The 144,179-nt window shown below is 44.2% G+C and overlaps 3 protein-coding genes across 4 annotated transcripts in view; all 3 read left to right on the forward strand.

The window, feature by feature from the left end:
- The first annotated feature begins 9,065 nt into the window (after positions 1-9,065).
- LOC110500854 (fibroblast growth factor 14) lies at positions 9,066-75,764 on the forward strand. The gene is made up of 5 exons (XM_036956514.1): positions 9,066-9,081; positions 9,775-9,918; positions 24,659-24,762; positions 74,348-74,546; positions 74,668-75,764. Exons 1-5 carry the CDS (start codon positions 9,066-9,068, stop codon positions 74,808-74,810), a joined length of 606 nt encoding a protein of 201 aa, XP_036812409.1. The 3' UTR covers positions 74,811-75,764.
- A 12,103-nt stretch (positions 75,765-87,867) lies between these two features.
- On the forward strand, positions 87,868-111,924 carry chrnb1 (cholinergic receptor, nicotinic, beta 1 (muscle)). Of its 2 annotated transcripts, none has more exons than XM_036957941.1 (11): positions 87,868-87,995; positions 91,257-91,390; positions 92,156-92,200; positions 92,733-92,842; positions 94,119-94,227; positions 96,037-96,181; positions 96,444-96,632; positions 102,795-103,018; positions 104,676-104,851; positions 110,733-110,880; positions 111,145-111,924. In XM_036957941.1, the coding sequence occupies exons 2-11, from the start codon at positions 91,283-91,285 to the stop codon at positions 111,289-111,291; spliced, it is 1,401 nt and encodes a 466-aa protein (XP_036813836.1). In that variant the 5' UTR covers positions 87,868-87,995; positions 91,257-91,282; the 3' UTR covers positions 111,292-111,924. The 2 variants fall into 2 exon arrangements, with proteins under 2 accessions (XP_036813836.1, XP_021433612.2); XM_021577937.2 differs by having other exon boundaries at positions 87,988-88,230; positions 111,145-111,923.
- Positions 111,925-135,402: 23,478 nt separating this feature from the next.
- The window catches only part of LOC110500532 (claudin-7-A), a 19,431-nt gene continuing 10,654 nt past the window's right edge, over positions 135,403-144,179 (forward strand). Inside the window, exons 1-2 of the mRNA XM_021577938.2 lie at positions 135,403-136,146; positions 138,514-138,678. Of these exons, the coding sequence (XP_021433613.1) occupies positions 135,924-136,146; positions 138,514-138,678 (388 nt within the window). The 5' untranslated portion in view covers positions 135,403-135,923. The remainder of the gene's footprint in view (positions 136,147-138,513; positions 138,679-144,179) is intronic.

Raw genomic sequence — 144,179 nt, forward strand, 5'->3', positions numbered from 1 at the left:
ATTCCACTAGATGTTGGAACATTGCTGCGGCGACTTGCTTCCATTCAGCCACAGGAATATTAGTGAGGTCGGGCACTGATGTTGGGCGATTAGGCCTGGCTCGCAGCCGGCCTTCCAATTCATCCCAAAGGTGTTCAAAGGGGTTGAGGTCAGGGCTCTGTGCAGGCCAGTCAAGTTCTTCCACATCGATCTCGACAAGCAATTTCTGTATGGATCTCGATTTGTACCTGGGGGCATTGTCATACTGAAACAGGAAAGGGCATTCCCTAAACTTTTGCCACAAAGTTGGAAGCGCAGCATCGTCTAGAAGGTCATTGTAGGCTGTAGCGTTAAGATTTCCTTTCACTGAAACTAAGGGGCCTAGCCCGAAACATGAAAAACAGCCCCAGACCATTATTCCTCTTCCACCAATCTTTACGGTTGGCACTATGCATTCGGGCAGGTAGCGTTCTCCTGGCATCCGCCAAACCCAGATCCATCTGTCAGACTGCCAGATGGTGAAGCGTATTCATCACTCCAGAGAACGCGTTTCAACTGCTCCACCACTTCAGCTTTACACTTTGGTGGTGGTAAAGTGGGAGATTTGTACAGGGTAAAAGGGATCTTGAAGAAGGAACTCCATACCCTGTGGACGGCGCTTAATTGGAGCCAATTTCCTCCTTCCTGCAGCAAGAAGCAGTCAGCTGGTATTCTGTCTATAATGGAGTGGCCAGCACAGTCACTGGATCTCAACCCTATTGAGCTGTTGTTCAGCCACTTCAGCCGACGCTTGGCATTGCGCATGGTGATCTTAGGCTTGTGTGCGGCTGCTCGGCCATGAAAACTCATTTCATGAAGGCCCCGACGAAAGGTTCTTGTGCTGACGTTGCTTCCAGTGGCAGTTTGGAACTCGGTAGTGAGTGTTGCAACTGAGGACACACGATTTTTGCGCACTTCAGCACTCGGTGGTCCCGTTCTGTGAGCTTGTGTGGCCTAGGAGCCGTTGTTGCTCCTAGGCTTTTCCACTTCACAATAACAGCACTGACAGTTGACTGGGGCAGCTCTAGCAGAGCAGAAATTTGACAAACTGACTTGTTGGAAAGGTGGCATCCTGTGATGATGCCATGTTGAAAGTCACTAAGCTTTTCAGTAAGGCCATTCTACTGCCAATGTTTGTCTATGGAGATTGCATGGCTGTGGGCTCGATTTTATACACCTGTCAGCAACGGGTGTGGCTGAAATAGCCGAATCCACTATTTTGAAGGGGTCTCCACATACTTTTGTATATATTGTGTATCTCTTTCTACCCTCTCTCTCTTTCCTCTTACTCCCACTTTCTTGCTTCCTTTTTAAAATGTACCCTCTCTCACTCTTTCCCTCTTTCTCCCCTCTCTCTTTCAGCAGAGAAAAGTAATGACTTGGTATCCCCTGCTGATTGGTTGACGTACACTACCATTCAAAGTTTGGGGTCACTTAGGATTTTTTTTGTTTTTGAAAGAAAATAATATTTTATGTCCATTAAAATAACATCAAATTGATCATAAATACAGTGTAGACATTGTTAATGTTGTAAATGACTATTGTAGCTGGAAACGGCAGATTTTTAATGGAATATCTACATACTGTAGGCGTACAGAGGCCCATTATCAGCAACCATCACTCCTGTGTTCCAATGGCACGTTGTGTTAGCTAATCCAAGTATATAATTTTAAAAGGCTAATTGATCATTAGAAAACCCTTTTTGCAATTATGTTAGCACAGTTGAAAACTGTAGTTCTGATTAAAGAAGCAATAAAACTGGCCTTCTTTAGACTAATTGAGTATCTGGAGCATCAGCATTTGTGGGTTCGATTACAGGCTCAAAATGGCCAGAAATAAAGAAACTCGTCAGTCTATTCTTGTTCTGAGAAATGAAGGCTATTCCATGCTAGAAACTGCCAAGAAACTGAAAAGTGTCTCTAACCAGAATAGAAAGAGGAGTGGGAGGCCCCGGTGCACAACTCAGGACAAGTACATTAGAGTGTCTAGTTTGAGAAACAGATGCCTCACAAGTCCTCAACTGGCAGCTTCATTAAATAGTACCCACAAAACACCAGTCTCAACGTCAACAGTGAAGATGTGACTCCAGGATGCTGGTCTTCTAAGCAGAGTTGCAAAGAAAAAGCCATATCTCAGACTGGCCAATAAAAAGAAAAGATTAAGATGAGCAAAAGAACACAGATACTGGACAGAGGAAGATTGGAAAAAAGGACAGACGAATCTAAGTTTGAGGTGTTTGGATCACAGAAGAAGAACATTCGTGAGACGCAGAAAAAATGAAAAAATGCTGGAGGAGTGCTTGACGCCATCTGTCAAGCATGGTGGAGGAAATGTGATGGTCTGGGGGTGCTTTGGTGGTGGTAAAGTGGGAGATTTGTACAGGGTAAAAGGGATCTTGAAGAAGGAAGGCTATCACTTGGTAACGCCATGCCATACCCTGTGGACGGCGCTTAATTGGAGACAATTTCCTCCTTCCTCCTACCTCTTCCCTTTTTAGGGAAGAAGCAGTCAGCTGGTATTCTGTCTATAATGGAGTGGCCAACACAGTCACCAGATCTCAACCCTATTGAGCTGTTGTGAAGGACACAATTATTATTTCAATTACAAATCATTATTTATAACCTTCCTATTAATTTTGTAACTCATTTCATGTATGTTTTCATGGAAAACAGGGACATTTCTAAGTGACTCCAAACCTTTGAACGGTTGTGTATATGGCGTTACTGAGAATGATCCAGAGAGAGAGAGAGAGAGAGAGAGAGAGAGAGAGAGAGAGAGAGAAAGACAGGAGGCTAGAAGGAAGAGATGGAGAGTAGAGAGAAAGAAAGAGGGAGAAACATTGCCAGTGAGGTCCCGTGTGGCTCTGTTGGTAGAGCATATGCTAGCTTGCAATGCTAGTGTTGTGGGTTTGATTCTCACAGGGGACCAGTATGAAAGTGTATGCACTCACTACTGTAAGTCGCTCTGGGTAACAGAGTCTGCTAAATGACTCAAATGTAAACGGAAAAAATAGAGTGAGGTCCCACTGTGGGCATCTCTCTGTGTGTGACGGCTCCAGTCTTTGGCATGTCTGCTTCACCCCTCTGCCCCCTGCCAACCCCATTCCTTAAGATGTGTCCCTCAATGCCATTCTCTGGGATGAGGCCTGCCAACACTCATATGTCCATCTCAGAACTTGCACACACACATCCATATCAGAACTCTCAGATCCTACACACAGCCCTCCGACATGACAAAGAAACCAATGGGAATGGGTCAAGTTAGATGGGAGTCACAGGGGAATATTGGGACTGACAAGTCTAGTGTCCACTTGGTTTGTCTTCTTACCTCTTGCTTCACAACCCGAATAGAAAAAATGTCCTGTACAGCACTGAGAGCCCTAACCCTGGATCGATGGCTCTCTCTATCAGGTGCCGGTGATGGCTGGGGCTTGGGATGAGCTGGGTGGGACTGTCTGTGTGTGCATGTGAGATGGTGTAGAGTGGTAGTGCCGCTGCAGTGTTTAGCATACAGAACAAGGGAGGGTTCGTCTAACAGCTTGTCCAGCCCTGGCAGGAGGCACTCAGGAGGGGGAAGCTCTCCTCGGCTCGCACCTGCCCTCTCCAGAACCCCCAGACGTCCTGCTGAACACAGCCCAGTCTAATTGACATGATCCCCCGCCTCCACACCACTCACAGCGGATACTGCTGCTTTTAACCTTGACTGGAGGGGGAGTGTGAGTGTGTTTGTGTGTGTTTTTGTGTGTTTTTGTGTCTGTGTATGCGTGTGTGATGTTACTACAACATTTCTTTTGAAGAGTGAAGAATACTCCAGTCCAGAATGGAGATTACAGATTACAACCAAGTTGTCGAACTCAGACCCTGTTTGTCTGATGTTTGACCACCCATGTGATCTTTTTGTTGTTACTTGGAAGCAAAAAGGTTAGTCCTTTGGGGACAGCCGAAGAACCCTTTTGGAACCCTTTTTCCTAATAGTGTATCCTCATGGATATTTGAATGTCGTTCCTTAAATCTTGATTGCGGCGCTTAACTATTTTGACATTCCCTGTCATACAGTATTTCCCTGCTCTTCGGAGGTCTACAGTAAAGGATTATCTCTGTTGTGTATAATATTGAGCTCCGCACCAGAATGTGACTGGCAGAATGGGTGTTGTATGTGGAGGATGAGGGCTGAAGTAGATATCTCAGATAGGGGGGAGTGAGGCCTAAGAGGGTTTTATAAATAAACATCAACCAGTGGGTCTTGCGACGGGTATACAGAGATGACCAGTTTACAGAAGAGTATAGAGTGCAGTGATGTGTCCTATAAGGAGCATTGGTGGCAAATCTGATGGCCGAATGGCAAAGAACATCGAGCCGCTTGAGAGCACCCTTACCTGCCAATCTCTAAATTACGTCTCCATAATCTAGCATGGGTAGGATGGTCATCCTAATCAGGGTTAGTTTGGCAGCTGGGGTGAAAGAGGAGTGATTACAATAGAGGAAACTAAGTCTAGATTTAACTTTAGCCTACAGCTTTGATATGTGCTGAGAGAAGGACAGTGTACCGTCTAGCCATACTCCCAAATACTTGTATGAGGTGACTACCTCAAGCTCTGAACCCTCAGAGGTAGTAATAACACTTGTGGGAAGAGGGGCATTCTTCTTACCAAACCACATGACCTTTGTTTTGGAGGTGTTCAGAACAAGGTTAAGGGCAGAGAAAGCTTGTTGGACACTATAAGAAAGCTTTGTTGTAGAGCGTTTAAACATAAAATCCGGGGAGGGGCCCGCTGAGTATAAGACTGTACCATCTGCATATAAATGGATGAGAGTTGATGCAAATTGAGAAGAGCATGGGGCCTATGATCAAGCCTTGGGGTACACCCTTGGTGACAGGCAGTGGATGAGACAGCAGATGTTCTGACTTTATACACTGCACTCTTTGAGAGAGGTAGTTAGCAAACCAGGCCAAAGACCCCTCAGAGACACCAATACTCTGGCCCACTGGAATGGAATGGTCTACCCCATCAAAAGTTTTGGCTAAGTCAATAAAAACAGCAGCACAACATTGCTTAGAATCAAGGGAAATGGTGACATCATTGAGGACCTTTAAGGTTGCAGTGACACATCTATAACCTGAGTGGAAATCAGATTGCATACCAGAGAGAATACTATAGACATCAAGAAAGCCAGTCAGTTGATTATTGAGAAGTTTTTCCAACACTTTTGATAAACAGGGCAAAATAGAAATAGGCCTATACCAGTTAGAACATTCACCCTCTGAATGGCATACACAAGCCATGTCTCAATTGTCTCAAGGCTTAAAAATCCTTCTTTAACCTGTCTCTTCCCCTTCATCTACACTGACTCAAGTGGATTTAAGTGACATCAATAAGGGATCATAGCTTTCACCTGGATTCACCTGGTCAGCTGTACTTAATGTGTTGTACACTCAGTGTATAGCACAGTGTTAGCTAGCTAGGATGCTACATAAGATGCAACACACTTCATGTCATACAGTAGTTCCCTGCTCTTTTGAGCTCTAAATTGTAGGATTTTGTTGTGTGGAGGGAGAAAACAACAACTGCTGCTGTCCTGTAGCATTAGCTAGCACGCTACAGTAGCTCTCAACAGGCGACATAATTCCAGGTGTATTTCCTTGCTCTTTGGAGGTTGAAAGGGGAGGATTCTCTCTAAATAGCACAGCTGTCCCATAGCATTAGCTAGCACGCTAGCTGTCAACAGGAAGCTACACACGATGTTACATATTATTTCCCTGCTCTTTTGAGGTCTTATGGGAAAGATTTTCTCTGTTGTAGGAAGGGCCGTAACCAGGGTTTGAGTTTTACTGAGGTCCGGAATAACTTTTTGAAAGTTTACTGCATTTCGATACAATTAAAACACTTAAATATGTTGTATGGAGAACAGAAATCAACAAGCAAAAATGACCCTAGCCATTATCACCTTGGCTGCTGTATGTTTATTCAGTCAATCTACAAGCACATAGCCTATTAGATATGCAATTGTGATGTTATACCCCTGAAAGGGGGAAATATGAGAAGTGATTCACACTGACATGTAGCATCAGCAACTCTTCAGTCAGTTGTAATGATGAATTGCATAAAATGCTCAACTCTACATAGATACAGTGCATTCAGAAAGTATTCAGACATTTTGTTACATTACAGCCTTATTCTTAAATGGTTTAATTTCCCTTCTCCTCTTCAATCTACACACAATACCCCATAATGACAAAGCAAAAACAGGTTTTTGGAATTTGTTGCAAATTTTTAAAAAAAATTAAAACTGAAATATCACATTCACATAAGTATTCAGACCCTTTACTCAGTGCTTTGTTGAAGGACTTTTGGCAGCAATTACAGCCTCAAAGGATTTCACGTGGCCAAACTCCTAAATCCCCCAAATGGGAAAATGAAACTATGTCCACTTGTGAGAATGTGGGAAGGGTCCGTGGACACTTAAGTTATGTTGAGTGTGTTTCATTTGGTGACCTCACGAAGTACAGGAAACACACAACTATATCTCTGAATGTATACATTTCTCAATTATGGTGTTTTCATCTAATTATTGTATAAAATGAATGAGTAAAGATGAAACTATTTGTGAAATGATGTAATGTGATGTTAACCTTTAATTTTGAGAGAATTGTATTCCCTGTAAAAATGTAACTAGTCAGCGGCCACACCCCCGTGAGCACAGACATGATCTGGCATCATGGAACCGCCCTCTTCTACTGTTACGAATAAAAGCCCCTCCTGAGAAAATCCTCTTAAGACTAAGCAAACCCACAGCGTGAGCTGTGTTTGCGAATAGTTAAGACCACAAAAACCTCAGTGTAAGCTAAGGTTGCAATGGTTGTTGAATTCCTAACCATACCACGTGGAGCATTGGCTACACAGCTGGAAATAAACTCAGACTATCAATCCCTAAAGAATGAGAGTAGAATAATCTTAGATACTAATTACTAGCTAGAAATTATGCAAACCTCGGAAGCGAATAACGACAACAGCTGAAACATTTATTCTAAGAACAATGGACGCCTGACGGTTCCATTACAACAGATACTATCAGGAGTCGCCACCATGAGTAGCCAGAGACTCTCTGATGAACTGACCAACGATTCCAACAGAGAAGACAACAACTACACAATGGCGTAAATATATTGATTGCAATTATTCCCGAATGAGCGAGCGTTCATGTGCAAAGGATTAGCATTTCAATGAATACAATTATCCACTGTGTGTAGTGATCCATTTTGTCTTTCCCGCTCTCTCTCTTCCACACCCCCTTCCCTTTGTGCACCAAGCCGTTATATCTCTTTAGCCCACTAGGGGATCTTCCCGATCATTGTTAGTAACCAATATTTGTTTGTTTATGCATTTCTGTGAGTTTATGCATTTCTGTTACTTAGTAAATAAATTATTAAGCCAATTGGTGTATGGATGATTCATAGTTTAGGCTGGGTTCATGCAGAACCCAACAATTTACAACGTTTAGAATGAGACTGGCATGAGGTAAATAATAATTCATTAATAGAAGACTAATCGATCAAATATTAAAATATCTGAAGAGTTATATTTGGAAAAGTATAACTTTATAGTCTGAAGATTTTCCGTGGTGCCCCAACTTTGACCATAGTTGATTTTCTTTATTGAGTACAAAATATACAGTACTGACATTCTCTCAACCAGCTTCATGAGGTAGTGACCTGGAATGCATTTCAATTAACAGGTGTGCCTTGTTAAAAGTTTATTTGTGGAATTTCTTTCCTTCTTAATGCGTTTGAGCCAATCAGTTGGGTTGTGACAAGGTAGGGGTGGTATACAGAAGATAGCCCTTTTTGGTAAAAGACCAAGTCCATATTATTGCAAGAACAGCTCAAATAAGCAAAGAAAAATGACAGTCCATCATTACTTTAAGACACGAAGGTCAGTTAATACGGATAATTTCATAAAAGTTTCAAGTGCAGTCGCAAAAACCATCTAGCGCTATGATGAAACAGGCTCTCATGAGGACCGCCACAGGAAAGGAAGACCCAGAGTTACCTCTGCTGCAGAGAATAAGTTAATTAGAGTTACCAGCCTCAGAAATTGCAGCCCAAATAAATGCTTCACGGAGTTCAAGTAACAGACACATCTCAACATCGACTGTTCAGAGGAGACTGCGTGAATCAGGCCTTTATGGTCGAATTGCTGCAAAGAAAACACTACTTAAGGACACCAATAATAAGAAGAGACTTGCTTGGGTCAAGAAACACAAGCAATGGACATTAGACCGGAAATCTGTCCTTTGATCTGATGAGTCCAAATTTGAGATGTTTGGTTCCAACTGCTGTGTCTTCGTGAGACACAGAGTAGGTGAACGGATGATCTCTGCATGCGTAGTTCCCACCGGGATGCTTGCTGGTGACCCTGTCAGTGATTTGTTTAGAAATCAAGACACACTTAGCCAGCATGGCTACCACAGCATTCTGCAGCGATATGCCATCCCATCTGGTTTGGGCTTATTGGGACTATCATTTATTTTTTAACAGGACAATGACCGAACACACCTCCAGGCTATGTAAGGGATATTTGACCTAGAAGGAGAGTGATGGATTTCTGCATCAGTTGACCTGGCCTCCACAATCACCCGACTTCAACCCAATTGAGACGGTTTGGAATGAGTTGGACAGCAGATTGAAGGAAAAGCAGCCAGCAAGTGCTCAGCATATGTGTGAACTCCTTCAAGATTGTTGGAAAAGCATTTCAGGTGAAGCTGGTTGAGAGAATGCCAAGAGTGTGCAAAGTTGTCATCAAGGCAATGGGTGGCTACTTTGAAGAATCTCAAATATAAAATAGATTTGGATTTGTTTAACACTTTTTTGGTTACTACATGATTGTGTTATTTTTATTGTTGATGTCTTCACTATTATTCTACAATGTAGAATATAAAAAATAAAGAAAACCCCAGGAAGGTGTGTCCAATCTTTTGACTGGTTAATTTTTTATTCTCAGAAAAAAATTGCGGAGGCCCAGACCAGTGTCCTCATATGTAGTTACAGCCATGGTTATGGGGAAGGGTAAACGACTGCTGTTGTCCCGTAGCATTAGCTTGCACGCTTGCTGTCAACCAGAAGCTACTACACAATAAGAGCCTGCAAATGTAGCAGGTAAACTCTGTTCATCTGGAGATACAAATCCCAGTTAGCTCTACAAACAATTGTTCTGCCTCAGAACATACTCTGTAAACAACAAAACGGAGCGTCACAGTAGATGGAAGACGTGGTCCCGTGTCATTAAACTTTTAGTAGCTCAGTCAAGTTTTTCTTGTTTGTGTTTTTGTCTTTAGCGCTCCTCCTAGCTCTCTCTCTCACTCCTCTGCCTAATCGCGAACAGAGCAGCACAGCCTCACATGCTATTCATCTTTAACGAAGCATTCTCCGTGCTAGGCAGTAGGCAGGCACACACACCCTACCTCCCCTCATCGTAGACGCGGACCCTTTTTAAGCAGGCACCAAGGTCTCATCAATAGTCCGTCATTGTAAATAAGAATTTGTTCTTAACTGACTTGCCTAGTTAAATAAAGGTTAGATAAACAATACAAAATCATTTAATAGAGAAGGCCACTGTGGACAGATGCTGCCTTTCAGTGTAAATCACGTTGTAATATATTTGGGAGAAAATACATTAGAGTGTAGAATCTTCCTTTACTGTTGTTTGTTCCCAGATGCTGAGTTTGAGTGCAAACATCACTGACTATCATGCAATATGAGGACACAAATTAACCCTGTCCTGTCCCCCTGCAGAGCCCCAACTGAAAGGCATTGTCACGAGACTCTACAACCGGCATGGCTTCTACCTCCAGATGCTTCCGGATGGCACCATGGACGGCACAAAGGACGAAAGCAGCTCCTTCTGTAAGTCTGTCTATCTGTCTCACACCTGTCTGTCTGTCTGTCTGTCTCTATAACTCTGCTGTCTGTCTATCTGTCTCACACCTGTCTGTCTGTCTGTCTGTCTCTATAACCCTGCTGTCTGTCTATCTGTCTCACACCTGTCTTTTTGTCTGTCTCTATAACCCTGCTGTCTGTCTATCTGTCTCACACCTGTCTGTCTGTCTGTCTGTCTGTCTGTCTGTATAACCCTGCTGTCTGTCGATCTGTCTCACACCTGTCTGTCTGTCTGTCTCTATAACCCTGCTGTCCTTCTGTAAGTCTCACCCCTGTCTTTCTGTGTCTGTCTCTATAACCCTGCTGTCTGTCTGTAAGTCTCACACCTTTCTTTCTGTGTCTGTCTGTCTCTCTAACCCTGCTGTCTGTATGTCTGTCTGTCTGTCTGTCTGTCTGTCTGTCTGTCTCTATAACCCTGCTGTCTGTCTATCTGTCTCACACCTGTCTTTTTGTCTGTCTCTATAACCCTGCTGTCTGTCTATCTGTCTCACACTTGTCTTTTTGTCTGTCTCTATAACCCTGCTGTCTGTCTATCTGTCTCACACCTGTCTGTCTGTCTGTCTGTCTGTATAACCCTGCTGTCTGTCGATCTGTCTCACACCTGTCTGTCTGTCTGTCTCTATAACCCTGCTGTCCTTCTGTAAGTCTCACCCCTGTCTTTCTGTGTCTGTCTCTATAACCCTGCTGTCTGTCTGTCTGTCTGTCTGTCTGTCTGTCTGTCTGTCTGTCTGTCTGTCTGTCTGTCTGTCTGTCTGTCTGTCTCTCTCCACAGTTTGTATTGAAATATAAAAGTATGTATAGACACAGTGAGAATCTTTAGACAGTACATATTTCTAGACAGTTATTGTACACAAGTTATTGCATAACAGTCTGTGAATCTTAAATATATTGTAGATGTGTACAGGGCTCTCACACTTTAGCCAGTGTGGACACTTTTTTAGGTAGGTACAGTATAGAAACTGTAAGCAGAGGAAATCACTGCATAACATAACAGGTCCCGGTTGGGGTATTAAAGTTTGTTCAGAGATTAGAGGACAACTGTGAAGTGTTTTTGAGTGTGAGTTACGGTATATTTCATAACAACTATAACTCTATCAAGCCTTACATCAGGCTTACTGTTACTGTGAGCTTTCTGTAAGGGGAACAGGCTTAGGGGAGAGGAAGAGGCAAAGTGCAGGAAGGGAGAGGGAGGCAGGGAAGGGTGAAGAGAGAGAGGAAAGAGGTATAGAGAGAGAGAGAGAGAGAGGTAAAGAGCGATAAAAAGAGAGGGAGATAGAAAGAGAGAGGGAGAGAGAGAAAGAGGCGGATGGAGGGAGATCTGGCATGTACAGCCCAGTAAAGGACTCATAAATCGTTCACTTTTCATTCAAAGCAGATTATTTATTCATTCCCACAGCACGGTAGAATTGTTGAGTGATTGACATCACAACGGCATAATCATCTACCCCACCGCACAGAATATTGAATGGGATAGATTAGTGTTTTGCGTGTGTGTGTGTGTGCGAAGTGTGTGCATGCGTCTCTGTTTGTGTATGTGTTTGAGCGTCTATGATCAAGGTCTGGAATATCTCATTTTGTATTTACTGTAGGCCAGAACAGAATGGCAGGCCTCCCTGTGGAGGGAACGGAGGTTCCTCTCATTCACCACAACTGTGGTTCTGAGTGGCTGATGGACCTGCCTAGCTGTTTGTCTCACTACAGCGTAGCCTCCTCAGCCTCTCTCCTTCTCCCCCTCTCTTTCTCTCTGCCATCAGCCCCAGGGTGGGACCCCAACCTGTTCCCTGACCTCTTCTATGAAAAAAGTGTGTGTGTGCGTGTGTGTTTACGTGCATGCCCAGATGCGTGTGTGTGTGTCTGCCTGTGTACATGTCCATGTGTGTGTGTGTTTGCATGTGTGTGTGTCCATGTGTGTGTGTGTGTGTGGATATGTGTGTAATTACACACCCCACTGCAGAGTGTGCTGAGGCCAGTCAGTAAAGGGCCAAATCAGCAGCAAATGGAGATAAATAATTAAGGAGGAAACAGTCAGATTCATATCTGAGTTCTACAGAGACAAGCTGCCTCCCAAATTACATTCCCCAAGTAGTACACTACTTTTGACCAGGTTCCATATTGCATAGTATACTATGTCGGGAATAGGTTTCCATTATGGACACACTCACAGTCTGGAGTGTTCTGATGGACCAGGCCTACCCAGGCTTCCCCTGCTCTCTCTTGCTAACAGGACAAACACACGCTACTTTCTCACACACACACACACACACACACACACACACACACACACACACACACACACACACACACACACACACACACACACACACACACACACACACACACACACACACACACACACACACACACACACACACACACACACACACACACACACACACACACGCCATTCAGCAATATGCTTTATCACAGGGGACAATTTTAGGGCTCATCATTGAGTCCTAAAATCCCAGAAAAATGTGGGCTGGACCTCTCTGTCTGGAAGAAGAGAGCTGCATTCTCTTTGATTTATTTACAAAGCAATCTGACAGAAACTCCCTCTATATGTACCATCATTCATTAAGTTAAAATCATGAGTTACCAAACCGGGAATGGATAACACTAGAGATCCCTCCAGTCTCCACAGATTTGGGAAAATCTGTGTTTTGCATTTTTTGCCCCTAATTTGTGGAACAATCTGCAGAGTTCACTGCAGTTAGATGTGCCGGTGTAACTCAGGCAGTTTCCATTATTGATTGAGGACCTCTATGTATGAATGTGATTTTTGTTGTTGTGCTGAATTGTATTGTTTTATACACATGTGTACAGTCGTGGCCAAACGTTTTGAGAATTACACAAATATTAAGTCTGCTGCCTCAGTTTGTATGATGGCAATTTGCATATACTCCAGAATGTTATGAAGAGTGATCAGATGAATTGCAATTCATTGCAAAGTCCCTCTTTGCCATGCAAATGAACTGAATCCCCCAAAACATTTCCACTGCATTTCAGCCCTGCCACAAAAGGACCACCTGACGTCATGTCAGTGATTCTCTCATTAACACAGGTGTGAGTGTTGACAAGGACAAGGCTGGAGATCACTCTGTCATGCTGATTGAGTTCGAATAACAGACTGGAAGGAGGGTGGTGCTTGGAATCATTGTTCTTCCTCTGTCAATCATGGTTACCTGCAAGGAAACATGTGCCGTCATCATTGCTTTGCACAAAAAGGGCTTCACAGGCAAGGATATTGCTGCCAGTAAGATTGCACCTAAATTAACCATTTATCGGATCATCAAGAACTTCAAGGAGAGCGGTTCAATTGTTGTGAAGAAGGCTTCAGGGCACACAAGTAAGTCCAGCAAGCGCCAGGACCGTCTCCTAAAGTTGATTAAGCTGCGGGATCGGGGCACCACCAGTACAGAGATTGCTCAGGAATGGCAGCAGGCAGGTGTGAGTGCATCTACACGCACAGTGAGGTGAAGACTTTTGGAGGAGGCCCTGGTGTCAAGAAGGGCAGCAAAGAAGCCACTTCTCTCCAGGAAAAACATCAGGGACAGACTGATATTCTGCAAAAGGGATTGGACTGCTGAGGACTGGGGTAAAGTCATTTTCGATGATGAATCCCCTTTACGATTGTTTGGGACAACCGGAAAAAAGCTTGTCCGGAAAAGACAAGGTGAGCGCTACCATCAGTCCTGTGTCATGCCAACAGTAAAGCATCCTGAGACTATTCATGTGTGGGGTTGCTTCTCAGCCAAGAGAGTGGGCTCACTCACAATTTTACCTAAGAACACAGCCATGAATAAAGGATGGTACCAACACATCCTCCGAGAGCAACTTCTCCCAACCATCCAGGAACAGTTTGGTGACGAACAATGCCTTTTCCAGCATGATGGAGCACCTTGCCATAAGGCAAAAGTGATAACTAAGTGGTTCGGGGAACAAAACATCGATATTTTGGGTCCATGGCCAGGAAACTCCCCAGACCTTAATCCTATTGAGAACTTGTGGTCAATCCTCAAGAGGCAGGTGGACAAACACAAATCCACAAATTCTGACAAACTCCAAGCATTGATTATGCAAGAATGGGCTGCCATCAGTCAGGATGTGGCGCAGAAGTTAATTGACAGCATGCCAGGGCGGATTGCAGAGGTCTTGAAAAAGAAGGGTCAACACTGCACATATTGACTCTTTGCATCAACTTAATGTAATTGTCAATAAAAGCCTTTGACTCTTATGAAATGCTTGTAATTATACTTCAGTATTCCATAGTAACATCTGACAAAATATCTAAAGACACTGAAGCAGCAAACTTTGTGAAAATTTATATTTGTGTCATTCTCAAAACTTTTGGCCACGACTGTATGTTGTTTATGTTTTTATTGTGATGTGCACAGGGCTCTCTGTGTAAAGAGATTCTTCATCTCAATGTGACCCCCTGTTTAAATAAAGGTTAAATAATTTTAAGTCTAGATCTGTCTTATGTTCAACGAACACACACACACACACACACACACACAAAAACATAGATAAACTCCCTCAAAGTACATTTGACCGTTGGAAGTTGTCAAAGGACACTGGGATGGGATGCATCCCTCCCTCCCTCGCTCTGACAATTAAGTAGAGAGGCTGTTGTTGGCGGAGGCCCCTGGGTGTTTGGTCCCTGGCCAGGGGTATTACACACTGCGGCTGCACCGCCCTGTCAGTTAATTGCTAATTTTACTAACGCCGGCCTGTCAGGATGACCCCTGCGGCCCCCTCACAGCCTTCAGCCTCCGCCCTGGGAACTTCCACCCCCGGCCCCCTGACAGACCCCAGACACAAGGCCCCAGTCCTGGGCACATAGACCCATCCCCCACCCTGGACACATAGATCCAGCCCCCGGCTTCAGCCATGGGAACTTTCCCCCAAGGCCCCCTTACAGCCACGACGGGTCGGGCCACAGGAACCAGCACCCACCCAGGAGGGAAAGGGGGGATGGGGGTATACATCCACTCCCATCACCTATGTCTTGATTCAACCCCTCTGCTCTCATCTCGGGGGAAAATACTTATTTTCTTCCTCTATGACTTTAGAGGTCTGGACCTTTGAAGGGATGGAGGAAGGGAGGGAAAGAGAAAGGGGGAAGCAAGGGAGGGAGGGAGGGAAGCGAGCAGAGGAACAGAGGGGAAGACAGATAATAGGGAGAGAGGGGAGGGATGAGAGATGAGGGAAAGAGGATAGAGAGAGAGGAGGGAATGCGCTGCCAAAGAAGCAGCTGGCGAGCCACTGATGGCCATTCAATCACTGTGTCTCCCCCCTCTGGTGGGAGGTACAAGAGACTGGCTTTTTCTCTACCCCCCCACCTCTCTCTCTCTCTCTTTCAGATGGTTATGTAATGGGGTAATGAGGGAAAGGGGGAGGAGGGAGGGATGGAGAGAGAGAAGGAGAGAAGGGGTATCCAGAGTTTGGACACCTCTTCTCTGTCCAGCTGGACTGACCAGTGGATTGTCACGGTGACATGAATGTGTGTGTAAGAGAGCCAGACCTCCCACCTGACGGACATGGAGGAGGGAGGGGAGACAGGGGAAGAGAGGTGGAGAGGAGTGGGGGAGGATGTACCAAGAGAGGAGGGATTCTCCCGTCCTACACAAAAAGGCAGGAAGAAGAAACAGACTGGAAAATGAAATGACGAGGGAGAAAAATACAGAGAGGGTGAGAGAGAGAGGGTGAAAGAAAGAGAGGGTGAAAGAGAGAGAGGGTGAGAAAGAGAGAGGAAGGGAGGGTGGGAGAGAGAGGGTGAAAGAGAGAAAGGGTGAGAAAGAGAGAGGAAGGGAGGATGGGGAGAGAGGGTGAAATAGAGAGAGGGTGAAAGAGAGAGAGGGTGAGAAAGAGAGAGGAAGGGAGGGTGAGAGAGAGGATTGAAAGAGAGATGGTGAAAGAGAGAGAGGGTGAGAAAGAGAGAGGAAGGGTGGGTGAGAGAGAGAGGGTGAGAAAGAGAGAGGAAGGGAGGGTGAGAGAGAGAGGGTGAAAGAGAGAGAGGGTGAAAGAGAGAGAGGGTGAGAAAGATAGAGGAAGGGAGGGTGAGAGAGAGAGAGGGTGAAAGAGAGAGAGGGTGAGAAAGAGAGAGGAAGGGAGGGTGAGAGAGAGGGTGAAAGAGAGAGAGGGTGAGAAAGAGAGAGGAAGGGAGGGTGAGAGGCTGCGAGATAAGTTTACAAGAGGGTGGCTGAGACAGAGAAAAGCAGAGAACCAGAGAGTTGCAGAGAAAGACAAGAAAGTGAGATATTGGGTTTGAAAGGGTGGTGTCAATGGATTTGGCCTGCTTTGGAGATCTCCATCCATCCGGAGGGACAGGGGGAGTGGGAGGAATGGAAATTCCATCAGAAATCCATAAAGACCAGTTAACTTGATTCCCTGAACATTTATCCCCTCCAATTCCTGCTGTGAAAAACATTTATTCATCGCTCTCAGCTTCGGGATTGGTCTAGGCTGACATCGTCTTTTCAGTTTCAGCAACTCAATAACACACACACACACACACACACACACACACACACACACACACACACACACACACACACACACACACACACACACACACACACACACACACACACACACACACACACACACACACACACACACACACACACACACACACACACACACACACACACACACACACACACAGAGAGAGAGAGTGAGCAAGAGGGAGAGAGAGATAATGACATTTGAAGTGTTTTTATTCTTTTGGAACTTTGTGAGTGTAATGTTAACTGTTAATGTTTATTGTTTATTTCACTTTTGTTTATTATCTACTTCACTTGCTTTGGCAATGTTAACATATGTTTCCCATGCCAATAAAGCCCTTAAATTGAAATTGAATTGAGAGAGGATGAGAGAGAGAGAGGATGAGAGGACCATGCCTCAGGACTAACTGGCATGATGACTCCTTGCTGTCCCCAGTCCACCTGGCCGTGCTACTGCTCCAGTTTCAACTATTCTGCCTGAGGCTATGAAACCCTGACCTGTTCACCGGACGTGCTACCTGTCCCAGACCTGCTGTTTTCAACTCTCTAGAGACAGCAGGAGCGGTAGAGATACTCTTAATGATCGGCTATGAAAAGCCAACTGACATTTACTCCTGAGGTGCTGACTTGTTGCACCCTCAACAACTACTGTGATTATTATTATTTGACCATGCTGGTCATTTCTGAACATCTTGGCCATGTTCTGTTATAATCTCCACCCGGCACAGCCTTAAGAGGACTGGCCACCTCTCATAGCCTGGTTCCTCTCTAGGTTTCTTCCTAGGTGTTGGCCTTTCTAGGGAGTTTTTCCTAACCACCGTGCTTCTACACCTGCATTGCTTGCTGGGGTTTTAGGCTGGGTTTCTGTATAGCACTTTGACATATCAGCTGATGTAAGAAGGGCTATATAAATACATTTGATTTGATTTGATGAGCGGGAGAGGAATATGGAGAAGGTGAAATCAAGGAACTATTGTGTGAGAGAGAGGGAAAGAGAGTGAGTCAGGGAGACAGAGAGAGCGAAAGAGAGAGGAGAGAGAGAGAAAGAGTGAGTTAAGGAGACAGAGAGAAAAGAGTGAAGAAAGAAGAGGTGCTGAGAAATTAGGATTTAGAACAATACAGATGCATGAGAGTAGAATAAGAGATCTTAGCTTCGCAGGAGGGAGAATGAAAGACAAGAAGAGGGGATTGAATGAGAGAACTAGATAGGGAAACAACAGCACTAAAGGAATAGAGTCAGGTTAAATGCATACAAAATGTTTGACAGACAGACAGAGGCAGGTAGATAGAGTTTAAAGGTTGTGTGAGTAGGTGGGGAGAGAGAGAAATTGAGAAAATAATATATATATATTTTGTATTATATATCCTAAAAATAGAGGTATGGGTAGATGGCTTGTGGTCTCTATAGTATTTGACCTCTCGTGACCCCTATCCTCTTCCTGTTGATCTGTCTCTGATCTGATTGGTGAGTGATGGTGAAGGGAGCAGAAGCTTGTCACCAGCCATCCAGGCAACTCTAATCCCTTACAGCAGCATTGCCATGGCGATGAGAGATGAGTGACAGCCGATAGGGGTGCACTCAGGCTTTGAACATAAAAAGAGTATGACACTATACTTCAATAACATGTCGAACACCCAAGCCCTTAACAATGAGTGACTGTCTGAATACCCATACTAGGTGTACTTCATACTTAAACTGCCTACCATTTAGCACATACCGTTTAGAAAAAATGATGTAGCATGCCATGGCCGCAACGCAGTAGCGGCTCCTGACTGGCTGAGTAGGTGGGGCGGGGCCTAGTTCAGGTGGATCTTTCCAAATTCAACAGACATGCACCTGATAATAGATCCTTTCCAATTTGATTAATTTCTCTAAACTCTGAATAGAATAGGAATGGAGTTATAATCCTACTCAGGCTGGTTATATGCAGACTATTAGACCTTTACCGTAGCTCATATCGCCCATCTATCCTATTTAAAAAGGACTGAAGACAGAAACATATAATTTGGTTCCATTTCAACATATTTATTAGTGAAACCAAAGTGCTGTAACATATATGAATTAAATCAAATAGCCTAGTATACAGCAAAACTAAGGCTATTGCACAAAAAAAAACATGGACAGTCGGGTGCATCGCAAATTCAGAACCACTGGACAGCAACATAATAAACTAAAGCCATGATCATTGGAAATGAGATCAGAATGACTGCTAAAGGCCTGATCCATACATGTAATAATTATATATGTAGCCTAGCCTACAAAACGAAAACAATCAATGTGTTCAAATCACAAGTCCCGATTAACACGTCATCAATAATGCAGCCACATCCCGAATCCCCGGTGCCGACACATTCAGAAATCAAAAGATGGTTTAGTATTTAGTTTAAAAGCTCTGACGAAGGAACACTTTTCAAAATAAGCACTTTTCAATGACAAAAAAAAGCACACAAAAAAAGACTTCTGTTTTCAAAGATGTAGCGATACTCATGTTCATTTAAAGGAGAACAAAAAACGACTTAGCTTACATTTGAACATCACTGCAGAAGCTTTGCTGTACAGCATCTTCCCAATTAAGTAACCTCGTTTTGTTGTTTGGCTACTTGAAGAGCACCCGGCACTATCATTCGCAGCTCACCTCTTCCAATGCACTGTGGGAAAGTGTGCATTCTACTAGATGAAGAGCCTAAATGACTATAACATCCTGGCATTTAAACCATACTTGATTTAAGAAAATTCACATACTATTAACTCGTTTTATTTTCACATATTGAGAATACTTTGTTTCCCGCTATTCATTGATTTCGCTAGTATGTCCCCATATCTAACTGATCAGCTGTTGTCAAAGCCAAAATGAGTATGACATCCAGGCTTTGAAAGTATACTCAATCTTCAAAATGTCACATACTATTAAACTACATTTTTCACATACTCAAACGGCCTACTATTTAGGACGCAAGTACGAGTATTAGGTCTCTCTCACCCGTCACCCCAAACAGGAAGTTGAGAATGAGCAATACTTCCTGTGTTTCTTCTACTTGTAGTCCCTCTACTTCCTGTCCCTCTACTTCCTGTCCATGTGTTGAACTCTCTCCATGACACAGACAGCTAATCCTCTCGTTCTCGGCTCAATACAGCACAACATCTTCAGAAAGACCACTGATGCCCTCTCCTCCATACCTTCCATCCATCTCCCCATCCTCCTTCTCCTCCATACCTTCCATCCATCTCCCATCCTCCCTCTCCTTCATGCCTTCCATCCATTTCCCCTTCGTCACTCTCCTCCATACCTTCCATCCATCTCCCCATCCTCCCTCTCCTCCATACCTTCCATCCATCTCCCCATCCTCCCTCCCCTCCATACCTTCCATCCATCTCCCCATCCTCCATACCTTCCATCCATCTCCCCATCCTCCCTCTCCTCCATACCTTCCATCCATCTCCCCATCCTCCCTCTCCTCCATACCTTCCATCCATCTCCCCATCCTCACTCTCCTCCATACCTTCCATCCATCTCCCCATCCTCCCTCTCCTCCATACCTTCCATCCATCTCCCCATCCTCACTCTCCTCCATACCTTCCATCCATCTCCCCATCTTCACTCTCCTCCATACCTTCCATCCATCTCCCCTTCCTCTCTCTCCTCCATACCTTCAATCCATCTCCCCATCCTCCCTCTCCTTCATGCCTTCCATCCATTTCCCCTTCCTCCCTCTCCTCCATGCCTTCCATCCATCTCCCCTTCCTCCCTCTCCTCCATGCCTTCCATCCATCTCCCCTTCCTCCCTCTCCTCCATACCTTCCATCCATCCATCACCCCTTCCTCCCTGCCTTCCTGGTTGTTGTTCTCCTCGTTTATTTATTGTGTATTGACTTGCTGGGATTGATTCAGCAAAGCCGCCTATCTCCCCATCTCCCCCCACCCATCTCTATCTCTCTCTTTCGCTCTCTCCCTCCCTCTGTCTCTTACTCTAACAACTTTAATTAACCTAGCAGTCTCCCCAGCGCCACGCTGAGCGTCTTGAGAAAGAAAGAGGGGAGGGGAAGAAAGAGAAGGGGAAGCGAAAGAGAGAAACGGCAGGCTGACCTATTATCTGCTGTAATCCATATGATTAGAAAGAGAGACACCTTTCATGGAGAGAGAAAGGAGGACTAACTCTCACTCTCGTAGAGAGAATGAGTGTTATGAGAGAGGTGGGAGGGAGGGAGAGATTAATAGGAATGTGGAAAACATAGTAGATACAGTATCTTCAGAAAGTATTCACACCCCTAGACTTTTTCCACAAGTTGTTGTGTTACAGCCTGAATTTAAAATTCTGAAATGTCTTGAGTCGATAAGTATTCAACCCCTTTGTTAATGCAAGTTGCATGGACTCACTCTGTATGCAATAATAGTGTTTAACATGATTTTTGAATGACTACCTCATTTCTGTACCCCACACATCCAATTATCTATAAGGCCTCTCAGTTGAGCAGTGCATTTCAAATACAGATTCAACCACAAAGACTAGGGACGTTTCCCAGTGCCTCACAAAGAAGTGTACCTATTGCAGTCATTGAATATACTTTTGAGCATGGTGAAGTTATTCATTACTCTTTGAATGGTGTGTCAATACACCCATTCACTACAGAAATACAGGCGTCCTTCCTAACTTAGTTTTACTTTAGTGCAATAAGGCACTAAAGTACAACTGCCAAAATTTGGCAAATAAATTAACTTTATGAGAGCGTTGTGTTTGAGGCAAATCCAAAAAAACACATCACTGAGTACCACTCTTCATATTTTCAAGCATTGTGGTGGCTGCATCATGGTACAGGTATGCTTGTCATCTGCAAGTTTCAGGGAGTTGTTTAGGATAAAAAGAAATGGTATGGCTAAACACAGGCAAAATCCTAGAGGAAAACCTGGTTCAGTCTGCTTATCAACAAACACTGGGATACAAATTCACATTTCAGCAGGACAATAACCTAAAAGAAAAGGCCAATAGTTGCTTATCAAGACGACATTGAATGTTCCTGAGTGGCCCGAGTTACAGTTTGACTTAAAATCAGCTTGAAAAACTATGGCAAAACTTGAAAATGTTTGTTTAACAATGATCAACAACCAACTTGACAATCCAGGTGTGCAAAGCTCTTAGAGACTTACCCAGATCACTGCCAAATATGATTCTAACATGTATTGATTAAGGGGGTTGAATACGTATCAATACATGTTAAAATATTAAATCAAGATACACAATATATACAAACGTATGTGAACACCCCTTCAAATGAGTGGATTGGCTATTTCATCCACAGCCGTTGCTGACAGCTGTATAAAATCAAGTACACAGCCATGCATCTCCATAGACAAACATAGTAGAATAGCTTTACTGAAGGGCTCAGTGACTTTCAACGTTGGACCGTCATAGGATGCCACCTTTCCAACAAGTCAGTTTGTCAAATTTCTGCCCTGCTAGAGCTGCCCCAGTCAACAGTAAGTGCTGTTATTGTGAAGTGGAAACATCTAGGAGCAACAACGACTCAAAGTGGTAGGCCGCAAAGTGGTAGGCCACACAAGCTCACAGAACAGGACCGCAAAGTGCTGAAGCGCATAAAAATTGTCCGGCCTCGATTGCAACATTCACTACCAGTTTCCAAACTGTTTGTTGGGAGCTTCATGAAATGGGTTTCCATGGCCGAGCAGCCGCACACAAGCCTAAGATCACCATGCGCAATGCCAAGCGTCGGCTGGAGTGGTGTAAAGCTTGCAGCTATTGGACTCTGGAGCAGTGGAAATGTGTTCTCTAGAGTGATGAATCATGCTTCACTATTTGACATCCCGACGGATGAATCTGGGTTTGGTGGATGCCAGGAGAACGCTACCTGCCCCAATGCACAGTGCCAACTGTAAATATTGGTGGAAGAGGAATAATGGTCTGGGGCTGTTTTTCATGTTTTGGTCTAGGCTCCTTAGTTCTAGTGAACGCTACTGCATACAATGAAATTCTAGACGACTCTGGGCTTCCAACTTTGTGGCAACAGTTTGGGGAATGGCCTTTCCTGTTTCAGCATGACAATGCCTCCAGGAACAAAGCGAGGTCCATGCAGAAATGGCTTGTCAAGATCGATGGGAAAAACTTGACTGGCTTGCACAGAGCCCTGACCTCAACCCCATCGAACACCTTTGTGATGAATTGGAAGACAGTCTGCGAGCCAGGCCTAATCGCCCAACATCAGTGCCGACCTCACTAATGCTTTTTAGGCTGTATGGAAGCAAGTCCCCGCAGCAATGTTCCAACATCTAGTGGAATGCCTTCCCAGAAGAGTGGAGGCTGTTATAGCAGCAAAGGGGGGACCAACCCCTTGTTAAAGAGTTCTGACGAGCAAGTGTCCACATACTTTTGGTCATGTAGTGTATTATTTTTGTTAACTTAATTTGTTTTATTTTTTTACAAATGTTAGAATTCTTTATCCAATTTGACATTAGATCATTTTTGTTGATAGTTGACAAAAATCAATTTTTATCGAACTTTGTAACAGCAAAATGTGGAGGGGTCTGAATCATTTCTAAAGGCAATGTAGATACACACAGAGAGAGAGAGAGAGAGAGAGAGAGAGAGAGAGAGAGAGAGAGAGCGAGTTAAAGAGAGGAGATTGGAGAAAGGAGAGGGAAGGGGAGAGTGAAACTGAGATACAGGAGAGCGAATGGTCAAAATGAGAGAGAAAGGAAGAGAGAGCGAGAGAGTGTCTGTCTGTAGCAGTGTCCAGGGTTACAGAGGGTCATAGACTCCATGTGTGAGTAGGGGGTACTATATATTCTATACGTGTAAGTATGGCTGTGTGAGTGTGTGAGAGAGAGAGAGACAAGAGAGAGGGACTGTGTGTGCTCTTCTATGTGTCACCTTCTCCGTGGTCTTTAGTGACACCATGTTCATTTGCGAAACGGCCTGGTTGAGATTCAGGGATCGATAGAACAAATAAAAGCAGGGCCTAGAGAGAGCGGGGGGAGGGGGGGGGGGGGGGGGGGGGGGGATACAGAGGACCAGGGCAGCCTGCACTCCTTCATCACCCATCCTATCATCACTCTCTTTCTTTCAGCAAGAAAACCCTATTAGACGAAAGCAGTTGTTGCTGTTGTTCTTCCATTTTTAAACTGACTATTAAATGGCCTATTCAAAGCTACTATTCCTGGCTGGGTTTTTTTGGGACCTTTTAGGACCTTCAAGGGCAGTCATTGAGGGCTTTGGTTGTCACGGCAGCAGTCGCCGCAATGCTTTCAGGCATCCGTTTAAAATCTGCATGGCTCCCGCAGTGTTGTGTAGCCGAGGGGCGTTTTGTCATTATCACTCAAGTTAACATGTTACTTAGCATATCCCCCCCCCCCAACACAGAGGGCTTATGGTCAAGACTCTCTGACAACGCACAAACACACACATAATGCTTTTTACATCGACCCAGATGTGGTGTCTTTATGGAAAACAATGCACATTAAAAAGGTTCAAAATAGAGGAGATGCACTCAACTGCATTAAAAAGACAGAAAACTAAATGAATGTGGTGTTTACAGTGTTGTTAAGAGGTGTTTTAAGAGGTGTCACTCAGTAATGTATTCCAGAGGCATAAAGCCTTCTGTTCTCTCTCTCCCTCTCATTTGCCAATCCCTCTTTCCCACTGTCCTCTGTCTCCTTTCTCCTCTCTCTTTCTATCTCCGTCTATCTCCCTCCCTCTCTCCCCTACCTCAAACAGAAAAAAATATGTTTTATTGTCAGATACACCGGGTAGGTGCAATGAAATGTGTTGTTTTACAGGGTCAACCATAGTAGTAGGGCAGGCCTGAAGCAAATTAGGGCACAATGGATTTTACACCTTGTCGGCTCAGGGATTCAAACCAGCTATCTTTCGGTTACTGATCCAATGCTCTACCACTAGGCTACCTGCCGCCCTTTAAATCAAGTAACTCGGGTGAGATTTAGTTATTTGTGGCAGAAGGGCGCGCTGAAGGAAGCGGCTGAAGCGTCTCTAAAAGCTTGATCGCCCCAGGTGGCCTCTTCCTCTCTTCCTTCTCTCTGGCGGATGGTGGGAGGAATGAAACGAGAGGAGGCTCCAATTGTCTTTTTTAAACACCGAGAAGGTTTTAGTAAGAAACAAGGGCAGATTACTCTAACACCTCTCTCTCCCTCTCCCCAATCCCTCTATTTATTGTCATTGTGTCTGTTTTGCAGTGCAGTTCAACTTGATTCCTGTGGGCCTGAGGATAGTAGCCATCCAGAGCACTAAGACAGGGCTCTACATTGGGATGAACAGCGATGGATACCTCTACACTTCGGTAAGGCAACAAATTATTATTAACGTTATAATGCTATAGATGCCACTTCTACTATAGTTTATAGCATCTCTACACCTCGGTACGGCAACCTCTTATGAAGTTATAGCAGCATAGGGACACCTACTCATTCAAGGGTTTTTCTTTATTTTTTACTATTTTCTACATTGTAGAATAATAGTGAAGAGACATCACAACTATGAAATAACACATGGAATCATGTAGTAACCAAAAAATTGTTAAACAAATCTAAATATTTGTTATATTTGAGATTCTTCAAAGTAGCCACCATTTGCATTGATGACAGCTTTGCGCACTCTTGGCATTCTCTCAACCAGCTTCATGAGGTTGTTACCAGGAATGCATTTAAATTAACAGGTGTGCCTTGTTAAAAGTTCATTTAGGAATTTCTTTCCTTCTTAATGCGTTTGAGCCAATCAGTTGTGTTGTGACAAGGTAGGGGTGGTATACAGAAGATAGCCCTATTTGGTAAAAGACTAAGTCCATATTATGGCAAGAACAGCTCAAAAAAAGCAAAGAGAAACAAACAGAAAATGTCAAGAACTTTGAAAGTTTCTTCAAGTGCAGTCGCAAAAACCATCAAGTGCTATGATGAAACTGGCTCTCATGAGGACCGCCACAGGAAAGGAAGACAGAGTCACATCTGCTGCAGAGAATAAGTTCATTAGAGTTACCAGCAAGTAACAGACACATCTCCTCATCAACTGTTCAGAAGAGGCTGTGTGAATCAGGCCTTCATGGTCAAATTGCTGCAAAGAAACCCCTATTAAAGGACACCAATAACAAGAAGAGACTTGCTTGGGTCAAGAAACGAGCAATGGACATTAGACTGTTGAAAATCTGTCTGTTGGTCTGATGAGTCTAAATTTGTGATTTTTGGTTGTAACCGCCGTGTCTTTGTGAGATACAGAGTATCTGATCTCTGTATGTGTGGTTCCCACCGTGAAGCATGGAGGAGGAGGTGTGATGGTGTGGGGGTGCTATGCTGCTGACACTGTCAGTAATTTATTTTGAATTCAAGGCACACTTAACCAGCATGGCTACCACAGCATTCTGCAGCGATACACCATCCCATCTGGTTTGCGCTTAGTGGGGCTATCCTTCATTTTTCAATAGGACAATGACCCAAAACACACCACCAGGCTGTGTAAGGGCTATTTGACCAAGAAGGAGAGTGATGGAGTGCTTCATCAGATAACCTCACCTCCACAATCACCCGACCTCAACCCAATTGAGATGGTTTGGGATCAGTTGGACTGCAGAGTGAAGGAAAAGCAGGCAACAAGTACTCAGCATGTGGGAACTCCTTCAAGACTGTTGGAAACACAGTCCTCATGAAGCTGGTTGAGAGAATGCCACGGGTGTGCAAAGCTGTCATCAAGGCAAATGGTGTACCTCAATAACAGTCTACACATTATCACCTGTGCTGTTGTTATAGCAGTATGTACAACAGTCTCCCCTGTAACTATTTCCCAGGTTCTTGATGTAAATCAGAATGTGTTCTCAATCAACTTACCTGGTAAAATAAGGGTTCAGTAAAAAATACTGTCAGACCCACATAGATGATGCAGTACCTGATGAGAGAGAAATTGTTGATTGAATGTTTATTGTATCTATGGAACTGTGTTTAACAGTCATTGATAGAGTTTTCAGTGTCACTATAAATCTGACAGTCTAATGCACGGTGCTCTCTACGTCCTAAATGGCACCCTATTCCCTATTGAATGCACGTTTTTTTTTTACCAGGTCCTATAAGGTACTCTATAGAAAATAGGGTGCCATTTGGGCCGATCAACAGTGTACTGGTCCACAGCTCTTTAAGAGGGGTATTTCACCTTGATCTGGGAGAGTGGAGAGGGAAGGTAAAAAGAGAGATGCTCCCATCTAGTCTGCTGTGAAGTAAATAAAGTGTGCAAGTTTCTTTTTGAAGTAGATCTGTGTGTTCACTTCAAAGTCGGCATACTGCATGCCTATTGCCTGCCTACTGCAGGAGCTGCGGTATACAGAGGATTGGTGTGAAGTTTTTAAACACCTTGCCTTTCCGGCGGATCAATCTACACACACACACTTTGACACACACCTTCACCACACTACCCAGGCATTCTCCAAACAGAAGAAAGGTGACCTATTTTCACAGGGGAAAGAATCACAAAAGAGAGAAAGAGAGAAAATCCCTTTGAAGAGAGGAGAAGAGAGGGAGCGGTCTTTTTCCACAGTGTGAAGGAAGGCTCACCTTAAATTACCTGAACACTAGCTGCTGCTGTGGCAGTTTTTCACACAAAACCCATACACATTCACATACACTACACACACACACCTCCAAGTAACTCAGAGGACTGAAAGCATCAGAACAAGGGAAGGTGGTAGGGACTATAGCGCTTTAACACACAAAAATAAATAATATCCCAATGCCCCAGGGCAGTGATAGGAGACATTGCCCTGTGTAGGGTACTGTCTTTCGGATGGGCTGTTAAATTGTGTGTCCTGACTCTCTATGGTTACTAAAAATCCCATGGCACTTATCGTAAGAGTAGGTAGTATTAACCCCGGGGTCCTGGCTAAATTCCCAAACTGTCACCAGGTTGTCATGGTAACGGTGTGATATCATGCAGTGATACTTTAGAATTTTAACTATTCTTCATAAGGCCAATATACACCGAATGTACAAAACATAAGGAACACCTGCTCTTTCCATGAATCCAGGTGAAAGCTATGATCACTTATTGATGTCTCTTGTTAAATCCACTTCAATCATAGATGATGGGGAGGAGACCAGATAAAGAAAGATTTTTAATCCTTTAGACAATGGAGACATGGTTTATGTACAGTATGTGTGTGCCATTCAGAGGCTGAATGGGAAAGACAAAAGATTTAAGTGCCTTTGAACGGGGTATGGTAGTAGGTGCCAGGCGCACCGGTTTGAGAGTGTCAAGAACTGCAATGCTGCTGGGTTTTTCATGGTCCACAGTTTCCCATGTGTATCAAGAATGGTCCACCACCCAAAGGACATCCATCCAACTTCACATAACTGTGGGAAGCATTGCTGTCAACATGGGCCAGCATCCGACAGCAACTTGTAGAGTCCATGCCCTGACAAATTCATGTGGTTCTCAGGGCAAAAGGGAGTGCAACTCAATATTAAGAAGGTGTTCCTAATGTTTGGTACACTCGGTGTAAATACCATTCCAAGCTTAAAGATGGAATCCTTAATGGTGAAACTGCCACGTCCATTTGTGATATTACCACAACAAAGAAGTTACTGCAAACAATGAACACAGTTTTTCCCCCTCGGACATCAGCATACAACAATATTAGTCTCAAAAAGACAGTCTGCCATCAAAATTGAGAGTAGTAATGGAAAGCTCCACTAGCCTGTTGGAGAGGATTAGTGTACAGTGCCGCATCTTAATTTGATGAACATGTTGTTGCAGGAATTTGCAAACTATTAGGTTTAAAAAGGCTTCTAAAGTTTGTAATTTCCACTTCAACATTTCAGACTTGATTTGCCCTAATGAAAAATGTATCAACCCCTACAAACAATATCCATTGCTGCAGGATTATTTTGCTGCTGTGTGAAACTGGGTCAAATTAAGATATGGCATCTGTCACATGTCTTAAATCAGAAAGGTGTACAAGTTCAAAGTGAGTTAGGAAGGCGTTGATAGCCATAACTTTGGCGCGGAATATAGAAGTAGTAGGTAGAGTACAGAGCATACCGCGCTGGGATTGCGAGTGTGGTTTTAAACAATTGATGTACAGTCGTGGGGTTAATTTAAGAACAGTCAATAACACACACGCACACAACTGGTCCAGTAGTCTCTCAGCATTAATCATTAATGTGTCCCTATGGCAAACAAAGCCCCAACACACTGTCATTATGTTCTCCTCCGAGGCCACACACACACACACACACACACACACACACACACACACACACACACACACACACACACACACATACACACACACACCTTTCCTCTCCTCTCCTCCACTCTTGTCTCCTTTAACTAGAGAACACACTCTCTCTGCAGGAAAGCAAGTCAGGATCTGAGGATGTAAACAAGGATATAATTGAAAGAAGAGAGCTTTCTGAGCAGAAAGTCTTTCTCAGCAGATCAAGGAGAAGTTAAATCATCCCACTTCAGACCTACTGCAGGTATTTTAGGATCACTCAACTAGTACTAGAGAGAGAGAGACAGAGAGAGAGAGGAGAGAGAGAGAGAGAGCGAGTGAGAGAGAGAGGGAGAGAAGACACACAGAGAGAAAGATGGAGAGCGAGAGCGCGCACGCACGCGCGAGAGAGAGAGAGAGTAAATAGGTTCAGCTCAGTCAATGTCAAGAAAGTAAAGTGGTGTCTTGAAAACTTTCTAACAATACACTGTGGATCACTGTCCTGTAAAGAACTAAAGCACCTCCACAAGGACAGAGGCAAAGCACGTCACAGAACGTGTGGTGTAAGAACAACGTCACAAAATCAACAGAGACTTGATATGGAAACAATTGAAAGATTTAATCCTTGTCTTTTTAGCCTTAAAGTTTGCTTCCGTCCTTCCGTCCTTCTCCTCCAACCTGGGCTTGAACCAGAACCCCTCCGCACACATCAACAACAGTCGCCAATCTCTCCACAAAAGCAGTGGCCTTTGCAGAGCAAAGGAAACAACTATTTAAAGGTATTTAAAGAGAGAGTGACGTCACCGATTGAAAGGCCACTAGCGAGCACAGCTGACTAGCTAGCCGTGTCACACCAGTTAGACGTGCGTGTGATTGCCTGCCTCCCTCCCTGTGTGTGTAAAGACTGGTGGCATGGTATTGTACAGGACTGGATTCCTGGTGGCATGGTATAGTACAGGACTGGATTCCTGGTGGCATGGTATAGTACAGGACTGGATTCCTGGTGGCATGGTATAGTACAGGACTGGATTCCTGGTGGCATGGTACAGCATAGGACTGGTTCTCTGGTGGCATGGTATAGTACAGGACTGGTTCTCTGGTGGCATGGTATAGTACAGGACTGGTTCTCTGGTGGCATGGTATAGTACAGGACTGGTTCTCTGGTGGCATGGTATAGTACAGGACTCATTCTCTGGTGGCATGGTATAGTACAAGACTGGTTCTCAAGTGATATGGTATAGTACAGGACTGGTTCTCTGGTGGCATGGTATAGTACAGGACTGGTACTCTGGTGGCATGGTACAGTACAGGAATGGTTCTCTGGTGGCATGGTAAAGTACAGGATTGGTTCTCTGGTGGCATGGTAGAGAACTCGTTCTCTGGTGGCATAGTATAGTATAGGACTGGTTCCCTGGTGCCATAAAATAGTACAGGACTGGTTTTCCGGTGGCATGGTATAGTACAGGACTGGATTAATGGGGACATGAAAGAGTACAGGACTGGTTCCCTGGTGGCATATTATAGTAATGGACTGGTTCTCTGTGGACATGGTACAGTACAGGACTGGTTCCCTGGTGGCATAGTATAGTAATGGACTGGTTCCCTGGATGCATAAAAAAGTACAGGACTGTTTCACTGGGGACATGGTATAGTACAGGACAAGTTTCCTGGATGCATGGTATAGCATAGGACTGGTTCCCCGGTGGCATAAAATAGTAAAGGACTGGTTCTCTGGGGACATGGTATAGTACAGGACTGGTTCTCTGGGGACATGGTATAGTACAGGACTGGTTCCATGGTTGCACGGTATAGTACAGGACTGGTTCTCTGGTGGCATGATCTGGTACAGGACTGGTTCCATGGTGACATGGTATGGTACTGGACTGGTTTTCCGGTGGCATGGTACAGTACAGAACTGGTTCCCTGGGGACATGAAAGAGTACATGACTGGTTATCTGGTAACATGGTATAGTACAGGACTGGTTCTCTGATGGCATGAAATAGTACAGGACTGGTTCTCTAGTGGCATGGTATAGTACAGGACAGGTTTCCTGGGGGCATATTATAGTACAGGACTGTTTCCATGGTACAGTACAGGACTGGTTCCCTGGTTGCATGGTATAATACAGGACTGGTTCTCTGGTGCCATGGTACAGTGCAGGACTGGTTCCCTGGTGGCATGGTATAGTACAGGACTAGTTTCCTGGTTGCATGATATAATACAGGACTGGTTCCCTGGTTGCATGGTACAGTATAGGACTGGTTCCCTTGTGGCATGAAATTGTACAGGACTGGTTCTCTAGAGGTATGTTATAGGACAGGACTGGAATGGTTCCCTGGTGGCATGAAATAGTGAAGGACTGGTTCTCTGGTGGCATGGTATAGTATAGGACTGGTTCTCAGGTGGCATGGTATAGTACAGGACTGGTTCTCTGGTGGCATGGTATAGTACAGGACTTGTTCTCAGGTGGCATGAAATAGTCCAGGACTGGTTCTCTGGTGGCATGGTATAGTACAGGACTGGTTCCATGGTTGCACGGTATAGTACAGGACTGGTTCTCTGGTGGCATGATCTGGTACAGGACTGGTTCCATGGTGACAAGGTATGGTACTGGACTGGTTTTCCGGTGGCATGGTACAGTACAGAACTGGTTCCCTGGTGGTATGGTATAGTACAGGACTGGTTCCCTGGTGGCAAGATATAGTACAGGACTGGTTCCCTGGGGACATGAAAGAGTACATGACTGGTTCTCTGGGGACATGAAAGAGTACATGACTGTTTCTCTGGGGACATGGTATAGTACAGGACTGGTTCTCTGGGGACATGGTATAGTACAGGACTGGTTCTCTGGGGACATGGTATAGTACAGGACTGGTTCTCTGGGGACATGGTATTGTACAGGACTGGTTCCCTGGTTGCATGGTATAGCACAGGAATGGTTCCCTGGTGGCATGGTATAGTACAGGACTGGATCTCTGATGGGATGATAGAGTACAGGACTGGTTCTCTGGTGGCATGGTATGGCACAGGAGTGGTTCCCTGGTGGCATGGTATAGTACAAGACTAGTTCTCTGGTGGCATGGTATATGACAGGACTGTTTCTCAGGTGGCTTGAAAAAGTACAGGACTGGATCTCCCGTGGCATGGTACAGTATAGGACTGGTTCTCTGGTGGCATGGTAGAGGACAGGACTGGATTCCTGGGGACATGAAATAGTACAGGACTGGTTCTCTGGTGGCATGGTAGAGGACAGGACTGGATTCCTGGGGACCTGAAATAGTACAGGACTGGTTATCTGGTGGTATGGTATAGTACAGGACTGGTTCCCTGGTGGTATGGTATAGTACAGGACTGGTTCCCTGGTGGTATGGTATAGTACAGGACTGGTTCTCTGGGGACATGGTATGGTGCAGGACTGGTTGCATGGTTGCAAGGTATAGTACATGACTGGTTCACGGGTGGCATGGTACAGTAGAGGACTCGTTCTCTTGTGGAAAGGAAGAGGACTGGTTCTCAGGTGGCATGAAATAGCACTGGACTGGTTCCCTGGTGGCATGAAATAGTACAGGACTGGTTCTCTGGTGGCATGGTATAGTATAGGACTGGTTCTCAGGTGGCATGAAATAGTACAGGACTGGTTCTCTGGTGGCATGGTAGAGGTCTGGACTGGTAACCAGGTGGCATGAAATTGTACAGGACTGGTTCTCTGATGGCATGGTATAGTATAGGATTGGTTCTCAGGTAGCATGAAATAGTACAGGACTGGTTCTCTGGTGGCATGGTATAGTATAGGACTGGTTCTCAGTTGGCATGAAATAGCACAGGACTGATTCTCAGGTGGCATGAAATAGTACAGGAAGGGTTCTCTGGTGGCATGGTATAGTACAGGACCGATTCTCAGGTGGCATGAAATAGTACAGGAAGGGTTCTCTGGTGGCATGGTACAGTACAGGACTGGTTCTCTGGTGGCATGTTATACTATAGGACTGGTTTTCCGGTGGCATGGTACAGTATAGGACTGGTTCTCTGGTGGCATGGTAGAGGACAGGACTGGATTCCTGGGGACATGAAATAGTACAGGACTGGATCTCCGGTGGCATGGTACAGTATAGGACTGGTTCTCTGGTGACATGGTAGAGGACAGGACTGGATTCCTGGGGACATGAAATAGTACAGGACTGGTTCTCTAGATGTATGTTATAGGACAGGACTGGACTGGTTCTCTGGTGGCAAGAAATAGTACAGGAATGGTTCTCTGGTGGCATGGTATAGTATTGGACTGGTTCCCTGGTGGCATGAAATAGTACAGGAATGGTTCTCTGGTGACATGGTATAGCACAGGACTGGTTCTCTGGTGGCATGAAATAGTACAGGACTGGTTCTCTGGTGGCATGGTACAGTATAGGACTGGTTCCCAGGTGGCATGAAATTGTACAGGACTGGTTCTCTAGAGGTATGTTATAGGACAGGACTGGTTCTCTAGAGGTATGTTATAGGACAGGACTGGAATGGTTCCCTGATGGCATGAAATAGTGAAGGACTGGTTCTCTGGTGGCATGGTATAGTATAGGACTGGTTCTCAGGTGGCATGAAATAGTACAGTACTGGTCCTCAGGTGGCATGAAATAGTACAGGACTGGTTCTCAGGTGGCAGGAAATAGTACAGGACTAGTTCTCTGGTGACATGGTATAGTACAGGAATGGTACTCTGGTGGCATGGTATAGGACTGGTTATCTGGTAACATGGTATAGTACAGGACTGGTTCTCTGATGGCATGAAATAGTACAGGACTTGTTCTCTGGTGGCATGAAATAGTACAGGACTGGTTATCTGGTGGCATGGTACAGTGCAGGACTGGTCCCCAGGTGGCATGGTACAGTACAGGTCTGGTTCCCTGGTGGCATGGTATAGTACAGGACTGGTTTTCTGGTATCGTAAAAGGACTGGCTCCATGGTATAGTACAGGACAGGTTTCCTGGGGGCATATTATAGTACAGGACTGTTTCCATGGTACAGTACAGGACTGGTTCCATGGTGGCATGGTATAAATACAGGACTGTTCCCTGGTCGCATGTTACAGTACAGGACTGGTTCTCTGGTGCCATGGTACAGTGCAGGACTGGTTCCCTGGTGGCATGGTATAGTACAGGACTGGTTTCCTGGTTGCATGATATAATACAGGACTGGTTCCATGGTGGCATGATATAATACAGGACTGGTTCCCTGGTTGCATGGTACAGTATAGGACTGGTTCCCTTGTGGCATGAAATTGTACAGGACTGGTTCTCTAGAGGTATGTTATAGGACAGGACTGGAATGGTTCCCTGGTGGCATGAAATAGTGAAGGACTGGTTCTCTGGTGGCATGGTATAGTATAGGACTGGTTCTCAGGTGGCATGGTACAGTACAGGACTTGTTCTCAGGTGGCATGAAATAGTCCAGGACTGGTTCTCTGGTGGCATGGTATAGTATAGTACCGGTTCTCAGGTGGCATGAAATAGTACAGGACTGGTTCTCTTGTGGCATGAAATAGTACAGGACTGGTTCTCTGGTGGCATGGTATAGTACAGGACTGGTTCTCTGGTGGCATGGTAGAGGACTGGTTCTCAGGTGGCATGAAATAGTATAGGACTGGTTCCCTGGTGACATTGTTTCGTACAGCACTGGTTTTCCGGTGGCATGGTACAGTACAGGACTGGTTTTCTGGTGGAATGGTAGAGGACAGGACTGGATTCCCGGGGAAATGAAATAGTAAAAGACTGGTTCTCTAGAGGTATGTTATAGGACAGGACTGGACGAGATCCCTGGTGGCATGAAATAGTACAGGACTGGATCTCCGGTGGCATGGTATAGTACTGGACTGGTTTTCCGGTGGAATGGTAGAGGACAGGACTGGATTCCCGGGGAAATGAAATAGTAAAAGACTGGTTCTCTAGAGGTATGTTATAGGACAGGACTGGACTGGTTCCCTGGTGGCATGAAATAGTACAGGAATGGTTCTCTGGGGCCATGTTATAGTACAGGACTGGTTCTCAGTTGGCATGAAATAGTACAGGACTGGTTCTCTGGTGGCATGGTATGGTATAGGACGACTGGTTCCCTGGTGACATGGTTTCGTACTGCACTGGTTTTACGGTGGCATGGTACAGAACAGGACTGGACTAGATCTCCGGTGGCATGATACAGTATAGGACTGGTTCTCTGGTGGCATGGTAGAGGACAGGACTGGATTCCTGGGGACATGGTATAGTCTAGGACTGGTTCCGTAGTGGTATGGTACATGACTGGTTCCGTAGTGGCATGGTACAGTACAGTACTGGTTCTCTGGGGACATGGTATAGTGCAGGACTGGTTGCATTGTTGCAAGGTAAAGTACATGACTGGTTCACGGGTGGCATGGTATAGTACAGGACTCGTTCTCTTGTGGCATGGAAGAGGACTGGACTGGCTCTCTGGTGGCATGGTACAGTACAGGACTGGTTCCATTGTATAGTACAGGACTGGTTCCATGGTACAGAACAGGATTTTATCCCTGGTGCCATGGTACAGGACAGGACTGGTTCCCTGGAGGCATGGTATAGTACAGGTCTGGTTCCCTGGAGGCATGGTATAATACAGGACTGGTTCCCTGGTGGCATGGTATAGTACAGGACTGGTTCCCTGGTTGCATGGTACAGTACAGGACTGGTTCCCTGGTGGCATGGTATAATACAGGACTGGTTCCCTGGTGGCATGGTATAATACAGGACTGGTTCCCTGGTGGCATGGTATAATACAGGACTGGTTCCCTGGTGGCATGGTATAGTACAGGACTGGTTCCCTGGTTGCATGGTACAGTACAGGACTGGTACCCTGGTGGCATGGTATAATACAGGACTGGTTCCCTGGTGGCATGGTATAGTACAGGACTGGTTCCCTGGTTGCATGGTGTAGTACAGGACTGGTTTTCTGGGGGCATGGTATAGAACAGGACAGGTTTCCTGGGGGAATATTATAGTACAGGACTGTTTCCATGGTACAGTACAGGACTGGTTCCCTGGTTGCATGGTACAGTACAGGACTGGTTTTCTGGGGGCATGGTATAGTATAGTACCGGTTCTCAGGTGGCATGAAATAGTACAGGACTGGTTCTCTTGTGGCATGAAATAGTACAGGACTGGTTCTCTGGTGGCATGGTATAGTACAGGACTGGTTCTCTGGTGGCATGGTAGAGGACTGGTTCTCAGGTGGCATGAAATAGTATAGGACTGGTTCCCTGGTGACATTGTTTCGTACAGCACTGGTTTTCCGGTGGCATGGTACAGTACAGGACTGGTTTTCTGGTGGAATGGTAGAGGACAGGACTGGATTCCCGGGGAAATGAAATAGTAAAAGACTGGTTCTCTAGAGGTATGTTATAGGACAGGACTGGACGAGATCCCTGGTGGCATGAAATAGTACAGGACTGGATCTCCGGTGGCATGGTATAGTACTGGACTGGTTTTCCGGTGGAATGGTAGAGGACAGGACTGGATTCCCGGGGAAATGAAATAGTAAAAGACTGGTTCTCTAGAGGTATGTTATAGGACAGGACTGGACTGGTTCCCTGGTGGCATGAAATAGTACAGGAATGGTTCTCTGGGGCCATGTTATAGTACAGGACTGGTTCCCTGGTGGCATGGTATAGTACAGGACTGGTTCTCAGTTGGCATGAAATAGTACAGGACTGGTTCTCTGGTGGCATGGTATGGTATAGGACGACTGGTTCCCTGGTGACATGGTTTCGTACTGCACTGGTTTTACGGTGGCATGGTACAGAACAGGACTGGACTAGATCTCCGGTGGCATGATACAGTATAGGACTGGTTCTCTGGTGGCAATGTAGAGGACAGGACTGGATTCCTGGGGACATGGTATAGTCTAGGACTGGTTCCGTAGTGGTATGGTACATGACTGGTTCCGTAGTGGCATGGTACAGTACAGTACTGGTTCTCTGGGGACATGGTATAGTGCAGGACTGGTTGCATGGTTGCAAGGTAAAGTACATGACTTGTTCACGGGTGGCATGGAATAGTACAGGACTCGTTCTCTTGTGGCATGGAAGAGGACTGGACTGGCTCTCTGGTGGCATGGTACAGTACAGGACTGGTTCCATTGTATAGTACAGGACTGGTTCCATGGTACAGAACAGGATTTTATCCCTGGTGCCATGGTACAGGACAGGACTGGTTCCCTGGAGGCATGGTATAGTACAGGTCTGGTTCCCTGGAGGCATGGTATAATACAGGACTGGTTCCCTGGTGGCATGGTATAGTACAGGACTGGTTCCCTGGTTGCATGGTACAGTACAGGACTGGTTCCCTGGTGGCATGGTATAATACAGGACTGGTTCCCTGGTGGCATGGTATAATACAGGACTGGTTCCCTGGTGGCATGGTATAATACAGGACTGGTTCCCTGGTGGCATGGTATAGTACAGGACTGGTTCCCTGGTTGCATGGTACAGTACAGGACTGGTTCCCTGGTGGCATGGTATAATACAGGACTGGTTCCCTGGTGGCATGGTATAATACAGGACTGGTTCCCTGGTGGCATGGTATAGTACAGGACTGGTTCCCTGGTTGCATGGTGTAGTACAGGACTGGTTTTCTGGGGGCATGGTATAGAACAGGACAGGTTTCCTGGGGGAATATTATAGTACAGGACTGTTTCCATGGTACAGTACAGGACTGGTTCCCTGGTTGCATGGTACAGTACAGGACTGGTTTTCTGGGGGCATGGTATAGAACAGGACAGGTTTCCTGGGGGCATATTATAGTACAGGACTGTTTCCATGGTACAGTTCAGGACTGGTTCCCTGGAGGCATGGTGTAGTACAGGACTGGTTCCATGGTGGCATGGTATAATACAGGACTGGTTCCCTGGTTGCATGGTATAATACAGGACTGGTTCCCTGGTTGCATGGTACAGTACAGGACTGATTCCATGGTGGCATGATATAATACAGGACTTGTTCCCTGGTTGCATGGTATAATACAGGACTGGTTCCCTGGTTGCATGGTATAATACAGGACTGGTTCTCTGATTGCATGGTATAATACAGGACTGGTTCCCTGGTTGCATGGTATAGTACAGGACTGGTTCCCTGGTTGCTTGGTATAATACAGGACTGGTTCCCTGGTTGCATGGTATAATACAGGACTGGTTCCCTGGTTGCATGATATAATACAGGACTTGCTCCATGGTTGCATGGTATAATACAGGACTGGTTCCCTGGGGCCATGTTATAGTACAGGACTGCTTCCCTGGTTGGATGGTATAATACAGGACTGGTTCCCTGGTTGCATGGTATAATACAGGACTGGTTCCCTGGCTGCATGATATAATACACGACTGGTTCCCTGGTGGCATGGTATAGTACAGGACTGGTTCCCTGGGTGCATGGTACAGTACAGGACTGGTTCCCTGATGGCATGGTATAATACAGGACTGGTTCCCTGGTGGCATGGTATAATACAGGACTGGTTCCCTGGTGGCATGGTATAATACAGGACTGGTTCCCTGGTGGCATGGTATAGTACAGGACTGGTTCCCTGGTTGCATGGTACAGTACAGGACTGGTTCCCTGGTGGCATGGTATAATACAGGACTGGTTCCCTGGTGGCATGGTATAATACAGGACTGGTTCCCTGGTGGCATGGTATAGTACAGGACTGGTTCCCTGGTTGCATGGTGTAGTACAAGACTGGTTTTCTGGGGGCATGGTATAGAACAGGACAGGTTTCCTGGGGGAATATTATAGTACAGGACTGTTTCCATGGTACAGTACAGGACTGGTTCCCTGGTTGCATGGTACAGTACAGGACTGGTTTTCTGGGGGCATGGTATAGAACAGGACAGGTTTCCTGGGGGCATATTATAGTACATATTATAGACTGTTTCCATGGTACAGTTCAGGACTGGTTCCCTGGAGGCATGGTGTAGTACAGGACTGGTTCCATGGTGGCATGGTATAATACAGGACTGGTTCCCTGGTTGCATGGTATAATACAGGACTGGTTCCCTGGTTGCATGGTACAGTACAGGACTGATTCCATGGTGGCATGATATAATACAGGACTTGTTCCCTGGTTGCATGGTATAATACAGGACTGGTTCCCTGGTTGCATGGTATAATACAGGACTGGTTCTCTGATTGCATGGTATAATACAGGACTGGTTCCCTGGTTGCATGGTATAATACAGGACTGGTTCCCTGGTTGCATGATATAATACAGGACTTGTTCCATGGTTGCATGGTATAATACAGGACTGGTTCCCTGGGGCCATGTTATAGTACAGGACTGGTTCCCTGGTTGGATGGTATAATACAGGACTGGTTCCCTGGTTGCATGGTATAATACAGGACTGGTTCCCTGGCTGCATGATATAATACACGACTGGTTCCCTGGTTGCATGATATAATACAGGACTGGTTCCCTGGGGCCATGTTATAGTATAGGACTGGTTCCCTGGTTGCATGGTATAATACAGGACTAGTTCCCTGGTTAAATTATATAATACAGGACTGGTTCCCTGGTTTCATTATATAATACAGGACTGTTTCCATGGTACAGTACAGGACTGGTTACCTGGTTGCATGGTATAATACAGGACTGGTTCCCTGGTTGCAAGGTATAATACAGGATTGGTTCCCTGGGGCCATGTTAAAGAACAGGACTAGTTCCCTGGTTGGATGGTATAATACAGGACTGGTTCCCTGGTTGCATGGTATAATACAGGACTGGTTCCCTGGCTGCATGATATAATACACGACTGGTTCCCTGGTTGCATGATATAATACAGGACTGGTTCCCTGGGGCCATGTTATAGTATAGGACTGGTTCCCTGGTTGCATGGTGTAATACAGGACTGGTTCCCTGGTTGCATGATATAATACAGGACTGGTTCCCTGGTTGCATGGTATAATACAGGACTGGTTCCCTGGTTGCATGGTATAATACAGGACTGGTCCCCTGGTTGCATGATATAATACAGGACTGGTCCCCTGGTTGCATGTTATAGTACAGGACTGGTCCCCTGGTGGCATGTGATAGTACAGGACTGGTTCCCTGGTGGTATGGTATCTTACAGGACTGGTTCCCTGGGGGCATGGTATAGTATAGGACTTGATTCCTGGGGGAATGGTATAGTACAGGACTAGTTACGTGATAAAGTATATAATTGATTCCATGGAATTATACAGGAATGGATCACTGGTGGCATGGTAAAGTAGAGGACTGGTTCCATGGTATAGTACAGGACTGGTTCCATGGTATAGTACAGGACAGGTTCCATGCTATAATACAGGACTGGAACCATGGTACGGTACAGGACTGGTTCCATGGTATAATACAGGACTGGTTACATGGTATAATACAGGAATGGAACCATGGTACAGTACAGGACTGGAACCATGGTATAGTACAGGACAGGTTCCATGGTATAATACAGGACTGGAACCATGGTACAGTACAGTACTGGTTCCATGGTATAATACAGGACTGGTTTCATGATATAATACAGGACTGGAACCATGGTACAGTACAGGACTGGTTCCATGGTATAATACAGAACTGGTTCCATGGTATAATACAGGACTGGTTCCATGGTATAATACAGGACTGGAACCATGGTACAGTACAGGACTGGTTCCATTGTATAGTAAATGACTGGTTACATTGTATAGTACAGGACTGGTTACATTGTATAGTACATGACTGGTTACATTGTATAGTACAGGACTGGTTACATTGTATAGTACAGGACTGGTTCCATTGTATAGTACAGGACTGGTTCCATTGTATAGTACAGGACTGGTTCCATTGTATAGTACAGGACTGGTTCCATTGTATAGCACAGGACTGGTTCCATTGTATAGTACAGGACTGGTTCCATTGTATAGTACAGGACTGTTTCCATTGTATAGTACAGGACTGGTTCCATTGTATAGTACAGGACTGGTTCCATTGTATAGTACAGGACTGGTTCCATTGTATAGTACAGGACTGGAACCATGGTACAGTACAGGACTGGTTCCATTGTATAGTACAGGACTGGTTACATTGTATAGTACAGGACTGGTTACATGGTATAGTAAAAGGACTGGTTCCATGGTACAGAAGAGGATTTTATCCCTGGTGCAATGGTACAGTACAGGACTGATTCCCTGGTGGCATGGTATAGTACAGGACTGGTTCCCTGGTGGCATGGTATAGTACAGGACTGGTTCCCTGGTGGCATGGTATAGTACAGGACTGGTTCCCTGGTGGTATGGTATCTTACAGGACTGGTTCTCAGGTGGCATGGTATAGTATAGGACTGGTTCCCTGGTGGCATGGTATAGAGTAGGACTGGTTCCATGGTATAATACAGGACTGGAACCATGGTACAGTACAGGACTGGTTCAATGGTATAATACAGGACTGGTTACATGGTATAATACAGGAATGGAACCATGGTACAGTACAGGACTGGAACCATGGTATAGTACAGGACAGGTTCCATGGTATAATACAGGACTGGAACCATGGTATAGTACAGGACAGGTTCCATGGTATAATACAGGACTGGAACCATGGTACAGTACAGTACTGGTTCCATGGTATAATACAGGACTGGAACCATGGTATAATACAGGACTGGTTCCATGGTATAATACAGGACTGGTTCCATGGTACAGTACAGGACTGGTTCCATGGTATAATACAGGACTGGAACCATGGTATAATACAGGACTGGTTCCATGGTATAATACAGGACTGGTTCCATGGTACAGTACAGGACTGGTTCCATGGTATAATACAGGACTGGAACCATGGTACAGTACAGGACTGGTTCCATTGTATAGGAAAGGACTGGTTACATTGTATAGTACAGGACTGGTTACATTGTATAGTACAGGACTGGTTACATTGTATAGTACAGGACTGGTTATATTGTATAGTACAGGACTGGTTCCATTGTATAGTACAGGACTGGTTACATGGTATAGTAAAAGGACTGGTTCCATGGTACAGAAGAGGATTTTATCCCTGGTGGCATGGTATAGTACAGGACTGGTTCTCAGGTGGCATGAAATAGTACAGGACTGGTTCTCTGGTGGCATGGTATAGTATAGGACTGGTTCCCTGGTGGCATGGTATAGTATAGGACTGGTTCCCTGGTGGCATGGTATAATACAGGACTGGTTCTCAGGTGGCATGAAATAGTACAGGACTGGTTCTCTGGTGGCATGGTATGGTATAGGACTGGTTCCCTGGTGACATGGTTTCGTACTGCACTGGTTTTCCGGTGGCATGGTACAGAACAGGACTGGACTAGATCTCCGGTGGCATGGTACAGTATAGGACTGGTTCTCTGGTGGCATGGTAGAGGACAGGACTGGATTCCTGGGCACATGGTATAGTACAGGACTGGTTCCCTGGTGGCATGGTATAGTCCAGGACTGGTTCCCTAGTGGCATGGTAGAGGACTCGTTCTCTGGTGGCATGGTATGGTACATGACTGGTTCACGGGTGGAATGGTATAGTACAGGACTCGTTCTCTTGTGGCATGGTATAGTACAGGATTGGATTCCTGGGGACATGAAATAGTACAGGACTGTTTCTCTTGAGGATTGGTATAGGACAGGACTGGACTGGTTCCCTGTTTACATGGTATAGTGCAGGACTGGTTCTCTGGTGGCATGGTATAGTACAGGACTGGTTTTCTGGGGGCATGGTATAGTACAGGACAGGTTTCCTGGGGGCATGGTATAGTACAGGACTGGTTTCCTGGGGGCAAATTATAGTACAGGACTGGTTCCCTGGTTATATGGTACAGTACAGCACTGGTTCCATTGTATAGTACAGGACTGGTTCCCTGGTTGCATGGTATAATACAGGACTGGTTCCCTGGTTGCATGGTATAATACAGGACTGGTTCCCTGGGGCCATGTTAAAGAACAGGACTAGTTCCCTGGTTGGATGGTATAATACAGGACTGGTTCCCTGGTTGCATGGTATAATACAGGACTGGTTCCCTGGCTGCATGATATAATACACGACTGGTTCCCTGGTTGCATGATATAATACAGGACTGGTTCCCTGGGGCCATGTTATAGTATAGGACTGGTTCCCTGGGGCCATGTTATAGTACAGGACTGGTTCCCTGGGGCCATGTTATAGTACAGGACTGGTTCCCTGGGGCCATGTTATAGTACAGGACTGGTTCCCTGGGGCCATGATATAATACAGGACTGGTTCACTGGGGCCATGTTATAGTATAGGACTGGTTCCCTGGGGCCATGTTATAATACAGGACTGGTTCCCTGGGGCCATGTTAAAGAACAGGACTAGTTCCCTGGTTGCATGGTATAATACAGGACTGGTTCCCTGGTTGCATGGTACAGTACAGGACTGGTTCCCTGGTGGCATGGTATAATACAGGACTTGTTCCCTGGTTGCATGGTATAATACAGGACTGGTTCCCTGGTTGCATGGTATAATACAGGACTGGTTCCCTGGTGGCATGGTACGGTACAGGACTGATTCCATGGTGGCATGATATAATACAGGACTTGTTCCCTGGTTGCATGGTATAATACAGGACTGGTTCCCTGGTTGCATGATATAATACAGGACTGGTTCCCTGGTTGCATGGTATAATACAGGACTGGTTCCCTGGGGCCATGTTATAGTACAGCACTGGTTCCCTGGTTGGATGGTATAATACAGGACTGGTTCCCTGGTTGCATGGTATAATACAGGACTGGTTCCCTGGCTGCATGATATAATACACGACTGGTTCCCTGGTTGCATGATATAATACAGGACTGGATCCCTGGGGCCATGTTATAGTATAGGACTGGTTCCCTGGTTGCATGGTATAATACAGGACTGGTTCCCTGGTTGTATGATATAATACAGGACTGTTTCCATGGTACAGTACAGGACTGTTTCCATTGTACAGTATAGGACTGGTTCCCTGGTTGCATGGTATAATACATGACTGGTTCCCTGGTTGCAAGGTATAATACAGGAATGGTTCCCTGGGGCCATGTTAAAGAACAGGACTAGTTCCATGGTACAGTACAGGACTGGTTCCCTGGTGTCATGGTGTAATACAGGACTGGTTCCCTGGTTGCATGATATAATACAGGACTGGTTCCCTGGTTGCATGGTATAATACAGGACTGGTTCCCTGGTTGCATGGTATAATACAGGACTGGTTCCCTGGCTGCATGATATAATACAGGACTGGTTCCCTGGGACCATGTTATAGTATAGGACTGGTTCCCTGGTGGCATGTGATAGTACAGGACTGGTTCCCTGGTGGTATGGTATCTTACAGGACTGGTTCCCTGGGGGCATGGTATAGTACAGGACTGGTTACGTGATAAAGTATATAACTGATTCCATGGAATTATACAGGAATGGATCACTGGTGGCATGGTAAAGTAGAGGACTGGTTCCATGGTATAGTACAGGACTGGTTCCATGGTATAATACAGGACTGGAACCATGGTACAGTACAGGACTTGAACCATGGTATAGTACAGGACAGGTTCCATGGTATAATACAGGACTGGAACAATGGTACAGTACAGGACTGGTTCCATGGTATAATACAGGACTGGTTCCATGGTATAATACAGGAATGGAACCATGGTACAGTACAGGACTGGAACCATGGTACAGTACAGGACTGGTTCCATGGTATAATACAGGACTGGAACCATTGTATAGTACAGGACTGGTTACATGGTATAGTAAAAGGACTGGTTCCATGGTACAGAACAGGATTTTATCCCTGGTGCAATGGTACAGTACAGGACTGATTCCCTGGTGGCATGGTATAGTACAGGACTGGTTCCCTGGTGTCATGGTGTAATACAAGACTGGTCCCCTGGTTGCATGTTATAGTACAGGACTGGTCCCCTGGTTGCATGTTATAGTATAGGACTGGTTCCCTGGTGGCATGTGATAGTACAGGACTGGTTCCCTGGTGGTATGGTATCTTACAGGACTGGTTCCCTGGGGGCATGGTATAGTACAGGACTGGTTACGTGATAAAGTATATAACTGATTCCATGGAATTATATAGGAATGGATCACTGGTGGCATGGTAAAGTAGAGGACTGGTTCCATGGTATAGTACAGGACTGGTTCCATGGTATAATACAGGACTGGAACCATGGTACAGTACAGGACTTGAACCATGGTATAGTACAGGACAGGTTCCATGGTAAAATACAGGACTGGAACCATGGTACAGTACAGGGCTGGTTCCATGGTATAATACAGGACTGGTTCCATGGTATAATACAGGAATGGAACCATGGTATAGTACAGGACAGGTTCCATGGTATAATACAGGACTGGAACCATGGTACAGTACAGGACTGGTTCCATTGTATAATACAGGACTGGTCCCCTGGTTGCATGACATAATACAGAACTGGTCCCCTGGTTGCATGTTATAGTACAGGACTGGTTCCCTGGGGCCATGTTATAATACAGGACTGGTTCCATGGTATAATACAGGACTGGAACCATGGTATAATACAGGACTGGTTCCATGGTATAATACAGGACTTGTTCCATGGTATAATACAGGACTGGAACCATGTTACAGTACAGGACTGGTTCCATGGTATAATACAGGACTGGTTCCATGGTACAGTACAGGACTGGTTCCATGGTATAATACAGGACTGGAACCATGGTACAGTACAGGACTGGTTCCATTGTATAGTACAGGACTGGTTCCATTGTATAGTACAGGACTGGTTCCATTGTATAGTACAGGACTGGTTACATGGTATAGTAAAAGGACTGGTTCCATGGTACAGAACAGGATTTTATCCCTGGTGCAATGGTACAGTACAGGACTGGTTCCCTGGTGGCATGGTATAGTACAGGACTGGTTCCCTGGTGGCATGGTATAGTACAGGACTGGTTCCCTGGTGGCATGGTATAGTACAGGACTGGTTCCCTGGTGGCATGGTACAGTACAGGACTGGTTCCCTGCTGGCATGGTATAATACAGGACTGGTTCTCAGGTGGCATGAAATAGTACAGGACTGGTTCTCTGGTGGCATGGTATGGTATAGGACTGGTTCCCTGGTGACATGGTTTCGTACTGCACTGGTTTTCCGGTGGCATGGTACAGAACAGGACTGGACTAGATCTCCGGTGGCATGGTACAGTATAGGACTGGTTCTCTGGTGGCATGGTAGAGGACAGGACTGGATTCCCTGGTGGCATAGTATAGTACAGGACTGGTTTTCTGGGGACATATTATAGTACAGGACTGTTTCCATGGTACAGTACAGGACTGGTTCCATGGTGGCATGGTATAATACAGGACTGGTTCCCTGGTTGCATGGTATAATACAGGACTGGTTCCCTGGTTGCATGGTATAATACAGGACTGGTCCCCTGGTTGCATGTTATAGTACAGGACTGGTTCCATGTTACAGTACAGGACTGGTTCCATGGTGGCATGATATAGTACAGGACTGGTTCACTGGTTGCATGATATAATACAGGACTGGTTCCCTGGTTGCATGGTATAATACAGGACTGGTTCCCTGGTTGCATGATATAATACAGGACTGGTTCCCTGGGGCCATGTTATAGTATAGGACTGGTTCCCTGGTTGCATGGTATAATACAGGACTGGTTCCCTGGTTGCATGGTATAATACAGGACTGGTTCCCTGGTTGCATGGTATAATACAGGACTGGTCCCCTGGTTGCATGTTATAGTACAGGACTGGTTCCCTGGTGGCATGGTAAAGTACAGGACTGGATTCCTGGGGGCATGGTATAGTACTGGACTGGTTACATGATAAAGTACATAACTATTTCCATGGAATTATACAGGAATGGATCACTGGTATGCATGGTAAAGTAGAGGACTGGTTCCATGATATAGTACAGGACAGGTTCCATGGTATAATACAGGACTGGAACCATGGTACAGTACAGGACCTGTTCCATGGTATAATACAGGACTGGTTCCATGGTATAATACAGGACTGGAACCATGGTACAGTACAGGACTGGTTCCATGGTATAATACAGGACTGGAACCATGGTATAATACAGGACTGGTTCCATGGTATAATACAGGACTGGAACCATGGTACAGTACAGGACCTGTTCAATGGTATAATACAGGACTGGTTCCATGGTATATTACAGGACTGGAACCATGGTATAATACAGGACTGGAACCATGGTACAGTACAAGACTGGAGCCGTGGTATGGTACAGGACTGGAACCATGGTACAGTACAGGACTGGTTCCATTGTATAGTACAGGACTGGTTCCATTGTATAGTACAGGACTGGTTCTATTGTATAGTACAGGACTGGTTACATGGTATAGTAAAAGGACTGGTTCCATGGTACAGAACAGGATTTTATCCCTGGTGCAATGGTACAGTACAGGACTGGTTCCCTGGTGGCATGGTATAGTACAGGACTGGTTCCCTGGTGGCATGGTATAGTATAGGACTGGTTCCCTGGTGGCATGGTATAGTACAGGACTGGTTCCCTGGTGGCATGGTACAGTACAGGACTGGTTCCCTGCTGTCATGGTATAATACAGGACTGGTTCTCAGGTGGCATGAAATAGTACAGGACTGGTTCTCTGGTGGCATGGTATGGTATAGGACTGGTTCCCTGGTGACATGGTTTCGTACTGCACTGGTTTTCCGGTGGCATGGTACAGAACAGGACTGGACTAGATCTCCGGTGGCATGGTACAGTATAGGACTGGTTCTCTGGTGGCATGGTAGAGGACAGGACTGGATTCCCTGGTGGCATGGTATAGTACAGGACTGGTTTTCTGGGGACATATTATAGTACAGGACTGTTTCCATGGTACAGTACAGGACTGGTTCCATGGTGGCATGGTATAATACAGGACTGGTTCCCTGGTTGCATGGTATAATACAGGACTGGTTCCCTGGTTGCATGTTATAGTACAGGACTGGTTCCATGTTACAGTACAGGACTGGTTCCATGGTGGCATGATATAGTACAGGACTGGTTCCCTGGTTGCATGATATAATACAGGACTGGTCCCCTGGTTGCATGTTATAGTACAGGACTGGTTCCCTGGGGCCATGTTATAGTACAGGACTGGTTCCATGGTATCGTAAAAGGACTGGCTCCATGGTATAGTACAATATTGGTTCCCTGGTGACATGGTTTCGTACTGCACTGGTTTTCCGGTGGCATGGTACAGAACAGGACTGGACTAGATCTCCGGTGGCATGGTACAGTATAGGACTGGTTCTCTGGTGGCATGGTAGAGGACAGGACTGGATTCCCTGGTGGCATAGTATAGTACAGGACTGGTTTTCTGGGGACATATTATAGTACAGGACTGTTTCCATGGTACAGTACAGGACTGGTTCCATGGTGGCATGGTATAATACAGGACTGGTTCCCTGGTTGCATGGTATAATACAGGACTGGTTCCCTGGTTGCATGGTATAATACAGGACTGGTCCCCTGGTTGCATGTTATAGTACAGGACTGGTTCCATGTTACAGTACAGGACTGGTTCCATGGTGGCATGATATAGTACAGGACTGGTTCACTGGTTGCATGATATAATACAGGACTGGTTCCCTGGTTGCATGGTATAATACAGGACTGGTTCCCTGGTTGCATGATATAATACAGGACTGGTTCCCTGGGGCCATGTTATAGTATAGGACTGGTTCCCTGGTTGCATGGTATAATACAGGACTGGTTCCCTGGTTGCATGGTATAATACAGGACTGGTTCCCTGGTTGCATGGTATAATACAGGACTGGTCCCCTGGTTGCATGTTATAGTACAGGACTGGTTCCCTGGTGGCATGGTAAAGTACAGGACTGGATTCCTGGGGGCATGGTATAGTACTGGACTGGTTACATGATAAAGTACATAACTATTTCCATGGAATTATACAGGAATGGATCACTGGTATGCATGGTAAAGTAGAGGACTGGTTCCATGATATAGTACAGGACAGGTTCCATGGTATAATACAGGACTGGAACCATGGTACAGTACAGGACCTGTTCCATGGTATAATACAGGACTGGTTCCATGGTATAATACAGGACTGGAACCATGGTACAGTACAGGACTGGTTCCATGGTATAATACAGGACTGGAACCATGGTATAATACAGGACTGGTTCCATGGTATAATACAGGACTGGAACCATGGTACAGTACAGGACCTGTTCAATGGTATAATACAGGACTGGTTCCATGGTATATTACAGGACTGGAACCATGGTATAATACAGGACTGGAACCATGGTACAGTACAAGACTGGAGCCGTGGTATGGTACAGGACTGGAACCATGGTACAGTACAGGACTGGTTCCATTGTATAGTACAGGACTGGTTCCATTGTATAGTACAGGACTGGTTCCATTGTATAGTACAGGACTGGTTACATGGTATAGTAAAAGGACTGGTTCCATGGTACAGAACAGGATTTTATCCCTGGTGCAATGGTACAGTACAGGACTGGTTCCCTGGTGGCATGGTATAGTACAGGACTGGTTCCCTGGTGGCATGGTATAGTACAGGACTGGTTCCCTGGTGGCATGGTATAGTACAGGACTGGTTCCCTGGTGGCATGGTACAGTACAGGACTGGTTCCCTGCTGGCATGGTATAATACAGGACTGGTTCTCAGGTGGCATGAAATAGTACAGGACTGGTTCTCTGGTGGCATGGTATGGTATAGGACTGGTTCCCTGGTGACATGGTTTCGTACTGCACTGGTTTTCCGGTGGCATGGTACAGAACAGGACTGGACTAGATCTCCGGTGGCATGGTACAGTATAGGACTGGTTCTCTGGTGGCATGGTAGAGGACAGGACTGGATTCCCTGGTGGCATGGTATAGTACATGACTGGTTTTCTGGGGACATATTATAGTACAGGACTGTTTCCATGGTACAGTACAGGACTGGTTCCATGGTGGCATGGTATAATACAGGACTGGTTCCCTGGTTGCATGGTATAATACAGGACTGGTTCCCTGGTTGCATGTTATAGTACAGGACTGGTTCCATGTTACAGTACAGGACTGGTTCCATGGTGGCATGATATAGTACAGGACTGGTTCCCTGGTTGCATGATATAATACAGGACTGGTCCCCTGGTTGCATGTTATAGTACAGGACTGGTTCCCTGGGGCCATGTTATAGTACAGGACTGGTTCCATGGTATCGTAAAAGGACTGGCTCCATGGTATAGTACAATATTGGTTCCCTGGTGGCATGGTATCGTACAGGACTGGTTCCCTGGTTGCATGGTATAGTACAGGACTGGTTCCTTGGTGGCATGGTATAGTACAGGACTGGTTCCCTGGTGGCATGGTATAGTACCGGACTGGTTCCCTGGTGGCATGGTATAGTACAGGACTGGATTCCTGGGGGCATGGTATAGTACTGGACTGGTTACATGATAAAGTACATAACTATTTCCATGGAATTATACAGGAATGGATCACTGGTATGCATGGTAAAGTAGAGGACTGGTTCCATGATATAGTACAGGACAGGTTCCATGGTATAATACAGGACTGGAACCATGGTACAGTACAGGACCTGTTCCATGGCATAATACAGGACTGGTTCCATGGTATAATACAGGACTGGAACCATGGTACAGTACAGGACTGGTTCCATGGTATAATACAGGACTGGAACCATGGTATAATACAGGACTGGTTCCATGGTATAATACAGGACTGGAACCATGGTACAGTACAGGACCTGTTCCATGGTATAATACAGGACTGGTTCCATGGTATATTACAGGACTGGTTCCATGGTATAAAACAGGACTGGAACCATGGTATAATACAGGACTGGTTCCATGGTATAATACAGGACTGGAACCATGGTACAGTACAGGACTGGTTCCATGGTATAATACAGGACTGGAACCATGGTATAATACAGGACTGGTTCCATGGTATAATACAGGACTGGAACCATGGTACAGTACAGGACTGGTTCCATGGTATAATACAGGACTGGAACCATGGTACAGTACAGGACTGGTTCCATTGTATAGTACAGGACTGGTTCCATTGTATAGTACAGGACTGGTTCCATTGTATAGTACAGGAATGTTTCCCTGGGGGAATGGTATAGTACAGGATTGATTCCCTGGTGCCATGGTATAGGACAGGAGTGGTTCCCTAGGGGAATGATATAGTACAGGATTGGTTCCCTGGTGGCATGGTATAGTACAGAACAGGTTTCCTGGGGGCATTATATAGTACAGGACTGGTTCCCTGGTTGCATGATATAATACAGGACTGGTTCCCTGGTTGCATGGTATAATACAGGACTGGTTCCCTGGTTGCATGATATAATACAGGACTGGTTCCCTGGGGCCATGTTATAGTATAGGACTGGTTCCCTGGTTGCATGGTATAATACAGGACTGGTTCCCTTGTTGCATGGTAAAGTATAGGACTGGTTCCCTGGTTGCATGGTATAATACAGGACTGGTTCCCTGGTTGCATGGTATAATACAGGACTGGTTCCCTAGTTGCATGATATAATATAGGACTGGTTCCCTGGTTGCATGGTATAATACAGGACTGGTTCCCTGGTTGCATGGTATAATACAGGACTGGTTTCCTGGCTGCATGGTATAATACAGGACTGGTTCCCTGGTTGCATGGTATAATACAGGACTGGTTCCCTGGTTGCATGGTATAATACAGGACTGGTTCCCTGGTTGCATGTTATAGTACTGGACTGGTTCCCTGGTTGCCTGTTATAGTACAGGACTGGTTCCCTGGTGGCATGGTATAGTACAGGAATGGATTCCTGGGGGCATTATATAGTACAGGACTGGTTACATGATAAAGTACATAACTATTTCCATGGAATTATACAGGAATGGATCACTGGTGGCATGGTAAAGTAGAGGACTGGTTACATGGTATAGTACAGGACTGGTTCCATGGTATAATACAGGACTGGTTCCATGGTATAATACAGGACTGGTTCCATGGTATAATACAGGACTGGAACCATGGTACAGTACAGGACTGGAACCATGGTACAGTACAGGACTGGAACCATGGTACAGTACAGGACTGGTTCCATTGTATAGTACAGGACTGGTTCCATTGTATAGTACAGGACTGGTTCCATGGTATAGTACAGGACTGGTTCCCTGGGAACATGGTATAGTACAGGAATGTTTCCCTGGGGGAATGGTATAGTACAGGATTGGTTCCCTGTGGGAATGGTATAGTACAGGACTGGTTCCCTGTGGGAATGGTATAGTACAGGACTGGTTCCCTGGTGGCATGGTATAGTACAGGATTGGTTCCCTGTGGGAATGGTATAGTACAGGAGTTGTTCCCTGGGGGAATGATATAGTACAGGATTGGTTCCCTGGGGGAATGGTATAGTACAGGAGTTGTTCCCTGGGGGAATGGTATAGTACAGGAGTTGTTCCCTGGGGGAATGGTATAGTACATGAGTGGTTCCCTGGGGGAATGGTATAGTACAGGAGTTGTTCCCTGGGGGAATGGTATAGTACAGGATTGGTTCCCTGGGGGAATGGTATAGCACATGACTGGTTCCATTGTATAGTACAGGAGTTGTTCCCTGGGGGAATGGTATAGTACAGGAGTTGTTCCCTGGGGGAATGGTATAGTACAGGATTGGTTCCCTGGGGGAATGGTATAGCACATGACTGGTTCCATTGTATAGTACAGGAGTTGTTCCCTGGGGGAATGGTATAGTACAGGATTGGTTCCCTGGGGGAATGGTATAGTACAGGAGTGGTTCCCTGGGGGAATGGTATAGCACATGACCGGTTCCCTGGTGACAGGTTGTGAGCAGCAGAGGCAGACAGATCTTACAGCAGTAGCAAACAGTAGTAACAAAGAGAAGTAACAAACAGCAGTAGCAAACAGCAGTATTTAACAGCAGTAACAAACAGTAGTAACAAAGAGAAGTAACAAACAGCAGTAACAAACAGCAGTATTTAACAGCAGTAACAAACAGTAGTAACAAAGAGAAGTAACAAACAGCAGTAGCAAACAGTAGTAACAAAGAGAAGTAACAAACAGCAGTAGCAAACAGCAGTATTTAACAGCAGTAGCAAACAGTAGTAACAAAGAGAAGTAACAAACAGCAGGAGCAAACAGCAGTATTTAACAGCAGTAACAAACAGTAGTAACAAAGAGAAGTAACAAACAGCAGTAGCAAACAGCAGTATTTAACAGCAGTAACAAACAGTAGTAACAAAGAGAAGTAACAAACAGCAGTAGCAAACAGCAGTATTTAACAGCAGTAACAAACAGTAGTAACAAAGAGAAGTAACAAACAGCAGTAGCAAACAGCAGTATTTAACAGCAGTAACAAACAGTAGTAACAAAGAGAAGTAACAAACAGCTGTAGCAAACAGCAGTATTTAACAGCAGTAACAAACAGTAGTAACAAAGAGAAGTAACAAACAGCAGTAGCAAACAGCAGTATTTAACAGCAGTAACAAACAGTAGTAACAAAGAGAAGTAACAAACAGCAGTAGCAAACAGCAGTATTTAACAGCAGTAACAAACAGTAGTAACAAAGAGAAGTAACAAACAGCAGTAGCAAACAGCAGTATTTAACAGCAGTAACAAACAGTAGTAACAAAGAGAAGTAACAAACAGCAGTAGCAAACAGCAGTATTTAACAGCAGTAACAAACAGTAGTAACAAAGAGAAGTAACAAACAGCAGTAGCAAACAGCAGTATTTAACAGCAGTAACAAACAGTAGTAACAAAGAGAAGTAACAAACAGCAGGAGCAAACAGCAGTATTTAACAGCAGTAACAAACAGTAGTAACAAAGAGAAGTAACAAACAGCAGGAGCAAACAGCAGTATTTAACAGCAGTAACAAACAGTAGTAACAAAGAGAAGTAACAAACAGCAGTAGCAAACAGCAGTATTTAACAGCAGTAACAAACAGTAGTAACAAAGAGAAGTAACAAACAGCAGTAGCAAACAGCAGTATTTAACAGCAGTAACAAACAGTAGTAACAAAGAGAAGTAACAAACAGCAGTAGCAAACAGCAGTATTTAACAGCAGTAACAAACAGTAGTAACAAAGAGAAGTAACAAACAGCAGTAGCAAACAGTAGTAACAAACAGCAGTAGCAAACAGCAGCATTTAACAGCAGTAACAAACAGTAGTAACAAAGAGAAGTAACAAACAGCAGGAGCAAACAGAGGTATTTAACAGCAGTAACAAGAGCAGAGTAGGAGGGATGGTCTGACAGGGGACCAGAACACACACACACGCACACGCACACGCACACACACACACACACCCTGTAGGGAGACACAAAGTAAAGTCTGTGTCTGTGCATGCGTGCAAGTGCAAATGCATGTGTAGAAGAATCGCCTGACAGTGCCAGATACACTCAGTACTGCCTGTAGGGAGAAGAAAGCACTCTCTCGTTCCCTCCTCTTTCTCTCACTCCGTCCATCTCGTCTCTCTCCTTTTTCTCGTCTCATTCCTTTTCACTCCCTGTCCAGCCATCTATACTGAACAAAAATATAAATGCAACATGCAACAATTTGATTGATTTTACTGAGTTACAGTTCATATGAGGAAATCAGTCAATTGAAATAAATTCATTAGGCCCTAATCTATGGACTTCACATGACTGGGAATGCAGATATGCATTTACCAGTTGGTCACAGATACCGCGGGGAAAAAATGGGCCTCATAATGGGCCTCAGCATCTCATTATGGTATTTTTGTGTGTCCCCTGCTAATGCATTACCATAACCCCACCACCACCATGGGGTACTCCGTCCACAATGTTGACATCAGCAAACCGCTCGCCCACACGACACCATATATACGTGGTCTGCGGTTGTGAGGCTGGTTGGAAGTACTGCCAAATTTTCTAAAATGGCATTGGAGGCGGCTTATAGTAGAGAAATTAACATTCAATTCCCTGGCAACAGCTCTGGTGGACATTCCTGCAGTCAACATTCCAATTGCACGCTCCCTCAAAGCTTGAGACATCTGTGGCCTTGTGTTGTTTGACAAAACTGCACATTTTCGAGTGACCTTTTTTTGTCCCCAGCACAAGATTAACCTGTGTAATGATCATGCTGTTTAACCAGCTTCTCGATATGCAACACCTGTCAGGAGGATGGATTATCTTGGCAAAGGAGAAATGCTCACTAACAGGGATGTAAACACATTTTGTGCACAACATTTGAGAGAAATATGCTTTTTGTGAGTATGGAACATTTCGGGGATCTTTTAATTCAGCTCATGAAACGTGGGACCAACACTTGATATTTTTGTTTGGTGTATATCCATCGTGCTATTCGCCTTTCTCTCGCTCTCTTTCTCTTTTTTATTTATTCCTCCCATCTCTAGTTTTGTCCTGATATGTACCTGGCTTTGTATATCCTCATTTATTGTCCTTGACCTCCCTTCTTCCCCTTCCTCTTTAACTAGCACTCCCTCTCTCTCTTCCTCTCTTTCACCCTGCACCCTCCACAACTCTCTCTCCTCCCCCACCCTCTCTCTATATCCCTCCCTCCTCTCTCCCCCTTTCCCCTCTCTCCCTACCCTCTCCCCCTACACCTCTCGCCCTCACTGCTCTCTCTCTCCCCTTCCCTCCATCCCTCCTCTCTCTTCCTTTCCACTAGAAGAGGAGCCTTGGGGTGCGGGCCATGCCTAGCCTCAGCTCCTGGGGGAGCTGTAGGGACTAGACAGAGGTTCATGTTTGAGGGAAACTCCTTGTCATTGGTCTATTGTCTGAGACGCGTCTTGCCTGGGCTCAACTACAGCTACCTGTGGGGCGACGGGTGGAAATTGCTTCTGATGAAAATAGGTCTGGCCCACTTTATTAGCTGTGTGTTCTGGAAAACCCTCCTGGGTAGAGCGAGAGAGGGATGGAGGGATGGATGGATGGGAGGAGGGAGGGTGGGAGATGAAGTTGCACACGCACGCACACACACACACACACACACTGGATGCAGGTCTAAACAAACTGACAGAGGGAGGTAGACATAATTAGGACAGTAGGCTCTGACCAGGCAGCTAGAACTGACCGGCTTTTTTCTCTCTAAGAGGCTGGGGGAAAGAAAGTTGGCTGGAAAATGTTTAAACGGAGGGATGACATTGTGGGTTAATACAATAGAGATAAACGAACACTTGAATAATGTTGTAAAACTGAGCGAGAGAAAGACGTAGAGAGACTAGACATTTTTAATACACACCGCAGGCATATTTGTGTGCTTAAAGGGGCAATCAGAAGGTGAAACAATAACAAAGTGTTTCAGGGGAAAAGAGGGATGGTCCTGGAGAAATGTAACCACTCTCAAATTCATTGACAGAGCAATGGATGCAAGGACTGACCATCCATGATATCAAAATGATAGTTTTAACCATGTTTTGAGGCTATGTAGTTTTTGCTTACATTTACTTTGTTTATAAACATTGGGGTAAAACAAGGTTATATTTTGGGTTCTGACGGGGTACGACAGCTATATTCTTCATGAATCAATGTGTACATATCATTATTTATATATCCAAAAAATGGATGTAGCAACTGCTCTCTCTCTCCCACTCGTCCTTCCTCTCTTCTCCTCTCCTACACTCTTTCCTCTCTCTATCTGTTCATTTCTCCCTCTCTGGCCCTCTCTCGGTTTCCTTCTTCCCTGCCATCCTCCTTGAGTAGCTCGTTTCATCTCTTTAAAAGGCCTTATTGAGATGCAGCAAGGCAATGCCCGCAAGATAGGGATCACCTCCCTGTCACGTGACTCACGCAACCACTGAGGGAGGGAGAGAATGAGAGAGGAGTAGGGGTGGAGAAGAAGGAGTGGAGGAGAGGGAACAAGGGAAGGAAGGAAGAAGGGAAGGAAACATAGGGACATAAGAGGAGGAGAGAGGAGGATTCCACATTCACCTAAATATATTGCAGCTATGGCTAACACAAGAAATTGCCTGCAATCTGATTTATGTGCCCAATGAGTGGGTGAAGCACTGAATGGCCCTTGTTCTGTAGTCTGATCACCACTAACAATCCATAAACACACACTACACAGAATAATGTACAGTAGCACACACACACAGAAATGTACAGTGCACACACACACACACACACACACACACACACACACACACACACACACACACACACACACACACACACACTATTTTCCAATATTTATTATCACAGACATGCTTTATGAACTACATCCTGTGTCATTTAATGGCTGTCATACAAAACACGCTAATTGAGAGAGATTATATTTTGGGGTTTCTCAGCTCCCAAATGTATACATTTTTAATAGTTAGATGTTCCCATCCCTTCCCTGTATGCATGGTGTGTGTGTGTGTGTGTGTGTGTGTGTGTGTGTGTGTGTGTGTGTGTATACATGGTTTCTCTTAAACACAGTACAGTAGTGTGCCCATCTGTGCTTTGCTGCAATGCCATTGTGAACAGTAGAGGAGAACACAATGCCATTGTGAACAGTAGAGGAGAACACAATGCCATTGTGAACAGTAGAGGAGAACACAATGCCATTGTGAACAGTAGAGGAGAACACAATGCCATTGTGAACAGTAGAGGAGAACACAATGCCATTGTGAACAGTAGAGGAGAACACAATGCCATTGTGAACAGTAGAGGAGAACACAATGTCATTGTTAACAGTAGAGGAGAACACAATGCCATTGTGAACAGTAGAGGAGAACACAATGCCATTGTGAACAGTAGAGGAGAACACAATGCCATTGTCAACAGTAGAGGAGAACACAATGCCATTGTGAACAGTAGAGGAGAACACAATGCCATTGTGAACAGTAGAGGAGAACACAATGCCATTGTTAACAGTAGAGGAGAACACAATGCCATTGTGAACAGTAGAGGAGAACACAATGCCATTGTGAACAGTAGAGGAGAACACAATGCCATTGTGAACAGTAGAAGAGAACACAATGCCATTGTGAACAGTAGAGGAGAACACAATGCCATTGTGAACAGTAGAGGAGAACACAATGCCATTGTGAACAGTAGAGGAGAACACAATGCCATTGTGAACAGTAGAGGAGAACACAATGCCATTGTGAACAGTAGAGGAGAACACAATGCCATTGTGAACAGTAGAGGAGAACACAAGGAAGTCCAGCTACTGTTGAGTGACATTTATCCCTGTAACCAACCCAGTGGAGTGTGTGTGTGTGTGTGTGTGTGTTGTTGAAATGATGCCAAAGTGAGAGTGCTCTCATATTTAGATATTTTATTAGGATGTTCTATTCATATGAATGGTCTGTTGTCGGGGGTGTGGACACAGTGACACACACAGTGTATACAGGACAGTATATAGGCCTATAGACAACCTGTTGTATGTGGACACACACATAGTATATATAAAGTACATTGTTGTGTGTGTTTGTCCACCTTCTCCGGGAGTCAGGGTGATTCTTCATACTGGTCATGTCTGGTTTGGGAGGTGGTTGAAGGGGGTGAGTTGTAGGGGTCATATTCCTCTGGCCCCCCTCACCCCTGGCCCTCCTTGGCCCTCACCCCTGGCCCTCCTTGGCCCTCAGCCCCTGACGGATGAGCTAATTAGTCCATATCACTAGAACCTGCAAGGATCCACACTGACCTCAGAGGACCAATCTGCACTGTGCAACACACACGCGCGCCGGGTTATGCACGCGCACACACACACACACACACACACACACACACACACACACACACACACTGATCACCCTCTCCATCCCTCTCTTCTGACCTTCCACACCTTTCATCGAATCAGAAAACGCTTGTCTTTTTTTTGATTGAGTCAGCACTCTCTCCTCTTACTCCCTCTCCCTCCGTCCCTTTAGTCAACCTCTTCTCAGTGTTTTTCTCATTCTGTTTATCCTCCCCTACTTCCCTCTTCTCCCCCTCCCTTCCCTGACACTGACCGAGCAGTAAAGGCATGCAGACACACGTGGCCCTCAGATATGGGCGGAGGTAAAGAGGAAGGAGAGAGAGAGAGAGATGAGAAAGAGAAAGGGTGAGAGAGCAAGGGTTACAAAGTGAGAGAAAGAGAGCAAGGGAGCGAGCGAGAAAAAGAGAGGTAGAGAGAGAAAAATAATGAGGTAGAGAGAGCGCGAGAACTAGGGAAAGAGAGTGTGAGAGAGAGAACGAGAGAGTGTAGGTTAGTTCTAGTTTCCTCTGGAAAATCCCCAAACGCGGGGTCTGGCAGACAAGGTGAGATGCAGAGGACACCCCCTCCTCCTCCTCCTCCTCTCCAGCTGTTCTGAACATGGTGTGTGTGCGCCTGTGCAAGTGCGTGTGTTTCTGTATGTGTGTGTGTATGCATATGTTTGTTTGGCAGTGGGGTCAGTGACTGTGAAGGCTCCTGCAGCTCAGAGGTCCTGGTAATGATCCAAGGCGTCCATCTAGCTGCCAGTTTATTGGCTTAGGACCTCTCCATGCACCTGGTCTACGGTACTACTACTGTACTATAACCTCCACCTGTGTGTGCGTGTGTAAGACACCCTACTACAACCCTGCCATTACGACAGTTATGTCCTAATCTTCGTCCATTATAAAGACATGGACTGATGATTGATATGACTGATAAAGGACTGATGAAGGATGTTATGACTACTAGGATATATTGTTATGACTTCTAGGATATCTTGTTATGACTACTAGGATATCTTGTTATAACTTCTAGGATATCTTGTTCTGACTTCTAGGATATCTTGTTATGACTACTAGGATATCTTGTTATGACTACTAGGATATCTTGTTATGACTACTAGGATATCTTGTTATGACTTCTAGGATATCTTGTTATGACTTCTAAGTTGTTTGATTTTTGCAGATCATGTTTGAGACTATGACATTGCAACACACTCACGCACGCACATACACATACGCACACGCTTGCATGCACGCACACACACACGTCCGGTCCTATCGACGGTGTGAAATACATTTGTCCCCTGGGAGACATTCGATAAGTGTCAGGATGGTTAAACCCAGGCTTAACTTCTAGTTGGCCGATACGGAGCTTGTAATGTAAGTGCTCCTATCTTCTCCATGCTTGGGTGTATGCATGCGTGGCGTGGCCAACCAAATGCCTATTGACTTTTCACATGTGTCCAACATGAAATCAATTCTCCAGTTGACTGCAATGAGAGCTCAATGGTTAATGTCAACCCAGCAAGTACTGGCAAGGGAGAAGGGGGGAAAGGGGGAGTAGAGGAGGGGTGTTTCTGGTAGTGTATGGAAATCAACCTGCTTCCTCGGACCTGTGCAAGTTCAGATTTTAGCAGTAGGATGTAAATTGGCTCCATCCCTTTAAGCGTACAGTAGTATTTATATTGGCCTTATGAAGAAGAATTCTAAAGTGCCACGGCATGATATCATATCGTTGCCATGACACCTTTTTTAAGGTGCTTTGGTAAACCTTTTCAACTCTGCTGTACCCCCCCCCCCTCTCTCCCTATAGTGTTGTAGAATATTATGTAAGATGTGTTAAACTACCTACCACCTCTTCTACCACCTCTCTCCCACTCACTCTCTATCCCTCTTTTTCTCTCTCCTGCCTCTTCCCAATTTCCCTCTCTATCCATATCTTTCTACATCTCTCTCTCCCCATCTCACTCTCCCTATCTCTCAGAGTGAGAGTGAGTGATGAGTGAGGGGACTGGTCCATCTGTTACTAATGTCAGCGAGAATTGGATGGTTCACCTCCCTCCTTCCCTAACTCCATCCTTCTATCCTGCTGCCTGGTGAAGGAGAGGAAGGATCTTTCATGTCTGGCTGTCACAACAAGACTGGGCCCACAAGCAGACAATAAGACACACACCTACAGTATACCTGCCCTAACCCATCTGGACAAGAGGAAGACCTATGTACTGTAAGAATGCTATAGCTCAGCATTCAACACCATACTCCCATCCAAGCTCATCATTAAGCTTGAGTCCTTGGGTCTGAACCCTGCCCTGTGCAACTGGGTCCTGGACTTCCTGACGGGCCACCCCCAGGTGGTGAAGGTAGGAAACAACACCCCCGCTTCGCTGATCCTCAACTCTGGGGACCCACAAGGGGTTGTGCTCAGCCCCCTCCTGTACTCCCTGTTCACCCATGACTGTGTGGCCAAGCATGCCTCCAACTCAATCATCAAGTTTGCAGACGACACAACAGTAGTAGGCTTGATTACCAACAATGACGAGACAACCTACAGGGAGGAGGTGAGGGCTCTGGGAGTGTGGTGCCAGGAAAATAACCTCTCACTCAACGTCAACAAAACAAAGGAAATTATTGTGGACTACAGGAAACAGCATAGGGAGCACCCCCTCTATCCACGGGACAACGGGACTACAGTGGAGAAGGTGGAAAACTTCAAGTTCCTTGACGTACATATCAATGACAAACTGAAATGGTCCACCCACATAGACAGTGTGGTGAAGAAGGCACAACAGCGCCTCTTCAACCTCAGGAGGCTAAATAATTTTGTATTGGCACCTAAAACCGTCACAAACCTTTACAGATGCACAATTGAGGGCAACCTGTCGGGATGTGTCACCGGTTGGTACGGCAAAGCACCACCCGCAACCGCAGGGCTCTCGAGAGGGTGGTCTGCCCAACGCATCCCCGGGGGCAAACTACCTGTCCTCCAGGACACCTACAGCATCCGATGTTACAGGAATGCCAAGGACAACACTCAAGCCACTGGCTGTGTGTGTTAAGATGGAGCCGGAGGGGTGGATGAGATTTTATGGGCTCTTAACCAACCTTGCTATTTTGTTTGTTTTTGCGCATTGTACATAATGTTGCTGCTACCGTCTCTTATGACCGAAAATAGCTTCTGGACATCAGAATTACTCACCTTGAACTGGATAAAGATTTTTTCTTTAATGAGTCGGACGAGAGGGATTTACTCCAGACACCCGAACAGGCCTTTATCCCCCTCATTCGCTAGAGAAAGCGAAGGAGGTATCACGGGAGGAGATCGAGGTGCCTTGTGAGGATCCGGCGAAGAGTGGCTAATTTGACTAATCTACTATTGGCCAACGTACAATCGCTGGAAAATAAAGTGGACGAACTACAAGCACGTGTATCCTACCAACGGGACATTAAAAACTGTAATATCTTATGTTTCTCCGAGTCGTGGCTGAACGACGACATGAATAACATGCTGCTGGCGGGTTATACACTGTATCGGCAGGATAGAACACCTCTGGTAAGACAAGGTGGTGGTGGTCTATGTACATTTGTAAACAACAGCTGGTGCACGATATCTAAGGAAGTCTCAAGGTTTTGCTCGCCTGAGGTAGAGTATCTCATGATAAGCTGTAGACCACACTATCTACCGAGAGAGTTTTCATCTATATTCTTCGTAGCTGTATATTTTCCACCACAAACCCATGCTGGCACTAAGACCACACTCAATGAGCTGTATACGGCCATAGGCAAACAGGAAAATGCTCATCCAGAGTAGGCACTCCTAGTGGCCGGGGACTTTAATGCAGGGTAACTTAAATCCATGTCACCTCCTTTCTACCAGCATGTTAAATGTGAAAACATAGGGGAAAAAACTCTAGACCACCTTTACTCCACACACAGAGACATGTACAATGTTCTCCCTCGCCCTCCATTTGGCAAATCTAACCACAATTCTATCCTCCTGATCACTGCTTACAAGCAAAAAATCAAGCAGGAAGAACCAGTGACTTGGTCAATAAAAAAGTGGTAAGATGAAGCAGATGCTAAGCTACAGAACTGTTTTGCGAGCACAGACTGGAATATGTTCATGGATTCTTCCGATGGCATTGAGGAGTACACCACAGTCACTGGCTTCATCAAAAAGTGCATTGATGACGTCGTCCCCACAGTGACTGTACATACATACAACCAGAAGCCATGGATAACAGGCAACATCCGCAATGAGCTAAAATGGGTAGAGCTGCCGCTTTCAAGGAGCGGGACTCTAACCTGGAAGCTTATAAGAAATCCCGGTATGCCCTCCAACAAACCATCAAACAGGAAAATAATCAATACAGGACTAAAATTGAATCGTACTACACCGGCTAACGCTCGTTGGATGTGGCAGGGCTTGCAAACTATTACAGACTACAAAGTGAGACACAGCCGAGAGCTTCCCAGTGACATGAGCCTACCAGACGATCTAAATTACTTCTATGCTCGCTTTAATACAAGTAACACTGAAACATGCATGAGAGCATCAGCTGTTGCGGATGACTGTGTGACCACGCTCTCCGCAGCTGATGTGAGTAAGACCTTTAAACAGGTCATCATTCACAAGGCCGCAGGGCCAGACGGATTACCAGGACACGTACTCCGAGCATGTGCTGACCAACTGGCAAGTGTCTTCACTGACATTTTCAACCTCTCCCTGTCTGAGTCTGTAATACCAACATGTTTCAAGCAGACTATCATAGTCCCTGTGCCCAAGAACACTAAGGTAACCTGCCTAAATGACTACCGACCCGTAGCACTCACGTCTGTAGCCGCGAAGTGCTTTGAAAGGCTGGTCATGGCTCACATCAACACCATTATCCAGAAGCCCTAGACCCACTCCAATTTGCATACCGCCCCAACAGATCCACAGATGATATAATCTCTATTGCACTCCAGACTGCACTTTCACACCTTGACAAAAGGAACACCTATGTTAGAATGCTGTTCATTGACTACAGCTCAGCGTTCAACACCATAGTGCCCTCATCAGCTAAGGACCCTGGGACTAAACACCTCCCTCTGCAACTGGATCCTGGACTTCCTGACGGGCCGCCCGCAGGTGGTAAGGGTAGGTAACAACACATCTGCCATGCTGATCCTCAACACGGGGGCCCCTCAGGGGAGCGTGCTCAGTCCCTTCCTGTGCTCCCTGTTCACTCATGACTGCATGGCCAGGTACGAATCCAACACCATCATTAGGTTTGCCGATGACACAACAGTGGTAGGCCTGATCACCGACAACGGCGAAACAGCCTATAGGGAGGAGGTCAGAGACCTGGCCGTGTGGTGCCATGACAACAACCTCTCCTTAAATGTGATCAAGACAAAGGAGATGATTGTGGACTACAGGAAAAGGAGGACCGAGCACGCCCCCATTCTCATTGACAGGGCTGTAGTGGAGCAGGTTGCTTCAAGTTCCTTGGTGTCCACATCACTATCAAACTAACATGGTCCAAACACACCAAGACAGTCATGAAGAAGGCACGACAAAACCTATTCCCTCTCAGGAGACTGAAAAGATTTGACATGAGTCCTCAGATCCTCAAAAGGTTCCACAGCTGCCCCATCGAGAGCATCCTGACTGGTTACATCACTGCCTGGTACAGCAACTGCTCGGCCTCCGACTGCAAGGCACTACAGAGGGTAGTGCGTACGACCCAGTACATCACTGGTGCCAATCTCCCTGCCATCCAGGACCTCTATACCAGGCGGTGTCAGAGGAAGGCCCTAAAAATTGTCAGACTCCAGCCACCCTAGTCATAGACTGTTCTCTCTGCTACCTACATTTACATATTACCTCATTTACCTCGGCTAACTGGTGCCCCCGCACATTGACTCTGTACCTGTACCCCCTGTAATAGCCTCGCTATTGCTATTTTACTGTTGCTCTTTAATTAATTTGTTACTTTTATTTCTTTATTTTAGGCATTTTTATTAAAACTGCATTGTTGGTTAAGGGCTTGTAAGTAAGCATTTCACTGTACCTGTTGTACACGTGTTGTATTCGGCGCATGTGACAAATACAATATGAATTGATTTGATTCACCCCTGTTTTCATCCAGAAGGTGAGGTCAGTACAGGTGCATCAAAGCTGGGACCGAGACTGAAAACATCTTCTATCTCAAGGCCATCAGACTGTTAAACAGCCATCACTAGCACACAGAGGCTGCTGCCTTTATACATAGACTTACAAATCACTGGCCACTTTAATAAATGGAATACTAGTCACTTTAATAATGTTAACATGTCTTGCATTATTCATATGTATATACTGTATTCTATACTATTCTACTGTATCTTAGTATATGCTGCTCTGACATTGCTCGTCCATATATTTACATATTCTTACTTCCATTATTTTACTTAGATTTGTGTGTATTGGGTATATGTCGTGAAATTGTTAGATATTACTTGTTAGATATCATTGCACTGCCAGAGCTAGAAACACCATCATTTTGCAACACCCGCAATAACATAAACACGTGTACGTGACCAATAAAAAAAATGATTTAATTGACCTCCGTCCCTCTGTTTGTCCCTCTGTCTGTCTCTGTGTCTATGCCCTGTCCATGAGTCTGTGTACATCTCCCTCTCCTCCTCTCTCTATGGCACCTTTCCATCTCACTCCTTCTTTCCCTTGGTTTCTTTCCCTCTTTCCCCCTATCACTCTATTCCCCCCATCCCCAATCTCCTCTGTTCTTGATTAACTTATGTAATGTGGAGTGAGAGTGAGAGGATGTGCTAATAACAAATCTGCCTCAAATCCCCCAACATGCAACAGGAGAGACTGAGTCAGCTAAAAAAAACACATGTGGATTTGTAACGCGGGTCTGTAAATTAAATGGGCTTTAGCGTGTTTTAAGAGGGCCCAGGCGGTGGTAGGTCTGAGGTTTGGGTAAGTGGTAAGAGAGGAGAGGTCTTTATGTTAATATTGTGTGTGTTTGAGCAGCCCCTGCTGGAGAGAAGTGGATTTGCATTAGTGCTTATAGTACAGTCGTGGCCAAAAGTTTTGAGAATGACACAAATAAGAATTTTCACAAAGTCTGCTGCATCAGTTTGTATGATGGCAATTTGCATATACTCCAGAATGTTATGAAGAGTGATCAGATGAATTGCAATTAATTGCAAAGTCCCTATTTGCCATGCCAAAACGACATTTCCACTGCATTTCAGCCCTGCCACAAAAGGACCAGCTGACATCATGTCAGTGATTCTCTCGTTAACACAGGTGTGAGTGTTGACGAGGACAAGGTTGGAGATCACTCTGTCATGCTGATTGAGTTCGAATAACAGACTGGAAGCTTCAAAAGGAGGGTGGTGCTTGGAATCATTGTTCTTCCTCTGTCAATCATGGTTACCTGCAAGGAAACATGTGCCGTCATCGTTGCTTTGCACAAAGAGGGCTTCACAGGCAAGGATATTGCTGCCAGTAAGATTTCACCTAAATGAACCATTTATCGGATCATCAAGAACGTCAAGGAGAGCGGTTAAATTGTTGTGAAGAAGGCTTCAGGGCACCCAAGAAAGTCCAGCAAGCGCCAGGACCGTCTCCTAAAGTTGATTAAGCTGCGGGATCGGGGCACCACCAGTACAGAGCTTTCTTAGGAATGGCAGCAGGTAGGTGTGAGTGAATCTGCACGCACAGTGAGGCGAAGAGTTTTGGAGGATGGCCTGGTGTCAAGAAGGGCAGCAAAGAAGCCACTTCTCTCCAGGAAAAACATCAGAGACAGACTGATATTCTGCAAAAAGTACAGGGATTGGACTGCTGAGGACTGGGGTAAAGTCATTTTCTCTGAGGAATCCCCTTTACGATTTTTTGGGGCATCCGGAAAAAAGCTGGTCCGGAAAAGACAAGGTGAGCGCTACCATCAGTCCTGTGTCATGCAAACAGTAAAGCATCCTGAGACCATTAATGTGTGGGGTTGCTTCTCAGCCAAGAGAGTGGGCTCACTCACAATTTTGCCTAAGAACACAGCCATGAATAAAGAATGGTACCAACACATCCTCTGAGAGCAACTTCTCCTAACCATCCAGGAACAGTTTGGTGACGAACAATGCCTTTTCCAGCATGATGGAGCACCTTGCCATAAGGCAAAAGTGATAACTAAGTGGTTCGGGGAACAAAACATCAATATTTTGGGTCCATAGCCAGGAAACTCCCCAGACCTTAATCCCATTGAGAACTTGTGATCAATCCTCAGGAGACAAACAAAAAACCTACAATTCTGACAAACTCCAAGCATTGATTATGCAAGAACGGGCTGCCATTAGTCAGGATGTGACCCAGAAGATAATTGACAGCATGCCAGGGCGGATTGCAGAGGTCTTGAAAAAGAAGGGTCAACACTGCAAATATTGACTCTTTGCATCAACTTCATGTAATTGTCAATAAAAGCCTTTGACACTTATGAAATGCTTGTAATTATACTTCACTATTCCATAGTAACATCTGACAAAAATATCTAAAGACACTGAGGCAGCAGACTCTTTGAAAATTAATATTTGTGTCATTCTCAAAAGTCCAGATTCATAAAAGGTCCAATGCCAACAAGCTCTCACAGTCTCACGTCAGCATCAAACGTAAAATTTCAAAGTCATTCCAAACGTCAAAGTTTTTGGTTACTTCTCTGTATCATTTCAAGGTTAAGTTTAGCCATTAAGCTCCGAATGGTTAAGGTTAGACATTAACTCCAAATGGTTAAGGTTAGGCATCAACTCCAAATGGTTAAGGTTAGGCATTAACGCCAAATGGTTAAGGTTAGGCATTAACTCCAAATGGTTAAGGTTAGGCATTAACTCCAAATGGTTAAGGTTAGGCATTAACTCTGAATGGTTAAGGTTAGGCATTAACTCTGAATGGTTAAGGTTAGGCTTTAACTCCGAATGGTTAAGGTTAGGCATTAACTCCGAATGGTTAAGGTTAGGCATTAACTCCAAATGGTTAAGGTTAGGCATTAACTCCGAATGGTTAAGGTTAGGCATTAACTCCGAATGGTTAAGGTTAGGCATTAACTCCGAATGGTTAAGGTTAGGCATTAACTCCGAATGGTTAAGGTTAGGCATTAACTCCAAATGGTTAAGGTTAGGCATTAACTCCGAATGGTTAAGGTTAGGCATTAACTCCGAATGGTTAAGGTTAGGCATTAACTCCAAATGGTTAAGGTTAGGCATTAACTCCGAATGGTTAAGGTTAGGCATTAACTCCGAATGGTTAAGGTTAGGCATTAACTCCAAATGTTTTTTAATTTTTTAAATTTTATTTCACCTTTATTTAACCAGGTAGGCTAGTTGAGAACAAGTTCTCATTTGCAACTGCGACCTGGCCAAGATAAAGCATATGTAACGGTTTTCTATATGAGAAGGAGAGTCGGACCAAAATGCAGCGTGTAGATTGCGATCCATGTTTATTCAACAAACGAAACACGAATCTAAATACAAACACTACAAAACAATAAACGTAACGAAAACCAAAACAGCCTATACTAGTGTAAACTAACACAGAATAAGGTCATCAAGACACTAAGGACAATCACCTACGACAAACTCAAAGAATATGGCTGCCTAAATATGGTTCCCAATCAGAGACAACAATAAACACCTGCCTCTGATTGAGAACCACTTCAGACAGCCATAGACTTAGCTAGAACACCCCACTAGCTACAATCCCCATACATTCACACCACATACAAAAACCCATGCCACACCCTGGCCTGACCAAATAAATAAAGATAAACACAAAATACTTCGACCAGGGCGTGACAGCATAGCAGTGTGAACAGACAACACAGAGTTACACATGGAGTAAAGAATTAACAAGTCAATAACACAGTAGAAAAAAAAGAGAGTCTATATACATTGTGTGGAAAAGGCATGAGGAGGTAGGCGGATAATTACAATTTTGCAGATTAACACTGGAGTGATAAATGATCAGATGGTCATGTACAGGTGACCTGCCTGGTAATGCAGACTATTTATTAATAAAAATAAAATACAAAATCTCAACATCAAATCATTTCTGGGTAACAATTAACCCGTAATAAAAAAATCCCCATCAAAATCTGTTTTAGCAAATTTGTTTGTATGGGCTGCGTCTCAATCCATCTCATGGCAGCCTTCTGCATCTGTGGTGGAAGATGGATGAGCTACAGCGATGTTTGTCAGACCACGAGAGAGCTCAAGAATCGGCCTCCTCACGAAAACGATCTGCCATCTTCTGTCTGTAGCGTCCGAAAATTTTGGGCTACACACTAATATGACCCGCTATGGAAAGGTGAGACTCTTTTGCTGTTTTGCTCTCGGATGCCCCACAATCCTCACAAGACTCGTCTGAAGGTAGCCCGGTATCAGTAAAAAAAAATGTATGGAAGTATATATGGAAGTAGTTTAGTGCCTAAGAAAATGAGTTAAATATGGGTCAAAACGAAATCTAAAAAATGTCCTGATCTTTCGTGTATGTCTCAGATATACAGTAAGACAGACACTTTAAAACAAACGTCCTTTGATTTTTTTTTTGACTATATGCTTTTCAATGTATGACTCTGCTATGCTTAGATTTAGATTTGATCATTAAGTACCTTACTGTGAATGTTTTAATTTAAAACAAAAATTCAAAATGGCTTCTTAGCAAAAAAAAGCTATTTCTTAAGCAATCATTTTTCTTGGACTATCTCGGAATGGTCTGAGTGAGGGGCCTAATTGGAGGACCCTAATGGGAGGGGGACATGTAATCTGAAACCTACTGTTATTGGCAGAGATGTGGGCAAACTCTCTTCGTTATTGGTCTATTAACTAAAACTGCCTGGTGATGTCGCCAAGTGATCTGAGATCAGTTTTGCCTTTTGCATCATAATGAATACGCTTAAATGAACAGGGCCGCCTGATACTAGGTCAGTCCTACTCGGAGAGGGTAAACTCTTCTCAGGTTATAGCATGTGTTTTCAACTCACTAGATTCAGCATATTAATACAAGAAAGAAGGACTACTAAACTAACATTCTGACCACTGTCATAATAAAAGGAGTTCACTGGTTGGTTAGAGAGTGACTAACAACTGACGTTTTACTCGGGACACCCCCTTCCAGCATCGGGGAACATCCCCCGCTTCCCCTGCATGCACGCACCCACCACATCTATTTCTATGGGCACAAGCACTGTTCAAGACACAAACTGTTCACACCCCTCTTGTTGGTGGAGAGAATTTTGCAGGTTTAAAGCATATTTCCTGCAATTCTACACATTTTGTCATGGGGTGCAAAGAACATTTTGTAGTTTTAAAGCAACTTTTCTTGCAATTCTATACATTTTGCCATGTCTAATGTGTTTTTATGATATTTGAGTGATAAATAAACTCACCTGGGCTAGTTGACCTGGACATAACCCGACAAGTTATAAATAGCTATCTAAGGTATGCAATGACTAACGTGACAAGAGGAACTGATGATGCACTACCCAACTTCGCACCTTCTGCATTCTACTATTACAACTTTCAAGAGAAAGTTTAAAGCCGGACTAAGCCCCCCCCCCCCCCCCCCCCCCCAGGAGACGCGCGCCACAGTTTGGGAACCACTGATCTAACTGACCTAAAGATAGAGACAGCACCCATTTATAAGCTAGTATGAAATCCATCTTAACCTGTAATAAACACCACAGCATCATGGATTTTTTTTTTTAAACAATAGAAACGGGGTAGACAGAGTGGAGGACCAAAACAAAGAGAAGGATTCGAGGGGGCTACCAATGAGAATAGCCTACAGCAGAGGAAAGAAAGAGAGAAAGAGAGGGATGAGAAGGATGTCTACGATAAATGGGTGTGCAGTTGTGTCCTGTGGTTGGTGTGTTGGGTGGCTCAGCCTCCTGTCCAAACGATCGTTCTGTTTAAATGGCTGTTATCCTATTAAGAAACACTGCTGATGTCCTGCAGAGTTGATCTAATCAGTTCAGGGGGAGTCATTGTCTGTGTGTGTGTGTGTGTGTGTGTGTGTGTGTGTGTGTGTGTGTGTGTGTGTATGTGCATCCATGCTTGCCTGTGTTAATATGTCTGTGTGTGATGGAGAGTTTGGGCCGGGCATGCGTCATGATACAAGTCTCCTTCCCTCCTAGTCCTAGGCTAAGGGATGCAGCTTTGGGTTCATTCATTTCAACACAATCATTCCTTTTTGGAGTGAAGGGTACTTTTTTAGGGTACTTTTTCTTCATTTCCTTAATTTTAGGCCTTAGAGTACCGAAGGGTGCCACTTTTTAACATTCTCTGTTTAAGTCTTCCCTTCCCTCCCTCCATTAATTAATTCCCCAATGGCAGCTCAGAGGGCAGCGTGGTTATTATTGTCCCCCACAATTAAATCGGGGAGGGGACTGTGGATCTGTCTCCATCTGTTAGTGCATACGTTAGCCACACACGATCTCAGACTGCACTGGCCCGATCTTCACGAAACTTGGTTGAATTATTTGTTTTGCTATAGAGATCCGGCATTTACAAAATTACACTCATTGGCCAGATGGTGGCGCTATAACAGGAGATTTAAAATGCAAACATTGAAAGGTCACGCCCCGCACCCAATTTGACCTAGTCAGGAAATTCGGTTCAAAGGTCACTCTCCTCACAAGGAAAGAAATTGCCCTGGGACGCATAAGGTCTGCCATGATGGATTTTCCGCCATTTTGAAATTTGTGAAAAACATGCTACTCTTCTGGCACCGAATGACCGATCTACACAAAACTTGATATGTGGCACCTATGGACAAAGGTCTCGCAACGCAATAAACCTTTACATGGGCGTGGACCAATAAACATTCACATGTGCGTGGTCTGGTACATAAAGTACACATGTTGCAAACACTGTTAAGACTCACCATATGTGAGAACATTCATATCGACCACACGGTGGTGCTATAACAGGCACATGTTTATATCTCTTGATCTGAGTGATGAAATTTGGCACACATGCTCAGGGATATGAGTCTAACTGACCCACGCATTATCTGACATCACTGGCCCAATTTTGATGAAACTTGGGTGAATGATGCGTCTTGCCAAAGAGATCTGACATTTTCAAAATTACACTGATTGGCCTAAGGGGGGCGCAGCATCATTCGTGGGGGACAACATGTTTACTGTTGCCATGTTTATTGATGAACCTGGTGGGGAGAGGGACTGACTGGCTGTGTTTAGGCGCCCCAATGGACTCCTGCTTATTTAATGAGGTGGCATGGGCCCTGCCATGTCTGGGGCCCTCAGATGCGAGGAATCGAGGATGCAAGGAATCGAGGACAGATTAATTGAGAAAGAGCTTATGTGTGGCCCCTGGGAGGACCCAATCTTTGTGAGACAAAGGTGAGATGGAGACATTTGGTAAAATTCCTCGCATCCTCTCTCCTCGCCTCCGCCTCAACTGTATTGGAGGAGAGGGTCTAAGGTCCTTCCCTTCTGACCTTCTCCTCCAATGAGATTTGAGGAGGTGAGGAGCTAGGATGTGATGAATCAAGGAAAGGTGCCACTACATTGTGTAAAGAAGGATTTTTAAGCCTTGAGACATTGGATTGTGTATGTGTGCTATTCAGAGGGGGAATAGGCAAGACAAAATATTTAGGTGCCTTTGAACGGGGTAAGTGCCAGGCACACTGGTTTAAGTGTGTCAAGAACTGCAACGCTGCTTGGTTTTGCATGCTCAACAGTTTCCTGTGTGTATCAAGAATGGTCCACCACCCAAAGGACATCCAGCAAACTTGACACAACAGTGGGAAGCATTGGAGTCAACATGGGCCAGCATCCTTGTGGAACCCTTTCGACACCTTGTAGAGTCCATGTCCCAACAAATTCAAGCTGTTCTGAGAGGGTGCAACTCAATAGTAGGAAGGTATTCTGAGAGTGTCTGAGGACCTGGAAGGTATTTCTGAGAGTGTCTGAGGACCTGCTATTTAAGGGTACTGTCCCTCGTGGCTTCACATTGTTAGCTCAGGGAGATATATCTATGAAGGTTTGTGTGTGTGGGCAACTATGCATGCGGTATTAACTTGGTAACTCGGTATTAACTCCCTCAATAGATCCACCACATATAATTGTTTTTACCCCTTTTTCTCCCTAATTTCGTGGTATACAATTGGTAGTTACAGTCTTGTCTCATTGCTGCAACTCCCGTATGGACCTCCGAAACACGACCCTGCAAGCCACACTGCTTCTTGACACAATGCCCACTTAACCCGGAAGCCAGCCGCACCAATGTGCCGGAGGAAACACCTTTACACCTGGCGACCGTGTCAGCACTGCGCCCAGCCCGCCACAGGAGTCCCTATTGCGCGATGGGACAAGGACATCCCTGCCGGCCAAACCCTCCACTAACCCGGACAATGCTGGGCCGGCTGCGACGGAGCCTGGACTCGAACCAGGATCTCTAGTGGCACAGCAAGCACTGCGATGCAGTTCCTTAGACCACTGCGCCACTCGGGAGGCAATCCACCACGTTTTGAGGATGATATCATGGGCTGGATCTTATAGTGCAAACAATTTCATGAACTAATGATAGATAATACTATTAACAGTAAGTTAATGAGTGAATCAGTTCATTGGATGGGATTTATCATTTTAGGTCATTCAGAGTTTATGTGACTGTTTGTCATATTATTCTTCATACAGGGCGCCTTTCCTTCGCTGGGAAATGTTTGGCAAAATTAGAGTATACCCACTTCTCCAGCCACTAAGAGAGAGAGAGCGAGAGAGCGAGCGAGAAGGGGGAGAAAGAGAGTGAGAAGGGGGAGAGAGAGAGAGAGAGAAGGGGGATATAGAGAGAGAGGGAGAAATGGAGAGAGAGGGAGAAAAGGGGGAAAGAGAGAGGGAAAGGGGGGAGACAGTGGGGGAGTGAGAGAGTGAAGATAATGAGGGAAAAAACTGAAAAAGAGGGAAGAAGTAGGTGAGGTAAAGAGCGGGAAAAGGATAAATAAAGAGAGGGATGAGAAAGAGAGGGAGAGTAAAGTCCTTATTCAGGGCGTTTCTGTTCACCAGTCACATCAAGGCTCCAAATCAATCCTGCAAATTGGTTTGCTCCTCAACAAGGTTACCAAATGACGGTGGGATGGAGGAAGAGAGATAGATAGAGGAGAGAGACAGAGAGAAAGGAGAGAGCGAGAGACAGACAGACAGACAGACAGAGAGAGGAGAGACAGAGATTGTGGTGGTGATATGGGTGACTATAGACGGGACAGTTTAACTGGGGAAGGAGTGAAGGACTTCTGTTGATTGCTGGTTGTTACTGGAAACAGAATGTCATCCGTATGTTAATTGTTTTTTTGTTCTTCCTTCTTTCAATTTTTTCCTTGTGTGTGTGTTTGAGAGCGAGCGTGTGTTTGTTATGACACAAGAGAGAGAGAGAAGACAGATAGCCTCCGTGTGTGGGCGCGCGTGTGTGTGTGTGTGTGTGTGTGTGGTTATGTGTTCATTTTCCTCACAGCAGACACAGATGCTCTCCTAACCCTGTCACAATGAAATGTGGGCTCCATTTCCCGCCATTCCCCAGCTGAGCCTTTGGAATTGGAAAATAAATATATAAATAATGGAATGAATAAAAAATGGTCAGCACTTCCAATCTGTTATTCTTCTCCGCTGACCCGGAGTGTGTGTGTTTGTGTATATGTACACGCATTGAAAAAAGGTGCTATCTAGAACCCTTTTGAGTTCAATGCAGAACCCTTTACACAGAGGGTTCTACATGGAACCCAAAAAGGATTCTCTCTAAAACCAAAAAGGGTTCTCCTATGGGGACAGCCAAAAAACCTTTTTGAGTTTTTTCTAAGAGTGTGTGTGTGTGTGTGTGTGTGTATGCACACATGCGCTTGTATTCGCTATGTGTTCACCTATGCTTTATCTGTGTGTGTCTGTCTTCTAATCCACAGGAACACTTCACCCCAGAGTGCAAGTTCAAAGAGAGTGTGTTTGAGAACTACTATGTGACGTACTCGTCCATCCTGTACCGGCAGACCCAGTCGGGCAGGGCCTGGTACATCGGCATCAACCGGGACGGGCAGGTCATGAAGGGCAACAGGGTCAAGAAGACCAAGGGGGCCGCCCACTTCCTGCCCAAACTCATCGAAGGTGCAGTACAGTACAGTAGGAAGTTAAAGAAAGTTAATCTCTTTTTAAAGAGATTTGTTCTATTCAATATTATTCTGTCTCCCTCTTTCCTTTTCTCACATCCCTTCCCTCCCCCCTACAGTGGCTATGTACAGGGAGCCGTCGCTACATGAAGTGGTGGTGGTCGCCGAGCTGAGTTCGCCCAGGAAAATGGCCAAGGCCTCCGATTCACCTGTGCTGCAGAACGGCAAAAAAGACCCGCCCTCAAAAACCAAAACCTCCTAGCGCACAGAGAACACAGGGGCGGTCATACGGGCACTGGGCACTGGCATGGGCACCTAAAGGAACTACAGGGATGATATATAGAAGCAATGGAGCTTACTTGATGGTAGCATTAGAAGAACTCTATCTCCCATAATGCAATAGTGAAGGGTTGGGGAAATAAATGCCAATGGAACCCTTCTTTAAAGACATGGTGTGTCCCCCACCCACTGCAGCCCCCTCCCCTTCTCTTACCCAACACCGCCCCTGTATGAGTCTGAGATTTCAGAGCAATAAAACTTGAGGAATGAGGCTGGGTGCGTCGTAGCATGCACTGGTCACGTCACAACTATATACACATCCACTACGGGAAATTCCCGGAAAGAAGACCGACACCTGTCATCAGCATCGTCTGTTTTTAATCTACGTCACTTCACAACGAACAATGTCTTCCTGTTTTTATTACACAGGGTCGTCACGGTTAAATGTTTCCCCCCTGTCCCACTGAGCAGCAGGGGGGGCCTATTGTTCTACATTCCCAAAGCTTCCATCCATACTAATGTAAGGTTGATCCAGGATGCGTCTGCACCCTATTTTCAATATAGTGCACTACTTTGTGTGGGTTGTGGTCAAAAGTCGTGCACTACAAAGGGAATAGGGTGCCATTTTGGATGCAAGCCCAAAACATCCTTTTGTTCTTAGTTATCGGTTAGCAGGTCTTCTCTGTCCGTCAGCACCTTTGTGACCATAGCTATGTATCTCCTCCATACTTTTTTCATTTTTTTTTCTTTCCCTCGTTAACCTCAGTTTTCCACTCGGCAGCACAAGAAAAAAAACTCCTTGTTCCTCTCTAGGGCTGTTTAACAGCAGCTTCCACTGATCAAAATCTCCCCAACTCTTGAAAGAGAGAGAGAAACCTCCCTGCTGCACTGAACTACACACACACGATTGTGTTCACACACACACACACACACACACACACACACACACACACACACACACACACACACACACACACACACACACACACACACACACACACACACACACACCGGCTGGGCAGCAGAGGGAGAGGGTGATTGTGTGCGGGTCAGAGGTTGAAGAATGATGACGATATAATCAGTGAGATGGTGTAGATGTTCTGGGAGTCTGTTTGTCCATGTAGGTTATTATTAAACTGACTGCTTTACCCTCTCTGTGCCCAGCCATGCGTTACACCATCCTATAACCAAACTAGATAATTTCTCTAGCTCATGCCCCTAACATGCTGACCACACCGCCCGCGTCGCGTGCGCGAGCATTGCAAAACAAATGTACACATATATGTTATTCAATCATTGCACCCACACTGCTAGCCAGGCGCTAGAATAGAACTTGGTTCTATTTGTGACGCTTGATGCGCTACAAGTCTCGCCTCTCCTATCTCCTATTGGTTTTTAGGAGTATATTCCCACGTGGGCGATTGAAAAATGAACTGAGAGCCACACTCACACCTGTTGGACCCTGTGCATTTCAGGTAAAATAACAACCCAATGTTTATATCCCAGGACAAATGAACTAGCAACAGCAAGCTAGCTAGCTAAATTGCCATAAATGTTTAATGCTTTTCGACCTTTCCCCAAATTAATATAGTTGGTTCAGAGTTCGTTTTGATATTTTAACCTGGGTGTCCTGATCGCGTCTGGTGTGGGTGGACAAGATCAACATGCGCGCGAACGGTCTGGTCAGCATGTAAGCCAGGGAGATACAGCACACATGCCCACTGTGGGGTTTATTGTCTGGTTGGGTATGTGATATTGCAGGACAGTTGTGGTTCTTTTCAGAGGGCTACAACCTCCTAGCCTGGGTGCCAGTCAGTTTCCACTGTCAAAATCCTTATGGGATTGTCATAGCAAACAGACTGGCACCCGGGCTAACGACCTCCTAATTCCACGTTGATTTCTTCTTGTTCATCTCTACTTTATATGTAATAAGCAACTAGTATGCACTGAACCTCTCCAACACTGGGTCAAGTGTGTTAGTTATTATGCAAAGGAAACAAGCCTTCTTTAAAAACGCACATCTCGCCATCATGTCTCATAGGGGGCGTCCAAAATGGCACCCTATCCCTATATAGTGCACTACTTTTGACCAGGGCCCTGGTCAAAAGTAGCTCTCTACAGGGGAGAGGAACCATAGACTATTATCAACCTGTAACTTGTGCTGTCAATGTCACACCCCATGCTGCACAACAACGATGTTGCTAATGGTAAAGGATGCTAAAGGCACAGACATAATACAAAGAGGGCGATGGCTTAGTAATAAGGATGAGAACGCATAGCTAGAAGAAGCTACATGTGCTTCCTACTCCGTTTAAAAAAAGAAGATTAGCCATGAACAATCTTTCTGCCAGTCACTGACGTAAGTCTATAATTCCATGATGAGTGTTTTTTTTTTGTTCATCTTGACGTGTTTACTGGAGGGATTTGAGCTCTGTATGCATCCCATCCCCAATGGCACCCTAGTGCCCTATGGGGACTGGTCAAAAGTAGTGCACTATGTAAGGAACAGGGTGCCATTTGGGAAGTATCCAGAGCTAGGGCAGAGTGGTAGATAGGGAGGTCCTTATTTTAGACTGAGCATGCTTGTTTGGTCGAGCAAAAGGAGAGAAAGGAAGTAACGAAGGTTCAGAGAGAATTATGGGAATTATGATGGCTTCTTCCCGTGGCAGACCAGGTAATCCCAAATAAGGTGTTGACAACAGGCATCTCTCACACACACACACGCACACACACACACACACGTACACACACACAAACAACTTGCTGTGAAGATTTGTAAGCTGTATACACTGCAGTGTTGCAACCCTACTGGACCAATGTTGTACAGTCCACCTTCATAAGCAGCAGAATATAGAGGCCTACAGGGTGTCTTTCTGTCTACGACTGTGGCTAAAACTTCCTTAACCCCCCCCCCCCCTTCCCCGGGTGCTGAGACAACAGGCTCACGTTAACATAGACACATACAAAACACACATTAACACACCACGCCTGATCCACTGATTCCGCAAGCTAATTTCCAAGCACGTCCTTCTGAAGAAAGGTTTTGAAAACATGAGTCTCTGGGAAGATTCCCAACTAAAGGGTGTGAGACTGTCAGGTGAGGGGGAGGAGGAGACAGGGGGGAGGGAAAGGAGAGGAGAGAAAAGGAGGAGATGGGGGTAGAGGGAAGGAGAGGGGGAGGGGATGAGGGAAGAGGTGAGCAGAGCAGCGAGAATAAGAGGATACATTAAGCGAGGGCTTCTACTGGTTTATCAAACCAGTCAATGTTGAATAAGGTCAGTGAATCCATAAATGGGATTTTTGGGAAATAGCTATGAATCCTGTGATTTTACTGTTTTCTTTAAGGGCCGGGAAAATCTGTTGCAACATATTATTATTATTATTATTATTATTATTATTATTATACGCCTCTCCAATGTCTTTCCTTGGCATAACTTTTCCATCACAACTCTCCAAACGCACCTTGATAAGCGTTAGTTACTATTAGCTATGAGATTAGAGTGTACTGTAAGTAAGTTAAGGGCTAACGCTGAGTAAGTTACCTGAGTAGCAGCAGATGGCGTACAAAGACAACGCAGTCGTGATAGTACAACACTGATACCCACTAGTCCCTTGGCCATGCGATAGAGTACTGTCCTCTTCAGCTGGTTGAGATCACGCTTACATTAGAGGTAATGAATGTGAGTGCGTTTACGTGTGTGTATGTCATTGCTATTACACATCACATCTGATCGGAGTGTGTTCATAAGGGTATGTTTGTGTCACTGTAGGGATAGGTGCAACTTTACACCACATTCAATTTGTTCTAACATCTAAAAAAAAAATGTTGTGTGTGTGTGTGTGTGTATATACACATGCATGTACAGTATATCTATGAACGCACAAGGTGTGAGCACCTGTACGTACATGTACATAGCCACAGGGTGCTTTTATGCTAGCGTATGTAGGTAGGTTATGGAGTGTATGGTGGCAGTTTATAACATATCGATGCAGGGGTATAATGGATTGTGTATGCCTCTAATCTGACGTAGCTGACGAGTCAGATTCCTCCTCTTCTCGTGTTAATCTGACATCAAAACCAGCAGGGTAGACGCTTCTGTCTTAAAATGTACACACATGCCCACGCACACACGGAACAAAACAAATCAAGTCCGACTGTATTCAAAGTTGACTTATTTACATCTGCGTCTAAGTTGCAATAATGAAGATGGGATAGCATCCAATAGCATATTGTAAATGGTACTGTACAGTAGAGGAGGATTACGTTGTTATTCAGATGGACTGCTGTTTTATATAGTCCAGTAGATGTTGGGTTTGCAGTGTTTGACCTTCTTTCATTAGATGCAGAGAGGGGAGACTATAAATATGTGTATAGAGTGGCAAGTGTGTGTGTGTGTGTGTGTGTTTGTGAGTTCATGGATTTCTGTGTGCGCATTCATAAGTGTGTGTGTGTGTGTGCACGTGCGCGTTTGTGAGTTAATGGATTTCTGTGTGCGCATTCATAAGTGAGTGTGTGCGCGCGCGTGTTTGTGAGTTCATGGATTTCTGTGTGCGCATTCATAAGTGTGTGTGTGCGCGCGCGCGCGTGTTTGTGAGTTCATGGATTTCTGTGTGCGCATTCATAAGTGTGTGTGTACGCGCGCGTGTTTGTGAGTTCATGGATTTCTGTGTGCGCATTCATAAGTGTGTGTGTACGCGCGCGTGTTTGTGAGTTCATGGATTTCTGTGTGCGCATTCATAAGTGTGTGGTGTGCTGTGTTTTTAGCCGTGTTCAACGTGTTCCTTGAACCGTTAAAGTGTCGAATACATCGAAGAACAGACGCCCTCCTCATCATCTCTTCATATCCTACGTCTTCCTTCGGCCAATCAGATAACACCTCAAGTCATTCAGCTTGAATTACTGTGTCTAAAGACGGCCATTCATCTCGTTTTTTAATTGTTTAATTGTCCCATCCACCCCCCCCCCCCCCCCCCTCTCCCCCCTCCCCCTTCGGAGGACAAAGTAACTTTGTTACAAATACATTTTTACATACCTGTTTTTTTTTTTTTTTAATTACATATTCTAACATACACTGAATGTACAAAACATTAAGAACACCTGCCTAATATTGAGTTGAACCCCCCCCGCCCCCCCGTCCTCAGAACAGCCTGTATTCATCGGGGAATGGACTCTACAAAGTATCGAAGCGTTCCACAGGGCTGCTGGCCCATGTCGACTCCAATGCTCCCCACAGTTGTGCCACGTAGGCTGGATGTCCTTTGGGTGGTGGATCATTCTTGATACATCATTTGGATACATTGGATTTTTTCTAAACATTTGGATTCATAGTGCTCAGACATGTCCAGTACACATGATATATATTATTTTCAGTCACAACTACTACAGATTATATTCACCCCCCCCCCTCCTCTCAGCCCATCCCACCCATCTCCATAGACCATCCTCTCTTGATTTCTTTGTGTCATATATATGTCTTACATAGATTCTGAACCTTTGTAATCCCATATTATCAACAGATTGTGATTTAAAAATGAACATTTTAGCTAAGAGTATTATTAGGGTGTTGATTGATTGACTATGGCTTTCCAGAACGCCCAACAGTGCTATTTGTAAGGTTCATTCTGGAACACTGTTATGACTCCTGAACCGGTGACCAGAATCAAGCTACATAGGGGCAATACCAGAATAAGTGATCTAATGATTCTGTGTCTTCGCAGCAAAATATGCTCAGCTGAAATGGGTGTTTGCCCTGTATACTGTACACAACATTCTGTTTGTGGCAGGAATCCACTATGATTTTAATTGAAAAACATATTTTTGAATCAAGCGTCGTTTTGTGTGTCAGTTCATAAACCACGTGCCATGGAATCGGCGCATCGAAAATCTATTCCAAACTATTTTGCAACCTGTATGGCGCCTCCATTCATATTTTTCCTAGATACTTTATCTGTCCATCCCATGTTTTACCTGAACACATACAGTACCAGTCAAACGTTTAGTGTCCGAAGCTGTCCTCAAGGCAAAAGATGGCTACTTTGAAGAATCTCAAATATAAAATACATTTTAGATTTGTTTAACACTTTTTGGGTTACTACATGATTCCATATGTGAAAAACCCTTGAATGATTAGGTGTGTCCAAACTTTTGACTGGTACTGTACATTGATCAGAAAGATAAAGAGCTGGATTTACAGCTGCTAAACTCCCCATAAATTGCCCCAGGATTTCACGTGCAAAACAGCCTCCCTTTAGAACGCGTATGACATTACATTAATACATTCATTCTGACCGTGTAAGTGGGAGAGAGCTGGTGGACGCTTGTGCATGCTTAAGTATGTGTGTGTAAGGCCGTTTGAATACGTGTGTGTGTCGTGACAGATATGGTTATTAAACAAGGTTAAGCATTAGAGGTTCTGTGCAGGAGTACACTTCACACGCTCCGTTTGCCCTTGGTTCCCCAGGGGGACTTCTCTCCCTCCCCTCCGTCTCTCCCGCCTTCTCACCCTCCATTTCTCCCCCAGTCAGAGAAAGAGAGAACTGCAGTTTAGGTCTTCTGGAGGACTCGGGGGAGAGGGATGGAGAGAGAAAGACAGAGAGAGGGAGAGGGAGAGAGGCTTCCTGTATTGATCCGTCTCCCGAACACAACTTCCCTTCAACCTGAAGGCAGAGGCTGTGCGCGTGCGCACGCATCTCCTCTGCATCCCATCTGTCTGTCTGTGTCCATCTCTGTGTACGGCCTGTCTACAGTACATGTATTTTAAGTGTGGAAATGTGTCTGTTCACTCCGTGTGCGCTCCTGACAGCATAAGGGTGTGTGAATGAGGAGAGGAATACGTGGAGAAGCCAAATCAATGAGCGCTAGTCCTCGGGCGGAAAGCAGTGAACTTCATTAAAACATGCAACGCAGAGGATATGTCTAGGAGAGTGTTTAACGACTTAGCAAATATAAAGCTAAAATGTGTTGTTTGTCAGATCTTTTTATTTTTCTAATGTTTTGTTTGTGAGTGAGTGGGGTTGCCGTCACATGTCTGTGTGTGCTCCTTTGGGGTGTAGTCTTTCTCCCCACATCTGCAATGCAGTAGAAAACAGACACACAAAAAAACAGAGAGAGATGAACCAGCCGCCTCGTTCTCAGATATATATATATTCATTTTTTAAAACCCTGACCCAACCCAGCACTGAGTTTAATGCTAAAATACCACTGGCCCGTAGCTATCTCCAATCCCCGATCCTGTTAGACCTTGGAGTAACGCTGCATTTTAAAAGGTATAGTGCTCTCCTGAAGCACATCTGCAATGCACACACAGCACTTCTGCATGGAGTCGGGCTGGGCTGGCGCAGATGGAAATTGCAGAGGTCACCTTTAAAATAAGAGCTAAGCTGGGGAGCTGCCCAGAGGTACTGTATACCAGACCTGGGTTCAAATACTATTTGAAATCATTTCAAATACTTTATCATGGCTTGATTGAGCTTGCCCGGCATAATGGAACCAATAGAATACTGGCATGAGTGCAAACCCTTCCCATTGGGCAGTTCATGAAGACTAGGGCAAACAAACACTCAAACTGTTTGAAAGATTTAGAATAGAATTTGAGCCCAGGCCTACTATAGTATGACGGTACACAGTGGCTTCGCATAGTGATTGTACGTTGACTATGCTAAAGGGAAGATGTACTACTGTTTTAAAAAGTGGGATCTTGTTGGTGAAGACAGCGATTGATTGATTGTCATCGGTGGGGGTATTGTTGTTAGGGATATTGTGATATTGTGACTGTTGTACAAAATGTTATTTTTAGTGACTGTATGTCTCTATTCAACCTGTTTATTTTCTAATCAGACTCTGACGTGCGCCACCCACCCAACATTGAACATCAACCCGACAATGCAAACTAAAAGACAAACAGAAAAGTAAAATATTAGTGAGTGACAGAGTGCAGAGGAAGGATATTCACCTTTTGGCTACAATCAAACTGGATGACCTCTGAACCTTGAAAGGAATCTAACTAGCTCTCCAGCAGCATGTACACTGCTCGCTCACCGTCTCTCTCTCTCTCTCTCACACACACACACACACACACACACACACACACACACCACACACACACACACCACACAGTATAACCCACTTGTGTGATTTTGCGATCAATCAAAGTGGTCTGCTTTGTACATTGGAGCCCCTAGAGTTTTGTATTGCATGGATGATCCAAGTTATTGTGATGATGATAATAATGAAGTCTTCCAAAAAAAGGATTTTAAGAAAATCTCCATAGAACTTTTTTTCTCGTCTTCCAAAGCAAAAACAGTGCATCAGTCTTCCAGCTAACTAAAAAGCCACAATGACACTATTTTTGTAACAAAACAATGAGACTATAATAAACATGGACGACAGGAAAAAAGAAGGGAATGGGAGGTGGGACAATAAAGTTCTATCTATCCAAGGTTGATTTGAGCACTATAGCCTACAGCAGCAGAGAGGGTCACAGACAGACCGTACTACAAGCATGCATGCGTCCAACATTTACTGGAAACATCAAAAAAGAAAGTCAAGGAGTCCTCTATTTACTCTCCCCTTCCCCCATAAACACTCTTCCTCCTTGAACCCTTGTCTTCTCTGCATTTGCAATATGATCTGTATTAATTTCTATAATAACTTACACAATGTCAAGGGAGGCATATTATTGGATATAATTGAATAAAAACTAATATATTTGTATGATTGTAAAAAAAAAAAAAAACTGGTCTCCTGGATTTGCTTCTTTAAATTGTGTTCTGTGCTTTCTTTCATACTTGTTACAACTAAGTAAATAACCAAGGCTATATCCTGTTCGACAAATAACTCATGTCTGGTCATTCACTTGTGCATATGACTACGTAAATAAGATATCATTGATGACTACTTAATTAAGATATCATTGCTGAGCATATCTGATAGATGAATAATCTGATTCCCATATCTCCTCGCCATCAGATGCAACCCATTATTATGCCACTTGATATTCTTCAAGAGATAAGAAAGACGGGTGTGAACAGATGGTACAAATGAATCCCTTTCTTTGAGTTAGTACCAAAAAGGAAGCTTTTAAAAACTGACTTTTGACTAGCGTGGGTGTTGAGTTGACACCAGTTGCAGAGTTGTTAATAGTTAGCTTCTATGGTAATTAAATTGGCGGGGCTCCAGATGCTACTGACAGTGCATCATAAAATACCGGGACATCACGACGGGTGCTCGTGAAGTGCGGATCGGTGGTGGCATATGCTGTGCGTGCCTTCGGGGCTTTGTCTCTGCATTATGCCGGGTCCCGTGCGACCGCAGCCGGCCAAAATTGACCCAGCACAGCAGGCTTTATTTCAAAGAGAAGCAGGACCCGTCAATATTTTCAGATGTGCCAATGACTCTCTGTGATGACAGCCCATCCATCTACTTATGCAATTGCATCTTTATCCTGACAGTGACAGGCAGCTAATGCGCGTTGCCTGACTGTAGGCTATTTGAGTCACCCATTCTCTGCCTTTCACCTCAGAAGTCCTCTGTTGAGTTCAACTGTAACACCAGTGTTACACTAGTGTATACGCACGTATGTTATATTAGTGAAATTGTGTTTCCATAGCTAGGGCTGACAGTAAACACTTGTGAAGAGCAGAGTCAACAACCTCTGCAGAATCAAAACGGCTGCTTGTGAGGTGCACATTTCACAGTTAGTGAAAAGTACCAGTGGTCTGGCTTTGGCCCAAGTGAGAGCAGGTCCCCCGGAGCCATGGCCCAGTGTGGCGTAAATCCTGTATGGAAATGCGCCATTAGGTATGCAAGGGCTTCAACAGCATAATTAATCTCACTATTAAAATCTCTGTATCATATTTTAGTTTAATAGCAGAGATAAGAGTGAGTAATTCCTATGAATAACTTTCACTAATGACCTAAAAGTACATTGCATTAATAACTAGGGCTATGAGGACTACTCTTCTGGCCAAAACACTTCAGAAACCACATGGGCTAATTATGTTGGCAGTGATTCAAATACATCTTCAAATGATATTCCCCCATAAAATAAAAACCCAAACTCTCATCCCTTGTTATTTCTTTAATATTTTAATTGTAGAATTTTATGCATTCCCAACCTTGTAGCCTCGAACATAACCTTCCTCTTTTTTTTTTAAAACAGGCAAGGGATCAAATTGATAGGTAAGTTTGAATGTATCCCTTAATCAATTGAAAAAGTTTTGATATACCCTAATCTAGCACAGTCATGCCCTGAATATGGATGTGTAGGCTAAACAAGTTTATCATTATACAGTACCAGTCAAAAGTTTGGACACTCATTCAAGGGCATTTCTTTATTTTTACTATTTTCTACATTGTAGAATAATAGTGAAGGCATCAAAACTATGAAATAACACATATGGAATCATGTGGTAACCAAAAAAGTGTTTAACAAATCAAAATATATTTTCAATTTGAGATTCTTCAATGTAGACACCCTTTGCCTTGATGACAGCTTTGCACACTGTTGGAATTCTCTCAACCAGCTTCATGAGGTAGTCACTTGGAATTAGAGGTCGACCGATTAAATCGGAATGGCCGATTAATTAGGGCCGATTTCAAGTTTTCATAACAATCGGATATCGATATTTTTGGACACCGATTTCTTTCATCTTTATTTAACTAGGCAAGTCAGTTAAGAACACATTCTTATTTTCAATGACGTCCTAGGAACGGTGGGTTAACTGCCTCGTTCAGGGGCAGAACGACAGATTTTCACCTTGTCAGCTCGGGGGAACCAATCTTGCAACCTCTCGTTGCACTCCACAAGGAGACTGCTTGTTACACAAATGCAGTAAGCCAAGGTGAGTTGCTAGCTAGCATTAAACTTATCTTATAAAAAACAATCAATCAATCAATCATAATCACTAGTTAACTACACATGGTTGATGATATTACTAGTTTATCTAGCGTGTCCTGCGTTGCATATAATCTGACTGAGCATACAAGCATCTGACTGAGCGGTGGTAGGCAGCAGCAGGCTCGTAAGCATTCATTCAAACTGCCCTTTTGTGCGTTTTGCCAGCAGCTCTTCGTTGTGCGTCAAGCATTGCGCTGTTTATGACTTCAAGCCTATCAATTCCCGAGATGAGGCTGGTGTAACCGATGTGAAATGGCTAGCTAATAGCGTTTCAAACGTCACTCGCTCTGAGACTTGGAGTGGTTGTTCCCCTTGCTCTGCATGGGTAATGCTGCTTCGAGGGTGGCTGTTGTTGTTGTGTTCCTGGTTCGAGCCCAGGGAGGAGCGAGGAGAGGGACGGAAGCTATACAGTTACACTGGCAATACTAAAGTGCCTATGAGAACATCCAATAGTCAAAGGTTAATGAAATACAAATGGTATAGAGGGAAATAGTCCTATAATTCCTATAATAACTACAACCTAAAACTTCTTACCTGGGAATATTGAAGACTCATGTTAAAAGGAACCACCGGCTTTCATATGTTCTCATGTTCTGAGCAAGGAACTTAAACGTTAGCTTTCTTACATGGCACATATTGCACTTTTACTTTCTTCTCCAACACTTTGTTTTTGCATTATTTAAACCAAATTGAACATGTTTCATTATTTTTAGGCTACGTTGATTTTATTGATGTATTATATTACGTTAAAATACGTGTTCATTCAGTATTGTTGTAATTGTCATTATTACAAATAAATTTTAAACAAATCGGCATCTGCTTTTTTTGGTCCTCCAATAATCGATATCGGCGTTGAAAAATCATAATTGGTCGACCTCTATTTGGAATGCATTTCAATTAACAGGTGTGCATTGTTAAACGCTCATTTGTGTAATTACTTTCCTTCTTAGTTTATTTGAGCCAATCAGTTGTGTTGTGACAAGGTAGGGCTGGTATACAGAAGATAGCCCTATTTGGTAAAAGACCAAGTCCATATTATAGCAAAAAACGCTCAAAAAAGCAAAGAGAAACAACAGTCCACCATCATTACATTAAGACAGTCAATTCAGAAAATGTCAAGAACTTTGAAAGTTCCTTCAAGTGCAGTCTCAAAAACCATCAAGCGCTATGATGAAACATGCTCTCATGAGGACCAACACAGGAAAGGAAGACCCAGAGTTACCTCAGAGGAGGCAGAGGATAAGTTCATTAGAGTTACCAGACTCAGAGATTGTAGCCCAAATAAATGCTTCACAGAGGTCAAGTAACAGACACATCTCAACATCAACTGTTCAGAGGAGAATGTGTGAATCAGGCCTTCATTGTTGAATTGCTGCAAAGAAACCAATACCAAAGGACACCAATGAGAAGAAGAGACTTGCTTGGGCCAAAACACACGAGCAATAGACATTAAACTGGTGGAAATCTGTCCTTTGGTCAGATGAGTCCAAATGTGAGATTTCTGGTTCCAACTGCTGTGTCTTTGTGAGACACAGAGTAGGTGAACGGATGATCTCTACATGTGTGCTTCCCACTGTGAAGCATGGAGGAGGAGGCGTGATGGTGCTTTGCTGGTGACACCGTCAGTGATTTATTTAGAATTCAAGGCACACTTAACCAGCATGGCTACCACAGCATTCTGAAGCAATACGCCATCCCATCTGGTTTGCGCTTAGTGGGATTATCATTTGTTTTTCAACAGGACAATGACCCATCACACCTACAGGCTGTGTAAGGGCTATTTCACCAAGAAGGAGAGTGATGGATTGCTGCATCAGATGACCTCACCTCCACAATCACCCAACTTCAACCCAATTGAGATGGTTTGGGATGAGTTGGACCGCAGAGTGAAGGAAAAACAGCCAACAAATGCTCAGCATATGTGGGAACTCCTTCAAGACTGTTGGAAAAGCATTCCAGGTGAAGTTGGTTGACAGAATGCCAAGAGTATGCAAAGCTGTCATCAAGGCAAAGGGTGGCTACTTTGAAGAATCTCATTTAACACTTTTTTTGTTACTACATGATTCCATATGTGTTATTTCATAGTTTTGATGTCTTCACTATTATTCTACAATGTAGAACATAGTAAAAATAAAGAAAAACACTTGAATGAGGTGTGTCCAAACGTTTGACTGGTACTTTATATGAGAATCTGAATCAAATCCGCGCGTCTCCAGTGCAAGTCGTCTACGGACTCTCCCGGTGGACACAGTGCCCCTGCTCACGTGGAGGTAATTTGAGCAGACAGCAGTTAACTCGAGCTGCCTGACTGACAGACAGCAACACTCTGGATTTACAAGGAGACCGAGGAACTACACCGCACAAACTGTATAATAACTGATATTTGTCGTGTAAAAGAGTATAAATACTCACTGTTTTGAAGGCCTGTCGGTTTGTGGGTCGACATGAGGGCCCTGGACTTGCTCCTGCTGTTATGTTGCTTGTCTGGCCTATACGCGGTGGGAGGTAAGTGGGACTTCAGAAACAGAGTTGTGGAGGTATGGTAACTCACGGTCGATGTAGTTTGAAAATACCTACTTATTTCAATTTTTGTCAAGTGTTGATGGGCCGGCTATTTTATGCGCGTTCCCCTAAAACTATGTGCAGTTTTGCGCAACTCAAGCAGTGAGTGAACCATAAAATCAGTATGACGTGATGACATCATACAGATATGATTTAAATTACAAGATTATTACAAGATATATCAATAGGAGAAGTACTTGGAGCAACAAAAAAAACAGACCAACTGCATTATTTAGGCCTCGGCTACTGCCTGCATATGAGTCACAACCTATTTCCAATGTGAAATCCTGACAGGGAATCCTGTCTTCAGAAACTCCCCAGGAGAAACCACCCCAGACCATATCAGTATGATTGAGTTTTATAATTAGGAGAGGTCCATAATGGTGTTTTTTTTTTAAATGTAATTTCTACAATTTAAAAAAAAATGTTTTTTTACCACCCAGCTGTCTGTAGTTCGTTTGAGGGGAGGTGTGTGTGTGGCATCTGGCATCTATACAGAAGGACAGTAATGACTGCCTACTCTCAGCTATCTATCCTATCTATCTATCATTGCTGTACAGTTAAAAGGCCACTGAATAACAAGTGACTGTGGCCTTTGTCATGAGCTCACATAGAAATCTGGTGTATACTTTTATTCCAAATACGTTCTACTCACACATCCTACCTGATTTCGAGGCCTACGTGGTGTAGCCTAAATGGGAGAGGTAAAGGCACTAAACGCTTAACAACTGTCTGAGTCCCTCCCGGCTCCCCATCTGTCTGTCCCTTCCTGTGCTTGGCTAATGGAGGTGCCTGGTTGTGTGATGGCTGTAATTTGTCCCTGTCAAAGGCGGTCCTGCTGGGCAACTGGTTCGTAGGGCCACGTGATGAATGCTGCTGCCTCCAAAGCTGGCCATTTTATAAATGCTGTGAAACCTTCAGAGGAAGAGGGGAAAACAGTAGTTATGCATGGAAGTGCTACCCTGCGGCAATATTGGCCAGTTTGGCGGGGCTAAGGGTTAGACGCTTACAAGGCCACCGGGCTGGTTATACAGGGGCTTGCACTCTCTCCAGACCTGGGTTCAATTCAGATTTGAAATCTTTTCAAATACTTCAGCTGCGCTTGATTGAGCTTGTCTGTTGCAATGGCAAGGATTTCAAATATTATTTGTATATGTCTCTTTTTTTGGTAGACAAATAATGTATAAGAATATTTCAGAGGAGTGAGGTGAGGTTCCACAACATGCTTTATGCCAGGAGTGGCTGGTCCTGGCGAGCCACCAAAGTATAGGCTTATATTCCAGCACAATCAATTAACCAATCCAGATACAATTGAAGTCTGACGTTTACATACACCTTACCCAAATACATTTAAACTCAGTTTTCCACAATTTCTGACATTTAATCCTAGTAAAAATTCCCTGTCTTAGATCAGTTAGGACCACCACTTTATTTTAAGAATGTGAAAAGTCAGAATAATAGTAGAGTATGATTTATTTCAGCTTTTTATTTCTTTCATCACATTCCCAGTGGGTCAGAAGTTTACATACACGCAATTAGTATTTGGAAGCATTGCCTTTAAATAGTTTAATTTGGGTCAAATGTTTCGGGTAGCCTTCCACAAGCTTCCCACAATAAGTTGGGTGAATTTTGGCCCATTCTTCCTGACAGAGCTGATGTAACTGAGTCAATTTTGTAGGCCTTGCTCACACACACTTTTTCAGTTCTGCCCACAACCTTTCTATAGGATTGAGGTCAGGGCTTTGTGATGGCCACTCCAATACCTTGACTTTGTTGTCCTTAAGCCATTTTCCACAACTTTGGAAGTATGTTTGGGGTCATTGTCCATTTGGGAGACCCATTTGCGACCAAGCTTTAACTTCCTGACTGATGTCTTGATGTTGCTTCAATATATCCACATACTTTTCCTTCCTCATGAAGCTATCTATTTTGTGAAGTGCACCAGTCCCTCCTGCAGCAAAGCATCCCCACAACATGATGCTTCCAGCCCGTGCTTCACAGTTGGGATGGTGTTCTTCGGCTTGCAAGCCTCCCCCTTTTTCCTCCAAACATAACGATGGTCATTATGGCCGAACAGTTCTATTTTTGTTTCATCAGACGAGAGCACATTTTTCCAAAAAGTACGATATTTGTCCACATGTGCAGTTGCAAACCGTAGTCTGGCTTTTTTATGGCGGTTTTGGAGCAGTGGCTTCTTCCTTGCTGAGTGGCCTTTCAGGTTATGTCGATATTGGACTCGTTTTACTGTGGATATAGATACTTTTGTACCTGTTTCCTCCAGCATCTTCACAAGGAACTTTGCTGTTGTTCTGGGATTGATTTGTACTTTTTGCACCAAAGTACGTTTCTCTAGGAGACAGAATGCGTCTCCTTGCTGAGCGGTATGACGGCTGCGTGGTCCCATGGTGTTTATACTTGCGTACTATTGTTGTACAGATTAACGCGGTACCTTCAGGCATTTGGAAATTGCTCCCAAGGATGAACCAGACTTGTGAAGGTCTACAATTTTTTTCTGAGGTTTTAGCTGATTTCTTTTGATTTCCCTATGATGTCAAGCAAAGAGGCACTGAGTTTGAAGGTAGGCCTTGAAATACACCTCCAACTGTCTCAAATTATGACAATTAGCAAATCAGAAGTTTCTAAAGCCATGATATAATTTTCTGGAATTTTCCAAGCTATTTAAAGGCACAGTCAACTTGGTGTATGTAAACTTCTGACCCACTGGAATTGTGATAGTGAAATAATCTGCCTGTAAACAATTTTTGGGAAAATGACTTGTCATGCACAAAGTAGTTGTCCTTACCGACTTGCCAAAACTCTAGTTTGTTAACAAGAAATTTGTGGAGTGGTTGAAAAATAGTTTTAATGACTCCAACCTAAGAGTATGTAAACTTCCGACTCCAACTGTATATTATATTATAGCATTTTATGTCATTCTATGGTCCCATCCTCCCTCCCTCCCCCTTCAGGTGCGTCGGAGGGGGAGAAGCAGCTGATGAAAGCCCTGTTCAACAACTACAACCTGAAGGTTCGCCCTACGGCCTCACCTGGCGCCAAGGTGGTGGTCCGGATTGGCATGATCCTCTCCTCCTTCGTCAGCCTGGTAAGGGGTGCCGCAACACACACACACACTCACACACAAACAACTAACCACTACGTTACTGGCAACATTCCATCAACATACCAGTGAAAATGACACATCCAAAGTGTTACAGGAAGTGAATGACTAAGTGATAGCCCTATGTAGAGATCAGGTGATAGAGGGAGAGTTACATGGTTCACCCCTCTTCTTCTCTCCTCTCTTTGCTAGGTCAGGACAGCTGTCTAGCTAGACCCCCTCTCTCCCCCTCTCATCTCCTTTCCTCTCTCTGCTAGGTCAGGACAGCTGTCTAGCTAGACCCCTCCCTCTCCCCCTCTCATCTCCTTTCCTCTCTCTGCTAGGTCAGGACAGCTGTCTAGCTAGCTGACATTCCTCTGCAGGTTTTAAATAGCAGCGCCTGGCCGGTCAGTTCTCTGTGCTCAGTGCAACTATGTGCCCCTGGTCAGAGACAATCACTCCAACCCCATTCACTGCTGCTTTTCACCACAGATCTAAAATCAGATTACCCAACCCGCATTCTAATCATAATCATTAGGGAGATTAAAAAAATATCTGACCTTGAATCAGTCGTTAGGTGACTTCTACGTACTGTACCACCAAACCCCAACAACTCACCCCTTTTATCTCCACTGTACCCCTGTTTCCAAACATTACCCCTCTCTGGTTTCAGCTATAGAGAGAGAAGGAGTGCAGACATCCACACTGTCTTGTAGGGGGAGGGCCTTCCCATAATGCACCACGACCTTACTGTGTGCTCTTTCTCCCTAGAACATGAAAGCAGAAGAGATGAGCACAATTGTTATCATGAACCTGGTAAGTGTCTGTACAAACTGTGCTCTCTCTCTCTTTCTCTCTTTCTTTAATGTTACTATACAGTTTACCTTGACCCAGGCTCCAATTCAATAACTTTATTTGCATGTAAAACATTTCTCCGTGCATCAGCAGAGCTTTATAAAGCTAAAATGTCAACACACACAACACCGCAATACAAATCATGCACCCAGTGAGAACACTTGAAATAATAATACACAGTTTATGCAAAATGAAAAACTTATGCAAATGTTATTGATATTATTCATGGCCAAATGCACCGCAATATTGTGTTCCCTATAGTTAATGACACTAGCTGGAAAATGTGAAATAAATTGATCAAATGATGAAGTGGTTAGATTTCAAATCAGAAAGTTATCCCTTCTGTCTCTCTCTGTTTCTCCCGCTCACACGCACATTCTTCCCTCTTTTTCTATCCTGTCTTTCTCGGGATATTTCCATCTGTTTTAAATCATTGAAACTTAAACCCAACACACACACACACACATACACACACACATCGCTGTGATATCAGGAGTGGACAGACCACCGTCTCTCCTGGAAACCTAAAGACAATGACGGGATCGAGGTGATGCGACTTCCTGCTGGGAAAGTCTGGCTGCCTGACATCGTTCTCATCAACAAGTAAGAACCTGTTATTCCTCCTGTGTAGCTCAGTTGGTAGAGCATTGCACTAGCAACAGCAGGGACATGGGTTTGATTCCCGCTGGGGCCACCCATACAAAAGACACTTTGGATAAAAGCATATTTGAAATGGTATATATTGTTACCCGGGTGTCCATTTAAATTCAGGAAGTATACTGATGTTCCAATTCCAAAATGAATAACATAATGTTAGTGGTCTCAGTCATTTAGACACTAAAAAGCTAAGAGTTGTGTCCTAAAGCTTTTTTAAGAATATTGGCTATTTTGATGGCTTCTGCTCCTGGCCATTATCATTCAACACCATGTCTTTTAAGTTAACTGCAATAGTTTTGGCAGAACCTGGATGGGTCAGTCAGGACAGCGTACACACACACACTCGCTCAGTCAGTGTGGAGGCTCCCATTAACTGTGCTGTAAATATCCCCTCTGCTCCGTTCATTCATCACTGCTTTATAGGCAATTAGGCAGCGCGGCTCCCCAATAACAGAGCCAGTGGCACCGCACCGCTCAGACAACGCTCCAGCTGGGAACCTACTCACACAGAACCACAGAGGAGTGGGGAGTGGAGCTGGACGCACATACAAGCAAGCACACACACACACACACACTCTCCAACACTCTTAGAAAAAAAGGTGCGATCTACGTAGAACCTAAAAACGTTCTTCGGCTGTCCCCATAGCAGAGCCCTTTTTGGTTCCAGGTAGAACCTTTTTGGTACCAGGTAGAACTCATTTGGGTTCCACGTAGAACCCTTTCCACAGAGGGTTCTACCTGGAACCAAAAAGGGTTCTGCTATGGGGACAGCTAAAGAACCCTTTTGGAACCCTTTTTTACAAGAGTTTAGCTCCACCTGTTTGTGTGTGTGTGTGTGCGTACAAGTGTGTGCACTCGTCTGTGTGTGTGTGTGTGTGTGAGAGAGGGTGCTCAATGTTTCTCATATTACCTCTAAAAACAGGGAGAGGGTTTTAGAGGGGCCCTAGCCATAAGGACGAGCTTTCAATAGCATATTGCCAAGCCTATAAAACCATGCCGTGTAGACTGCAATACTGCGTGCTCAATCTGCCTGTCTAATTGTGGTGATGTCTCTGTTGTATCTTGCATTATGAGTTTAATTGGAACTGCAAGCTTCTTTCTTACAGCCCTTTAGACAGGATACTTAATCTACAGTGAGAATGGTATTTTTCTGTCTCTCTCTTTGTCTCTATTTCTGTCGCTCTCTCTGCACCTCCCCCACCCCCTCTCTCTCTCTCTGCAGTAATGATGGTGTGTTTGATGTGGCCCTCCATGTCGCTGTCCAGGCCTATAGTAGTGGGAGGGTGACCTGGTCTCCCCCTGCCCTCTTCTGTAGTTCCTGTGGGGTCAAGGTGACACACACATGCACACACATGGACGTACACACACACACACCGAATGCAGGTGCGCACACATTCATACATGGATGTGAAGACACACACACACACCAGTGTTTCCTTAAAGATGTGTAGCAGGCCTCCCGAGTGGCACAGCGGTCTAAGGCGCTGCAGTGCTAGCTGTGCCACTAGAGATCCTGGTTCGAGTCCAGGCTTTGTCGCAGCCGGCCGCAGCCGGGAGACCCATGGGGCGGCGCACAATTGGCCCAGCGTCGTCCGGGTTAGGGGAGGGTTTGGCCGGCAGCGATGTCCTTGTCCCATCGCACACTAGCGACTCCTGTGGCGGGCTGGGCATAATACACGCTGACACAGTCGCCAGGTGTACGGTGTTTCCTCCAACGCATTGGTGCGGCTGGCTTCCGGGTTAAGCGGGCATTGTGTCAAGAAGCACCTTCGCCCCCCAGATGCAGCAACAAGACTGTAACTACCAAATTGGATATCATGAAATTGGGGAGAAAAAGGGGTAAAAATTGTGTAGCAGTAGGTGTCTCTCCCCCCCCCCCCCCCCCCATTATTATGTAGAAGGACTGAGAAACTAATTTCTGGTGACTTTGTAAAAGGACATCATACTCCATTTAAAATATGATTTTCACCTCCAGAAATGATTAATTGTTAAAATAATTGTAACATATTGGACCATGCAGGGTCCATATTATCAGGTATAAGCATTATCATAGCCCAACTGATGCAGCATAGTGGCTATAAATGAATAGGCTGAAGCATGGGGTTGCCCATCTGCATCCTTTAACTAGTTAGCATCCTGTTGATTCATTTCATGTCCCAAATAACTTGCATGAGCACAGTGAATATAATATAGGTCTACCTGTTAGGGTAACCTGGGGTAAACCCCCCCCCCAACACTTTCCCTGCTTGCCACTACTCTTGCCCAACAACATACGTGTTCTGTCTCATCACAGTTTAAGTCACTCCAGAAAAATGATCTTGAGGTAGGGTGGTGTTTTACTCTAAGTTACCCTACAATTGACTCGTGTTATACTATATTATACTCTTCCATGTGCAATTGCATAGCAGTGAGGTGCTTAACTATGCCGCTGTTTAAAATGGTGCAATTCGTGCATATTTAGGAGTTGAGAAATTAATAAAGTTGGAATGGAATGCTGGGATCCCCTCCCTATGGCACTTGAATGCACCTGGAGAGGAATATTTCTGCTGCGTAGAACAACCAATAACGTGCCGACTAGGTAAATAGATCTATTCTGAGGTTGTCTGATTTTTCTATTCATTACTCGTTTTGTTTGCAGAGGAAAAGTAAATATGGAGAGTTCTAGCATCTTCAAAGTGCGCCTCGGCAGAAACAATTTCTTCTTTCATGTTCCATATTTTGGGGTCGTTGTCGGCAATGATTTTTGACGTGGCGTGGCGCCACAGCTAAGTGACTGCAGCGGAAACACTGACACACACACACTGAATGCAGGTGCGCACACATTCACACGTGCGCGCACAGACACGCATGCATATAAACACACACGCTTGTTGCGGTTACTTTTACCCTCTCTGTGTGTCTGTTCTCTCTTTTTGTCATCACACGGTCATGGCTAGAAGGGATCCTTTTGTCAAACTAACCTCAAGTTGAATTTTTCTAACCTTAACCTAATTCTCCTAACCTGCTATGTAAATGATCCTAACCTTCTGCGTAAGTTATCCTAACCTGCTACCAAAAGTTACATCTGACGTTAATTTGACAAAGCTGGATCCCTTCTAGCCGTGACCCTAACATCCCCTCTTCCTGTTTCATGTGTCCAGGTGACGTACTTCCCATTTGACTGGCAGAACTGCACCATGGTGTTCAAGTCTTACACCTACGACTCATCAGAGGTGGACCTGCAGCACGCTCTGGATGACCAGGGCAACGAGATCAAAGAGATCCAATACGACGGGGGCTTCAGTGGTGAGGACACGAGGGGACGCACCCTCGCACAAACGTGCAACTACTCCAGCTGCACTTAGATGGAGTTGTCCTGCTGGCACAATGGAAACAATCCGATGTGTGTGTTGAAAGAACACAAATACTATTTGAGACCAGGGCTAGAGAAGAGATAAGAACACTGATGATTAAAACAATCTTCATTGCTGTGTATGTTCACAACAAAAAAAAAAGACTTTGTTTTGGATACGTTTTCATTATGTTACCAAACACCCACTGTCCCCAGAGAGTGGTGAATGGTACATCCGCCACCAGCCCAGCAGGAAGAATGAGATCCGTGAGGACCTGTATGAAGACATCACCTTCTACCTGATCATCGAGAGGAAGCCTCTCTACTATGTCTTCAACATCATCATCCCCTGTATCCTCCTCACCTGCATAGCCATCTTCAACTTCTACCTGCCGCCGGACGCTGGTGAGATGGCACAGGTCTAGGATCAGTGTAATAATAATGGATTTATGTACCAGAGCGCTTACCACACATAGGCACCGATCTAAGATCAGTTTAGCCTCATCGACCCTACTCATAACCCTAACCTTGACGCTGGTGAGGCACAGATTCAGGATCAGTTTAGCATCCTCTAATACCAACCTTAACTATTAGGGGTGTAATGCAAGATAGACATTAGGTGCAACTCCTTCTAATATAGCAGAGAGAACCGTGTGTTATAGAATGAGTGAAATTAATACATTTAAGGAGTATGTGGATGTCTATGTTGATATTGCCGTGCCCTCTTCACTACTGTCTTGGTGTGTTTGGACCTTTCTAGTTTGTTGGCGATGTGGACACCAAGGAACTTGAAACTCTCAACATGCTCCACTAAAGCCCCGTCGATGAGAATGGGGACATGCTCGGTCCTCCTTTTCCTGTAGTCCACAATCATCTCCTTTGTCTTGATCACGTTGAGGGAGAGGTTGTTATTCTGGCACTGCCCGGCCAGGCCTCTGACCTCCTCCCTATAAGCTGTCTGTGTTCAGGCCTACCACTGTTGTCATCTGCATACTTAATGATGGTGTTGGAGTCGTGCCTGGCCATGCAGTCGTGGGTGAACAGGGAGTACAGGAGGGGACTGAGCACGCACCCCTGAGGGGCTCCAGTGTTGAGGATCAGCGTGGCAAATGTGTTGCTACCTACCCTCACCACCTGGGGGCGGCCCGTCAGGAAGTCCAGGATCCAGTTGCAGAGGGAGGTGTTTAGTCCCAGGATCCTTAGCTTAGTGATGAGCTTTGAGGGCACTATGGTGTTGAACGCTGAGCTGTAGTCAATAAACAGCATTCTCACGTAGGTGTTCCCTTTGTCCAGGTGGGAAAGGGCAGTGTGGAGTGCAATAGAGATGTCATCATCTGTGGATCTGTTTGAGCGGTATGCAAATTGGAGTGGGTCTAGGGTTTCTGGGATAATGGTGTTAATGTGTGCCATTACCAGCCTTTCAAAGCACTTCATGGCTACAGACATGAGTGCTACGGGTCTGGCATTCTTAAGCAATAAGCTACGAGGGGATGTGGTATATGGCCAATATACCACGGCTAAGGGCTTCTCTTGCGTGCAATGCGGAGTGCCTGGACACAGACCTTAGCCGTGGTACATTGGCCACATATCACAAACCCCGAGGTGCCTTATTGCTATTATAAACTGGTTACCAACATAATTAGAGCAGTAAAAATAAATGTTTTGTCATACCCATAGTATACAGTCTGATATATCACATCTGTCAGCCAATCAGCATTCAGTGCTTGAACCACCCAATTTCTAATGTATATTATGGCACAGTGGAAGACCAGGCTAACTATCACAGAGTCTCTCATTGTGCAGAAATGGTGTGTTTTTCCTATGACCTTCGTCTTCCTACACACACAGCCTCTCATGGGTGACCACGAGCACAGAATGTTCCTTCAGGCTCCAAGACACACGCAAGCACACACACACACACTTCAACACTAAAAAAGCTTGTTAAAACCCACCTACCTGTGAACATGTTTCTCTTTATGGACCCAAGGCTTCTGTAGGAGGGGAGTTAGAGAGGGGGGGGTGCTCTTTGGCCACACTGTGATAGCACTGTAGCGTAGCAGCACAACACACAGACAGTACAAGGACACGTTTAAGCACGGGTCCCTGTGGCTCTGTATGTAAAGACAGTCTCTGTCTCTCTGTCTCTGTTCAGCTCTCTGCTTCTCTATGCCCCCCCCCCCCCTCCTCAAGGTCTCATACACACATGCATGTGTACTCCCTGTTTGCAGAGACGACAAAGGCCACAAACCCACTCCTTAAGGTGTGAAAAATTGTGTCCTTTAAGCAACTTTGTTACGTCACTTGCTTATATCAATTTTAGTCGGGACGTTAAATGTTCACTGTCCCAATGGACGCTCTATTATAGAAGGCCTGTTTTTATTTTATCTCTAGATGGTTAAATTGGTGAGAAGTATATGCGACTTAAAACGCAGCTGTAATTCTCTTTCTCAAATGGCACTGACAATGTGGGTCGGTCTCTCTGTAAAAGTTGCTGACCACATACCAATTCACTGATTTGACAGTCAAACTATCACTTAAATGGCAGCCAACCGTTTACGATGTTGATATCCTATGACGGGTCGTGATTCCTTGAAGTTAACAGAAAAAGGGTTATGGTTCCTGCTCTGTGATGGCAGCCTCCCGAAATCAACACCCGTCATTCCAAAATATACAGTTGAAGTTGGAAATTTACCAACACCTTAGCCAAATACATTTAAACTCAGTTATTCACAATTCCTGACATTTAATCACAGTAAAAATTCCCTGTCTTAGATCAGTTAGGATCACCACTTTATTTTAAAAATGTGAAATGTCAGAATAATAGCAGAGCGAATGATTCATTTCAGCTTTTATTTCTTTCATCACATTCTCAGTGGGTCAGAAGTTTACATACACTCAATTAGTATTTGGTAGCATTGCCTTTAAATTGTTTAACTTGGTAAAACGATTCGGGTAGCCTTCTACAAGCTTTCCACTATAAGCTGGGTGAATTTTGGCCAATTCCTCCTGACAGAGCTGGTGTAACTTAGTCAGATTTGTAGGCCTCCTTGCTCACACACACTTTTTCAGTTCTGCCCACACATTTTCTATAGGATTGAGGTCAGGGCTTTGTGATGGCCACTCCAATACCTTGACTTTGTTGTCACAACTTTGGAAGTAAGGTCCTTTGCTGTTCTGGGATTGATTTGCACCAAAGTACGTTCATCTCTAGGAGACAGAACGCGTCTCTTTCCTGAGTGATATGATGGCTGCGTGGTCCCATGGTGTTTATACTTGCGTACTGTTGTTTGTACAGATGAACGTGGTACCTTCAGGCGTATGGAAATTGCTCCCAAGGATCAACCAGACTACAATTTTTTTCTGAGGTCTTGGCTGATTTCTATTGATTTTCCCATGATGTCAAGCAAAGAGGCACTGAGTTTGAAGGTAGGCCTTGAAATGCATCCACAGGTACACCTCCAATTGACTCAAATTATGTCAATTAGCCTACCAGAAGCTTCTTGAGCAATGACATTTTCTGGAATTTTCCAAGCTGTTTAACCTCCAAGCTGTTTAACGCTAGCGTCCCACCTCGACAACAGCCAGTGAAATTGCAGGGCACCAAATTCAAAACAACAGAAATCTCATAATTAAAATTCCTCAAACATACAAGTATTATCCACCATTTTAAAGATAAACTTCTTGTAAATCCAACTAGTGTCCGATTTCAAAACGGATTTACTGCGAAAGCACACCCAAACGATTATGTTGGGTCACTACCTAATCACAGAAAAACACAGCCATCCAGCCAAAGAGAGGAGTCACAAAAAGCAGAAATAGAGATTAAATTAATCACTAACCTTTGATGATCTTCATCAGATGGCACTCATAGGACTTCATGTTACAAAATACATGTATGTTTTGTTCGATAAAGTCCATATTTATATCCAAAAATCTCAGTTTACATTGGTGCGTTATGGTCCGAAATGCATTCTCAAACAAACATCCGGTGAAAGTGCAGAGAGCCACATCAAATAACAGAAATACTCATCATAAACATTGATAAACGATACAAGTGTTAAGCATGTAATTATAGATAAACTTCTCCTTAATGCAACCGCTGAGTCCGATTTTAAAAATGCTTTACGGCGAAAGCACACTTTGTGATTATGTTAGGATAGCTCCTAGCTACAGAAACCCATACAGCCATTTTCCAAACAAGGAGAGGTGTCACAAAAGTCAGAGATAGCATTCAAATTAATCACTTAACTTTGATCTTCATCTGGTGGCACTCCCAGGTCTCCATGTTAGACAATAAATGTCCGTTTTGTTTGATAATGTCCCTCTTTATGAGCAAAAACCTCCTCTTTGTTCGCTTTTTGTCCAGTAATCCGACTGCAGAAGGCGCGTGCACAAATTCCAGATGAAAAGTTTTTTTAAAAAGTACAATAAAAGTTAGTAGAAACATGCCAAACTATGTTTAAAATCAATCCTCCGGTTGTTTTTGTCATAAATAATAAATAATATTTCAACCGGACAAAAGCTCCGTCAATAGGAAAGGAGAAACAAAGGCGCGTTCACCATCAGGGGGCATGGCTGATGAATGGAGATTTCCACTGGCCACTGACTGAAGTGCTGTATCTCCCTAATTTTTCAGAGTAAAAGCCTGAAACAATGCCTAAAGACTGGTCACATGTTGAGGAAGCCATAGAGCTTGTGAACTGCCATATCAGTTCTGTTATACTCACAGACATTTATTTTAGTGTTATCCAAATCTTCTGGGACGAGTTGCAGTCAGTTTAATTTGGGCACGCTTTTCATCCAAAATTCTGAATGCTGCCCCCTACCCTAGTGAAGTTAAAGGCACAGTCAACTTAGTGTATGTAAACTTCTGACCCACTGGAATTGTGATACAGTGAAATAATCTGTCTGTAAACAATTGTTGGAAAAATTACTTGTGTCATGCACAAGGTAGATTTCCTAACTGACTTCCCAAAACTATAGTTTGTTAACAAGAAATTTGCTTGTCTAAATTAGTTTTAATGACTCCAACCTAAGTGTATGTAAACCTAAGTGTATGTAAACCGTTCCTGATATAAGCCTTCTACAAGTTCTCATCTAACCAATCATGTGTAGGTTATTACGTTTCCGTGTGGCTTTTGAATGGTGTTAGTTTAAACGTTTGCCCCCTGTTCTATCGATTTCAGCGTGATATCCATGGAAGGGATTCATAAAAAAAGGATTGCGTTACACTTATGGTGTTGGCGACCCACTTGAATCAAAATGCAACAATTCAAAATGGAGCTAGCCGTCTTCCACAAAGTGTCCTCTAACCAGTGATGGTACCCATTATTCCCAGATTCCGTGTGGGTTTTTGAGCTGTGTTAGTTTTATCAGGATGTGGAACTTCCTCTCCCCTCTTGCGTGATTGATTTCAACGTGATAATCAATGAGTGATTGACAAAACAGTGTTGCACTTCTCTTTCTGTTTTGGTGACCCCAGTATCAGTATGCTACGTTCCATAATGTAGCTGAGTGGACTGTGTTCTGCAGGTAGTCCTCTAACCACTGATGTAAAAATATATCCCGTTTCCATGTGAGTTTTGAGTTGGTTTCAATCGATGAGTGATTTATTGCCACTTGTCAAAGCAACAGGGTTTTTGGTGCGTGTGCACTTTACAAGGTGCACAGTAATTTGATAAGTAATTTGATTACTATTGTTGCACATGTGTGTGTAGATTGTACATTTTATGTTGAGATTTTCAATATATCACAAACTGTTTCTGAATATTGGCTATTGATTTTTGACACTTTAAAACTGTGTTTTGACATTGGGCTTTTTACCAATATGTCTTGTCAACAGGAAGCGGTGACAGCAACATTTTTCCACATACGTTTTAGGAATATAAATGGAACTTTCAACATAAAATTTCAAAATGGTATTGTGCCTAATCAGGTTAAAACCGCTGAATGAATCCAAAAATGTGCTGCAATTGATTGATTTTGACGATATGCTATTTTAGGGCTCCCTGCCTCCCCAGAAAGTGAACGTTAGATGAATTCCCCCCCCCCCCCCCCACATTACAAGTCATTAGCTGATGGATTACATAATGGGCCAGCTACTGTTAACACACAGAATCAATCCCCTTTGTCTTCTCCCTTCCTCTCACTAACTACACACACGCATGTTCGTTTGCACACACAAGCTCAGTAGGCCAGACTAAGGACATGTTACAAATGATTTAAAGGGGGATAATTCCTCTGTTAATAACCTATTAGGCTTTATATATCCGCTGTGCACTGCATTAACCTGACCACGGGAGGACTCACGCTGTGTGTCCTCTGTGTTGGTAGCAACTGGGGACGGGAGGAGGGTGGAGGAGATGGGGTGTGTGTGTGGGGGAAAGAAAGTGTGTGTGTGTATCCATATCTAAATTGTATAATATCAATTCTGTATAATGTCAGTGTGTGTATATATAGATCTCTCGCTCGTGTGTGTGTGTGTCATCTCTAACCTATGTGTAAAATATTTGTTCTGTATGTTGTTCATCTATTTATCTCGCTGTGTGTCCTCCTTTCTCTCTCCAGGTGAGAAGATGGGTCTGTCCATCAACGTTCTGCTCACCCTGACTGTGTTCCTGCTGCTGCTGGCTGACAAGGTCCCCGAGACCTCCCTGGGTGTCCCCATCATTGTCAACTACCTCATGTTCACCATGATCCTGGTCACCGTCTCAGTCATCCTCAGTGTGGTGGTCCTCAACCTGCACCACCGGTCCCCCTCCACACACCACATGCCCATGTGGGTCCGCAAGGTGAGATTGGGCATCCCTGTTGTAGGACCCCCCCCAAAAAAATGCCTTCCTCTCTCCCTTCCTTTCCTCATAGAAACTGATACAATGAAAACGCAAAAAATATTTATGATGGTCAGAGGAGGAATGCAGAAGAAAACGATAGAATAAAAAGATTTCTAAAGGGAGTCTCAGGCAGGCCGGAAGGTGTGTGTGTCCATACGTGCCTTTCCCTCTGTTCCTCCTCCTTTTTTCCCTCCTCTAAAAGTGCGTGTACATCAACAACTAGAAGATATTCAACTGAGGAGTTCTCCTTCCTGAGCAGAGAGACCCGTTGACAGGATCTATTCATTAGCTGGTTAGCATATCAGTGTACTCGCAGTGAATGGGGAATGCCACATAGGACAGAGTGAAATGCGATATCCAGGGTTGTGGTAAATTCCATTTAAATTCAGCCAATACAGGAAGTAAACAAAAATTCAAAATCACCCCCAAAATAAATATATATATATATATATATATATTCCACAGGGATGCTGGCCAATGTAGACTCCAATGCTTCCCACAGTTGACTGGATGTCCTTTGGGTGGTGGGACCGTTCTTGATACCCACAGAAAACTGTTTAGCGTGAAACTCAGCAGTGTTGCAGTTCTTGACACACTTAAACCAGTGCGCCTGGCACCTACTACCATACCCCGTTCAAAGGCACGTAACTATTTAGTCTTGCCCAGTCAGCCTCTGAATGGCACACATACACAATCCATGTCTCAATTGTCTCGAGGCTTAAAAATCATTCTTTAACCTGTCTCCTCTCCTTCATTTACACTGACTGAAGTGGATTTAACGGGTGACATCAATAAGGGATCATAGCTTTCACCTCGATAGTCACCAGGTGTTCCTAATGTTTTGTACACAGTGTATGTAGATGTTTTCTTGTCACATACACCGGATAGGTGCAGTGAAATGTGTTGTTTTAGACCAGGGGTGTCACTCATTCCGTGGAGGGCCTAGTGTCTGCTGGTTTTAGGTTTTTCCTTTCAATTAAGACCTAGAGAACCAGGTGAGGGCAGTTCCTTACTAGTCAGTGACCTTCATTTATCAATCGAGTACAAGGGAGGAGAGAACCCACACTTGGCCCTCCGTGGAATGAGTTTGCCGAACGTTTTACAGGGTCAGCCATAGAAGTACGGTGCCACTGGAGCAAATTAGGGTGAAGTATCTTGTTCAAGGGCACATCGGCAGATTTTTCACCTTGTCAGCTCAGGTAATTGAACCAGCTACCTGCCGCCATTCAGAAAGAGAGGCAAACACACACGGACACACACACACACACACACACACACGCGCACAAACGCACACACACACAAGAGATACAAGTATAGTTAGCGGAAGCAACAGCTGGTCAACAGCCTTGCTGATAATAACATGCTGATTCATGGTATTTCTGAAGGTATTTCTACAGACATATCCACTGAAACATTCATTACTGACAGTAGGTCTCTGGAAAGCCATGAAGGTTGTTCAAACCATGAATATCACTGAATATTACTTTGAATGATTACCCCCATGCAGTAAAAAAAAGGCATTTTTCTATAGTTCAATCAATGTTACGCTGCCTGCCGTGCTAAGCCCTCCCTTCTCCCCTCCCTCCTTCCTCCCTTTCCTTTCCTCCCCTCCCAGATCTTCATCCACATGCTGCCCCCCTACCTGGGCATGCTGCGGCCCAAGGTGGAGATGCCCCTCTCCCTGGACCAGCCCCCCAGGAGGGAGAAGAACAATATGGCTATCAGCCGCGCTGCTGACGAGTATTTCATACGCAAGCCCAACACCTGCTTCCTCTTCCCCAAACCCAATAGGTGAGAGGTCAGGGGTTACAGGTCACTGGGGAGCGGGTCAAATGTTAACCCAACACCAAAGAGATGAAAAGAGGTCTCATTTTGTATCTGTGCCATTATGGCATCTGTAACAGCATGGGTGGTGCCATTGAGGCAATCTTCATTTTATAGTAGTCAATTTTCTTATTTTGTTTTTGAAAAAAGTGTAATGCTAATATTGGTGATTTACCGCCACCTGTAGTAGCAGTAAATCCAATAGCAGTCCCCAATCCCACTTGTAGGCTATGTCATGGCAACGTTGACGTCATTGGCTCTAACAGTCGTCTCTCATCGAACTGTGCATGTGCAGGCCGTCAAATCAAGGCACTCCCTCGATAGTGACCTGACCAAATTCACATGGAAATGTGTATTTTATATATATATATATATATATATATATATATATATATATATATATATATATATATATATATATATATATATATATATAAGCTGTTTGAAGTTGCTGTACAAAACCTAAAGTAAACGATGCAAACTTTAGGTTTTGTACAGCAACTTCAAACAGCTGAAAATATATTTCTCAGCGGTTTGGAGGGTACAATGAATTATTCTCTACACCAGTGGTCACCAACCTTTTCTGAGTCCAGATCACTTTGAGTCCAAATGCAAGCCGAGATCTACCGCTCAGATTTGTTTTTAAAACATGACTTAAAATGAGCCTATGCAACATTAACCAATTAAAAACAGTGCTGTAGCAATGAGGTTTGTGCAGTAGACTATACGGCCAATACATTATAACTGCATATTGGCTACGCTTGAATTGCCCTGCCAATGTTCTTCTCAGACAATTTTGATATGATATTTTAAAAATGCATGTGTAGTAGATCATTTGTTGTATTACTTGTGAGGCACAGCTGAGAGAGCATAAAATGTAACTTTTTTTTTTTTTTTACTGGACTGATTGCATATGATGGTCAGTGTGAGGGGAGGGAGGGTAGTGATGGGCTTTCAGAGTATTTTCATTGAGCAGGCTCCCAAACGGCTCTTCGTTCAAAATGCTTAACCTGTAGTGACACCCCATCCCGTGAACGGGACCGTTGTCATCATCTGACACTAATTAACATAACGCAACGGACATAAATCTTCCTAGAAAATATTCCTATTCATGAAAATCCCAAGTGAAATATATTGTAACACAGCTTAGCCTTTTGTTAATCACCCTGTCATCTCAGATTTTCAAAATATGCTTTACAGCCAACGCTAGACAAGCATTTGTGTAAGTTTATCATAGCCTAGCATAGCATTATGCCTTGCTAGCAGCAGGCAACCTTGTCACGGAAATCAGAAAATTAATCAAATTAAATCGTTTACCTTTGAACTTTGGATGTTTTCACTCACAAGACTCCCAGGTAGACAGCCAAAGTTTTTTATTATTTTTGTAGTAGCTCTGAAATAGCTCTGTGTGTTCTTCACATTTGGCTGAGAAATCGCCTGGAAATTGCGGTCACCACAACGCCGAAAAATATTCCAAATTAGCTCCATAATATCGACAGAAACATGGCAAACGTTGTTTAGAATCCATCCTCAAGGTGTTTTTCTAATATCTATTCGATAATATATCCGTCGGGACAATTCGTTTTTCACTAGGACCGATTGGAATAATGGCTACCTCCTGTATTTTACGCGAGAATCTCTCTCGGAGCCACCATGTGACCACTTACGCAATGTGGCCGCCTATGGCTATTCTTCAACAGAAATGCGTAAAACTACGTCACAATGCTGTAGACACCTTGGGGAATACGTAGAAAGTGTAAGCTCGTTGATGGTACATTCACAGCTGAATAGGGAGTCATTGGAACTCAGAGCTTTCAAAACCTGGGGCACTTCCGGATTGGATTTTTCTCAGGCTTTCGCCTGCAACATCAGTTCTGTTATACTCACAGACAATATCTTTACAGTTTTGGAAACGTTAGTGTTTTCTATCCAAAGCTGTCAATTATATGCATATTCTAGCATCTTTTCCTGACAAAATATCTTGTTTTAAAACGGGAACGTTTTTTTTCCAAAAATGAAAATACTGCCCCCTAACACCAAGAGGTTTTAAAATCAATCTAGAACCATGAAAAGAAATTCACATCTCCAATGTAAATCCCAAAAGGCAGGCTACCATTATGTCAGATCGTGAAATGTGTGTTGAAATACATTTTTACCTGGCCAAAATATTAGATCTGTACATTTCTTTTGTTTTTACGCAGTGGAAAATAATCACTGTGGACCAGATGTGCTTTCCCCGCTATGTATTGTTTCTGCAGTGAACATTCACCCTCCTCAGATAATTATTTTGGAACTTATTTGCAGAATAACATTGAGCTATAAAAAAAAAAAAACAGTCGCAATATGCAAATTGCGAATGGCCCATCACTAAGGGAGGGCGCAGTGGTGAGGCTACCTCTCACCTCACTGACACCGTCCCTCCGCTCTCCCTCCCTCCGCTGAGAAAAGGGGACGCAGTCTTCCAGCTGGTAGCAAATCTCAAGTTGCACTGCATTATTTCTGTCTCATGCACCAATTCATGGTGGTTACTCCTATTACAGTGCTGGTTGTAGTGTGAGTGGAAGTAGGGAGAACACGCATTTTATGGCTTTAACAGTGTTGACAGTGTTGACAGTGCTGGAAACAACTTCAACATTGAACTTACTCATAAAAAACAGCTGCTCTTTGCTCTATTCGTTGAGTCTCTCTAGTCATGGTTTTGAAATCTCACAGTATCAACTTTGCTGTGCATTTGAGGTTTCTTTTTAAAGTCTGTGGCTCTAGGAAACTACAGACACGGTGATCTAAGCTAACTGGTTGGCCAGCGGTAAGGCCTATAGGTTCACTTGATTTGCTCTCTGGGCCTGCCGGGTAGCTGGAGTTCTACCTTCATAAAATGGGAACACTGACTTCCCTGGCGCTAGGGCTGCTGAATCAAGTGCACCTACTGTCAACAGGGCAATAAATTTAACTAGGAACGCAAGGCTTTATCATTGTTTGTTTTTTTACAGAAATATTTGGTGATCGACTAGGAATGCCATGGAGATCGACCCGCGATCGACCGTTTGATGACCACTGCTCTACATTATACTTGCTTGTTTTGTCACATGAACTGAAATTAGGCTATGAGAATTTTAGCAACCAGGAAATGGTTTAGCAATTTCTGCATAGTGCATCTTTAAGACAGCGGCTCGAATCTAGGTCGTGGCTTTTAGATTTAGAGAAAATGAACAACTAAGGAAGAATTTTTCACTTTCATTGACTTCTCAAACCCCAAGCCACGGCCTGGTCTGTTTCGCAAGCCTTTCTGGAAGTCTCTGGGTTTAGAAACTCTGTGATAGCACCCTATTTAAAGAAGACAATGCTCTGCTCATTGGGTGATCGCGCCCAACCCATAGGAATCTCCACCCAGTTGACTTCTTTAAAATGATGCAAGCCCTCAATGGCAATGTCCATGCTAAAGTGGGTTATATCCAAGTTGAATCCTCTAACTATCTCTCTGGTAATTTGAAGGTCATTCTAGAATATACATTCCCATTCGATTTCTGTGTCTGTGATGTGATAGATGGGACCAGCGGCCATATTAAGTGTACCTATTCTCCCCATCGTGGATTTAACAATGGTGGAAACTCCCTCCAGCCAATGCTTGCACCAATTCAATGATTTAAAAAAATAATTATAATTGTCATTCTGGTGGTAAAGATGGCTGTGAGATAGGGGTGCAACTTCTATCACAGATTACTTGGTGAAAGTACTGTCCTGGGCTGACTCCCAAAGGGCGCCCTATTCCCTGCATAGTGCACTACGTTTGACCAGCGCGAGTAGTGCACTATGTAGGGAATAGGGTGCCAATTGAGACTTAGCCACAGCCTCTACTCATGGGTCTGTTGGGGACGACTCACCTCTGGGGTCATTGACTTTCCCTAGTGTCCCCTAAGGTGAACTACCATCATTTACTGTTAACTCATTCAGTTCTGAGGAAGAGCAGCCCCCCAGGGATTCCTGCCATGAGGACCTAATGGATAACTTAGTGTCTGAGAACATGTTTTAACCCTCCCTGGAGGTCATTTACACAGACACACACGCAGAGCCATGCACGCAAGCGCACACACGCATAGTCACGCACGCACGCAAGCGCACACACACTCACACATTGAAAAGCAGGCAGGCACCTACAGCTTTATTAACCACAGGCACGTTCTCCCGCCGCTCTAAATCAACTCACAGGGGAATTGAAGTTTGAGGCCGTGAGAGGGAGAGTGCGAAAATCATTGCTAAAATAATGATGATCAGCGCAAATCGCCTCTAACACATTAGACCTGGTGTGCGTGGGTGGGTGTGTGTGTGGGGGGACTCTGCGATTCGGAGATGGAGGAGAGGGGGGTGACTACTAGAGCGATTCGATGAGGCAGCAATATCTCTCTGCCCACGCCCCTCCGCCCCCCCTACACAGCCTGTGCCCCCCCTGGCCTTCTTAATTGGTTTTAGTGTGTGTCTTGGCACCGTTGGTGGCCGGTCTTAGTTTAATTAGTCTCGCTGATTACTCATCTACATCTCCCTGATGAAGTGATGCTGTGAGAGGGGGACCAAGAGGAGGGAGGAGAAGAGAGGAGTCTATTCCCCCTCAGTCAGGTAGCTCATCCCAGAAAAACAGAGAGGGAGACGAGCTGCTGAGGTCAGTGGTGATTTGCTCGCCTCGCCGGCCCGGGAGAGACACACACACCACTGCATTGTAAAGCCAGGATTTGCCCGGAATACCAAGTAGAAAGACTACAGAGAGCGATAGAAGACCTGCCTGTTTGCCCGGGAGATGCTTTAGGATCACACCATAGCCAGGCTAAAAGACACAGCACCATGCTGACTCCTGGTGGTAGCTACAGAGGACTGCAACACTAACAGTTTCCAGTCTCCCCAGGGCTACAGCAACTGAGAGGGCTGTTTCAGACAAAACAGATGCTAGGATGCCGCCACCTGAGAGAAGAGACTACATCTGGTCCACTAGTAGAATAATCTCAATATGTCAAGGATTAGAGGTTTAAAATGGCCCCTATTTACTAGATATTGCGCTACTTTTGACCAGGGCCCACTTTGCTCAAGGCAACTCGCAGTAAAGCTGTGTTGACCCATCGTTATAGCTAGTAACCTTCTGTAACCCACGGCACCCCATCATAACACATGGCAACCCCACTTCTTCAGAACAGCTTTGTCAGCAAAAACTGCTCCGGTCTAGCTAAAGACCTGAGGGAGAAAATGTGAGGAGGAGTGGAGAGGGAGTTTCTCTGACCTTATCTCAGCAGGAAAAGGCCCAGTCTAGCTAAAGAGCTGAGGGAGAAGCTGAGAGGAAGTTTATCTGACCTTCTCCTCTCTCTCTCTCAACATACAGGGAAAGGAAGTGCAGACTGTTGTTAGCTGGCTGGTTAATTAGTGATGAGCTTTGTGGAGTTGGGGCCTGTCTGCACATCTCTGCCTGCTTGTTCTGTGGTGACATCTGGACTAGTTTTAACCCCTTCTATCTCCCTTACTCGTCCTTTCTCTCAAATCAACCCCTGTTCTCACTATGCAGTTCTGTAGATATGAAAAGGTAAGAAGATTGAAGTTTTAGGTCCACTTTGCAATCCCTGATACAGTAGCGAGGCAGAAATGTACCCTGTTTTGCCTACACCAATCATTGCCTTCAGGGCCCTTATTCATAAAGCGTATCAGCTTTAATGGGTGCTGATCTAGGATCAGAAAGGGAAATAGTCCTATACCAGCACCCTGAGACACTATGAATACAGGCCCAGAGCCACGAAACGGCCTAGGCGTATAGGGAATAGGAGGTAGTAGTAGTTTATTCGGGATTGGACATTTGTATCTTGTTTATGTCTAGGTACCAGTCTGAGGGCATGTGTACTGACCTGAGGAAGTTCATTGACGGACCCAGCCACTACCTCACTCTGCCTCCGGAGCTCAAGACTGCCATCGAGGCCATCATCTACATCGCTGAGCAGCTACAGGCTGAGAAGGACTTTGCTGCTGTGAGTGCTGTGTGGGGGACCTGCCTGGGTTGAGCGTTCTCATTTGAAGTCTTTAGTTTCCCTTACAATTTCTCCAGCTTCTGGAAAAATATTGAAGATCTATATAGGGTCTGGGCATGGGCTGAGTGGATGGAGAGGGGTCTAAGAGGAAAGGGAAAGTCTAGATGTCTATAGCTTCTAGCCTGTACATTTCCCCATAGCCCCGTCTATTTCTCTTCCTTCACTCGTATCTATTTATTCCTGTTTCTCTCCCTCCCCCTCCAGCTGAAGGAGGACTGGCAGTATGTGGCCATGGTAGTGGATCGCATGTTCCTGTGGATCTTTGTGGTCTTCACTACTGTGGGAACCCTGGGCATCTTCGCCGACGCCAGCTTCAACCACACCCCCAGCGACCCCTTTAAGTACCCCTAACGTGGGACACACACTCCACGTATGCATGAACACACACACACACAAGATCCCGAACTTTACCTCACTGAAACCCCAGAAGCCATGACAGTTGCCCCAGCCTCCAAAACAGACATTCATAGCGAGATCCTCTACATGCCTTGGACATAGCTACTCTATACTGTACATGGAAGGGTTTCTTTTTCTATATCTGCTGTGCTGAAGTGTGACATTGCTGTAGTTCTGGGGCAGTAGGAATCAAGCATCTCAGAGTAGGAGTGCTGATCTAGGATCAGCCCACAGTCGATGGAATCTTATGTTCTAAAAGGATAAACTGATCCTAGATCAGCACTTCTATTGTGAGATGCTTTCTGAATAGGGGCCCTGGTTTTACAAAAATATATTTATTGATTGCTATATGTTTGTTGGGAGGATAAAGACAGTGAAAACCAGATACTATAAAATACCAAGTGTATACATTTAATTTACCAGAGTGAGAATGTGTGTTTGGCATATATACTATATGTACCTCTGGTCATCTGTTGTGTATTTTAGTGTGTGTGAAGTTTATTCTTGTATTCAGGAGTAGAATAGCACATACACATGTATATGTGTATATATGTATGTACAGTGGGGCAAAAAAGTATTTAGTCAGCCACCAATTGTGCAAGTTCTCCCACTTAAAAAGATGAGGCCTGTAATTTTCATCATAGGTAGACTTCAACTATGACAGACAAAATTAGAAAAAAATCCAGAAAATCACATTGTAGGATTTTGAATGAATTTATTTGCAAATTATGGTGGAAAATAAGTATTTGGTCAATAACAAAAGTTTATCTCAATACTTTGTTATATACCCTTTGTTGGCAATGACAGAGGTCAAATGTTTTCTGTAAGTCTTCACAAGATTTTCACACACTGTTGCTGGTATTTTGGCCCATTCCTCCATGCAGATCTCCTCTAGAGCGGTGATGTTTTGGGGCTGTTGCTGGGCAACACGGACTTTCAACTCCCTCCAAAGATTTTCTATGGGGTTGAGATCTGGAGATCTAGGCCACTCCAGGACCTTGAAATGCTTCTTACGAAGCCACTCCTTTGTTTCCCGGGCGGTGTGTTTGGGATCATTGTCATGCTGAAAGACCCAGCCACGTTTCATCTTCAATGCCCTTGCTGATGGAAGGAGGTTTTCACTCAAAATCTCACGATTCATGGCCCCTTTCATTCTTTCCTTTACACCGATCAGTCGACCTGGTCCCTTTGCAGAAAAACAGCCCCAAAGCATGATGTTTCCACCCCCATGCTTCACAGTAGGTATGGTGTTCTATGGATGCAACTCAGCATTCTTTGTCCTCCAAACACAACGAGTTGAGTTTTTACAAAAAGTTTTATTTTGGTTTCATCTGACCATATGACATTCTCCCAATCTTCTTCTGGATCATCCAAATACTCTCTAGCAAACTTCAGACGGGCCTGGACATGTACTGGCTTAAGCAGGGGGACACGTCTGGCACTGCAGGATTTGAGTCCCTAGCGGCGTAGTGTGTTACTGATAGTAGGCTTTGTTACTTTGGTCCCAGCTCTCTGCAGGTCATTCACTAGGTCCCCCCGTGTGGTTCTGGGATTTTTGCTCACCGTTCTTGTGATCATTTTGACCCCACGGGGTGAGATCTTGCGTGGAGCCCCATATAGAGGGAGATTATCAGTGGTCTTGTATGTCTTCCATTTCCTAATAATTTCTCCCACAGTTGATTTCTTCAAACCAAGCTGCTTACCTATTGCAGTTTCAGTCTTCCCAGCCTGGTGCAGGTCTACAATTTTGTTTCTGGTGTCCTTTGACAGCTCTTTGGTCTTGGCCATAGTGGAGTTTGGAGTGTGACTGTTTGAGGTTGTGGACAGGTGTCTTTTACACTGATAACCAGTTCAAACAGGTGCCATTAATACAGGTAACGAGTGGAGGACAGAGGAGCCTCTTAAAGAAGAAGTTACAGGTCTGTGAGAGCCAGAAATCTTGCTTGTTTGTAGGTGACCAAATACTTATTTTCCACCTTAATTTGCAAATAAATTCATAAAAAATCCTACAATGTGATTTTCTGGAATTTATTTTGTCTGTCATAGTTGAAGTGTACCTATGATGAAAATTACAGGCCTCTCATCTTTTTAAGTGGGAGAACTTGCACAATTGGTGGCTGACTAAATACTTGTTTTGCCCCACTGTATGTATTACAGTAATGGGAATTCCACAGGCGGTTGATATATATATATATATATATATATATATATATATATATATATATATATATATATATGTGTGTGTGTGTGTGTGTGTGTGTGTGTATATATATATATATATATATATATATATATATATATATATATATATATATATATATATATATATATATATATATATATATATGAACCGCCTGTGGAATTCCCATTACTGTAGAAATCTGTACCACCTTTCTCTCCCATACACACACACACCTGTCTGTTAAGCTTGTCGTGCTTTTGTTTAGTTTTTTAAAAATAAAGCTCTGAGATGAGTCAAATCAAAGGCTCCATCTGTTGTCAAAATGCGATCCCTGCGCATAATAATGGAGAATGCACGCACGCACGCACACACAGAGTGGGAGGCCTCGTCAACAAACTGTTTGACTTGACCTGAAAAAACTCTGGGCCCTAGTTTTCCTCTATGAAAACACCCATAGGCTACAACAAGACACAGAGTCTTCCTGTAGGATTGTCATGAATGAAAACTCCTGTCCCTATGTTTTTCCGATTTACACATGCATTTAGCCCTTGAGGCTGCTTTCTAGCCTGATTACCTCTGTTGATGGTGATGTTTGAGTGTGTTGACCAGGTGTTGAATACTGCTGTGGTGTTTTATGGTCTGTTTGTGTGTGTGCTGGAGTTCCCCCAGGGTTTCTAATGATCTGCATATCACACACTGGGCAGAGTTGAGAACACCTGCCATTCCATCAAAGGACAGTAGAAGAGAGAGAGAATCTGAGTCTGGGGGGGTAGTAGAGTGAGAGCAACGGATAGTCTAACTAGCCAGAGAGACAGACACATTAGGGGGTAGCATGCAATGAGGGTTCCACCAAAAGCATGGTGCGACCTGATGTGTGGCGTCTCCGGTATACCCCCCTCCTTCCTACCGGGGGGGGGGGGAGTGATCATCTGAACCTCTCCCACTTTGTTCTCCCCAAAAATATCCCCATTTGTCATGCCCCCCTCTCCCCACCCCGACCAAACCTCAACAACAGGTATCTGACTACGGTGGCTTCCATAGGCCAAAACCCATCCTGTCAATCCCAGCACCGCCGGCCAATCAGGCGAGAGCTTCCCCAAGCGGACGACGCCCACCTATAAAGAGAGGAGAGGCAGAGAGAGGGAGAAACGTTTTGCACGCACAAGCAGGTTGGTGTAGCTATACGGCGGTGTAGCGGCTGTGCTGGCCTGTTTCACACTCTGGACCTGGGTGTGTGTGTGGAGGCATGTGTTAGTTGGAGTGTGTGTGAGGGTTAATGGTTTCGGAGACGTGTTGGGTTCCTACTACCCAGGTTCCTGAACGACAATGCCTTTGAATTTGACCTTGTGACCCAGTGGGGGTGTTGAAAAACAAACACCCCCCCCCATGCTAGCTGGTGACCTCTGAGCCATTAGGTGCCCACAGTGGTGGTGTAGTGTCCTCTGGGCCATTAGGTGCCTACGGTGCTGGTGTAGTGACCTCTGGGCCATTAGGTGCCTACAGTGCTGGTGTAGTGACCTCTGGGCAATTAGGTGCCTATAGTGCTGGTGTAGTGTCAGAGGATAGACAATCTTTCTTTGGGGAGGAAAACCAGGCAGGACAGGTATGGATGGATCAGGGATTTTATGATTTCCTCTAAAGAGAGAGGGGGGGAGGAGAGAAGGGAGAGAGGGAAAGGGAGCAGGAGAAAGGGGGAGACAGAGGTAAATGGGGTGAAGGAGAGAGGCGGCCAGACGTGACTGTGATAGTCACTAGGATTAGAGGACAAGAAACCAGGAAGCTAACGACCTGTTGGGGGGGGGGGGGGGGGGGGGGGTAGAGATGGTTTGCTGGTAAATTAAATAACGTTGATCGAATCAAAACTGTAAATCAGAAGTCCTTACCCAAATCTCCCCCCTCCCAGGTGCAGCTTCACCAGAAGATCTTCCATAACTACAACCTGAAGGCCCAGCCAGCCAAACACTGGGAGCAGAAAGTCTAGGTCAGAGTGAGGTTATCCTTCTCCCAGCTTGTCAGTCTGGTACAACACAACACATACGCTGAGTACACAAACATTAAGAACACCTGCTCTGACCAGATTAATCCAGGTGAAAGCTATGATCCCTTATTGATGTCACTTGTTGAATCCACTTCAATCAGTGTAGATTAAGGGGAGGAGACAGGATAAAGAAGGATTCTTAAGCCTTGAGAGATGGATTGTGTATGTGTGCCATTCAGAGTGGGGGGGTCAACTCAATATTAGGAATGTGTTCCTAATGTTTGGTATACTCATTGTATAAACATACACATGTCAAAGCACTCGTAAACACACACACTTGCGCATGCATATATAAACACAGCCACGGCCTCCTTCCCTTGGCACTGCCAGCCAGCCCTGTCTCAGCGACATCGAGCCTCCAATCATGCATGGCTAATTAAGCTTTCCTAGGACAGGATTGAGTATAGCAGGCTGCCATGTACAAGAAGATTCACCCCCAACCCCAGTCTAAAGTCTATCTCTCTGGGCAGTATGAGAAGAACGAGGCGATGACAACCAACGATGTCCATGAATATGGTGAGCGTCAAACATTTATCCTCATCTCTCCTCTAAGCTTCGCTCTCTTCTCGTCTCTTTTCAAAATGAAATTATTTATTTCTGGATCTCTCTCGTGTGTAGCCTCGCTCTTCTCGCTTTTCGCCTGGCTTTTTTTTCCTTGGTCTGCAGCGCAAATTGTTATTGGAGAAGGTATGTGTGTGTGTGTGTGACAGTGCAGTGTCTTTGTAAATGAGACCGCCACAGCAGCGTTAGAAATGACAGCAACATCAGAGAACTGTAATAATAATTTCATCTCTGTTCCTATTCTGTCGTTTCTCTATTATCTCCTCCTTGTTTCGTGACTTAATCTCTCTCTCCCCCCTCCCTCTTTCTCTAGGCGTGGACAGACTACAGGCTATCATGGAATCCAGAAGATTAGAATAATATAGAAGTCCTCACGATTCCTCCCGACAAGGTGTGGCAGACTCCTGTCCTGCTCCGAAATAGAATAGCATAGAACACGACCAAGAGTTCAGAATAGCATAGAACGCCATCCCTGTTCCATGACCGTCAGTTTTTTCTGACTATGTGACACTGAACTGGAAAAACTCTGCACTCCTTAGATGTCCCTAAAACTGGGGCCTTGCGGAACCGGAGGAAATCACGGAGGTAACCGCCCCTGTCCCGTTCAAATCACGTTCTGCTCATGTGTTTCTGTACAGCTACCTCAACCCTCCCTTCTCATTTCTCGAAATGTCAATCGTGAATGATCATTTCGCAGGTTAGCGTTTTTCGTCATGACTCTTGTTCTGGAAGCAGCTCGGCAGTGGTCACTAGCTGGCACAGTCATAAAATCCGATTTGAACCCTAACCTTAATCACACTGCTAACCCTAATGCCTAACACTAACCTTAAATGAAGACAAAAAAGCTTCTTTTTTTTTATGCATTTTTACAATATAGCCTATTAGCCCATCTAGAGGAAATCTCTTAGTTCTGCCTCAAGGACAAGACTCATTCCCATAAACGTCAGCCTACAACAATTCTTCAAGTTTTACCGGGGAAAATGTCCGTGCAGCATCTGCATGCCAACCATTTGATTTCAATCAGTTTCATGGGGTCATGCGTTTAGATGTTCTTGAGTTATGTAGGCTAAAGTGTTGTTTCGAAGTAGCCTACTGTGTTTTGATTGAATAAAAGCACATTTTGCCTAGTGGTGCGGGGCCATATGGTTTTGGCCCGCATGAGAGAGAGATGCGACCATTCGCACAATAATTCTAAAAAGTTTTTGTCTTACAGTAACATTATACTATGCTACTATATCCGGTTCTGTTAGTTCCAACAAGCACCATTCGTCAGAGTAGCTTGTTCTCTGAGCATCTGAAGTAGAACAAAGACTGTGTGTAAAGTAGAGAATCATGCACATGTGCAGAAGCTTTGGACCTTTAGCTGTTGGGGAAGAGGGTTCCAGAGTAGATGGATCTACAGCCACTCAGTACAATTTAAATGATCTACAACTTCCGTTTAAGAACCCAACCAATTTTACTTCACGTTGAAGAGCTTTTTGAGTGAACTGTTTCCATTGCAAAACATTTTGCAACAGAATCCAACTAATGAATACACCCCTGGTTTTCTGTTATACCTGATAGTTACACCCCGCTGGTGTCCCAGGTCTAAATCAGTCCTTGTTTAGAGGGGAAGAATGAAAATCAGCAGTGGAACTACACTGGCTTCGATGTCCAGATTTTAATTGATATTATACAGTTGAAGTCGGAAGTTTACATACACCTTAGTCAAATATATTTAACTCAGTTTTTCACAATTCCTGACATTTAATCCTAGTAAAAATACCCTGTCTTAGGTCAGTTAGGATCGCCACTTTATTTTAAGAATGTGAAATGTCAGAATAATAGTAGAGAATGATTTCAGCTTTCATTTCTTTCATCACATTACCAGTGGGTCAAAATATTACATACACTCAATTAGTATTTGGTAGCATTGCCTTTAAAATGGTTTAACTTGGGTCAAACGTTTCGGGTAGCCTTCCACAAGCTTCCCACAATAAGTTGGGTGAATTTTGGCCCATTCCTCCTGACAGAGCTGGTGTAACAGTCAGGTTTGTAGGCCTCGTTGCTTGAACACGCTATAATTTCTATAGGATTGAGGTCAGGGCTTTGTGATGCCACTCCAATACCTTGATTATGTCAATTAGCCTATCAGAAGCTTCTAAAGCCATGACATAATTTTCTGGAATTTTCCAAGATGTTTAAAGGCACAGTCAATAGAGTGTATGTAAACTTCTGACCCACTGGAATTGTGACAGTGAATTAAACAATTGTTGGAAAAATGACAAAGTTGATGTCCTAACCGACTTGCCAAAACTCTAGTTTGTTAACACGAAATTTGTGGAGTGGTTGAAAAACAAGTTTTAATGACTCCAAGCTAAGTGTATGACTTCAACTGTATATTAGCATGTACGTGACATCAGTCAAAACACCTCAAAACAGGACACTAAAGAACAAGATAAAACTTTCTGAAACGAGACACTTATGATTCCCCACCCGGCAGTTTGTCATTGTCGCTATCTTTCCATCCAGAATCACCACACCACACGGACTTCTGCCCCACTGAAGCGCGCACATCGTTTTCGTGACGTTCTCAGCTAACCCATCTATGACTCATTAGGATATTCCCCGTTTTCCATTACTAGCATGTGGAGTCTTAACTTTTGTCAATTTGGTTTGGGCAGTGTGACACACACAGGTAGTATAGTTGGCAGCAAAAGAGCTGCCACCACATTTGATAACAACGTTGATTTATAATTGTGTAGGGCAGTGTATGCCTACACTAGGGGCTCAATTCACTCTGTCGTACAGTAGCTGTCTTTTCTCATGGTCAGTTAAAATCACAATGATTTTACAAGCCAGAATAACGTACCAGTCTAGTCTCCCCTCGTTGGTTGATTTAGAATGTAGCCTACACCACCAGGATTGGCCAGTTCAGGTGACGGTTAGACACTTGGCAACAGGCACAGTCTAGATGACAAGGCCATAAAAATGAATTCCACATACATTAAGCTGTATTTGTGAACAAAGTCAACTTGAGTAATTTGACGTAAGAAATCCCAACCAAATTACTCCTGAGTTAGCAGTGAATACCCCCGTAGACAGCACCCCCACCACATCTTCACGTGGCTATAGGATAGTCCATCTTATTCCCACGCATTAGGCTTAATCTCTATTGAAAGATTGAAAGTTGATGTAGCATAGCGTTAGCTGTCATGTACCATTTAATTTGCATAACATTTCAGGTGTAGTCAGTGCGAGTCAGTGTACATCGCAAAACAAGAACAAAAAAAAATGCATACCATTGTTCTAAAAAAGAATATTTAACAAAAAAAGACATCAGTACTCTAGTTTTTCTGAAGCATATTGAAAAACCATGTGTTGTGTGTACCTACCTACTGTTGCACAGAAACACAACCCTGGACCTACCTACTGTTGCACAGAAACACAACCCTGGACCTACCTACTGTTGCACAGAAACACAACCCTGGACCTACCTACTGTTGCACAGAAACACAACCCTGGACCTACCTACTGTTGCACAGAAACATGAAACGTGTGTAGTGAGTGTCAGAGTTTATTGATCAAACATGGAAGCGTAAAAAGTAGGCTACATAAACTGTTGCACATCCTTTTTATGCCCATGTCATAGCGTGTGTGGTAATAATGAGGTAGCCTAAACTAAGGGCTATGTCAAGGGCAAGAACTATTGGCAATCAGAGGCTAGGCCTGGTAACTAGGTTGTCTAACAGCATAATTGCTTTCTTATCTCCCATGAGTCACGTCCGCTTGTCATTTGTCCTGATTCAGACATGTAGGAGTGGGTTTCTGTCCCTGCCTGACAGGCTGAACACAGCCTTGGGATGTTTCTCAGAGTCTGTAACATCTCTACTTAAGTGCCAGTAAACCTGCCACTGGCAGATGTCATCAGGGAGATCGCTGTACGGCCCCAGCCAATCGCTCTTGAGCCAGAACACCACACGCTCCCATGAAGGTGTGCAGACGCATGGTTCTGTCCATCTGTAGACACATGGACAGGACCAGGCAGCCCAGGCCAACATTTAACAGAAATATTAACAGATATTGGCTGGTGTTGTCCTCGCGGCAGCTCCCGTCCTCTTCCCAGGACTCAATGATGGCCAGCATGCTGAAGCTTTTGCCTTTAAGACTGAGCCCAGCCCCAGACGTGATATAATGGGTCTGTACGTTCAGATCGATGTCACCAGAAGAATCTGTTGAAGAGAGAGTGGGAAAAGTAAGCAGTACGCTACAAAGAGCTTCTAACAAGCAGGCAATGTTTTTGTCTAGTGTTGTCAGCATTGCCTGGGCTCTTGTGACACGTATACAGAAACATGACCTTAGGGAAGTCAAAAATAAGACACTTCAACTCTCCCTCTCAATGGGTGTAGTATCCCTTAGTTTGGATTCCATTCTCATACATTTCACTAGTGACAGGCTGAAGCTGGTCAAAGGCTAACATTTCTGGGTATAGCAATCCAATTGCTATATTTTCAGCTATAAAGAAAAAATAAAAAAAGTTAGTTCTAGTGTAGGAGGAAATGCATGCTTTGAGACGATGCAATTGCCTAACACAGATATTTTCCACATACAGTAACTGGAATCGTCAATGATGAAAAGCGTAAAAAACGGCCATGCTGATCTCACGGACTGCTAGTTCTTGCATCCAGACCTCCAGCGATGAATTTGATTATGATTTGGATTCCTTCAGCCCCATCCCTCAGCTTAATTGCAAACCAAGTGACTGGGCTGCCTTTTGACTATATTTCAAATGTAAGAGTTGTTTCACAGCAACATGAAAAAGCTATTGATCCCTGTAAGACTGGGATCCTCTGAACACTTCACATTTAGGCTCTACCTCTCAATTGTTGTGGGTAATCCTGGTGTAGGCAGTATTTTCAGGTGAACCAAAAGAAGAGCAGCTGTTCATCAATAAAAAAAAAAACACATCTGGTAAAGTACAAGAAGTCAGGGAGAACACCTTCAGTGCAGAGGCAAAGAAAAAGTCTAACGGGCCTCTTGGAGACGGGCCCTTTATATTCCAATCAGACAAATGTTTTCTAAACATCAGCCCTAGATGCTTGTATTAAGGATACAAATCACAGTGTTCATAATGTCATCAATACAATGTTAAGTAACCAGTGTGTCCTTGTACCTTCAGTAGTTCTGGTATCAAACGATATAGGAACAATCAAATTCCACTGGGCCACCAGGATGGAGCTAGCATGCCATGATTATTTTACTTAAAGCTGTTCTTTTTTAGTCTACTCAAACAGACCCCATTTCAAAGGAAACAAGCACTCATTAACATCGGGTGTCACTAATTAGTGGACATGACCAACACACCTTAACACACTTAACTTGGTAGAGGATAGAGAGAGTTTTGTTTATGCTGAGAACAGAATGTATATATTTTTAAGTGACATTCTTAGGACGTTCTCTGAACATTCTTAAAGTTTTGTTGTGTTTTTTATGGAACGGTTTTCTTCATTTACTTAGAGCAGAATTTAGAGCTTATTGGTGTTAATCTGTACAATATACAGTGGGGCAAAAAAGCATTTAGTCAGCCACCAATTATGCAAGTTCTCCCACTTAAAAAGATGAGAGGCCTGTAATTTTCATCATAGGTACACTTCAACTATGACAGACAAAATTAGAAAAAAAATCCAGAAAATCACATTGTAGGATTTTTAATGAATATATTTGCAAATTATGGTGGAAAATAAGTATTTGGTCACCTACAAACAAGCAGGATTTCTGTCTCTCACAGACCTGTGACTTCTTCTTTAAGAGGCTCCTCTGTCCTCCACTCATTACCTGTATTAATGGCACCTGTTTGAACTTGTTATCACTATAAAAGACACCTGTCCACAACCTCAAACAGTCACACTCCAAACTCCACTATGGCCAAGACCAAAGAGCTGTCAAAGGACACCAGAAACAAAATTGTAGACCTGCACCAGGCTGGGAAGACTGAAACTGCAATAGGTTGTGGCTGCTTTGCGTGATGTATTGTTGTCTCTACCTTCTTGCCCTTTGTGCTGTTGTCTGTCCCCAATAATGTTTGTACCATGTTTGTTATGCTACCATGTTGTGCTGCTGCCATGCTGTGCTTTCATGTGTTGCTGCCATGCTATGTTGTCTTAGGTCTCTCTTTATGTTGTGTTGTCTCTCTTGTCGTGGTGTGTGTCAATGTGCTGGTCTACAGCGATGAGACCGTGACCTGGCTGCCTCCTGCTATCTACCACAGCAGCTGCCCTATAAACCAGGACATCATAGCCAGACCTGGGTTCAAATACTATTTAAGATCTTTCATATCCTCCTTTTTTAATATTTTTTTTTACCCATTTTTCTCTCCAATTTCGTGGTATCCAATTGGTTGTTAGTCTTGTCTCGTCGCTGCAACTCCTGTACGGACTCGGAAGAGGCGAAGGTCTAGAGCCGTGTGTCCTCCGAAGTACAACCCAACCAAGCCGCACTGCTTCTTGACACAATGTCCACTTAACCCAGAAGCCAGCTGCACCAATGTGTCAGAGGAAACACCGTACACCTGGTGACTGTGTCAGCGTGCACTGCGCCCGGCCCGCCACAAGTTTGCATTAGCCTGCCTGGAGTGCCAGATGGATGGGGGGGTTCTGTAATAACTCCTCCTTGCCTGTAGGTGGCGTACTTCCCATTTGACTGGCAGAGCTGCATTGTGGTGTTTTGCTCCTATACCTATAACTCATCAGAGGTGGGTCTCCAATATGCCCTGGATGAGAATGAAGAGAAGATGAGATACAGGACATAGATGAGAATGCCTTAATTGGTTAGTGTCTTCTCTAATCTCGCCAGGCTTCTCTTTTCGTATCTCCTACTTTTATTTTCTCACTCTTCTCTGCTCTCCTCTTCTAGCACCACAATGCCCTTTTTTACGCCCCTGTTCCCTGTCACCACCTCCTTCCTCTCTAACTCCACACTCTCCCCTCATCATCGTGCCCTACATCCTCAACATGGTCCTGGGCATCTTTGTCTTCTATCTACCACCTGACGCATGTCCGTCCCATGCAGGCACACCATGCCAAACATGCACATTGTCTCATTGGCATGCGTAACTTGCATAGAGATGGATGCAGGGCACACTTGCCACAAAGCATGCTTTAGCATGGGCAGCACAAAGACATGACATGTACCCTCTTTCCATCTCTATGATAACTTGAGATGGGTAGTTTGCCATTGTTTATTACAAAGCAAGGAAGTATCATTAAGAATATATGTTGTGCTCCGGGGAAGATGTTTATCTAGTCTGTTTATTCTTTATTTATTTTTTAGAGCATGGGTCAAACTGGCGGCCTGTGGGCCAGATGCGGCCCGTGAACTGATTTAATGTGGCCCGCAGTTGTAAAAAAAACAATTTGTCTTTAGCTGGTTCATAATGTTTATGCCCAGTCTTTATCACTTGCCAAACAACAGTAGATCAATAGTCACCATTTTTTAACCCTGTGTTTCCCTTTCTCTCTTGCCCTCATCACTGGCACTGTGCCCATGCTTCTGCTGACTGACAAGGTCCCTGAGCTCCTTGTGTAACGCTTCTCCTCTTCGTCTGAGGAGGAGTAGGAAGGATCGGACCAATGCGCAGCGTGGTAAGTGCCCATGTTAATTTATTAACTGAACACACAAAACAAAATAACGAAGTGAATGGACGAAACGAAACAGTTCTGCAAGGTGACATACACTAAACAGGAAACAACCACCCACAAACAAGAGTGGGAAAACAGGCTACCTAAGTATAGTTCTCAATCAGAGACAACGATTGACAGCTGCCTCTGATTGGGAACCATACCAGGCCAAACACATAGAAATAGAAACACAAGAACAAAACAGAATGCTCACGCCCTGACCAACCTAAAATGGAAACATACAAAAGGAACTAAGGTCAGGACGTGACACCCTGGCTATCACTCTTGTAGTTAACTATGTCATGTTCACCATGATCGTGGTCACCTTCTCAGTCATCCTCAGTGTGGTGGTCCTCAACCTGCACCCCTGGTCCCCCTCCACACACAAGGTGAGCTGTAGCCTACATGTCGGCGCTATGGAGTCTACATGAGATTTAGACTCTAGGATTCTGCTTTTTCTTTCTTCTGCTTCTTCTTCTTCTGCTTCTGCTTAGGTTCAGGGTACTGGAACAAGTGACCAGTGTTCAATGAGTGTGTACATAGGACAACAGTCTAATGCCGGGTGTGCATTGCACAATGTTCAAAATCCTAATTGCTTAGCCTCTCACATTAGACGACCAACTTTTCTGTAGTTGTTTCTAGCCAACGTAGTGGTGCCCACACGATGGTCACACTACAAGATTCTTCACTAGGTTGTGAGAATTCCCGATACCATGCTGTCTCGCGAAAACAATTATGTAATGATGTGATTAGAATGTTAACGTAGCTAGAATGAGCTGTGCCTCAAAGTGGGCTCATAATTGTTTTCAGTCAGAAATTCACTCTTGCCATACAGAGTTGAAATGTCTAGCCATCATTTTGAATTGAATAACATTTGTGCTGAACTTTGGCTCTGGTCAAAGCCAAGTACAAATGCATACTAATTTAGTTGTAATCATCGCTCCTGCTCGAGAGTCTACACATCCTGGGTGACGCGAAACAACGTAATCTCACTGGCTTCTTCTCTGGCGAGATCTCATTGGCTATTGCCGATAACTGTTCTCAAAACTTGATGTTGCACACTACAAGAGCATAGCAGACTTTGTGCTGTTAAAATCAAACGTTTATTTATTTTTTTTCTCCCCAATTTCGTGATATCGAATTGGTACTTACAGACTTGTCCCATCGCTGCAACTTAGGTCAAGAGCCATACGTCCTCTGAAACACGGCTGCTTCTTGACACACTGCTCGCTTAACCTGGAAGCCAGCCGCACCAATATGTTTCGGATCTAACACCGTGCAACTGGCTACCGAAGTCAGCTTGCAGGCACCCTGCCTGCCACAAGGAGATGCTAGAGCGCGATGAGACAAGGACAACCTGACCGGCCAAATCCTCCCTAACCCGAACGACGCTGGGCCAATTGTGAGCCGCCTCATGGGTCTCCCGGTCACGTCCGGCTCTAACAGAACACGGGATCAAACCTGGGTCAGTAGTGATGCAATGCAGTGCCTTAGATCGCTACTCCACTCGGGAAGCATGAAATCAAACATGTTTGAAAATGTCAGGATGTCTGGGACTGCTCAAAGATGGGATCGGTGGCCCTCAGATTGCGTCTCGCTCACATTAAACAAGCGCCTGTGTGTGTGTGTGACAGTGGGGGGGGGGGGGGGGGGGGGGAGAGAGAGAGAGAGAGATCTTTCCACCTCAGGGCCCAGCTATGCTCCGTTCTGCCTACTGCGTGACAGCAGCATTCCAGGGCTTCTATTCATTACCACAGACAGATGGAGCCTGCCTCGCCCTGTCACTCACTCTTTCTCACACACACACTCACACAGTCACATAAACAGAGACAGATATAGTTTAGAAACTCACAGACACCCACACTTAGAGAGTAAACAAATAGAGGCACACATACTCATGAACTCATACATATCACACCCTCTCACACAGACGCACAGACAGAACAGAGACACACCAGTAGATCACAGCTACTTTATTTTACCCTTTTTCTCCAGTGCCAGCCTTGCTATTACAGTTAGGTCCACTGTGTGCCCGTTCTTGGCAGTAGTATAATCTTCACTAGACCGATTGATGTCTCATCTCAGGGATACACAGCCCCCATAAAATATGAGTCTGGCATTGTAGTTCTATTCCTCCTATCCCAATACCCTTTATACCACACACACACACACACACACTTAATCCCCCTTTCTTTACCGGAGCTGGTCTGGTTTCCTACTTCGCCGGTCTAAGGGGAGATATCCGGTGTCGCCCTGTGTCCCTGGTGACATCATGCTCCCCTCAGTGACACCCTAGCTCACACACACACTCCCTTAGCCTTTGTGTTGCCAGGAGGTTATGATGTCCACATGATGGTGGAGGTGGTGACTAATAGGTGGGCTCTGGTGCCAGTCTGGCCTCCCTAAAGAGGTGATAGCTGGTAGATACTGAATGGACCTGGGCCTGGCTAATGAACACACACATCTCTCGTCGGCTGTGTGACTATAAAATAGTGCCAAAGAAAGAACATAATTTGAAATATTTGTACATGTATCTCCATAAAACCAACTGTACATGTATGGTGAAATAAATATTCAATGAGCATCAATACTGATATATTGATAGTGATATATTGCTAATGATATAGGGATATAAATCAAATTTATTTGTCACACACAGATGTTAATGCGAGTGTAGCGAAATGCTTGTGCTTCTAGTTCGGACAATGCAGTACTAACCAACGAGTAAACTAACCTAACAATTCCAAAACTACTACCTTATACACACAAGTGTAAAGGGATAAGAATATGTACATAAAGATATATGAATGAGTGATGGTACAGAACGGCATAGGCAAGATGCAGTAGATGGTATCGAGTACAGTATATACATATGAGATGAGTAATGTAGGGTATGTAAACAAAGTGGCATAGTTTAAAGTGGCTAGTGATACATGTATTACTTAAAGATGCAGTAGATGATAGAGTACAGTGTATATACATGTACATATGAGATGAATAATGTAGGGTATGTAAACCATATATTAAGTAGCATTGTTTTAAAGTGGCTAGTGATATATTTTACATCAATTTCCATCAATTCCCATTATTAAAGTGGCTGGAGTTGAGTCAGTGTGTTGGCAGCAGCCACTCAATGTTAGTGGTGGCTGTTTAACAGTCTGATGGCCTTGAGATCAAAGCTGGGACCGAGAGACTGAAAAACAGCTTCTATGCACCTGTACTGACCTCGCCTTCTGGATGATAGCAGGGTGAACAGGCAGTGGCTCGGGTGGTTGTTGTCCTTGATGATCTTTATGGCCTTCCTGTGACATCGGGTGGTGTAGGTGTCCTGGAGGGCAGGTAGTTTGCCCCCGGTGATGCGTTGTGCAGACCTCACTACCCTCTGGAGAGCCTTACGGTTGTGGGCGGAGCAGTTGCCGTACCAGGCGGTGATACAGCCCGACAGGATGCTCTCGATTGTGCATCTGTAGAAGTTTGAGTGTTTTTGGTGACAAGCCGAATTTCTTCAGCCTCCTGAGGTTGAAGAGGCGCTGCTGCGCCTTCTTCATGATGCTGTCTGTGTGGGTGGACCAATTCAGTTTGTCTGTGATGTGTACGCCGAGGAACTTAAAACTTACTACCCTCTCCACTACTGTCCCATCGATGTGGATAGGGGGGTGCTCCCTCTGCTGTTTCCTGAAGTCCACAATCATCTCCTTAGTTTTGTTGACGTTGAGTGTGTATATATTGCTAATGATATAGTAATATTGTGATATATTGATATAGTGATATATTGCTAATGACATAGTGATATATTGCTAATGATATATTGCTATATATTTTTCACCTTCATTTAACAAGGTAGGCCAGTTGATAACAAGTTCTCATTTACAACCTCGACCTGGCCAAAATAAAGCAGTGCGACAAAAACAACAACAGAGTTACACATGGAATAAACAAATGTACAGTCAATAACACAATAGAAAAATCTATATACAGTGTGTGCTAATGAAGTATGGAGTTAAGGCAATAAATAGGCCATAGTGGCAAAGTAACTACAATATAGCAATTTACACTGGAGTGATATATGTGCAGATGAGGATGTGCAAGTAGAAATACTGGTGTGCAAAAGAGCAGAACAAAAACAAAAAAACATATGGGGATGAGGTAGGTAGTTGGTTGGATGGATGGGCTATTTAAAGATGTGCTGTGTACAGCTGCAGCGATCGGTAAACTGCTCTGATAGCTGATGCTTAAAGTTAGTGAGGGAGATATAAGTCTCCAACTTCAGTGATTTTTGCAATAAATAGCTAGTAGCTAACTCCTGATGGAGGTTCCAGTTATAAGGTCTAAAAAATAGCAGATCCATAACACATTGGATGAGGCGGGTTGCAGGAAGGTATATTTAATTTGAAAATGGAAAAAAAGAGATTGCAATGTATACAAAAAAAACAGAATATTTACACAGACAAAAACAAACATGTCTTACTGCTACGCCATCTTGGATTGAATATATCAATATTGCTAATGATGTAGTGATATATTGCTAATGATATAGTGATATGTTGCTAATGATACATTGCTAATGATATGGTGATATATTGCTATTGATATAGTGAAATATTGCTAATGATTTAGTGATATATTGCATTTGATATAGTATTATGGTGATATATTGCTAATGATATAGTGAAATATTGATATAGTGAAATATTGCTAATGATTTAGTGATATATTGCTATTGTTATATTGATATATTGATGTAGTGATAGATTGATATTGATATAGTGATAGATTGATATATTGATAAAGTGACAGATTGATATAGTGGTTGCTATTGATATAGTGATAGATTGATATAGTTATATATTGATAGATGACCCTGTTACTGTACCTGGGTGCTACAGGCATATTGAGGGGACAGAGAACAGGGGTGCGTGGCAGGCACCTGTCAACACCACGTTTGTGGAGCAGGTTGAACCAACATAGTTGTGCTACTACCACAGTGAGGCAGGTCTGTAGAGTGCTACAGTATTATGGCTGTGTGTGTGTGAGGTGAGCTACAGTATATTGGGAATATATTATATTACTTCTGCTGTGTTGATGCCTGGGCCAGAGTGTTGGGCCCGGATGTGTGAAGGGTCCAGAAACAAACGTTCTTGACAGAGAGATGGTCTATGTTTCCAGTTCAATCACACAATTTCTCACATCAAATCAAAAATAAAATCTACGTTTATTGGTTGCATACACAGATTTGCAGATGTTATCGCAGGTGCAGCAGGATCCTTGTGTTTCTGTCTCCAACAGTTCAGTAATAATACCTAGCAATACAAGACAAATATCCAAAAAGTTAAAACAAAGACCTTTTGAAATATCAGAATGATCCATATCAGAGTTCGGGATATAAATATCCAGTATTTGCACAGTTGAAGTCGGAAGTTTGCATACACCTTAGCCAAATACATTTAAACTCAGTTTTTCACAATTCCTGACATTTACCCCTAGTAAAAATGCCATGTCTTAGGTCAGTTAGGATCACTACTTTATTTTAAGAATGTGAAATGTCAGAGTAATAGCAGAGAGAATGATTTATTTCAGGTTGTATTTCTTTCATCACATTCCCAGTGGGTCAGAAGTTTACATACACTCAATTAGTATTTGGTAGCATTGCCTTTAAATGGTTTAACTTGGGTCAAATGTTTCAGGTAGGCCCATTCCTCCCGACAGAGCTGGTGTAACTGAGTCAGGTTTGTAGGCCTCCTTGCTTAGGGTTAGGGTTAGGAGTTAGGTTAAAGGGTTAAGTTTAGGGTTAGACAAAGGTTTAGCTAACATGTTAAGTAGTTGCAAAGTTGCTAATTTGCTAAAATAGTATAGTTGTCTGTGATACGATTCAAATGTGCAACCTTTGGGTTGCTAGAGCTTGCATTATACGCCCACCCATCTACCCCGACCAACTACCCTACTTTCGTTTTTGCCTTAAGTAACCTTCTGTCTTATGTAACCATACCAAATATTACATATCAAACTAATTTGAGTGTCCCGGATTTACATTTACTATCTTACGTCTAGTTTATGAGACCAGGCTGAGTAGTTTCATATGATCTATCAAATTAATGTCACATTCATTGGCTGTTCTCTATGTGAATGGGTGGATTTTCTGGTGTGGTTTTTACACTTTGCGCTATTGGACAATGCAATGTAGAGTTTAAATAAAATACTGATCACATAAATGCCAAATGAGTACATAATAGTCAACTTAGATGCATAGTAGTTCCCCACGTTACACACAGTGATGGTCAGTGCCTTTGTTGAGCTCTCACATAAAGATATATCGTAGGGTAAAGTAGTGTTCGAGATGGATTCTCTGACAACACTACTGCTATGGAACAGCTGTGTGCGGCAGGAATACCTATAGGGGTCAGAAGTCATACCAGCACCACAATACGTTGCTCCATGGCTGTCCCAATGTTTCCTCTGTGTCAGGAGTGTGTCACTCCAGCCCGGGGATGGGTCGGGGGGGGGGGCCTAAATACATAATACTTGTGTGTGTGCATTTGTTTGTTTGTGTGTGTGTGTGTGTGTGCGTTTGTTTGTTTGTGTGTGTGTTCATATGCTGTTGCTCTCTCTCTCCTCCTTTCCATACACCCCTCCCTCCCCCCCCCCCCCCCTCCCCCCTTCACTTCTTTCCTCCCTCTCCTCATCTTTAGCCCTGCCCCTTGATTACTTTGAAGTGCACAGCTACCTAGCTCTCTACTTACAGTTGAAGTCGGAAGTTTACATACACATTAGCCAAATACATTTAAACTCAGGTTTCACAATTCCTGACATTTAATCATAGTAAAAATTCCCTGTCTTAGGTCAGTTAGGATCACCACTTTATTTTAAGAATATGAAATGTCAGAATAATAGCAGAGAGAATGATTTATTTCAGCTTTTATTTATTTCGTCAAATTCCCAGCGGGTCAGAAGTGTACATACACTCAATTAGTATTTGTAGCGTTGCCTTTAAATTGTTTAACTTGGGTCAAATGTTTCGGGTAGCCTTCCACAAGCTTCCCACAATAATTTGGGTGAATTTGGGCCCATTCCTCCTGACAGAGCTTGTGTAACTGAGTCAGGTTTGTAGGACTCGTTGCTCACACACACTTTTTCAGTTCTGCCCACACATTTTCTATAGCATTGAGGTCAGGGCTTTGTGATGGCCACTCCAGTACCTTGACTTTGTTGTCCTTAAGCCATTTTGCCACAACTTTGGAAGTATGCTTGGGGTCATTGTCCATTTGGAAGACCCATTTGCGACCAAGCTTTAACTTCCTGACTGACGTCTTGAGATGTTGCTTCAATATATCCACATACTTTTCTTCCCTCATGATGCAATCTATTTTGTGAAGTGCACCAGTCCCTCCTGCAGCAAAACACCCCCACAACATGATGCTGCCACCCCGTGCTTCACGGTTGGGATGGTAATCTTCGGCTTGCAAGCCTCCTCCTTTTTCCTCCAAGCATAACGATGGTCATTATGGTCAAAAAGTTATAATTTTGTTTTATCAGACCAGAGGATATTTCTCCAAATAGTACAATCTTAGTCCCCATGTGCATTTTCAAACCGTAGTCTGTCTTTTTTAAGCCGGTTTTGAAGCAGTGGCTTCTTCCTTTCTGAGCGGCCTTTCAGGTTATGTCGGTATACTGTAGGACTCGTTTTACTGTGGATATAGATACTTTTGTACCTGTTTCCTCCAGCATCTTCACAAGGTCCTTTGCTGTTGTTCTGGGATTGATTTGCACTTTTCGCACCAAAGTATGTTCATCTCTAGGAGACAGAATGTGTCTCCTTCCTGAGCGGTACGACGGCTGCATGGTCCCATGGTGTTTATACTTGCGTACTATTGTATGTACAGATGAACGTGGTACCTTCCAGGTGTTTGGAAATTGCTCCCAAGGATGAACCAGACTTGTGGAGGTCTACAATTGTCTTTCTGAGGTCTTGGCTGACTTCTTTTGATTTTCCCATGTGAAGCAGAGGCACTGAGTTTGAAGGTATGCCTTGAAATATATCCACAGGTACATCTCCAATGGAATCAAATGATGTAAATTAGCCTATCAGAAGTTTCTAAAGCCATGACATAATTTTCTGAAATTTTCCAAGCTGTTTAACTTAGGTTATGTAAACTTCTGACCCGCTGGAATTGTGATACAGTGAATTATAAGTGAAATAATCAGTCTGTAAACAATTGTTGGAAAAATGACTTGTGTCATGCACAAAGTAGATGTCCTAACCGACTTGCCCAAACTATAGTTAGTTAACAAGAAATTTGTTGGAGTGGTTGAAAAACAAGCCGAAGTGTATGTAAACTTCCGACTTCAACTGTACATATGAAGTGGGGAAACCAGTATGTAAACATGAATAAGGTTCTTGACACCGAATGATGTAGATCAATTGGTGGTAACGTTTTTTCATTGCCAGGTCTCCTTTGAAAGAGAGGTATTTTGATCTCAATGGGACAACCTGGTAAAGGAAAGGTTCAATACAAACCACCAACTGAGGTATGAGTACAAACTACCATGACATTCGCTACATACTGTATTCTTCTGTTTAACCAGTCATCAAAACATGTTTTCAATCCCATACAGGTTAGATGGTCAATTGGCCATGAAGTTGAGTACACACATACTAAAGGGAAAGAACAACTCTCTTAATGTAGTTTGACATGAGAAATGAACCCAAAAGATCAAGACAATTTCCCCCGGACTATGTTGCTATCTATGGACTACAGTCTTACCTTGTTGCATAAGAAGACTACGGGAGAAATAGAGAGAGAATGTAACTGAGCAATATAGAGAGACATTAGGGAGAGAGAAAGAGAGAGAGTCAGGGGAGAGAGGGAGAAAATAAAAGTGGCGGAGGGAGTCAGTCTTTCCCATTACCCTGTTGTGGACTGTTGGCTTTTCAGGGAAAGCCATAGGACCCAGCATGTTTTATTGTTAACGGTTCAGTGGCTTCCAAGGGAGCTTGCAGGACTTAAATCACTGCTTTTCACTGGGCTTCACTTTCTCCAACACCAGAGGAGGGCAGGGGGCCCGCAGGAGAAAGGCAGAGATGTTAGCCTTGCCCTTCTTAAGGGCTGATTTAGCTGTTTTTGCTCTCCCATCGAGCAGTGCAACGGCAAAAAAAAAGACAAATGTGAGTTTTCCGGGGGGGGGGGGGGTGGTGAAAGAGAACGGGAAGGCGAGACGGAGGGAGAAAACAGTTTCTTTTGTGTGTCTGTCCTGGCAACTCTGGTTCCAATACCGGCCAACAGGACGATAGATGAATCGCATGCTGTAACCAGGAGCAACGGCACCGGTGATCAGCACTGAGATAGCTATATAGGGGTTACCCTGAGGATAAGTTACATACCCCCTCTCCTCCTCTACCTCCATGCTTTCTCAGAGTCAAGCTACAGGACTAGAGGACATTCCTTAAGTTACAGGGACCTTCTCCCCAGTGACAATGGGCCATTTGTTGGTCTGAAACACCCATCAAGCTCTAAGTATGCATTATTTGACCTTTAATCCACTGGTAGCTTGCAAAAATCTTAGTATTCTGGCACTGCAGATATGATTTCCTCCCGAGCGTCTATGATCATAGCTTCCTCCCAGTGTCCGGCTGTGGATCGGGGTTTCCTAACTGTGTGAAGTCACACACACTGTGGCGCCAGTCATGTTGCTCTTGGGACAATGGCGGTCATTGTTCTACGATTACGGCCCAATCACAACCAGGAAGTGAAGTGAAGTGCTCATTGGATGATTGATTGATTCAGCCAGTATGACAGCTCTGGGAGTAGTCCCATGTAGCTCAGTTGGTAGAGCATGGCACTTGCACTGCCAGGGTTGTGGATTTGATTCCCACGGGGAAAATGTATGCACTCACAATTGTATCTTGCTCTGGACAAGAGCGTCTGCTGAATTATGCAAATGAAATACTGTAGGGAGATCATTATATGTGGACTAGATGGGTAAGGGATCAGATTCGGGGTCAGTTGATTCAACTATACTCTAACAAGTAGTGCCAAACAGAATTGGCAATGATTCCTTTACAGTAGCCAATGACAAAATATATCAAACATGAACTCAAATGTGTTTGCAATTGATTCAAATCAAGCCAAATTTGTCTGCAAAAGATTAGATGATTCCTTTAGACAAAATGCTGAAAACCGTCAGATTCCAACTGGCCCCGCCAGGGTTGGAGTCGCTTCCATTTTAATTGCAGTCAATTCAGAAAGTAAACCCAATTCCAAATGTTCCTCATTGAAGAGAATTGGAACTGTGTAATTTCAGTGTACTGAATTGACTGGAATTTTGCATTTTTCAAACACCTGAAAGAGCTTTTTCCTGCAATCTAGAGCCATAATCATTATGCCTAATTCTGTGTAAAAAAAAATATGGCCATTTGTCTGCTTAGGTCATCTAAGCATACGACTTTACCTGTCCAATTGTAATTTTAATGAGGGTGTCATTCTGACTGTTGTAAATCACACATCTCAATATACTGCACTAACATGCCTAGGATATTACATCCAATTTACAACACAGCACATGGGATCATAACACACATCATCAATACAGGCACATACCCTGCCATTATAATTAATACACAAATTGTAACGGTTTTCTTGCGGTGAAGGAGAGTCGGACCAAAATGCAGCGTGGTTATTCTGATACATGTTTAATAAAGAAGAAACACGAACAGTACAAAACAACAAACGTAACGTGAAAACCTAAACAGCCTATCTGGTGCAAACTAACACAGAGACAGGAACAATCACCGACAAACACACAGTGAAACCCAGGCTACCTAAGTATGATTCTCAATCAGAGACAACTAATGACACCTGCCTCTGATTGAGAACCATACTAGGCCGAAACATAGAAATACCCAAAACCTATAAAAACAAACATGGACTGCCCACCCAACTCACGCCCTGACCATACTAAATAAATACAAAACAAAGGAAATAAAGGTCAGAACGTGACACAAATATCATGATATTATCATAAGGTACCAGATTACATTTAAACCAAGTATTTTTCTGCATATGTAAGCATACCGCTTGATCTGTCTGTATCCTGATTGGAGGCTATTTTTTTTAAGAAACGAAAAATGCTTCTCTGTATCGCTGCTAAAATCTGGATAAAAGATTGAAAGCAATGTGATTGTTATTCGGTATAATTAGTAATTGCTCGCTTTTCTAAAGTCTAGACAATAAGAAATATTATTCCGACAAAGATTTTATTAAAGATTGATAATATTCTAATGAGGTGTATCCTGTGTTTAAATTACATAACAAACAAGGTTTACCTACTGAACTGAACAATGCAATATGATTCAACACAAGACTAACGTATTATAAAGAATCAGGTGGATATTTGGTAACATTTTACTTAAAGCATTCACGTATACTGATGTCTAACTTGTTATAAGCACATATAAGCCTTTATAATGTTATTAGCAAGGCCTATAATGGCATCTCCCTTAAAACAAATGCACGTCTATGACTACAAGGAGAGGCATCACTAACTGTTAAACAAGTTCTAAGAAAAGGTAAATTACTGTCAGCTGGACAACTGTTGAAGGTAAAAGATGAACCCAATGGGGGGGTCAGCCCGATATGAACTGTACCGTGGTTTTTACAGTACCGACTACCGAACCGCTAGAGCTTGAGGAACAACTTCCTCGGAATGCAGGAGTAGCCAAATCAATGGGCGTGACATAACGGTAACTGCCACCGGAGGAGGGGATGCGAGAAGAGACCTACGCATCACCGGGCACCGGACACCTCTCGCGCGCACACCATCCAGAATTTAAATATTCCGCCCGCACTCTCACTACTATAGTATTCAAGGCGCGACTCGAACTATAACAGAAAACAGGTGGAAAGGAGATAGACAAGCAAAACCTTTTCACAACTCAGAGATTGTGTTTACTGATTCCGCTATTCTGCCGCGTAAAAGGAACATAGGTAGATATACCTAATTGGAAGTATAACGACAGCAGGTGTAGTGAGAAAGGGTGGGCAGCAAGATAACCGTAGCCTTTAGACACACGCACCCAAAGGATTCTTCGTTTTTTCGCCAACAGAAACGTATTTATTTAGGAATCAAAAGAATCCACAAAATCTTATTTTTTTTCAAGATGGCAAACTCGGGAATTCAACTTTTAGGATTCGCCCTGTCACTCGTCGGTGTTATTGCACTGATCGTGGGGACCATTCTGCCACAGTGGAAGATGTCTGCGTACATAGGAGACAACATCATAACGGCGGTTGCCATGTACCAAGGATTATGGATGTCATGCGCTTTTCAGAGCACAGGGCAGCTCCAATGTAAAATATACGACTCGATCCTGCAGCTCGACAGTAAGTATAGATGCTTTAAAGTGGCAATCAGAAGTTGAAACAATAAGAAAGCGATCCCGGCCCCTGTTTTGGTAAAAAAAAAGCTGATGGATGTGGCTGGAGAGATACACCCACTCTCAAATTCATAGACAGAGCTATGGATACAAGGACTGACCGTCCATGATATCAACATTATAGTTTTAAGCATGTTTCAAGGTTATATAGTGTTTGTTTAGGTTTTCTTTGTTTACATTATTGGAGTAAAACGATGTTATATTTTGGGTTCTGATGGGGTAGGACAGTTGAAGTAAGCTCATGAGGCAGCTATAAGTTATAGTCTTCAAGAATCAATGGGTACACATCATGAATTTATAAATTCCAAAAAGGGAAGTAGCAACTGCAGATTGCCAGTTTAAGCAAAATATAAAATGTATGCCATGCTTATTTTTTCTTCCAATGTCTGTGACTATATGTGCATCCTGTGCAGCACTTTGTTGTAAATCCACTATTATCTAATTATCAAAGGAGGATTTCTGGGAAGTTGGTGACTTCACTTGTGTCAGGAAGTCTCATGTTGTACCAGTAAATAGTATTGATTGACGGGTGATACAGGTGAGCAGACACCTGAGACGGTCAGCTGAGGTTCCCCACACTCCCCTTTATGGTGTAGGGCATCCTCAATATAGCACATTGGTGCCGCTGATAAAGGTGTTGGCTCAGAGCTGTTAGTCAGTCATTGGCCCTCGTGGTTATCCTTTAGTAGCACCCTTCGTGTTAACATACAGTGGGATATTGTTAACTTCTGGCACCCTCTCACCAACCTCCCCACCCACCTCCACCCCTCTCTGCTGTATATTCTCACATGGCTGGGCCGCTCCACCCCCTAAGCAGGCCCCTGCCCATTCATCACCCACTGTTCCCTGGCATAGAGAGGGGACTGGGGGCTGGCTGGGGCTCCAGATGCCAGAGACGACTTGGTCCTAACGACCTAACAGTAAACAACCAGAAGAATACAGAACACAGGAGTAGCCATGACGACAGCAGCACAGTACCCTGTACAGGAATTTTACCTCCTCCTCCCACTTCGGTTCGCCCCAAACCCTTAGGGCACCATGATGACGAGAACCAGAGTGTGATTTGATATAACTCCCCATCTACTCCTGTTGGTTTCTCTGGTCATTGTTGTTGGTGTGAGGGGTTTCATTGAACAGAGAGACTTGTTCAGATTCAGAACACTTGGGGGGTTAACTTGTTGTAACTGCACCTGCTGACAGAGGGCAGGTTTGGGGGTTATTGGAACGGTACAGGGGGTGGGGTACAGAGGTGATGGGGTGATATTCCATGGTAGCCCCAATTTGCATGCTGGTGAAAGGACCCTCATTGTGTGTTTAAAGTACAGCAGAAGATTAGAATTTCTTCCTTCCTCTCTCCTCATCACCCTCTTCCCCTCTCCGCCTCCCTCTCTCCTCCCTCTCCTCCCCACCCACAGTTGCCTTCTCTCCCACCCCCATCCCCAAATCCATGTACACATATTTAGCAGATGTTATTGTGGGTGTAGCAAAAATGCTTGTGTTCCTAGCCCCAAAAGTGCAGTAGCATCTAACAATTCACATCAATACACACCAATCTAAAAGTAAAAGAAAGGTACCCTCTCCCCTTCTCTCCTTCCCTCCCTCCCTTTCTCATGGATGGAGGGTTGTGTTTGTGAGCTCAGGGATGGCCTGGACTGGCACAGACTGGTTCAGGGTGGACCAAGGAGGTACTCTCCCTCTCTGTCTCCCACCCTCTGTCAGTTTTAGGAGGGAGGTGACAGATTAGGGTGTCCTGACAGTAGCTTTCACTGCCCCCTTCCTCTCAACAAAAGCAGATGGAAGAGAGAGAGCATGAAAGAGAGAGAGAGAGAGACAGAGAGAGAAAGGGAGAGAGAGGGGGAGGGAGAGGGAGGGTGTATCTCAGGGTTTCTCATCCAGGAAAAACCCACATTAAAGTATCCTGTCAGCGCACATTAAACCCCAGTGATCCATTGAGCTGTGTTTATACAGTCACTTTTTTAAATCCAATACTTTGTGAACACCATACTGTATATGATCCACGGTTGGGGTTGGATTGTGTTGATAATGCATATTTGATATTTCTTCACAACTTTTGCTTACTTGCTGATAAAAAAAACTAAAGTTTATTAATTGACATTTGCAATATATCCCCCATGCCTATAAATGAAAGCTTTCTATACAATATCGTTCTATAACTGTACCATATCTCTCTCTCTCTCTCTCACACACACACACACACCCTCCCTCATTCTCTCACTATCTTGCTACTCCTTTCCCTCCTCTCCCTTATCCCTCTCTCGCTCCCCTCACTGGTGTTTGTGTGTGTGTGTCTTAGGTGCTCTCCAGGCCACCCGTGCCCTGATGATCGTTGGCATCATCGTATCCATCGCTGGGCTGGGCGTGGCCACTATGGGCATGAAGTGTACCACCTGCGGAGGGAACAACAAAGTGCGCAAGTCTCGGACCGCCATGACTGGAGGCATCATCCTACTGATTGGAGGTGAGAGAGAGAGAGAGAGAGATCAGGAGAATCACCACAAACATGTTATTTTTTAGGGTCCAGAGTTTTCCCCACATGATTAAATGACTTGGTCATGAAAATCTCAGGGCCCTACTTTTGTAAAAAGAAATCATTCTAAACTGGTCTGAAATCCATGCTCATTAGATCACTTGATCATTCTGGTCCATACCAGGAGCTATAGAAAGAGATCAAGAGAATCACCACACTCAGTTGGTCACCATTATAAATGAGGGGTTTGTTCCTCTGTCTGGCCACCAGCTGCTCTCCCACTCATCTAAACCTGGCAAAGGCCTTTGGGTCGAAACGTTGCACAATAAAAGTCCCACTCATCTACCTAGGTTCCCCTGGAGATCAAAGAGGGAGAGAGCGGGCACGTTTTACTGACTGTGGCTATTACTCTGACATTATTCCCTATTTAGTGCACTCCTTTTCACTAGTCAAATGTCACTGGTCACTGGTGGTCAAATGTAGGGAACTATATAAGGAATAAGGTGTCATTTGGGATACAGATTGTTGCTGTTATATAAGAGGTCATTAGAAACTCTCATAGAACAATGCCAGTAAAAAGCTAATCGGTCTCAGAGTAGAAAAAAATATGTACTAGACTACCTGCAACTTTACAGGTCTAAAGTGTCTCAGAGTAGGAGTGCTGATCTAGGATCAGTTTTACCTTTTAGATTATAATGAACAAACTAGCATGCAATCTTAGATCATGTGAAAACTCGTATTGGACAATGGCAGTATGGTTAGGGGGGAGGGGTGATTTAATAGCTAGCCGCCCATTGACTTCTTGAGAAGTGTTTGGCTCCCCTCTCTCAAATACGTATTGATGATACCTGAATGTACTGATCTGCCATTGTCCGATAGCGCTTCAATTCCTCCTGCAATGATCTGTCTCGTATCTCGCAAAGTGTAATGGCTCTAAAGTAGTCCTGCTACAATGGGCTATCATACCATTACCTAGGTAACATTGTCTGCTGAACCCCATTTATGCCACAAAACCGTCTCAATTAATCTAAGCTAAAACAACAACTCTGTCAATAATAGGGCTGTTGCAGTCACGACATTTTGTCAGCCGTTGATTATCAACCCAATAGCTGCCTCATGGTAATTGCCTGTTAATTAACATAAACCCGTTTAGCATCTCCTGGCTTCCACGCATAGCCTATAAACCACTGATGCAGACCTTTGGAATGTCTACATTAACATTAAGTATAAAAAAATCAATTGAATATAGCCTACACCATCACAATAAAACCATTATTTATTTTAGACAGGTCTAAAGAAACATGATATGAAGAAAATGTAGTCTATTTCAGAAGAACAGAATAGCATGCCCTGACGTTATGTTAGGCCCTGATCTGGCTATGCCATATGGCTGTGGGATACACTAGTTCATTTAGCAGACAAGATTGGCTTAGAATTCTGTGGCAAAATAGTATGAAGAACACAATTGAAAAAAGCTGAATAAAATAGAAAGGATATTTTCTCCAAATGATTTCAGAGGGAGTGTGCACATGTGGCTATTCTATATTGAGCGGGTAACAAAGAAATAGGTTCTCCAAATACTTAATTTAAAGTTATTTATGCACCTTTAGTTGTGATTCAAACGTTGGGCTATATGGTTAGATTTTTCATACTGTACATTCCAAGGCTGCATGGTGTGACTCTAATGATGATTTGAAAAAAGTCTCATGAAAGGCATGAGCTCTGCTTTGTTTCTTGCACAGGCTGCACACACTTCATCAGTCTCTCATTCACAATTTGACAAGCACTTGATAATATTCTCACCAAGCCTTGAATTTCCCGGCAGCATCCTTGTGTGGCTGTTTTGCCCTGGGGCTGAATATAATAATTATAATTCCCTTCTCCTGGCTGCTAATCGCTGTTCTCCTAAGCACCTCTCACTCACATGTCTCTCTCAGAGATCTCAATTCTTATTAGCCAATGCCCGTCGCGTGATCGGGTCCATTTCACAGGCATCTTAGCTTCGAAGTAGGCTACAAGTGGAGACAGACACATCAGGGAAGCAACTGCGCATTTCCTTCTTATCTCATTCCGAGGAGCATATTCAAGATGTTAGAAGAACTGTCCACATTTACTTTTCATCAGCCAACAAGATAAGTAGGCCTAACAAACAGCAAAAGCACTAACCTATGTCAAATCAAATCAAATCAAATTTATTTATATAGCCCTTCGTACATCAACTGATATCTCAAAGTGCTGTACAGAAACCCAGCCTAAAACCCCAAACAGCAAGCAATGCAGGTGTAGAAGCACGGTGGCTAGGAAAAACTCCCTAGAAAGGCCAAAACCTAGGAGGAAACCTAGAGAGGAACCAGGCTATGTGGGGTGGCCAGTCCTCTTCTGGCTGTGCCGGGTGGAGATTATAACAGAACATGGCCAAGATGTTCAAATGTTCATAAATGACCAGCATGGTCCAATAATAATAAGGCAGAACAGTTGAAACTGGAGCAGCAGCACGGCCAGGTGGACTGGGGACAGCAAGGAGTCATCATGTCAGGTAGTCCTGAGGCATGGTCCTAGGGCTCAGGTCCTCCGAGAGAGAGAAAGAAAGAGAGAAAGAGAGAATTAGAGAGAGCACACTTAAATTCACACAGGACACTGAATAGGACAGAAGAAGTACTCCAGATATAACAAACTGACCCTAGCCCCCCGACACATAAACTACTGCAGCATAAATACTGGAGGCTGAGACAGGAGGGGTCAGGAGACACTGTGGCCCCATCCGAGGACACCCCCGGACAGGGCCAAACAGGAAGTATATAACCCCACCCACTTTTCCAAAGCACAGCCCCCACACCACTAGAGGGATATCTTCAACCACCAACTTACCATCCTGAGACAAGGCCGAGTATATCCCACAAAGATCTCCGCCACGGCACAACCCAAGGGGGGGCGCCAACCCAGACAGGAAGATCACATCAGTGACTCAACCCACTCAAGTGACGCACCCCTCCTAGGGACGGTATGAAAGAGCCCCAGTAAGCCAGTGACTCAGCCCCTGTAATAGGGTTAGAGGCAGAGAATCCCAGTGGAAAGAGGGGAACTGGCCAGGCAGAGACAGCAAGGGCGGTTCGTTGCTCCAGAGCCTTTCCGTTCACCTTCCCACTCCTGGGCCAGACTACACTCAATCATATGACCCACTGAAGAGATGAGTCTTCAGTAAAGACTTAAAGGTTGAGACCGAGTTTGCGTCTCTTACATGGGTAGGCAGACCATTCCATAAAAATGAAGCTCTATAGGAGAAAGCCCTGCCTCCAGCTGTTTGCTTAGAAATTCTAGGGACAATTGGGAGGCCTGCGTCTTGTGACCGTAGCGTACGTGTAGGTATGTACGGCAGGACCAAATCAGAGAGATAGGTAGGAGCAAGCCCATGTAATGCTTTGTAGGTTAGCAGTAAAACCTTGAAATCAGCCCTTGCCTTGACAGGAAGCCAGTGTAGGGAGGCTAGCACTGGAGTAATATGATCAATTTTTTTGGTTCTAGTCAGGATTTTAGCAGCCGTATTTAGCACTAACTGAAGTTTATTTTGTGCTTTATCCGGGTAGCCGGAAAGTAGAGCATTACAGTAGTCTAACCTAGAAGTGACAAAAGCATGGATTAATTTTTCTGCATAATTTTTGGACAGAAAGTTTCTGATTTTTGCAATGTTACGTAGATGGAAAAAAGCTGTCCTTGAAATGGTCTTGATATGTTCTTCAAAAGAGAGATCAGGGTCCAGAGTAACGCCGATGTCCTTCACAGTTGTATTTGAGACGACTGTACAACCATTAAGATTAATTGTCAGATTCAAGAGAAGATCTCTTTGTTTCTTGGGACCTAAAACAAGCATCTCTGTTTTGTCCGAGTTTAAAAGTAGAACGTTTGCAGCCATCCACTTCCTTATGTCTGAAACATATGCTTCTAGCGAGGACAATTTTGGGGCTTCACCATGTTTCATTGAAATGTACAGCTGTGTGTCATCCGCATAGCAGTGAAAGTTAACATTAAGTTTTCGAATGACATCCCCAAGAATTAAAATATATAGTGAAAACAATAGTGGTCCTAAAACGGAACCTTGAGGAACACCGAAATGTACAGTTGATTTGTCAGAGGACAAACCATTCACAGAGACAAACTGATATCTTTCCGACAGATAAGATCTAAACCAGGCCAGAACTTGTCCGTGTAGACCAATTTGGGTTTCCAATCTCTCCAAAAGAATGTGGTGACCGATGGTATCAAAAGCAGCACTAAGGTCTAGGAGCACGAGGACAGATGCAGAGCCTCGGTCTGATGCCATTAACCTTTCTGATCTCCCCATCCCGGATCCGGGATCGTGAATACAGCCTCAAGCTCATTACCATAACGCAACGTTAACTATTCATGAAAATCGCAAATGAAATGAAATAAATATGCTAGCTCTCAAGCTTAGCCTTTTGTTAACAACACTGTCATCTCAGATTTTCAAAATATGCTTCTCAACCATTGCAAAACAAGCATTTGTGTAACAGTATTGATGGCTAACGTAGCATTTAGCGTAGCATTTAGCATTAGCATTTAGCAGGCAACATTTACACAAAAAAACAGAAAAGCATTCAAATAAAATAATTTACCTTTGAAGAACTTCAGATGTTTTCAATGAGGAGACTCTCAGATAGCAAATGTTCAGTTTTTCCTGACAGATTATTTGTTTAGGACAAATCGCTCCGTTTTCTGCGTCACGTTTAGCTACGAAAAAACCCCTGTATCCAGGATTGTGTAAATCTATCAGCAAGCTCACTAGCATAACACAACGTTAACTATTCATGAAAATGGCTAATGAAATGAAATTAATCTATTTGCTCTCAAGCTTAGCCTTTTGTTAACAACACTGTCATCTCAGATTTTCAAAATATGCTTTTGAACCATAGCTAAACAAGCATTTGTGTAAGAGTATTGATAGCCTAGCATTGCATTAAGCCTAGCATTCAGCATGCAACATTTTCCACAAAAAAACATAAAAGCATTCAAATAAAATAATTTACCTTTGAAGAACTTCAGATGTTTTCAATGAGGAGACTCTGTTAGATAACAAATGTTCCGTTTTTACAAAAAATATTATTTGTGTCGACTAATCACTCCGTTTTGTTCATCACGTTTGGGTAAGAAAAAAAAAAAAAGAAAAAAAAAAAAAGTCATTAAAACGCAAACTTTTTTCCAAATGAACTCCATAATATCGACAGAAACATGGCAAACGATGTTTAGAATCAATCCTCAAGGTGTTTTTCACATATCTATCGACGATAAAATCCATCGTGGCAGTTTACTTTCAATTCTGAAGAAATGGAACGCGCATGGACTTACTGATTACGCACACAGGACACCGGGCGGGACACCAGGTAAATGTAGTCTCTTATGTTCAATCTTCCAATGATATGCCTACAAACACGTCACAATGCTGCAGACACCTCGGGGAATATACAGAAAGCGCAGGC

Source organism: Oncorhynchus mykiss, chromosome 21 (assembly GCF_013265735.2).
Source record: "Oncorhynchus mykiss isolate Arlee chromosome 21, USDA_OmykA_1.1, whole genome shotgun sequence".
Taxonomy (NCBI): domain Eukaryota; kingdom Metazoa; phylum Chordata; class Actinopteri; order Salmoniformes; family Salmonidae; genus Oncorhynchus; species Oncorhynchus mykiss.

Bases quoted from the DNA above. Each gene is read 5' to 3' on its own strand.
- LOC110500854 (XM_036956514.1), top strand. The intron at 9,919-24,658 runs GTAAGTCTGTCT...TCTGTTTTGCAG, and splicing joins GGACGAAAGCAGCTCCTTCT to TGCAGTTCAACTTGATTCCT. The intron at 24,763-74,347 runs GTAAGGCAACAA...TCTAATCCACAG, and splicing joins ATGGATACCTCTACACTTCG to GAACACTTCACCCCAGAGTG.
- chrnb1 (XM_021577937.2), top strand. From the start codon at position 88,170: ATGAGGGCCCTGGACTTGCTCCTGCTGTTATGTTGCTTGTCTGGCCTA. The intron at 91,391-92,155 runs GTAAGGGGTGCC...CTTTCTCCCTAG, and splicing joins TCTCCTCCTTCGTCAGCCTG to AACATGAAAGCAGAAGAGAT. The intron at 96,182-96,443 runs GTGAGGACACGA...CACTGTCCCCAG, and splicing joins ATACGACGGGGGCTTCAGTG to AGAGTGGTGAATGGTACATC.